This window comes from Festucalex cinctus, chromosome 12 (genome assembly GCF_051991245.1).
Source record: "Festucalex cinctus isolate MCC-2025b chromosome 12, RoL_Fcin_1.0, whole genome shotgun sequence".
In the NCBI taxonomy this organism is placed as follows: Eukaryota; Metazoa; Chordata; class Actinopteri; order Syngnathiformes; family Syngnathidae; genus Festucalex; species Festucalex cinctus.
This window is the reverse complement of record NC_135422.1, coordinates 11509575-11653753: the sequence shown is the minus strand read 5'-3', so window position 1 is coordinate 11653753 and position 144179 is coordinate 11509575. Positions and strand designations below refer to the sequence as shown.

The 144179-nt window shown below is 39.8% G+C and overlaps 6 protein-coding genes and 1 long non-coding RNA gene across 9 annotated transcripts in view; 3 read left to right on the top strand and 4 right to left on the bottom strand.

Annotated features, from left to right (window-relative positions):
• Positions 1–50355: 50355 nt before the first annotated feature.
• Positions 50356–83083, bottom strand: LOC144032287 (uncharacterized). Its single transcript, XR_013287746.1, has 4 exons — positions 82962–83083; positions 79228–79310; positions 59693–59765; positions 50356–50494 (listed from the first exon to the last, which is right to left on the bottom strand). It is a non-coding gene; the product is annotated as an uncharacterized LOC144032287 (long non-coding RNA).
• On the top strand, positions 56775–61128 carry LOC144032286 (protein TUNAR-like). Its single transcript, XM_077540042.1, has 2 exons — positions 56775–56874; positions 60762–61128. Exon 2 carries the CDS (start codon positions 60786–60788, stop codon positions 60945–60947), a length of 162 nt encoding a protein of 53 aa, XP_077396168.1. The 5' UTR covers positions 56775–56874; positions 60762–60785; the 3' UTR covers positions 60948–61128.
• Positions 83084–85941: 2858 nt separating the features above from the next.
• On the top strand, positions 85942–88988 carry LOC144032112 (uncharacterized). The gene is made up of 3 exons (XM_077539786.1): positions 85942–86499; positions 86836–86897; positions 87223–88988. The coding sequence occupies exons 1-3, from the start codon at positions 86026–86028 to the stop codon at positions 87320–87322; spliced, it is 636 nt and encodes a 211-aa protein (XP_077395912.1). The 5' UTR covers positions 85942–86025; the 3' UTR covers positions 87323–88988.
• Positions 88276–93019, bottom strand: LOC144032111 (kelch domain-containing protein 1-like). Its single transcript, XM_077539785.1, has 13 exons — positions 92885–93019; positions 92535–92652; positions 92179–92249; positions 91981–92098; positions 91441–91559; positions 91262–91349; positions 90860–91018; positions 90716–90774; positions 90531–90640; positions 90376–90448; positions 90196–90280; positions 88855–88907; positions 88276–88648 (listed from the first exon to the last, which is right to left on the bottom strand). The coding sequence occupies exons 2-13, from the start codon at positions 92637–92639 to the stop codon at positions 88498–88500; spliced, it is 1191 nt and encodes a 396-aa protein (XP_077395911.1). The 5' UTR covers positions 92640–92652; positions 92885–93019; the 3' UTR covers positions 88276–88497.
• A 1657-nt stretch (positions 93020–94676) lies between these two features.
• On the top strand, positions 94677–99679 carry LOC144031797 (uncharacterized). Its single transcript, XM_077539222.1, has one exon. It carries the CDS (start codon positions 94677–94679, stop codon positions 95316–95318), a length of 642 nt encoding a protein of 213 aa, XP_077395348.1. The 3' UTR covers positions 95319–99679.
• Positions 99680–102055: 2376 nt separating this feature from the next.
• asap3 (ArfGAP with SH3 domain, ankyrin repeat and PH domain 3) lies at positions 102056–131587 on the bottom strand. 3 transcript variants are annotated; one of them, XM_077538788.1, is made up of 26 exons: positions 131220–131587; positions 126635–126707; positions 122808–122953; positions 121405–121479; positions 119939–119988; positions 119724–119841; positions 118208–118293; positions 117857–117932; positions 115560–115646; positions 114315–114424; positions 113859–113928; positions 113614–113701; positions 112956–113004; positions 112156–112322; positions 111367–111500; positions 109951–110042; positions 109705–109897; positions 107989–108074; positions 107674–107789; positions 107541–107608; positions 106489–106596; positions 106074–106269; positions 104868–105135; positions 103822–104029; positions 103488–103615; positions 102056–103283 (listed from the first exon to the last, which is right to left on the bottom strand). In XM_077538788.1, the coding sequence occupies exons 1-26, from the start codon at positions 131343–131345 to the stop codon at positions 103271–103273; spliced, it is 2931 nt and encodes a 976-aa protein (XP_077394914.1). In that variant the 5' UTR covers positions 131346–131587; the 3' UTR covers positions 102056–103270. The 3 variants fall into 3 exon arrangements, with proteins under 3 accessions (XP_077394914.1, XP_077394912.1, XP_077394913.1); XM_077538786.1 differs by having other exon boundaries at positions 102057–103283; positions 103484–103615; XM_077538787.1 differs by having other exon boundaries at positions 102059–103283; positions 103484–103615; positions 109705–109885.
• Positions 131588–139859: 8272 nt separating this feature from the next.
• The window catches only part of LOC144031599 (transcription factor E2F2-like), a 13562-nt gene continuing 9242 nt past the window's right edge, over positions 139860–144179 (bottom strand). The window contains exons 4-7 of the mRNA XM_077538903.1: positions 143612–143773; positions 143419–143533; positions 142227–142392; positions 139860–141609 (exon numbers count right to left, since the gene is read on the bottom strand). Of these exons, the coding sequence (XP_077395029.1) occupies positions 141332–141609; positions 142227–142392; positions 143419–143533; positions 143612–143773 (721 nt within the window). The 3' untranslated portion in view covers positions 139860–141331. The remainder of the gene's footprint in view (positions 141610–142226; positions 142393–143418; positions 143534–143611; positions 143774–144179) is intronic.

The following is a 144179-nucleotide window of genomic DNA, read 5'->3' as shown; positions in this document are numbered from 1 at the left end:
TGTTAAGATCTTCCAGGTTGATGCTAATGAGTTGGAATAATGTCATCCCACCTCCTCGGCCTGCCTGGACTCAACATCTCAACTGCCTGCTGTGTGACTGATGCGCTCTGTCATCTGGGCACATATGAGGCCAACGTGCTCCTATGAGCATTTGTGTGCCTTGATGCATTTAGATTTATTTTTACATTTCCGGTTTACATGTATGGTTCAAGTCTTTGGAAATGTGTCACACTAAAAGATCATTCACCTTGTGTGTCAGGGCTTTGTTGTAATTTTCCACCATGTGACAGCTACATGTCAGATGGTATTAATAACATTTGTCTTAAGTCCAAAAATTGTTTCATTCATCAAAAAGAAAAAGGCTGATATTTTGAGCCAAAACCGCTTGAGATAAGACACAAAAGTCATCCGCACATCCCAACTTCGGCGCTGTTAATTCTTTCAATCAGCCACTTAATGCATGTGCACAAATATAGCCTACTGTATTACAAAACAGTGTAATGGGCCAAAAGAAAAAGAAAACTCAAGGAAATGTAAGCTGGGGGACAAATCATAGTTGTTGTAGTTCATGAGAACAAAAATATTGTGAGATATGGTGACAAAAACACCTTATTTACTACTAATAAAGCTGAAATACTATGCTCAATTGTGATTTTCAAAAATCACTTTTTTCTTAACAATGCATAGAATTATAACTATAGTAATAAGTGTGATAATAAATAATTGTGAGAGCAATTTCTAAAAATATTAAACTATTCTTTCCAAAAACAATACCACACATAATTTAATATTTTACTTTTAAGTAGTTATACTATTATGAGAAACAAAGCCATTTAAAAAAAAAATGTTTTTTGAAAGTTAATGTTTTGACAACAAAAGTCAATCTTGATATTACAAGAGAAAAAAAAAAACTCGTGACGTGAATTAGATCATTTATAGATGAAAATATATATAAAACAAGTTTTAGTATGAGAAAAAAAAAGTTTTAATATGAGGTGAAAAATATGATGTTACAGAAATAGCAAAGAAATATTTTACACAAGTACTTGAGAGAGTAGAAGAAAATATAAGAAAAAGACAATTTTATGATTGTAAAGTTGTAATTTTCTACAAGTTTTGTTTTTACCTTATCAACCAAAGTCTGAAGAACAAGTTATTATTTTTCAAGAATCAACATTGTAAGAAGAAAAAGCCAGAATGTTAATTTACTTTAATAATTTAAAGTTATAGTAAAAAGAAAGATGTAATTTTATGAGAACAAAAATAGGCAGTTACTGGTAGGTCTATTAAAAAATAATAATAATAAAAAAAAATAAAAAATAAAAATCCTAATCTGACAAAAATAACATGCTTTCTGGAGGAAAGCAATAATATTAGTCATCATCATTAGTAAATAATTGATGATGATAATGACCCAATTGAAGTCTGAATCTGAATGTTGACCTTGACTCGTTTAACTTATGACATTATTCCACTTTTTCCCTGGTAACATGACAGCTTTGAGCTTTATTCTCTCTGTTCTACACATCCTTGAGGGCCTCCCTTCAAAACGCTGCACATCCAAGCAGGCAGGTGATTCATAATTCATGCTCAGCTGGATGCCTTCAAATGCATCGTGTGTGCTTCTTCTCATAGGCAACCAATAAGAGTGCATACGATTTCTGCACCTCATCCCCAGCGCTCTGTTCTCTTAATTATGATCTTGACCACTCAGATGTGATGAAGCACACTGACACAGAATGTGCAATCTGCTCCATTGCTCACCGTGTGAATCTGCCTGCACAAAATCGTGTTGCACCACAACTTAGACCTGCTTCTACCTGCTCTAAAGTTTAGTCTACTTTCAGATACTCAATTGTCAGATGCACCGGCAGCGTGTAAAAGAAATGATGTAATGACTTATTCAACCCCTATCCCCTGCAAATTAATAACATAATCAGTGTTTTGTTTTCTTACTGCATGAGTCCCTCTTCTGCTGAGAAAACAACACTCACAGAAGTCAATCGACGACTTTGCTGGGTAGTTTGCATTCAGCACTTCCTGCTAATGTGCCAAATTAGCCGATGCTGAATTGCGCGGAACAGTCATTGAACACATGGATGGATGGAGGCATTAGCAAGCAGCAGTGGAACTGCAAATGTTTGTTCTGGAACCCTGGTCCCCAATTAGCCATTGCGTGCGTCATCCAATTAACCTTTCCTTTTCTCCTTGGGCGAAAAAACAAATCAGGTAACTTAAGAACATGGGTGTCGTCCGCACATCCATTTGCACTTCATCATTCACCAAAACAGCAGCACTTACAGAGGCACATCTCTCTGATTAATTTTAGGGTTCGGTGCCACTCCATATGTTCCAGGAGTATGTGTGAATATGTTAAAGGATTAAAACAGGTGATCAGCATAATCATCATGGCTGCTATTTTTACACGCAAGGTTAAAGAGTTAGCTACTAAGTCTATTTGAATTCTGTTGCTAACCAAAACAGCAGCACTTAACGAGGCATGTAGACAATCTTTCTGATTAAATGGTGTTGCGTCTTATGACATGCTGTAAGACGAATTCCTGTCATGACTGGGTCATGCCAGGGTTAAGTTTGGGTCATGCAAGGGCATGGCAGGGTTATGTTTGGGTCATGCAAGGGTTATGTTTGGGTCATGGTACTGTCATGACTGGGTCATGGCAGGGTTAAGTTTGGGTCATGCAAGGGCATGACAGGGTTATGTTTGGGTCATGCAAGGGTTATGTTTGGGTCATGGTACTGTCATGACTGGGTCATGCCAGGCTTATGCTTGGGCCATGCAATAGCATGGCAGGGTTATGTTTGGGTCATGCCAGGGTTATGCTTGGGTCATGCCAGGGTTATGTTTGGGTCATGCAATGGCATGACAGGGTTATGTTTGGGTCAGGCAAGGGTTATGTTTGGGTCATGGTACTGTCATGACTGGGTCATGCCAGGGTTATGCTTGGGTCATGCAAGAGCATGACAGGGTTATGTTTGGGTCAGGCAAGGGTTATGTTTGGGTCATGACCGTGTGGTCAAGTGTCTGTTTTGAACTGATGTAACCAGCATCTAGTTTCAACTGGTAAAACGCTATGTAATGTCAGAAGCTATGTGATGTCAAGAATCTTTAATCTCTTTATCTGGTCAACAGCCAATCAGATAATAACATGTCAGTCCTGTTACCCACATGTTTAGCCACAGCCAATCAGATCCATTCGCTGTCTATATAAGCCTGTCTGAGAAGTGTGTGTTTTTGTCGGATTATTACCTCTGTTCCTCTGTGCAACTCTCGTTGTTTCTCGTCTAGTCAAGTTTGTTCCACGCCTCTCGATGTGAATAAATAGTTTAGGTCTTATTTGAGTCTGCGTTTTTGGGATCCAACCCCAGATCACAACAATTCCTACGACAAAAGATGATTTTATGCTAATGACAATTAGAATTCCTGAGAATGAGGTGAAAATTAAATTGTAAAATTACAAGCGTTTTTTTTTTAATTTAAATTATTATTATTATTATTATTTAACAACTTTTCTCATCATATTCCAAATTTCTGTGATTTTACGGCTTCTTTCTTGTACACAATTTGGGGTGCATATTTTATGTTTATTTTTATTATAAAATCGTAATATTTAATAATACACTATTGGTAATATTTGTAGTATACAGTATAAAATTAAAATGACAAGAAAAGCATACAGTACCAATATGAAGAAAAGTAAAGAATTGTAATATGACAATATCAAACAAGTGAACAATAAAAAAAATAAAAAAATAAAAATAGGCCCAATATGACAAAAAGTAAAAAGTATGCAAACCTGACAAAGTGTCATCAGGAGGTTCCAACAAAAATGCAAGAGACAAGTCAGGAAATTGGATGTACTTGGAAATGTGTGAATTTTGCAATTCAGCTCCTTGTGAAAGGGCAGCAAGTTTTGCAAGAAACATTTAATAGTCGGATGTGAATATATATATATTTTTTTGATGAGGTCAAATGAAGTTGACCTGCAAAGGTTCCCGTGCATTTTAGTCCATCGTGAAATTTCACCTCGAAAGCCTCGACGTCCCTGACTTTTTGTGACGAGCATACGTGCACGCCAAACAAACGAGAGAACAGTTTGCCCTCAATTTGCTGCTCAAAGCCAAACGTATTGTCACATTGGCACACACTGCCTGTGTGTGTATACAACCCGAGCAATTACAAAAGTTTGTTTAGGCACACTTCAATTTGAATACATTACCGGCGAACATATTTGCGTGTTTGTGCCAAAGAGGACACCTGAAAGTCAGCGGCGTTTCTAAGGGTGAGACGGGATGAGCCCGGAGCGAGATGAATGAATCTCGCAGACAGACACGCCCCACGCCCAAGCGGCAGATTTGGGAAGAGCCGCTGGCTGCAAATTAGGATGGGACGGAGCGCGCGCAGGACGTGGGAAGGGAGCCAAGCACAGAAAGAAGTAAATGACTTTTGCTGTGTCACATGATTTCCCTGGGGTGAGGACGCCGCCAGTCTGGCATTAAATGAAGCTGATGAATTTTAAATATCGCTTCAGGCAAAAGTGCTAATAACTAACAAATGGTTTTTGTTTTGTTTTGTTTTTACAAAATGATGTATTGATAGCAGATTGGCAGCAGAGATTGTCTTGACCAGTTTCCCAACCGTTATTGAGCCAAGGCACTTTGGCATATTTTATATCAGAAAAATCTCAGTGATGATCTCGCCTCAGTTTACTCGGAAATGTACTTTCTCGGCGTGAAACATTATTCTGTTGTATAAATGGCAACATTTGGATTTATTGTAACTTCCGCCATTTAGTGGAAGATCATTGATTGCACAAATGCAAATAAGTATTAATTTTCAGACTTATTACGTGAACTCAGCTGCAGCACAGTGGTGAGAGAATCAAAACCTAGTACTTGTATGAGACGACTTTATTTTTGTATTATGAATACATTGTGAACTTTACACAATGGATCCTCAGTATTTGCGGGCAATTGGGACCCAGACTGGGCCGGCCTGCGAAAATCTGCATTTTTTATTTTTTTTAAAACCCCAAAACGACAATATATTTACACAATATGTAAATAAATGAATAAAGAAATAAATTAATTAATTAATTAATTTTAATTAATTAATTAATAGATAAATAAATAAATAAAATATTTACCAATATGCATTTTCAATGATTAATGGCCACCCCCCCAAAAAATAAAAATAAAAAAATTAAAAAAATAAAAATAAAAATAAAAATAAATAAATTTAAAAAATTTTTTTTAAAAAACGCCTATGTCTTGGTGGCATGCATTTCATGAATAGATCCACACTATTTGAAAAGTGTTGGATGTAAATAAAAAAGAAAAAGAAAAAGAAAACATGAACATGGCATAGCTTACCTGTTTTGTGGATTTGGTCATGTTCCTGAACCTTTCAGAATTGTGACGTCTTCTTCAATCAACAATAAGTGGCAAAATGGCTGCCTCCTAAGATGGACAAAAATGGTTGCATTTTACTTGATAATTTATATTCCACACACGCACAATATTAAACAAAATGCCGGGTTTAGACTAGTGGGGGCGTATTGAATATAATATTTTACTTAATTAATTACTTAATTAATTACTTAATTAATTACTTAATTAATTAATTAATTACGCCTGCCACATTTTTTTTTTAAATACATTTAATTTAAGGTCACAGGAAGTGCTCGTATAAATGATTATATAATGTCCATAGATAGACAAGTACCAGAATCTTTCTGGTAGACAGCAGCTGTTTGATTCGTAATTGATGTGGCAGAAAGAAACAGCCCAATGTTCTATGCAAGCCCCGTCAAGGTGGCGGTAAGGAAAAGAAAGGAGATCTCGACAAGACCAGAATGCAACTCGATAGATGAACCTCAACAACAATACGGCCTTTTTACTGATGCGGGACGTATCGCAGGTCCGATTGCCTGTTGTTTGATCATAAATAAAGCCAAGCAATGACTGGCACTGAATGGAAATGTTCATGATCTCAAAGCGTGGCTGTTAGTTCTCCCACAACATCTTGTTTTTGCTTGCCAAAGCACTAGCAAATAAAACTGACTGACTGACTGACTGACTGGCTGACCTCGGCGCCGGTGTATAATTCTCATTTTACACTCTGCTGATTTTGGAAATGCGCGCGTTTTGACTCCGAAGCGTGTGTGTATGTGCAAACATGTTTACGAGCATCCCTCGTGACCTATCGAAATGCACAATGCCTCCCCTTTCCCAGGTCAGAGGTTACGCCTGGCCGCAAATTGCACTCAAGGACGACAGGTGATTCATCTGAGCGGATCAAAACGGGCTACAGTAGATGTGATGTTGTTGCCCCCCCGAATTTTTTTTTTATTTTTTTTTTTTTTTAGTTGAAGTCCATTTTTCTTGATTTTATTACTTAGAGGGAGAGCAGAGGGATAAGCCTGACGTACAGTGCCCGACTGCCTCAAGGTTATTTGGTAAAAGTCAGATTTTATTTAGAAGCTTAGGTTAAAAAAAACACAGTGTTTACTAGTTTATGATAGGGTTAGATAAGGTTTCCTACGCACATTCATCAAACAGGAAAGTACGGAAAAGAGGAATAGGGCCGGTGAAGAGAAAAAAAAAAAGGGGGTTGGCAGGATTCTGACTCTATTCTCAGAATTCTGACTTTAAAGTGAGAATTCTTGTGACATAGAGCTTTGAATTGTGGGGGTAAGTCAGAAAGTCAGATTCAAACTTTATTCTCAGAATTCTGAGATTAAAGTGAGAATTCTCACTTTCAAGTTTGAAAACAAAATTTTCACTTTAAAGTGAGAATTCTGACTGTAGAGTTTTGAAGTGTGGGGGTAAGTCAGAAAGACAGAATTCAAAGCCAGAATTCTGACTTTAATCTCAGAATTCTGACTTTTAAGGTTAGAATTCTGGCTTTAATTTCAGAATTCTCACTTTAATCTCAGAATTCTGACTTTCGAGTGAGAATTCTGACTTTGTGACGTCGAGCTTTGAATTGTGGGAGTATGTCAGAAAGTTAGATTTCAAACCCAGAATTCTGACTTGATTCTCAGAATTCTGACATCACTCTCAGAATTCTCACTTTATCACTAATCTCGGAATTCTGACTTTAAAGTGAAAATTCTGACTTTGTGACCTAGATCTTTGAATTGTGGGGGTAAGTCAGGAAGTCAGAATACAAACCCAGAATTCTGACTTTATTCTCAGAATTATGAGATTAAAGTGAGAATTCTGAGAATAAAGTGAGAATTCTCAAATTAAAGTGAGAAAAGAGAATTCTCACTTTCTGGCTTTAAAGTGAGAATTCTAACTTTAATCAAAAAATCTCACTTGAAAGTGAGAATTCTGGAATTAAAGTGAGAAAACAGAATTCTCACTTTCAAGTGAGAATTTTGTGAATAAAGTCAGAATTTTCACTTTAAAGTCACAATCCTGAGAATAAAGCCAGAATTCTGACTTTGAATCCTCTTCCGTCGAAAAGAAATGAAGTTGAGCGTGACGAAATACGTTGTGTTCAACTCTGCTAGTCCAATACTACTTTCCCTCAAATAAATTGTCAAAATGGCTTAATCGGCGTGAAAAAGATGCTCCATCAGAGCAGAAAAGTTGAGCACAATCGTGTTCTTGTGCCATACCGACAAGCCATTTAGCGCGCCGACTAACGTGATTGTGATTTATGGCAAATAACACGTCCTGCCCATCAGCCAGCCACCCGTGGGGGTCCTTGACAGCGCCACTTTGTCCTTATTACCTGCCGTAAAGCATAAACACCAGACGTTTCTCCGCCTTTTCAACGCGTGGCGCCGACAGCCGCCGTCCCCTCCCGCGCTGTCAGAGCTTAACCTTTCGCCTCTCGCTTTCCGCCGCGTGCCAAACTCTCCCGACGCCACGCGAGGCGGCGCGAAGCGGAAGGTTACGACTTTTTGGCCGAGTGATTGATGAGCGTCACGAGGCATTTGGGGGAACATCTGGAGGGTTGGAGATGACAGGTGTTGATGTAGCCGCTCTCTTGTCAGTTGCCCTTTTCAGACGGGGGTTTTGTCTTCTTTTGTCTTTTGTAGTTTATTTGTAAAGCTACTGAGCACGGAAAATTGAATTTCAAATTACTACTGCCACCTGTGGCCAGAAAATGAAACTGCATTTTCACTTCTTCACGTACACAACACAGACATGACGTCACATCTGCAGACTGGGGGTGGGGGGGGGGGGGGGGGGGGATTCAAACCCGAATCCAGTCTGAAAACTATTGGCCAGATGCTTAGGAGTACCCATTGTGAAAAGCTAAGTTATTAATCTACTAATTAAACAATAATTCAGTCATAAATAGTCAAATAAAAAGCATATTGTAAAGATATTTTTTGGGCAAACTGTTACAAAGTGCAGCTTTAAAATGGACAAAAAACAGTTAAGTGTATGCAAAAGTATAGTTTCATAAAATAATGATGATTGTACTTTATCATGTTTTTTTTTTTTTTTTTTTTTTTTTTTTTGGGGGTAAAACGGAATGAATTAAGGTACTAAAACTCCACACACAGCCCAGATTCACACCCACAACCACAAAACTATGAGGCTGTCCTTAAATTTTACCCTCCTGTAGGACTCGGCAATAAATCGAATTAATTTGATTAATCGTTATTTTGAAAATCGAATCGTTGAAAATTTGCTAAATCATGAAATTGAATTTTGACTTCTTGATTATTAAAAGCTGTTGTTCTTATGTTCTATTACATCCAGATGTTATTGTGAGTTGTAATTTTGCTAACTATGCATCTTACGTTTATCTTAAAACTGATTTAGAATAAGTACACATTAATGTTGTCAGAATTTTTGGACAGGAATTATTTTTAAATAAATAACACCTTTAACTAAATGTTTGTTGGGTTTATTAGATTAAAATCGTAATCGTCCTGAATGACTGGGGTAAAAAAAAAAAAAAAATTGGCCATATCGCCCATGATTTCAGTAGTTAACTCACAATTAATCACAAATTTTATATCTGTTCTAAATGTACAGTAAAAAAAAATTTTTCTAAGTTTCCTACTTGTTAACATAAAAGCGGGAAAAATGTTAAATCAATAGAAATATGGCAGCATCTTTTAGTCATAAGTCATTGATACACTAACTTAATAAAACTGAGTTACAATTCAAAAGATGCACTGTATTGTTGAATAACGAGTGTGATATTGATTTGTGTTCACCATTTTTCTGCCACTAGAGGGCATAATTGCATTTATAAGACGGTGACAGCTCAGTGCATTTTTTATTTTCATATTAAGAGCTATCTAATTTTTAACATGAAGTAAGGTGTGAGATTCTGAACATTTTTACAATTGTAAAATACAACTTGACCCCAGCCTCCACAAATTATTATGAAATTTATGACTGCTAAATTTTGACGTGGACGTGTCTGCTGCGTTGCGATTGGAATTCCTCCAGTACAGGCTTTCCAAGTAGGTTAATCGTGTGTTAAAAAATAAATAAATACCGTATTTTCCACACTATAAGGCGCACCTTCAATGAATTACATATTTTAAAACTTTTTCCATATATAAGGCGCTACAGTAGAAGCTGGGGTTACGTTATTCATCCATTAGATGGTGCTGCGCTAAAGGGAATGTCAACAAAACAGTCAAAGATAGGTCAGTCAAACTTTATTAATAGATTACAAACCAGCTTTCTGACAACTCCATTCACTCCCAAAATGAATAAACAGCTGTTTTATTATTTTCTCTGAGCTAAAGTATTAGTATTAGCTAGCGATCCAACATTGCGGGATCTTCTGCGCATGCACGTCACCGATCGTGCAGGGTCACCGATAGCGTCTTGACAGCGAGACCTGTTGCGGCTCAATATCGATCCATATATAAGGCGCACTGGATTATAAGGCGCATGGTCAGCTTTTGAAAAAATTGAAGGCTTTTAGGTGCGCCTTATAGTCTTGAAAATACGGTCAACTAATTTTGACACCGTTACAGTATATATTAATCAACCAATTATTTAAGCTTTAAAAGTAAACCCAACCAGCTGTCCTGCCAAGATGCTTGCCTCTTACCGCGCACTGAACGCAGCAAACGGCGGATTTGACCCATTTGTCCCACGTTAAAGTGGAAAATTCAAGGTTTGTCGTTTGGGTTTTGAAATAAATCTCTCATGACAGCAGTCAGGGAACATTTCTGACACACTTGGTATTCTTCATCTGAGCGAGGTCGTACGAGGAGGCAGAGCGAGCCAGTAATGAGCTTGTGTGTCAGGCCCGTAATCTCATCTAGATGTAAATGTATTCCGGTACAAGTTGGCCCTCTAATTTATTAATCCGGATGAAACGTCATCAATCTAGCGCTTGTCTCGCCATCAGCGCTCTGTGTGAGGGGAGGAATGTGTGCCAGTTTCACAACACGAGGTTGTTGGGGTTTTTTTTCCCTCTCCCCTTTCCTCACCCTAGTGGAAAACAGACTAAAAAAAAAAAACAGGAACAAGCTGTAACGGCTTCATTTTTAATATGACAAAGACGCAAGCGGCAGGCTGGAGAGGCTGCCGCTTGCGTGCCCCCGTGTTGCCACTCTGGCTTTTACCGCCATCCGCTATGCATTTCTCGTGTCGGCTGCAGCCGCGCATGAAACTGGTCGCACAATGAGCGAGTGTGCGCATGTGGTGTGTGCTGTTGACGAGTCGCTACAACGCGCGTCGCTGAATCGGAGGCACCTTCAAGTTTCAGCGCCCCAAAATCTTTCTTCGGCTGATCGTCGCCAACATTTTGTGAGCAAAGTCCTTTACTTTGAAACCTTTCACGCAACCATTAAAGGTGCTGGCCGCACCCAAAAAAGAAGAAAAACTGCACTTTTGTCGACTTTTGCCGGTTCGTCAGGCCTGTGGCTGTCGTGTACAGGAATGCAGGGAAGCCCGTAATGGGTGCAAACGGAAACCGCCCTGTAGGCCCACCCCTTTACACGCCCTGCTGCCATGTTTCTGTGTGAAAGGCCGTATAGTTGCCTAAGTATTAGTGTTGTTCCGATACCGTTTTTTTGGCTCCCGATACCGATACGATACTCAGCTTTGCAGTATCGGCCGATACCGATACCATACCGATACTTAAGATTTTTTTTCCTCAACATGAAAAAGCTGTCCTGCCATTGGTTCAGAGCATTCAAGTGCCAATAGGATGTGAACATGTCATATATCAGTGAATGTCGTGCACGAGCAAGTCACAAGATGCTGCATCCAAAATTCTATATTAGCGTTGGAATTAATGGTATCGGCATGTTACTTGTGAGTACTCACCGATACCGATACCACTGTTTTTATGCAGTATCGGCACCTCTGCCGATACCAGTATCGGTATCGGAACAACACTAATAAGTATCCCACCTTTACTGGTTCTGCACTCTATAAAAGAAATGTTGACCAACTGAATTGAATTACTTCAAGTGGTAACACACAAATTGAGTTAATCCAACTTAACATATTATATTTAATTAATTGAGGTCATTAGTTTAATCAATTGAGTTCATTAAACTTCATATTAGTGCTGTCACTATTGAATATTTTTAGAATTGATTAATCCATTGATTATTCAATCTGATTCATTTTAATTTGTTTTTTTTTCTTTGTTCTTGTTTTTGTTACCTTACTGCACAACCGATTTCTGTTTCATGTGCAGCACTTTGCATACTGCATTGCATGTTTTTAAAGCGCTTTATAAATAAAGTTGAGTTGAGTTAAAGGGGCTGTCTGCCGGTTTCACTCAGGAAAATGCACTTTTTAAATACAGGATTTAAACAAACTGCTTCTCAAATTACAGATCTGGGCTTTTCTTAACGTGTGGGAGTGATTTTGTCCTAAACCCCCACACCCCCAGCTTGTATTTTGTATTTTGTACTGTGGAAAGACAGTGTTTACACAAAATGGCAAAATACTGGAAAATGAGTCTTGTATCGCTTTTAGTTGGTTTAACAATTCTTTTTTTTTTTTTTTTTTTTAAGTGTGTGTAAAAGGCAGACTTACAATATCTTGAATTACGGTTCTGATGTGACACAATTCGGCCTCTCTTCCATCAGCTAACACGCGCAAAAAGGACATTCACGTGTTCAATAGACTGGAGACCAACTTGCAGATGCCCAAACACCATAACAAACTCTGTTCCCAAGTTAACAGCGAGGTTTAATGAGAATTCTCAAGCATTAATGAGCATCACGTTTTCAAGTATTGAGATTAACGTCATTCGTGCAAACAATCAACGTGTCGCCGGCGCGACAGCGAATTCTTTAATGAGCCCAAGATGACGAACGTGACCTCATAATCACCCCGGGAAGAGAAGAAAATGAAACACGACCTTTTGGAGAGGGCGATTTCCACACGTCTGCTCATTTGCCGCTGTTGACGAGATGAGAGGGGACGATTATTCCATTAACTCGCCGGCCGAGAAGGTGTCACGTCGTAGGGCCGAACGGTTAATGTAGTGCTTCCCTTTGTGTACGTGAATAATTCATCATCGTTAATTGCAAGCGTTGCGCAACTGAAGTGATTTGCATCGTGGTGTAAGGGAAGCCTCGCGATTAATTGCGCTTTTGCGTTTCAACCCTTTAGTTGAAAAAGTCTTCACACCATTATTCTTTTTTTTATTTTTATTTTATTTTATTTTATTTTTATTTATATATATATATATATATATATATATATATATATATATATATATATATATATATATATATATATATATATTTTTTTTTAAATATATATATATACACCCTTATTCAAACACCGTGATTTTGTGATATCAAAAATTAGACCAAGAAATAATTTTTTCTGAACTTTTTCACCATTATACGACCTATAACCTTTAGAACTAATTTGATTTTTAAAATATACATTTTTTAAGAGAGGAAGGAGAAACAAAGAACTAAGATAATGTGTTTGCAAAAGTGTGCACACCCTCTTGCAAATGGCTTTGATTTAACCAATTAACCGGTTAATTAGTTAACCAATCGCTTTGAAACTCATGATTCAGCACACACCTGATGCCGTTTTAAGTGCCTCTGATTAACCTCAAATAAATTTCAGATGTTCTAGTAGGCTTTTGTGTCTTGTGCGTGTTGTGCTTGCAAAAGTTCAATCTTGGTCTCATTAGATTATAACAGAAACTCACAAAAATGAAAATGTGAGGACCCCAGAACGCGTCAGCCAATCAATCAATCAATCAATCAATCAATCAATCAATCAATCAATGTGCCACTTTGGATCCTGTAAAAACGCCAACTACTACTTTCCTATTTGCATTTTATTCCATTTTTGACTAAGTAATACGTATTGTATATGATCTTCCTTTTCTTTTCTTTTCTTTTCTTTTCTTTTCTTTTCTTTTCTTTTCAGTTTTTCCCATTAGGGGGCGCCACAGCGCATCATCCTTTTCCATCTAAGTCTATCTTCTGCATCCACATTTCTCACACCAACTGCCCTCATGTGATCATCTCTCACATCCCACGTCTATCAAACATACTTTGGTTTTCCTCGAGCTCCATCCTCATCATCCTTCTGCCAATTTACTCATTATACAGTTAAACCGCTGACAGAGTTTTAAAATAACAAAACAAAGTTTACAAAAAATGCTTTACGGGCAGTGTTAAAAGTCACTTGATGAGGAAGGATGTTTGGGTACTTCAAAAATTTAAACTAAAATTACAGATCCTTCCGTTTTAGTTCAGCATGATCCCACTTCAAAGCAGCTACAAATTCTTAAAACTTATTCATTTGCTCTTTAGGAATCATTGCCTACATCTGTTCATGGTCAGGATACCGGGATAGGTGGGGAATCTTGTGTAGGTGTGCAGTTGCTTCAATGCCAGCTAGATGTCAGCAGGGAGGTGAAAAATATACTGCATATACATGTGAAGTACAGAAAATATACTGTATATTAGGGCTACAATTTCAATTACTACACACCACAATTACAAAATCAGCATAATCGGGGAAAAAAAAGATTAATACTAATTTTGAGTTGTTTAAATTAATACATTTGCACTTAAAAAAAAATAAAAAATTAAAATAACTAATTTAATAAATTTTGCTTAGTCCAAAAGGAACTTGCATAATTATAGTGTTTAAAAAAAATATCTTAATATTTTTTTACATTTAAACATTTGCTTGTTTTGTACCAACAAATAAATGATCATCCTAAATGTGATTTCAATTATTACCAAAAATAATTGTGATTAATATTTTATTCATAATCGAGCATCCCTATACACTCATGTGTGCTTCAGGATTTATACAGGGAGACAATTAATTATTAGTTGTCTAAGAGAGAATAATGCAGCATCCAAATGTGAATGTATTTTTCAATTGTAATGAGATTTCAACCTCTCAGTAACTTCCAGTGGAGGGCAGTGCGCGTCTTCTTCCCTTCCTGAGTAAAAGTCTGTCAAAACAAACATCCTCCATCTGCCTCCCACTCGCCCACACTGTAGCTCTTTGTTCCAGCCAGCTGAAGGTGCTGGAGCCCAGTCCAAGATACAGTACAAGCAATAAAGCTTGCCAGGCCATTTTTGGGCTTGTTCAAGTGTGACTCGGGCCTCCCTGGTAAAAAGTCTTATATCCCCTTTTAACAAGCCAAAAACAAAAAAAAACGTGCAGACAACTTGAAACGCATGACAGAACTCTAAAAATGATATTTTGTGAAAGCCCACAATTTCACTTTCTCTTCTGATTTGCAAGAGCAAAGAAAAATAATAATTTACAGTCTATTTGTGCTCGTATTTGATGGCAAAGTCTATGAAAGCTTGGCTGACCACTCAACTGCTTTGAAAACCTTCTGTTGGTCCAACTTGCCAGTGATGAATCTTTTACGGGGGAGTGTATTAGCTTTGGATAATTGCTATTGGCGGCTTGATTGTGATTAATTTATAATTCACTCGTTGTCCATTCATCAACAACAAATATGGGCTGCCAGGGATGTGGAGCCAACCCCTTTTAACCAGATATTGATCGGACCATTAATAAAGCCATCTCTTACTACAGTATGTGAAGCTTTCAACAAGGGTTCCTTGTGCACCAATATATAACAGCGCTGTCCAATTAAAGCCTTGTTTGTCCACTTTATGACCGTTTTGATTTTGTAACATAATTGTCCGGCATTTGCCATTAAAAAAAAAAAAGTGGAAAATTAACATTTAATAATCCCACGTTTTAATAAGTACATATCCATCCATCCATCCATCCAGTCAAAATTCACTAATCGAGGGAACAAGCCCTGCTGTGAATAAATGACTGGTGTCAAAGGACTACTTGTGTCTCAATGAAGCTCCTCAACTCACTTCAAAGTGTTTCCTGGGCAACCAAGATGCTACCTATTCCTTTCCAAGTTTCCAAGTAAAGAACCAACTTCCCATCTGTTCTGATATTTAACCAAGTGTCATCAGCCATGGATGACGAAGATAATATTTGTACCTATGGACGATTTGTAGTTTACTGTGACACGACTCAGCAGAGTCGATAAAAAACGAATCCCAGAAAGACAGGCTCAGAGGAGGAAAACAATCTCGTTTAATCACTTTGGATGCACCGAGGAAACAAAGCTTGCTCGCGGGCAAGTAAGCGAAATTTACAGCGGTGCCCCTGCACACAGGCGAGGCACACGGCAATAACAAAAGGCACTTGCAAAAGGCAAGGAGGAATTGGGAAACACAAAACTCCCGCAAAAGGCAGGGAACACGAATGTAACAAAAAGCGCTTGCTACTGCAAGGAGAACTAACATAACCAAAATCGCTTGCAAACGGCAAGGAGAACTAACGTAACAAAAAAAACACTTGCTAACAGCAAGGACTAGAAAAACATAAATCGCTTGCACCCGGCAAGGACGACACGAAATGTACACGGAATCAATCACACGAGAATAACAACAAAAGGCGACGCGGAAATACACACGTGAATACAAGTAAACTAAAGACGACGGCAGATTCAAGAAACTTTACCAACAAGGAAACGCGGAGAACACTTGGACACGAAGATGAGCAAATAATAATCCGACGGCTTGCTGTGCCGCTCGGAGTCCTTTTAAAGTCCTGATTGTCAACGCGATGCAGGTGCGGGGCTGGGGAACGCCCCCCTCGTTGGCAGCACTGGAACACACACACACAAAAGCACAACAGGCTGAGAACCGAACCATGACAGTACCCCCCCCTTAACGGACGCCCCTTGGCGGACCACCTGGCTTATCAGGATGCGCAGCATAGAAGGTGTCGAGCAAAGACGGGTCAAGGATCCAGGAGCGGGGGATCCATTGCCGCTCCTCTGGTCCGTAACCTTCCCAGTCGACCAGATACTGGAAGCCCCGGCCCCTGCACCTTGAGTCCAAGATTTCCTTGACCGTGTAGACAGGATCCCCATCGACCACTCGGGGAGGAGGCGGAGCGGGTGCTGGCGGGTTCAGTGGGCTGGGAGTCTCTGGCTTGAGGAGGGAAACGTGGAACACTGGATGCACCTTGAGTGAAGGCGGAAGACGGAGTTTCACAGTTACTGGGTTGATGACGGTGAGTATTTCAAAAGGTCCAATGTAGCGCGGACCCAACTTCTTCGAGCAACCAGCCAGACGCATGTCCCGGGATGAGAGCCAGACCTTGTCTCCTGGCTTGTAAGAGGGCTCCGGACGCCGCCGACGGTCCGCAATCTCCTTATTGCGGGCCGCTGAGCGAGATAGCGCCGCTCGGGTCTCCCGCCATACCTTGTGGGCCCGCCGGAGGTGGTGTTGGATGGTGGGCAGTTCGACGGGACCTTCCTGAGAAGGGAACAGGGGTGGCTGGTAGCCGTACGCCGCCTTGAAGGGAGAAAGACCTGTCGCAGAGGACGGCAGAGTGTTCGTGGCGTACTCGATCCAGGAGAGGTGCGAAGACCAGGATTCCGGGTTGTGCAGGCAAACACATCGTAGAGCAGCTTCAAGGTCCTGGTTGGCCCTCTCCGTCTGGCCGTTGGTTTGTGGATGATATCCGGATGACAAACTGGCTGTGGCGCCCAACAGCTTACAGAATTTCCTCCAGACCTGGGAGACAAATTGAGGACCCCGGTCGGACACCAAGTCCACCGGAATGCCGTGAAGACGGAAGACATGACGGACGAGGAGTTGAGCAGTCTCCCAGGACGATGGCAGTTTGGATAGAGCAACAAAGTGAGTCAATTTCGAAAACCGGTCGACTACGGTCATGATTACCGTGTTCCCCCTTGACCGGGGGAGGCCGGTGATGAAATCCAACGAGATGTGAGACCAAGGCCGCGTCGGGATGGGTAGCGGCCTCAGCAGTCCCATCGGCGGCTGGTGGGACGATTTCCCGCACGCACAAGCGGTACATGCCTTGACGAATTCTGTGACGTCTTTCTTCATGTCGGCCCACCAAAACCGCTGGCTGATCAGGGCAAGAGTCCGGTTGATCCCTGGGTGACATGCCACTCGTGAGGTGTGACCCCATCGTAGGACCTCAGCCCGCACCGGGTCAGGAACGAACAGTTTCTCTGCCGGGCACTCTTCCGGCACAGCGAGCCCCTCCTGGGCTTCAGTGACTTGCTTCTCGACCTCCCAACGAACTGCCCCCACGAAACAATGTGCGGGTAGGACTGGTTCTGTTCCATCCTCCGGCGGTAGTCCACGACAAAGTTGAACCTTGTGAACAGTAAGGCCCAACGTGCCAGCCGAGAGTTGAGTCTTTTGGCTGACTGAAGGTATGCCAAGTTCTTGTGGTCCGTCAACACCCTAAAGGGTTCCTTTGCGCCCTCCAGCCAATGTCGCCATTCTTGTAGAGCCAAGACGATTGCCAGAAGTTCCCGATTCCCGACGTCGTAGTTGGCCTCTGCGGGACTCAGTCGCCGGGAGAAGAAGGCGCAGGGATGGAGCTTCCCGTCTTCTGGCGACCGCTGGGACAGGACCGCCCCCACTCCTGAATCCGACGCGTCAACCTCGACCACAAAAGACAAATCTGTATTAGCGTGGATGAGCACTGGCGGGTTGACAAACTGCTGTTTCAATTTCAAAAATGCATCTTCGGCAACAGGTGACCACCTAAAGGGTACTTTAGTTGACGTCAGTTTAGTAAGGGGGGCTGCCCGTAAACTATAATCTTTAATAAAGCGACGATAAAAATTAGCGAACCCCAAAAATCTTTGAAGCTGTTTACGGTTTTTGGGAGTCGGCCACTCGACCACGGCTTGAGTTTTCACCGGATCTGCCCGTAACTGCCCTCCCTCAATAATGAACCCCAGGAATTGCACAGACTTGGCGTGAAACTCGCACTTTTCTGCTTTCACATAGAGCCGGTTTTCTAATAGGCGCTGGAGGACCAGGCGAACATGTTGCCTATGCTCATGAATATTGCGTGAGAAAATCAGGATATCGTCGAGGTAAACAAAGCAAAATGTATTCAACATATCCCTGAGAACGTCATTAATTAAACATTGGAACACTGCCGGGGCGTTGGTCAGTCCAAAAGGCATGACACAGTACTCAAAGTGTCCGAGTGGCGTCTTGAATGCAGTCTTCCACTCGTCCCCTTCCCGTATTCTCACTAAATGATAGGCGCTTCGGAGGTCCAGTTTAGTAAAAACCCCGGCCGACTGCAATGGAGCAAATGCTGAGTCAAGCAGGGGAAGGGGATATTTATTCTTAACAGTAATATCATTCAGACCGCGATAGTCGACGCAAGGGCGGAGTGTCTTATCTTTTTTCTCAATGAAGAAGAATCCAGCTCCTACGGGAGACTTGGACGGGCGTATCTGACCTGACGCTAGCGACTCAGTAATGTACTCCCGTAACGCGTCCTGTTCCGGCTGGGACACTTGATATAAGCGAGAACCCGGCAATGGTGCACCGGGAATCAGGTCAATCGCACAATCATACGGACGATGGGGTGGCAATGCTCGTGCACGATCTTTACTAAAGACCTTACTTAAATCATGATACTCTTTGGGGACGTGGTCAAGACATACCGGTTCGGGAGTTAAGCTAGCTGGTACCGATGTTGCCCCTCCTGCCGACTTTAGACAGTGGGCATGGCAGAAGGGACTCCAGTTCTCTAAAGCCGGCCTTTCCCAGTCGATGTCCGGATTATGCGTTCTAAGCCATGGAAGGCCCAACACTAGGGGCGCAGAACGGGACGGCATAATAAAAAACCTCCTTCTCTCCTCGTGATTTCCCGAGAGTCTCAGGTTGAGAGGACCGGTAGACAGATGTACCTCCGCCAGTAGGCGCCCGTTGAGGTCGAAAACCTGCTTGACCTTTTCCAAGGTCTCTACCGGGCTTCCTAATGCTTCAACCACACACGGGTCTATAAAACAATCATCTGCTCCGGAATCGATTAACGCACATACCCTAACACTCAACCCGTATCCAGACAGCTCCCCCGACAACTCTAGCCGTTTCTCACTGAGAGAAGTCCCCGATGGAGGGCTGGGTTCGGTTCCCCCCGGTTCATGCTTACCCTGACTTGCATCCTTCTCGGGCTTCAGGATCTCATCGGCACGGCCCCCCAGTCGAGCGTTCGGCCGCGTCTGGCGTGAAGGGCGCGCTGGGCACGACGCCACACGATGTCCTGGCTGACCGCAGTACAGGCAGGCTCCAGCGAGCCACCGGCGACGACGCTCCTCAGGGTGCAGGCGTCCACCACCCATTTGCATGGGCTCCCCTCCGTTGTCCGGAAGTCCAGGAAGGGTGCGCGCTTCAGCGACGTCGTTGAGAGAGAGTCTAGACATGTCATTGTTCATGGCTGCTCCACGCCGCTCAACAGCACGCTCTCGGCCCCGTTCCCGTACCCGATTGTCCAAACGGATTGTTAGTTCAATGAGTCCCTCTAAAGAGCTCGTGTCGTCGCGGACTGCCAGTTCATCTTTGAGTTGTGTATTCAGTCCCCGACGAAAAATGCTCCGCAACGCACAGTCTCCAAAACCGCTCTCGGCGGCCAGAATGCGAAACTCGATTGAATAATCAGCGACCGATTTTTCCCCCTGAACTAAATCTAGCAACCGACCCCCGGCCTCTCTCCCCCTAACCGGATGGTCGAACACGCGTTGAAATTCACCCACAAAATTTGGAAAAGAAGACCGAAGGTCTGGTCGTGCGTTGCTCACCACCATAGCCCAGGTAGCGGCTTGACCAGTCAGGAGGCTCATAACGAACGCTACTTTGGATTGATCGTGAGCGTAAGTAAATGGTTGCTGGTCGAAAATGAGTGAACACTGATGTAAAAACTGACCGCAACCTCCAGGAGATCCATCGTAGCGTGACGGGTGGGGCAAAACGGGTTCTCTAAACGTAACCGGGAGCGCCGACATGGCCGTGTCTGAACGCGGAAGTTCCGGGTTCAGCACCCCGCGGGAACTGAGCTGCTCGAGTCTCCCGAACATCTCCTCACAACGATGAGCAAGTCTACCCACCACCTCTTGAAGACCGGCCAAGGTGGTCTCGGTTTGCCCGACCCGTTGTCCCTGACTGGTCAAAGCCTGTCTCACCTTCTCCGAGTCTGCGGGATCCATGGTCGGATTATTCTGACACGACTCAGCAGAGTCGATAAAAAACGAATCCCAGAAAGACAGGCTCAGAGGAGGAAAACAATCTCGTTTAATCACTTTGGATGCACCGAGGAAACAAAGCTTGCTCGCGGGCAAGTAAGCGAAATTTACAGCGGTGCCCCTGCACACAGGCGAGGCACACGGCAATAACAAAAGGCACTTGCAAAAGGCAAGGAGGAATTGGGAAACACAAAACTCCCGCAAAAGGCAGGGAACACGAATGTAACAAAAAGCGCTTGCTACTGCAAGGAGAACTAACATAACCAAAATCGCTTGCAAACGGCAAGGAGAACTAACGTAACAAAAAAAAACACTTGCTAACAGCAAGGACTAGAAAAACATAAATCGCTTGCACCCGGCAAGGACGACACGAAATGTACACGGAATCAATCACACGAGAATAACAACAAAAGGCGACGCGGAAATACACACGTGAATACAAGTAAACTAAAGACGACGGCAGATTCAAGAAACTTTACCAACAAGGAAACGCGGAGAACACTTGGACACGAAGATGAGCAAATAATAATCCGACGGCTTGCTGTGCCGCTCGGAGTCCTTTTAAAGTCCTGATTGTCAACGCGATGCAGGTGCGGGGCTGGGGAACGCCCCCCTCGTTGGCAGCACTGGAACACACACACACAAAAGCACAACAGGCTGAGAACCGAACCATGACATACTGGACATAATATGCATGTGTTTTTGTTTTGTTTTGTTTTTATGTCGGACGAAACATGGAGAAAAATAAACAAAAAAGCAGGGTTAAAATATGTTTTTTAAGTTTTCAATATAGTTAGTATTTATTTTGTTTTGACTTTTGTTTTTTAAATTCAATTAGTTTTAGTTTTTAAAGTGTCTTTGGAAATGATTAGTTTTTATTTTTATCACTGATTTCATTCACCACAATTTTTTTTTATGTCGGAGGAAACATGGAGAAAAATAAACAAAAAAGCAGGGTTAAAATAGGTTTTTAAAGTTTTAAATATAGTTAGTATTTATTTTGACTTTTTTTTTAATTCAATTAGTTTTAGTTTTTAAAGTGTCTTTGGAAATTATTCATTTTTATTTTTATCACTGATTTCATTCACCACATTTTTTTTTTTTTTTGGGTGGGGGGGGGGGGGGGTATCCATCCATCCATCCATCCATTTTCTTGACCGCTTATTCCTCACAAGGGTCGCGGGGGCTGCTGGCGCCTATCTCAGCTGGCTCTGGGCAGTAGGCGGGGGACACCCTGGACTGGTTGCCAGCCAATCGCAGGGCACACAGAGACGAACAACCATCCATACTCACAAGCACAATTAGGGACAATTCAGAGCGCCCAATTAACCTGCCATGCATGTCTTTGGAATGTGGGAGGAGACCGGAGTACCCGGAGAAGACCCACGCGGGCACGGGGAGAACATGCAAACTCCACCCAGGAAGGTCCGAGCCTGGACTCGAACCGGAGACCTCAGAACTGGGAAGCGGACGTGCTAACCACTCGACTACCGTGCCGCCCAGGGGTGGGGTGGGGGGGGTATTATTTATTTATTTATTTTTTGCCTTTATACTGCCGTGACATATCAGAATGGAACGCAGTATCAATCCAGCTTTGTATCCAGTACATCCTTAAGCTAAACTTGTTTGTGCATTGGTTACAAATAATACAAAACAAAAAAAAAGCAAATTCTGCATGCTTGTAGCAGAGATGATTCAAACAGCAGAAATGAGCAAATGCACATTCAGCTTGCATGAACCTACGCGGCCAAACTGATTGAAGTGCACTGAGGTGTTTCAGCCCTTGAATACGACTTGCTCCTGGTCAGCTGGCCTTTTTTTTTTTTTTTTTTTTGCCTGAAACTCTTGGCTCTACCTTACCTTAATCATCAGGCCGGCCAGGGAGCACCCAGCTATTCCTCTCCTCTGGGTACAAATCAAATGCAGAGGGTGTGGGGGGTGGAGTAAAGCAGTGGAAGAGCAAAACCCATTTTGCTGAGCTTATCCACGAACCTGCTGGTTGTTAGCCAAGCATGGATTTCTCACCTGATCACATCTTGGCTTGCATGTCATTAACACTACTTCAGTGATACCTTATAGGTCAAACACAATCCGTTAGTTGGTCATTTCGGAGCAATAAACTAATATCTGAAGGTAATACTGAGTTTGGTTATACACACACAAGATGCTCAGAAACAGTCGGTATTGTCAGTTTTCCAGCATGGTGAAGTAGTCTTTGCTCCTTTTGCGTCTTCTCAGCAAGTCTTTGTTCTGACAATGCTAACCCATAACAGGCTAGCTGAGCTGTCCGACTTCAGCTTGATACATCGCTTTCACCATCATTAAAAAAGTGCTTGCTGCGTTCTGTCCTCTCCTGTGCTAAGCTGGACACTTCACTTTCAACATTCCAGCTACGCGGCACCTTCAACAGCACAACAATATACTTTATCCTCCTGTATTATCATCCACGAAGGTTGAAAAAAATGGGTAGAAAGTACGAATGTCTGTTTTCATATGTAGGAAGTTCGAGTAAAATGTCATCAGAAAAAATAAATATGTAACTACAGACATCTGAAAAATCTACTTACATATAATATTGGAGTATTTGTACTTTTTTACTTCACATCACCACTGGCATATTCATTTTTTTAAGACAAAAAAGATATAAATTAATATGTGTATCTATTTTTAGATGAGCAGGACAAAAAAAAAAAAAAAAGTACGGTATATATATTATATATTGTGTGTATAAATAGCCTCCCCTATCACCCCATCCCCCCTAGAATACGCCACCACTGATATTTGCACACATTGAATAGAGCTTTATGTATGTAAGCCCCAGCACAGTATAGTAAGCCGAGGCTCAGACAGAAATCTCCCAAAGTAAGACTTTGCAGTCAGCCGGCACAATACTGAGGGAGATCAATTCGGATTAAGAAGAGAAAGTTGACACAAGCTTTTGTGATGCTGGGCTCTAAAATAAATATTAAACTAATTAATTATTCCCAGGGTTAAAGAAGCCCGTGTCGTTGCTGTGGTAAAGTTGTAAAAAATTGACATCTTTAACATGAGTTGTGTCGCATTATATGTGGTCACAATCGGTCTTTAAACTGTTCAAACATTTATGTACCCTATGGCCAGAAAACCCTGCATAGTTGTTTATTGACTGATGTTTACGGTTGGTTGGTTAGCCTGTTTTGTTAGCTTGTATTAATGGTGTGCTAGCTTCTTTTCCCTTCTGTGAGTGATTCATAGCCTTTGTTAACATACTTTATTCTCTCTTTTATTTTGTTCATAGTTCATTACCCACTCTTAGCAATGTGCTAGCCTCTGTTCATCATTTATCCATCTTTCTTATGTGTTAGCCTCTGTTAGTAGCGTTATCCTCGACTAGAATTCTTTTTGGACATTAAATTAGCCTTTGTGAGTGGTTTACCAGTCTTGGTTAGCAGTTGTTTTACTCTATGCTATTTTGTGTGAGTGGTCTATTATTAACCGCCGCTAACAAGCAAGAGTTTGACATTGTTTCTATCATTATGTAACTCTTTTTGTTGCTTCTGTTGTTATATTAAAATGCCCTCACTACTGCATTCCAGTTGTTTTATTACTATGAATGACGGTACATGCACCATTTGTGAATTAGCAGCTGTTAGCGGCCTAATAGCCTCTGGTATGAGTAAATTTGGTGTTGTTAGTGGTTAATCAATCTACGTTAGTAGGGTTTTAGCCTCTGTTACAGTATTTTGTATTTGCCTCGCTTATTGGTCTGTTAGCATCTGTTAGGAATAAGCTAGCCTCTGTTAGTTTTGCCAACCAGCAGTAGTCTACTAGTAGAGTACTAGTTGTCTGTTATCAGCCTAGTTTTCTTATTCTGTGTGCTTCTTTTTGTCATGGACGAGGTCAAATAGACCCTTCCAGCTGACGTCACTGCTTAGCTTCCGCTGCGCCTCCCGGAGGGCAAACATCCCATAACATTTTCGGCGAGCGCTTTCGTTAAAAGGTGGGAAAAATGTCGAGCGTCACAAAAAACGTCCCGAGTAGGACACTACTCCGACTCATTGAAAACAGTCGTTTGGAGCCGCTAGCTAGAAAAAAAAATGAGTTTGTTGGAAGCTTAAGGTATGTTGTTTTTGCTTGAAACAATACGTCAATCACCAATTTCATGGTGTAAATTGTCATTCATGAAATCGTTTGTGTCCGGATATACTTGTCTTGCTGTATATCGAAGTCTTCAAGCGATCTTAGCTAGTTGCTAACAAACAGACCACACGTTTACAACACATTCCTCAGCAGAGATCAACGTGTTAATTGTGATAATCGTGTTAAATCGTTAACTTTTTGTTAAAAATTACTTGAATACTTGTGCAAAAAAATTATGAATGATTGTTTCACTAAAGATAATATGGCACATTCATCACGTCTGTCTGGAATTTACAATCAGAAGTTAATGTTATGACCCACTGAATATGAAAAAGAGAAAAACTACCTGATATAAAATGATTTGAGCATATCCTCATACTTTTTGTGGGCGCAAAGCAGTTCCGTCGTAGTTTCGCGCTAGCCACCGTGCTCGTCTTTCACTCTTCACTATCTTCCGCCTGGTTGAGAATCACTGCCGGCAGCCGAAAGAACGATCTCATCTCTCGGCCACACTCACAGTGTTCACCATATCATTGGAAACTGATTTATCAACTGTTTGACCTGTTTTCTAGGTCACACCGATTGTTCTCTAATTCACTCGCATTGACGCCCTGCCCTCCACCGCAAGGGGCGCACTTAAACGTGACGTCACACTGGAAGGGTCTATCGATCACATCCAATCAAAGGGGCTCTTGTATACCGATTCTATAAATCCACATCATTTTGAAGAAGATTGCTTGAGAAAGGAGAAATGCAGTGACAGCAAATCACAACGGACTCAATTCAACAACAAAAGGAAAGGAAGATGATATCATGTGATATTGTTGAGGTAATAGGACAGCCTGTTACTGAAGGACATCCATTGTTTAGTTTCATTTCCTGTGTCACGTATCGTCTATGTTTTTCCAGACAGTTTGCCTCTAGGGAAACCCTCTTGGTGAAAACTTGCCCTTATTCCTACACTCCAATTCAAAGATTGTGGACGTGAGCGCGGCCTCCGATCATCAGCAACAACAAAGCGCTTATGAATATTCAGAGCGAGGAGTCAAATGTCACCGTAACAATAATAGAGCTTGAAGTTTGCCGGTTAGCGTCAGCTAATGAATGCGCACAGCTCATCTTGATTTGTTTGGATGGCAAATGTTTTGATGGACTGTCTGCCTCAATCACACAGTTCAACCTGAAACTTTTTTTTTTTTTTCAAAAACAATGCTAGAGGTTAATGATTGCGATCAGGACTGAAATCGAGTAGATGATGCGGTCTTAAATTCAATTTGAATTTTGAGGGGCAAGTGAGTAGTCTAATTGGAGTGAGGCATTTCACAATTATAATGTGGCGCCAGTATTTAAAGCATTTAAATCCACATTCATAACCAGGTCCCTTCACCACTTCTAAATGTGCTAAAACTGCCTCACAAAGCATGCTTTTTAGATTATTGGACGCAAATGGAGTGCATTAGGAATATGCTCCACAGGTTTATTGCGTGAATAGTATTTCTATTTGACACCTACGGGTAAACACTCCAAAAATAAGAATAGGGAAAAAACAAAAAAACAAGCCCATTTACTGCCTATCAGGAGTTTTAGTGCACGTCAACATTAGCGCATAAAGGATGTTGAAAGTTATTTAATGGCATCCCCCGGCCTGCTGAGAGACCGAAATGACGGAGCAAATGATGTGCATGCAACAAAATGCTGACAATAAATCATCTCTATTGTATACAGGAAGACTTTTTCCTAATCCCCCCCTCATGAATACGCATCATTACAAATTCGCATCGTGCGGGGGATCATGTGAAGTTCAAGTTCTGCATTTATCAAAATTCATTATTGCGACGCGTCGCCGTGTAAGGATGTCAATGCGTGCAATTTGTGGAGTATTACCAAGAACATTTGTAGCGCTCCCGATTTTGGAGCGTGACTCAGTTTGGAAGTAATGAGACTATTTGGCATGTCGCGCTCAAGTCACATCCAGCTGAGGTCTTTCATGTGTCCACAGATGAGATCCATAGCCATAAATTGGGTCACCTTAAACTGCCGTACTTCGAAAACACTCAGATTTGAGCAATGTCTTAATGAAGGCTTCATGGGTTGAGGGTTGCAATGCATTCTGGGTTTGAGTTATTAAATGAAACACACAGTCATATGCATGTAATAACCAAAATTCCCCATCTGGCTTAATTGTCTTTTTATGATTATTTGTGCTTAGAAAAAGTGTCACACTCTAATTGAAAAGTTCATTTACTTTAAATGAATTCTCTTAAGACTGATGACTTACAGAGTATCCATATGCATGTTATTATTTTCTCTCTCCAATGTGTGAAAATTATTAAAACCAGCTGAATGAGGGATTTTATTGTGGATGTTTTTTTGTTTTTTGTTTTTTTTTTATGATGGAACAACACTATATGCTTAAGGTTAATTAGGTTTACACACTGCCACGCAAGATGTGTTGTTTCTGTATGCGTGAAAACAATGACAACAATTGCGCTGTGATTTATTGCTCAGTCCGCATGCATGAACATAGACTGCGTTTATTTTTCTAAAAGAAAAAAAAATGCAGCAACCACATTTCTATAACAAATGATTAATTTATTATTTTATCAAGATAATGGAACTGATGTTTCCATCCATCAATTCATCCATTCAATCGCATGGTGCAGTGAAGGGTCGGAATAATACCACTTTGACACTTGTAGCAGCACCCCTACCAAAGATGGCAAAAGTACTCTGACTCATCTGTGGTGAAGTAGAAGTACAGATACTTGTGTAATAAGAGACAATCTGGGAAAAGTAGAACTACTGATTCAACTCCTTAGAGTTTGAAAAAGGTGCAGACTGATATTTACTGAAGTAATGTAAAAACGCTTTCAGTCGCATATGCAACTAAATTGGTCGCAGTCTTACAGCTAGCATGGTGCAAATGTAACATTTAGCTGCATTTAAGGTAGGGAAGATGCAAAGAAGCACATAGTAGTTTGAACGGTCTTATATTTATGCTTGAAAAAGAAAACAAAAACATCAATGGACTTTGTTATTGCTTTGACTCCATCTAAATAAGCCAGGAAAGGCTGTTTAAGCCAACGTGTTCCTGTTTTCACAAAAGAAAGAAAAAAAACAGTTATGGGTTGCATGATTAAAAAAAAAAAAAAAAAAAAAAAAAGAAGTAATGAACGTGAAGTTATTGAGTCTGAAAAAAAAACTGGATGCCTGCAGGCAGAAAAGGCACTTTCCTTATTTCCAGTGTATGCTAATTACACTTGGTGACGAATGAGTTCAATGTATAAAATATTTGCTCGTCGCCTTTCCTCATGATATTGACCAAAGGATGAAAAAAAAAAAAAAAAAAAAAACAGCTTTGTAATCATAATTTTTCATTTCCCACTTGGTCATCAGATATTTTTGCATCCCATAACTGGGATACCATACGAGGCATTATCCTGGAAGTGACAGCAGTTTGCTACACAAACGTCTGAGTGAACAATAGACTGTTCGATACGTATTTCGACACATTCAAGGACGGTTCACAATTTTAAAGTGAAATGATTCGGCTTTATGATTTAATCGGATATGGAAGGGCTCCGTTCTAAAGGGTATGATGCAATTAATTTCTTGTTGACATCTTACATAGAGTACATAGAAATGAACTTATCAGTATTGTAATTGTGGCATTTCCGTATGTTGATCCAATAAAAGATTGTCATGAGTGTGTCATGAAGGAGTGATGTTTTGTCTCATGAGATGTTTTTGTTTTATGTGGCCATCATCATGTTTCAACTGAAGTGATGTTTGAGTTCATGTCCTGTTAAGTTGCGTTCGCGACCGTGATCAAGTGGGTCGGGGTCAAGTGTCCGTTTTGTACTGATGTAACCATGATATAACCATCATCTAGTTTCAACTAGTTTTAGGCTGTGTGATGTATGTGTATGTATTTTATCTATTTATTCACATCGAGAGGCAGAAACTCAGAGACACTGTACACAGGAACAGATGGACAATAGCCCGACAAAAAATGTTTGAGTGTATATTTTACTTGTCTTTGTTCTACCAGACTACTATTTGTGTTAGAGTGGAATCATTTAAACTACCGCCTGGAACTCTTTAAATCGTCCTATTATTTTCTTGTGTAGGTGTCACATACAAGGATAATCATTATTATTATTGGGAAGTCTTTTCCTTGCTTCTCAGTTGGTTTTGTGGTAATTGTCTTGGGGGACGGCAGGGGGGTTGTTGCCTTTATGATATTTGGTGGAGTGATGTGATTGGTTTATTGGTGTCCTACAGTATATGGGAGCATTTTAATATGATGTAGTTCTGCATCACTGCAAACTGGAACCACAATCATTCGCATATTGTCAGTGGGTTTTGTTTTTATGACCTCCAGTACAAAAACTACAATATTGAAGGGTGGAATGTGGAATTTAAAAATATACATTCAATTTAAAAAATGTGAACTCATTTCAATTTTAAATACTTTATTGACTTCTTTGTTTGGAGTAGGACGTTGTAATTATTATATGGATTTCAAGCAGCTCAAATAAAATTTTAATTAGAAAAATCATCATTTCATGTAATTTGAGTTACAAATAAAGAACAACAGGCAGTTTACAATTGAAATATTTCTATCTACTAATTATCAACTTGTGAATTTATAATCCGTGCATGCATACAAAACACAGCTACTTAATGACCTTCACCGACTGCATGCTCTGACTTGAGCTCTCGACTGAACTGAACCTCGAGGTCGGGCGACGAGGAGAGAAGTAGTCGGGCAAAGTTGCTTGTTCCTCGCAGACAGACATCTTATACATTTGGATCAGCAATCCTTCTCCTTGCACAAAAAAAAAAAAAAAAAAAGCAGCCGGAGCCACTCGGCAAAGATTAATGACCATTGATCCCCAAGCGAGCTCAAGCCACTGGGGCAGCGAACCCACTTTTGCTTCCCTGCAGCCCCAAATGAGCAGCTAAATCCTTATTGTGCTGCTTCTTTACATCTCGTGTGCGTGCGCGCGTGTGTTTTCCCCTCTAAGCCGAGTGTGATCCACCAAGAAGGTCAGCCGGTTTTACTTTGTTCAGCCAAGTGTGTGGCTGATGTTTGCATATTTCGATGAATTCAGGAAGATTTTTCAGCATCAAAAACGGTAATACAATAAACCACCGTTTATCACTGGGAAAAAATTTTGACATTCAAGATCATGTGAAAAGATAGTTAACGTTTTAACTATTAAGACACGCTGATGGGTCATGCAGGAAGCCGGAAGAAAAATGTAAAACTAGCCGGTATATAAAAGCCATACAATAGAGCTGTCAAAATTAACAGATTAATCAACAAGAAATTGATTATCAAATTAATCAACAATTATTTTAGTAATCGAGTAATTGTTTGGAGCCATTTTTTTTTATTTAATATTGTCCAAATGCTCTGATTTCAGCATATCAACAGTAATTGTTTACTCATTTCTGTAGTCCTTCATGAAAGAAGATTGATCCTCATCTGTATTGAATCAAAACATTTGCAAACATTTGTTTTTACTTTGGTAAATAATAACAAAACATCCATCTCTCCTTTTTTAAATAACTATACAAATACGAAGTACAAAACAAAAACCAATCACTGGTTAATAAACAGTAAGAATGAAGCAGATTAGTCGATTAATCAATTGAATAATCGATAGATTAATCGATTCTAAAAATACTCGATAGTGACAACTACTGTACAGTAGTCTGGGGTTGGCCCCCAAAAACGCAGACACAAATAAGATTTTAACTCTTTAAACGCATAACATCGAGAGGTGTGGAACAAACTTGACTAGACGAGAAACAACGAGAATGTATCAAAAATCACGAGACGTTAAGCTAACTTGGTCTGTGGAGGTGCTCAAGGAAACAGAAGAAATAATCCGACAAAAACACCCACTTCTGAGACAGGCTTATATAGATAGCGAATCGAGCTGATTGGCTGTGGCTAGACATGTGGGTAAAAAGACTGACATGGAATTCTCTAATTGGCTGTTGACCAGATAAAGAGATTAAAGATTCCTGACATCACATAGCTTCTGACATCACATAGCGTCTTACCAGTTCAAACTAGATGCTGGTTACATCAGTTCAAAACAGACACTTGACCTCAGTTCAAAACAGACACTTGACCACACAGTCATGACCCAAACATAACCCTTGCATGACCCAGTCATGACATTCTCCCTCCTCATTTGCATGGTTTTCTTAAAAAGGTAAACGATCAGTCATGATGTTAAAATGCATACTGTACTTGGAGTACGGCGTATACCGGTAAATATTTTATTTATTTTTTTAAATTAGGAAGAGCACTTGCCACAAAAAAGATCAATTCATTCAACAACAAACAAAGAACCAATTAATGGTGGGAACGCTGCCATTAGCCAATAACATCTGATCACACAGTCAACGTGATTGGCGCCATATGTCACATGATAAAAGATGAATTTGTGATGATTTGCAGACATGGCACAAGGAAAGCCTTCAAAGGTCACTCTGAGGGTCCCAAATTGGCAATCTGTGATATCATACAAAAATAATTGCATCATAAATGTGACTGATTAGAAAACACATACGCTTGCCTGTTGTTTATTTATGCACAATAGCTAGTACATCCAGAAAGACAAATCATATTTGTTCATTTGAATAATTGTGTTTGTTGCTGTTTATGTCCCAAGTTAATAAGGGAAAGAATAAAGAAAAAAAAAACATCACTTAGTCTAATAAAAGACAATGAAGAGAGGCTGTCAACACATCTTTGCATGTGTTATGTTTAACAAAAATAAGCTGCAGTTCCATCATTAACTTAACTATTTCTAAACCCGCTGGGCATCAATTCCATTTATTTGGCTAAATGGAGCGATTCATCTGGGAAATTTTATTTTTTTCCTATTTGTGTTTTTCATCAAGCGATACCTTTCTTTTCCTCCTCGTCTAGGATTGTAAATGGATGCTATGGATGTCTTTAACGCATTACGAAAACAAAGAGGAGCACTTGCAGTCTTAATTGAGGCTTCGTGAGAATTGGAAGAATAGCGTGTTTACTGCTCATTCACCGCAAGTTCATATTGATTGTTGAGTTAGCTGGAAACGTTTTTTTTTGTTTTTTTCCTGGCATTGACGGATCACTAAGCCACACCCCAAAGGCCTTACTGGCCAATCACTGCGGAGAACCAGATAAACGCAAGCTGCGGAAGCAATGTTGTCGTCCGTTTAGCGCTAAAGAAGCCTCGTCGCTAATGTGGCACGAGCAAGCTAAGCTAAAGAGGCTAGCTGCCAGTTTCAACATGCAGGATCATGTTGCCGAGTCACACCGGCTCCATAAAAATGCATCGAGCAGCTGGCGCTTCGTACCCGGGCACGCGTCTCGACGTGATGTGGGGGCCCCCCGTGACATTTTCACCGCCTTCGCATCTCATCAGCGTGGTAATTAATCATTGACCAAGCAAGGTTGGCGCCTGGAACATCGGCACTTGCCGCATGCCACCGGGTGACGGGTAAACTGTTGCCATGGTGAGCCAACAACTCACATAATAGCATCCATAATTTATGCTCAAATGTACGTTGTACCACCACTAGATGGCGGTTCTATAATCCACACTTCACAGTTTTTGGGGAGGAAGACTTCATAAAAACTGAAACGATCCCTCATAGGTAAAAAGGTTTCCCACCCAGCTCTCAAGGAATAACTGAAAGATAGGCAAAAATGAAAATTGTAATACCGCCATAGAAGTGAAAATGGAGATTAGCCTAGCAATGGAAGTAGCATGTACGTATATAATATGGCTAAAGTGGCCCTTAAATCGTGTCCTTTCACTTGTCACAATTTTTAGTGGGCCTTCCTGGATACTTTGTGTTAGCGCTAGCATCTGTGCTAGCATTGATAAAATGTAACATTAGCTTGACAATACATTTTACTCCACACCCGTAGTGAGGTGCCCTGAATAAAAAATTAAAAAACAAATCCCTTATTTCTGGAAGGATATCTTGAATTTGAAAAATAATAGTATTTACTCATTTAGAGCCATGATAACACTTTTGTCAGAGCAGTTGGGCTTCCTCATGAAGAGACAGCCTGCAGGTTGACAGCAAGCCAGATGTGGCCAAGGTCTACAAAAGGTGCATTATTAAGACTCGGAGTACAGCTAATCTACTTGTCAACCGTACACATTCACACACGAAATGAAGATGTAACGGCCAGTGTTGGGCAAATTACTTACAAAATGCTGATTACTAGCTACTGTCATTTAAAAGCAATAATAGAATATTACTGTTTCTGAATTGTATTGACAGAAAGTGAACCCTACATAATCATGGTTCATGTTTTGCATATTTTAGAGTGGAACCTATCCTTTGTTATTTGCAGAAAAACTCACGATTTTGCTGTTTTCATGCACAATCTGGTAGCGTCTTGGTAGTTATGCAGAAGTACAGTTTTCCCTCGCTATAACGCGGTTCACTTTTCGCGGTCTCGCTGTATCGTGGATTTTTTTTAAGTGCAATTTTGCATATTTTTTTGCAGTAATATACCCATTTTATAAAATTTATGAAGGTTTGAACATTGTCAATGTTTGAACAAGAGAGAAATGTGATAACATGTAAATGCCTCAATAAGAAAAGTGTCTAAATTGTGCGGTCGGGGATTTTAGAGCCTTAAAACATTTATAAGAGTTGTAAAACATAAAGCTAACTACTTCGCGGATTTCATTTATTGCGGGTATTTTTTGGAACCTAACCCCAGCGGAAAACGAGGGAACACTGTACCTCTTTGCCCCCATCTTGTGGCAATTATAGGCTATTACAAACCCTTTCAGAAGCGGGCGTCAATAACTGGTCTGTCCGCAAAAGGCCAGCGGTTACTGTGCACTGCTTCTGCATGCTCTACGTAAAAAACAGTCACTAAAAATCTAAAATGTATTTTGGCCAAATGATCTTAATGCTTAAACTCGAAACAAGGCAAATGTAAGTCAAAAAGTTTCCTATCAGTGCTCTTGTAATGATTGACATCTATTTTTGTCCAGTGATGTTTAAGCAGTAGCTTAAAGTTTAAGCTAACATCAACATGTTATTTGAATGCTAATACTACAAGTCAGCTCACTTTAGAGGTGTGCCTGTTGATTTTGGAGGGATTCAATTGGCTATATGAACAACTTCATAGCTTTAACCAATAATAAACTGTGTAAAATTAGCCTTTGTTTATATGGATTAGGTCAGGGTTCAATAATACATGGTGCGGTTTTCCAGTTAATGTTTGTATATGATGGCTCCCATTTTTTTTTCCACATTTGTTTGCAGCTTTTCACCTTGTCAAAGTGACCTTTTAACACGGTGCTCTTTATCAGTGGATGATGATGAGAGCAGAGGTGGCATCTGGAGCCAGCTTTTAATGTGAACTGAGGGGATTTGTACAGGCGGGGGGGAAGAACACAAAACATGGCTCCACTCCAGGATGAAGCCGTCAAAGACAACATCAGAGGAGGATTGTTGTCATTGAATAACCTTTGCGATGATAAAATAATAAAAAAATAAAAATGAAAAAAATAAAAGATGGGGGGTGGGGTCATGGGCTTTGGGACACCACGCTAAAACTTCCCCAAGTCGAGCGCACATGCGAGGTCAGATTATTATCAAAGCTGCTGAAGCAGAAAGTTGAGGCAGTGTACTAACCGCATGTGCTCGCTGGGGAAGACGGTGTCAGTTCAAGGCCTTTGAGTCTGCAAGACTGGAGAAATGTATCTGCAAGCGGTGGAATTATTCATATTTAGACATGCTTACCAGACACTATTAAATCAAAGTAAGCAAAAAAAAAAAAACAGAAGAGGCGGGGAGGGGAGTAAAACGGCAGCTTTACAGCAGTGTTGCGGAGACGGACGCTCACGTCCACACTTTTTATCTGCTCATTTACAATTCATGTCAAGTCATGACCACCAACCCCCCGTGCTCTGCCTTTTGGAGAGGAGAAGAAGAAAAAGGCGCCTATGGGCCAATGCCTTTCTCCTGTTTGACCTTCACACGGTGCTGATCATTGATGAGGCTCTTTGATAGTGATGGACACGTTTTGAGCCGTAACACTACAAAGAAAGTCTGGGAAACGGCTAACAGGACGGAAGTCAGTCAAGCGTGGGCCTCCACCATGGCTTGAACAATCTTAATTTGGATCAGAAGCAAGTTGCACAACTTCACTTTTTGCGATGTTTGAATTGAATTGTTGAGCTATTTTCTAATCAACAAAAATGTAAACACAACACTTTTATGAGGTGAATTCAAAGATCTAAAACTTCTTCCACATACACAATATCATAATTTCTCTTAAAGGGATACTTGACTCATTGAACAATTTTCAGCAGTGAAAAGTTCATATTTTTCATGTAGTTTTTCTACTTGCTGTCGACTGATGATGACATCACCTGTGCTGAGGAAGTTGGTAACGACCAATCATGGCTCACCTGTTTTCTGGGTTTAGTCAGTAAACTGACCCACGATTGGTCGTTACCTACTTCCTCAGCACAGGTGATGTCATCATCAGTCGACAGCAAGTAGAAAAAATACTTTTTAAAGTTATTAATTGTACATGGAAAATAATGACGTTACCACATTAATTAGAGACAAATTTGAACTTTTTACCGCTGAAAATGGCTCAATGAGTCAAGTATCCCTTTAAATTTACAAACCAGTCGAAATCTGTGATAGTGAGCACTTCTGCTTTGCTGAGATAATGTCATGACTGGGTCATGCAAGGGTTACGTTTGAGTCATGCAAGGGCATAACAGGGTTATGTTTGGGTCATGCAAGGGTTATGTTTGGGTCGTGGTACTGTCATGACTGGGTCATGCCAGGGTTATGTTTGGATCATGCAAGGGTTATGTTTGGGTCATGACCGTGTGGTCAAGTGTCTGTTTTGAACTGATGTAACCAGCAAATAGTTTCAACTGGTAAGACGCTATGTGACGTCAGGAGCTAAGTGATGTCAAGAATCTTTCATCTCTTTATCTGGTCAACAGCCAATCAGATAATTCCATGTCAGTCCTGTTACCCACATGTCTATCCACAACCAATCAGAACGATTCGCTGTCTATATAAGCCTATCTGAGAAGTGTGTGATTTGTCAGATTATTCCCTCTGTTCCTCTGTGCAACTCTCGTTGTTTCTCGTCTAGTCAAGTTTGTTCCACACCTCTCCATGTGAATAAATAGTTAGTCTTATTTGTGTCTGCGTTTTTGGGATCCAACCCCATAACAGATAATCCAACCCACCTCACAGGTGTGCCATATCAAGATGCACAGGTGTGCCTTAAAGACTGCCAACAATAAAAGGCCACTCTGAAAGGTGCAGCTTTGTTTTTTAACAACATAAAACATTTATTAACTTTACATTTGTGTTGAGTTGATATGAACGGAGTCTTCCGGTTCGGTTAGGGAAAATTCTATTGATGTTGAAATCAGAGCTCAAAGAAGAATGCTGGATTCATTGAATTACTGTAATTAGGGTTAGGGTTCAGGAATTGGGTTTGGGTTTTACGCGAGGGTCACTTTTTAATGCAAACCAATGAGATTGAAATAGACACCAGCTCATGAAGATTTTTGGGGGATGTATTGAATTTACGCTTGAAGGTTAGGATCCCTTTTTGCTGGAAAATAATGACATTGGAAGTAAAACCAAAGATGAATACTGCTTCGGTTCAATCATAGTCTGCCTGCCATCTCAAACACCAGCAGCAAAATCATCATAATCCGCGTTCGTGGTTACATTTCTAATCGCTATGCAAATGAAGTCTACTTCTCCCCCACATAAAGCAGAGAGCAGAACCGCCCACCTGGTTCTGCTGAAAGGCCGCCATCAACGCATCCCTGGGAGCCTTCAAGGCAGTCGACTGGTGTGACAGATGAGGAGTGAAAGGCAGATCAATAGAGATCAGGACTTAAATGAAGAGTGATTTTAATTGGCTGACGCTTATTGATGTGCGCTTCCCTCAGCTGTTTGGACTCGCTCCGGGGCCGCGCGACCTGCCTGCGCTTACATGAACGTTTGCTGATCCTCAGCTGTTCGTGTAACCGAGGGTGACAATATCAATCCAAAGGAGGGACATCCTCTCATATTAGCGTTTACGATCGCTACTGGCTAATAGGAAACACTTTTTTTATTTTAATGTACCGAAGAAGAAACATATGGAGCAAGAGGTGGCGCGCTGCAGCCATCACTAAAGTCAGAAAAACACAGTATATAATAAACATAATAGTGTTTTACAATGATGTGGAACTATATTTACAATTTAATATGTACTTGTGGATGAATTTTTAATGATTGTAGTTTAAAAAAAAATGGCAAAAAAAATAATGGGAACTTTGTATTCATATAATTTCTAATTTCTAGTCCCTGATCATAAAATGGCTGCAGGAGGGTGGCCCATAATGGTTTCGTCACCGTCACAAATACCAATACCTTAAAATAAGATATTGGTATTGGCACCGATACCTGGTATCGGTAGTCACCGATCATAGTCAGGGTGATACCACCTCTGCCTCAATTTGAGCCAGGAAAAACCCTGGAATAGATAAATAAATAAATGACAAAGTGAAAATAAAAACGGATATGAAAATTAAATTATTAAAGTGATTACAAAATTAAATATAAATGGAAATAAAACAACATATATATATATAAATCCATAAATAGATAAAAATACAAATAAATATAAAAATAAATTAAAACAAATATTAGTAATAATTATTTATTAATTATTTATTTAGTAATTTATCTATTTTTAATTTTGTCAGTTTTTGTAGATCCGGAAAACGGATCCAGGAATTATTTATATTGTGAATATAATTGAAATATTGTCATGTAATGGACATTACTGACACGTATAGGACTGGAGTGTGATATGAACATTTTACATTTTAATTCCATTGATTCATTTTCTCTCATGTGCAATGTTACAATAGTAGCAAAGTGTGGAAGCACCAGTTTAGCACTACATAACATTTTTCTGCCTTATCTCTTTTCACCATACTTCTAAAATAATTGCTCTGGACAACAATAGCAGTCTTTACAAATCGAAATCAAGATGACGCAGCAATAGGTTGTTGCCAATGCAGTTTTATGAAAATGTAGCAGATAGCTTTATGTCCGAACAATCTCCAAATGTGCTGATGAGATCAAGCAGCTTAAGGATGCGAGCGTCCGACAAGATGTATAACGCAATTTGATGGTGGTGCCGTCGATGATGCATAAAAACTCAATGGGACGTGTTAAGAGTTGCAGATGCTAACGCTGCGAAACTGGATGTTAGACTCTGAAGGAGGAAGGCATTCGAGTTCTTGACTCTCGTATGAAAGTGCAAGTGGATATTTGATAAACAAAAAGCATATGGTTTGACAACTGCTATTTATTACATTTTCAGTGTACAGTTAGAAAATAAGTGTTTGGGGAAAATAGTTTGTGTTGTTGCATATTTACTGTTCACACTGGAAAAAATATTGACAACAATTTCAAACATTTCAGAGAGACAACAAGATTTGTCTCCTCATCAGAAAAACATGTCAACTCAGCATTATGAAACAAGACCTAAAGATAGCCGCGAACATTTGATTACTGCCCTGTCAGCAAATGAACCCTCCCATGCATATTCCTCAAATGCTGCAAAATTGGAAAAATCCACTAACAAAATGACACATTCCTTATCAGTCAATGAGAAGCCAACAAACGGCGAGCGCATTGAAAGCTTATCAGCAGTTAAGGGACTAAATCATTTCCCTGCGGGCACCGTCTTCAGAGACACGTCGGGTTCTTTGGGGAGTTTTAATTGGTGGCTGGCTAAAAGTAGACTTATTAAAATGACAACATTGACTCTCTTGGAGTACCTTTAGTCGCCCAATTAGGATTTTTTTTTCTTTTTTTTTTTATGGGAGCTGTAAATAGAAGCAAAAAACATTTTCAGAGGGGTTGGCTGGAATCCAGTAGAATTGCTTTGATGCGTTAATTGGCTGCTGTGGTCATATTATTTGGGGGGCAGATGAAGCTCACAGTGCTTCTGGTCAAAGGAAGCGAACGCGCCTTCTGCTTTGATCTTGCCCCCCCCCCTCAAAGAACACCCCAAGTGGTTTTGTTGGACTTTCAGAAAACTATTATCCAAGCTGAACAAGAGCTACCGAGTGCACCTTCCAATCACGAGGGGGGAAGATTAAAAAGGATGCTCCAACTGGAGTTGGGGTGCACAATGTTAAAAGTGCAGTGCGGATTCTCTCTTCGCTCTTGGTGTATTTTTCTAGAGCTAGACCAGGGGTGTCCAAACGTTTTCATTTGAGGGCCACATACAGAAAATCAGAAGGACGCAAGGGCCACATAATGTTATGAAGAGAAATTGTGTTTAGTCCTAAAAATTGTACAAATAATTTATTTGCAATATGGCAGTAGGGTTATTATAGTTTTGGAAATTTTCATTTTGTTTTGAGTTTTGTTTTTTAAATTTAGTTAGATTTTAATTAGTTTTCAGGGTGGTTCTGTTAGTTTTTTATTAGTTTTAGTTCTTTAATAAATGCATAGTTTTATTATAGTTAGTTTCAGTATTGGTTTTAGTTTTATGCTTTTTTTTAATGTGTATTACTTGTGCGCAATATTTAAAAAACACCATCGGTGCAACGTCATTATTCCCTTTTATGTCAAAATAAATCTGCTAAAAATCACATTTAAAATCATCCCCAAATGCTCATGCATTAAATTAATTACCAAAGACTAAAACGAAGGACATTTTTGCTATAATTATAGTTAGTTTTATTTTAGTTAATTTTGTAAACATAAAATGTGGTTTCAGTTTATTAGTTAATGAGTTAGTTTATTTTTTCGTTAACGGAATTGTTTTGAATTTTAGTTTTTTCGTTAGTTTTAGTTAACTAAAATAACCTTTAATAGCACCTGTGTTTTTTGACACCCTCCCTTCTTACTTTGACCATCTCCAAACATTTTTGTTTTTATGTTATTTGAACTGAGTCAAATGGCATTTTTAGCATATATCGCGGGCCACTAAAAAATGGACGGCGGGCCGCAAATGGCCCCCGGGCTGTAGTTTGGACACCACTGACCTAGACAGTGCACCTCTGGCGTTCCACAAATGCTGGCGTATCCTGATTTCCTGTTTGACAATTTGGGAGACCAGTCGCTGCCAAGCTGATTAGTCTGCCGTAACAACTGTGTGTCCTTTGAGTTGCGCCCAGAGTGACAATTTGGTGGCAGAAAGTTGGTCTAAACTTCTCGCTTGCTCAGATCACGTCTAAATACTGCTGCAGCTAATATAAAACGATTTTGTTGAATTTGATTGGGGCATAGGCAGATGTAGGGCTGCTCGATTATGAAGACAAAACAAGACAATGTATAAACGTCAAAAATATTAAGACAAATAAAATTCTGTGAAACACTATAATTCAAGTTCCTTTTGGACAAAACAAAATTTATTAAATTAGTTATTAAAAAATAAATAAAAGGTGCAAACAACTCACAATTAGTATTATCCATCCATCCATTTTCTTGACCGCTTATTCCTCACAAGGGTTGCGGGGGGTGCTGGAGCCTATCTCACCTGGCTCTGGGCAGTAGGCAGGGGACACCCTGGACTGGTTGCCAGCCAATCGCAGGGCACATAGAGACGAACAACCATCCACACTCACAAGCACACCTAGGGACAATCCGGAGCGCCCAATTAACCTGCCATGCATGTCTTTGGAATGTGGGAGGAGACTGGAGTACCCGGAGAAGACCCACGCAGGCACGGGGAGAACATGCAAACTCCACCCAGGAAGGCCGGAGCCTGGACTCGAACCGAGTCCTCAGTACTGGGAGGCAGACGTGCTAATCAGTCATCCACCGTGCCGCCCCAATTAGTATTACCTTAATAATCTTTTTTTTTTTTTTTTTTTACAATTATGCTGATTTTGTAATTGTGGATTGTAATAATTGAAATTCTAATTCAATTTCGATTAATTGCACAACCCTAAGCAGATGGATTCCGAGCTCCGCTGGCTTGCAGTCGTCTAAATGATCAATATCAGGTCTAACCTGCATCTACGCAGATATGCCATGCCCTTTACTGGATTTAGCTGGCCGCGAAAATAGAGCCTTGCTATTGGCTGACGGCCAGTCTGGGGTATACCCTGCCTCTCAGCCAAAGTCAGCAGGAATCCACTAAAACTTAACAGTGACCCAAATGAGAGCTTGGATGACAATTAACACATTCACTGCCATAGACGGCTTTAGACGTCAAAGATTCTTTTCTTTTTTTTCCTGCACACGCAATAAAACAATGTGCAAAAAAGCTTTTTCGTTATGCATCAATTTGGTATGAAAGCAACAACAGTAAATTGCAGCGTTTACTACACATAGTTACAAAAAATAAATATCAACTTTTGTGTAGTCTCCAAGAATATTCAAAACATGCGGACATCCAACTTTAACACATTCACTGCCATAGACGGTTTTAGACGTCAAAGATTTTTTTTTTTGTCCTGGACTGGCAGTGAATGAGTTAAGAATGCTAAACATTTGGACAGTTTTGTGATTTGTTGCAAATAAAATGAAGGTTGTACAAGGACAACTTTGGATCAAACCGTTTCTATTTCCATGATTTAGTTTCACCATGCGAACAGTATTAAATCTCCGAGGGTAGGCCTCTCTTTACAAAAGACGAGGAGCCAGTCATATTGAATGATTGTAAATACTGCAAGTGTAATGCTTCCACACTCGTGCAATAACAAACAGGGGAGCGTGCTTCAATGGGGGGTTGAAATAAAATCCCACGACTGGCTCAAACTCTCTCCGATGTTGACGAGCATCGATTGCTAATGTCTGGCGTGTTGTTTCCCCGAGTGTGAAAGAGGCGAAATGTCGACATTCCTTATTTCATTTTTAATACTTTGCTATCCACTCCCACCATCGTGTTCCATATGATTATACTGACACTCTCCCCCCCCCCATGCAAATGGATGGATCTTGTAACAGTCTTTTAAAGAACAATAAAAATGTACGTACTGTATATGAGAGATGAAAGGGAATATTGGGGATATTTCCCCAAGAAGTGGAGGCTTTTGTGTGTCGGAATCATCCCTCAATGTGTTCTTTTTGCAGTCAGATAATCATCAATTTCTCACTTGCACTGTGTCCTACTTGGCCTACTTATCTCGCGTTCACTGACTTGTGCTGGGGAGGGTGATAATCATTTGATGTAGAGGACTAATGCAATTGTGTCCTTCATTATTAGACTTCTTATTTATTAGCTAGAGGTCGGTTTAGAGAGGAAGGAGACTTTTTATTGCGTCAGGATGAAAAAAAAAAATCTTTGCAGACGATGGCCATGGAAGGAAGGTGAGGGGAGAAAAGAAATCAGCTCGATAAGTGAATCGATATTTCTCGAAACGTTTTAAAAAGGGCCAGCAAGCGGAGTTCCCGACGTCTCCATTTTGAGTAGCCCTGAGCTGCGAGGCTGTTTTTGTATGCCACACATGATTTATTGCTAGCACCTCCTGTTTCATCCAGACTGAGAGACACAGAGAGAAGAGAGAGAGACAGACAGAGAATGTGAGGAAAAAAAGCGAGGACGGCTCATTTCTATTAATCAACAGTGATTCATCGGCGAGGGCTATTCTCAACATACTGTCATCCGCTTCCATCAACTGTGCTCAAGAACAGGATTCTGCTTAGATATATTGTTCATATTGTGACCATTTTACAAAAAAACAACAACATTCCATTACTGAGACATAACTATAATATGACATTGAAATCAAGAAGAAAAAAAAGAAGACATTTTTCCCCTAAGTCGAACTGAAATTTTAAATAATAATAATAATAATAATAATAATAATAATAATAATAATAATAATTTATAATAATAAATGTTATTTATTAATTATACAAACTAGGGATGGGCGAGTACCGATACCAGGTATCGGTATCGGGCCGATACCAGCCTTTTTTTTTTTTTTTTTTTTTTTTAAGTACTCGAGTACTCATGAGGGGAAGATGTTAAGTGAGTCCTCCTTGCCTGTAACTGGCGCTAGCTTGCAGCAGTTTTTCACTAAAACTTCACCAGTTTGGAAATACTTCAAAATTGTGAATCTTAAACTAAAAGAGCATTTTTGTGTTTTATTTTGAGCGTTAAGACAATTGAAGAGTGACTGTGCTGTTTTTTTTTTGTCAAAATTAAAGGAAATATATTTGTTTAAAATATCTTTTAGTGATTTTTTTTTTATTTGTCCAACTGTACTACTGGTATCGGCAGTTGGTATCGGTGAGTACTGAGGGTCTGAGTATCGGTCTGAAAAAAAAAGTGGTATCGAACATCCCTAATACAAACACAAAAGTAATAAATGCTTAAGGCACCTTAAATTATGGAGATGAACATATAAACTCGGTCATCCGGGAGGAACTCAGAGTCGAGCCGCTGCTCCTCTGCGTTGAGAGGAGCCAGCTGAGGTGGCTTGGGCATCTGGTTCGGATGCCTCCTGGACGCCTCCCTGGGGAGGTGTTCCGAGCATGTCCCACCGGCGGGAGGCCCCGGGGACGACCCAGGACACGCTTGAGAGATTATGTCTCTCGGCTGGCCTGGGTTCCGAGGCCAGCCGAGAGATCCCTCTTGGGATCTTGGGATCCCGCCGGAGGAGCTGGTTGAAGTGGCTGGGGAGAGGGAGGTCTGGGTTTCCCTCCTAAAGCTGCTGCCCCCGCGACCCGACCTCGGATAAGCGGTAGAAGATGGATGGATGGATGGATGGATGGATGGATGGATGGATGGATGGATGGATGGACATATTTTCACTAATATATGATTTTGTAGACTTTCTGTATGTCGTCATGGAGACAAGTCACAGCATGAACCAAAGTTATAGTAGTAATGAAAACTAATGAAACTAAAATTGGGGGAACATGTAGGTTTACTTTTTGTTATTCATTTCAATTATTTATATTTCTGGAGTGTTTCTGCCAAATATTTCCTGTAATCATAACTTTACTACTGTGTTAGTGTAGTCTAGTGATAGATGGATTTATGATTTAAATCAAAATCTGGGTTACGTTACGTTTACGGATGTCCACTGTAAATGGAGGATATGTTGTATGGTTTCGTAGAACAAACATTGCAGGTGTTGTTTACTGAAACTACTGAAGATGCTTGAGTGGCACGTTCCTCTCGGTGTACAAACGACGATCCCCAAGACACTTCGTCGAGCCGACAATCAAAACTTCTTCGCCTTCTGTTTGCTCTTTTCACGAAATCGAATACATTTGAATATATTAAACATTAGAGGCGACGTTTTGGAGACGTTCCTCTTATGATCTAGATGTGTAGCTTAACTCAAAAGCCGGACAAGCGATACGGACGGTCGTGCATGCTTTCATGTTAAACTCCGTAAAGCTCTCATTAGTTTCCACTGCCGCCAGGGTCTCTTTTTTTTTACGACCAGGCGTGCGCCGCTTACAGACAATAGACCTCGAGAGACGGGGAGAACGTGCGAGCGTTTCGCGGAGCCTCATTATCGGAGATGCATCATGCCACGCTGGTGCAAACGGTGGATGAGAAGGATTAATTGAATGTTTCGCGGAGGGGGAGGATCATTTTCTTTCTGCCACTTTGACAGATAGATGCCACTCTGGTTTTCAGTGCAGCTATAATTTCCCACGGACAGTCCCTTAAGCCAAGTTCCTCTCAACCAGTTCTCAAACATTTTGGGTCCAGGGGAGAAGTTTTCCAAGGACCCCAGCAAGGTCCTAATACCAATTAATCAGAACTAGTATGTCTAAATGTCATGAAGGTTATTTATTTTTTTAACCTAAAATAATCAGGACCTGATTTGTGCTGTCACAATCGAATATTTTTAGTAGGGATGGGCAAGTACCGATACCAGGTATCGGTATCGGGCCGATACCAGCCTTTTTCCAAGTACTCGAGTACTCGTGACGCAGACGAGTACAAGCGAACGATGGCAGAGGGGGAAAACGTTAAGTGAGTCCTCCTTGCCTGTAACTGGCGCGAGCTTGCAGCAGTTTTTCACCAAAACTTCACCCGTTTGGAAATTCTTCAAAATTGTGAATCTTAAACTAAAAGAGCATTTTTGTGTTTTATTTTGAGCGTTAAGACTATTGAAGAGTGACTGTGTTTTTGTTTTTTTTTGTTTTTTTCAAAATTAAAGGAAATATATTTGTTTAAAAATATCTTTTAGTGATTTTTTTTTTATTTGTCAAAATGTACTACTGGTATCAGCAGTTGGTATCGGTGAGTGCTGATGGTCTGAGTATCGGTATCGGTCTTAAAAAAGTGGTGTCGAACATCCCTAATTTTTAGAATCGATTAACTCATTCACTGCCAATGACAACTATAGACGTCAAAAATCCAAGCAAACAGCCAGTGTTAATTTTGGAAAAAAAATAATAAAATAAAATAAATAACATTTAAATTTGAATAATAACAAAAAAAAAATTAATTTAGTTTTAGTTATAGTCTTCTGACGATATTTCATTAAAGCCTTAGTCATAACTCAGTCACCTGATTGTATTTTAGTTTTAATCCAATTTTAGTCAACAGAAATAAAGAGCACTTTTAGTCGACTAAAATTGACTTTTGGAGGCCGAGACCCAGTATGTGGTCTCGGTAAGACCAAGACCGATCACAAGAACGTCAACGCCCGTGTTGTAGGGTAACAGGAATCCGTTCTACGCACGATGGTAGCACTTAGCAATGAAATTGTTGTCATCGTTGTTATTAATAACAACAATGATTAATAACTATGAATGAAAACAATGAATAACTAAAACTAAATTCAAATTTCTTGTCAAAATTTGCACTGGCTGTTTGCTTGGATTTTTGACGTCTATAGTCGTCATTGGCAGTGAATGAGTTAATCGATCGATTATTCAATTGATTAATCTGGTTCATTTTAATTTTGCATTAAAGTATTACAAAAGCATTTTTTTCCCCTGATTATGGTTTAGTAACTCATTCACTCCCCGACATTTTCACAGAAGCAGTCCCGACCAAAAGAAAGATTAAAGTCTCGTCTTTCATCAGGAAAAAAAAAAAAAAGTATGTTTCTATCTGTTTCCGTTTTGCAACAATTAGCATTAGAAGAGAGCTAAGTTTAATCAGTTTCATAAATCTATTTAAAATTGTAAGTAATTGAGTTTTTCACCATGGTCCTGGTTGATCTCCTTTGCTCTGCTGCCACCTGCTGGCCGTTTGTGTAATAACTACCATTTCTGCAACCGTTCTTTGCAGTTGAGAGGCGGCATCAAAGCCTTCTGTATGCTCTAGCATAAAAAAAAAAAAACAACGTATAAATACGTCTTTGGGACACTTAGAACATAAAAAAACAAACATGTATACGTTATTGGGAGTAAATGAGTTAACCAGTGATTGGTGTTTACTTCGTACTTCGTATTCATATAGTGATTTTAAAAAAGGGGGGATTGATGTCGTATGTTTGTTACCAGTTCGCTAATTGTTTTCCAAAATAAAAACAGATGTTTGCAAATGTCTTATTTTGATTAAACACAGAAGATAATCATCTTCTTTCAAATCAGTGAACAATTACTGTTGATATGCTGAAATCAGAGTATTTGGACTATTTTAAATAAATAAAAAATGGCTCCAAACGATTAATTGATTATTAAAACAGTTGTTGATTAATTTGATAATTGATTACTAGATTAATTTCAACTGCGATTGGCTGGCAACCGATCCAGGGTGTCCCCCGCCTACTACCCAAAGCCAGCTGAGATAGATTAATTTCGACAGCACTAGACCTGATTACTATAAGAATATTTTGAAAGCCGTTCTTGCCAGCATTTTAGAGAATTTTTGCTGTTCTTTCAAGACCAACAGTACATGGCAAGAACCTTTAAACCTCTTGAGAAGCCAAATGGTTTTCTAAATGGGTTTTCCACAATTAAAAGCTATAATTAATACATCTTATCGATCGGTGTCGCAAATCACGCCTTTGATGTTTACTTATCACAATCAACTAATGACTGAGGTTCACTTACTAATCAAAACGAGTCATCAGTGTATAAATGTAATGGAAAAACTCAATTTTTCAAGCACTTCAAGGCAGATGTGGCGGCCTGCTGCGATCCAAAACTGAGGTCAAATCCGACTTCCAGTACACATGTGATGTCTGATTTGATTACCAAGCTGCACATTTAATAATTGTAATTGAATAAAAAATAAATAAAAAATGCCTGGTCCTGGGTTGGCCCGCTTCAAGCATTAGCCAATCAAGCCTAAAAGCATTACTTCAAGTCGTCCTGAGTGATTTTGCCTTTTTCGTGTGTCCAGCAGTTCTATTTTTGTTTTATTTTATTTGATCAGATTTGAGGACACCTCCATCAAAAGTCAATCGGTAATGGCTTTCCTAAGGCTCCCGATTCCTCAGCTTTCCATTGCGAGCGATGCATCCTCTGGAATGCTTTTACACTGTCCGGCCTACGCTAGAAGCTCATCAGTCTACCGGCAGCACAGGAAAAAAATAAAATAAAAAATAAAAAATCTTTAAAATTGTTGAATTGTTGGCATGTTGGCATCACTTCCTCTCCAACTGTGTCTTTAATCCAGTTGGGAATCTCTATGTAAAAAAAAAAGTTATCTTTATATTGCAGATTTTGACCAACTGTGGGTGGGTCTGGAATGTATCCTCGCAATGAGTGGAGGTTCACGATATTTTTTACAGCGACTACTCAGAAATAAAGTTAGTTATGAGTCCTGCCTCAGGACAGTTGCCGCTTTCCTCCATGAACAGAAATACAAGAAGGTTCACTGCGCTCAACTTTACAGCTTTGAAGTTGATGATTGTTTAAAAGGGCGACACTCCTCTGAAGGACAAATGAGAAGGGATGGTCGGTCGGTCGGTCGGTCTGAGAGACAAAATGAAGAAGAGCAGATGTGCGTTTCTTGCCGATGACATCTCCATTCATTTGGATTGCCGAGACAATGCCTGCTAAAGATTGTGCAAAAGGTTTACCAATTCCATTTCCTCCACAAAAGGCCTATTAGGGAAGTTTATCCTTTGCAATTAATCAAGCCTAAGTGTTTTGTGAAACACTTTTGGCAGTTTCACCTCAAGTTTTTTTTTTTTTTTTCTCTGTGACTGCAAAAATTAATTTATATATTGGATCAATTTTTGTATTAATGTAGTTTCTGTCAAAGGAACAGAAGTCAACCTGTCACCACAGGAATTTAGCAGGAAATCATATGAAAAACTACACTACAAAATTGTGCTGATGATGATAGACTGAAAATTAGTGTTGTTCCGATACCGTTTTTTGGCTCCCGATACCGATACCCAGCTTTGCAGTATCAGCCGATACCGATACCATACCGATACTTAATTTTTTTTTCCTCAACATGAAAAAGCTGTTGGTTCATTGGTTCAGAGCATTCAAGGGCCAATAGGATATCTTAGAATGTTGTGCACGAGCAAGACACAAGATGCTGCATCCAAAATCCTATATTAGCGTCGGCATTAATGGTATCGGCATGTAACTTGTGAGTAGTCACCGATACTGATACCACTGTTTTTATGCAGTATCGGCATCTCTGCCGATACCAGTATCAGTATCGGAACAACACTACTGAAAATGTAATATTTATTCCTGAATGTGCACATTAGATTTTACCAAGATTTCAACACAGTTGAGCGAGTTCTAAAAAAAAAAAAAAAAAAAAAGAAATGTTTGTCATAAACACCTTACAGCAAAATTAAGCCCTATCTTCAATCTTTTAGAATGATTGTAGAAATGTAAACGTGTAGCAGGAGAGTATTCACTGTGTTTGACCCTTTCCACAGTATGTTAATAAACACTCCATCTTGAAATTATTTAAAAAAAAAAAAAAAAAGTAAAGTTAAAGCACTGTGATTACTTTCCAGATGCACGTAAAACCTTTTTGCAGCCAAGCCACGATGAAATTAGGCAAAAAGCTGGACATCCGCTGCGAGAATTGAGCCTAACGTGTTGGACGACCATCAGATCATTTTTGTGTCAGGAAATTAGGTCAGTTGTCATCTAACACGGTGAAAGCAGAGTCACCATGAGATCTCCCAAACTCATTATGGAGACATATGCAACATTTTCGCAAAATAAATGCATTGTATTCTTCCTACTAACGTGCCTCTGTCAAAATATCTCAAGCATTAAAAAAATAAAAAATAAAAAATAAATAAATCTAGCAAACTTTGATCTTATTGATCAGCCTGGTTTGAGGGGGCGGTCCTTATTGGTCTTACAGTATGCAATCACTACTCCCTTCACCAGGTAAGCACTTCATCCCCAAATTGCCAAATTATGTCAATTTGTTGGAGTCATAAACTAAAACTGTACAGACTGTTCAGCTTTAAAGTGCATCATCAAGATGCCTTAAAAAAAAGGTGAGCATTCTGCCGTTAGTCCCAATTGCAGTGTACAAAAACTACATTGTGCTTCCCTGAATGCCATGGCAGCTATTTTTTGAACGTTTCAAACTAAATATTCATGAGCTCTTCATATGAAAGGAAGTCAACCACATTCAACTGGCACTGCTTCCTTGCTTCAACAGAGAGGAGCTAATTTAGTGTTGCCAACTTAGCGATTCCGTTGCTATATTTAGCCACTTTTGTGAATGCTATTTTGTGTTAAAAAAAAAAAATAAAATAAAAAAAAAAAATAAATAAAAAAAAGCGATTAGAAATTTGTATTCCCTCTAAGACGAAGACAAAATGAGCAGAATTGTTTTTACATTTTGCATGTGACAAGAAAGGAGTTTGGCGGGAGACAATCATGGAGCTGAACATTGCAAAAAACGTGATTTAAAAGTAGTGATTTGTCAACATGTTACAAATTTTTGACCTAAGGTATATGAGGTAAAGCAGGAAACATTTTGCTAAGGTCGCCTTGCATCACAGCAAAGATGTCAGATTTGTTATACATTATAATCTTATTAGACACTTTATCATCAAATTAAAGCAGTAAGTTTGTTGAGTCAATTCATTACTTATTATACTTCACACTCAGTATCTATACAGAAGAATGTTTACAATGACAGGTTTTAATGGTCTTCATATTGGCTATTACATTATTATCTGAACTCATTTGCTGCCAAAAACGTATAAATACGTTCTATTTTAAATATTACCATGCTCCCAAAGACGTACATGTTTTGTTGTTGTTTTTATGTTTTTTTTATGCTAGAGCATTGAGAAGGCTTTGATGCAGCCTCTGAACTGAAGAGAATGCTTGAAGCAATGGTAGCTTTCACAAAAACGGCCAGCAGCTGGCAGCAGAGTATAAGAGATCAACCAGGGCCATGTTGCAACAACCTCTTTTCTCCACTGTTTTAAACAGATTTGTGAATAATGATGAAACTTAGCTATATTTTAATGCTAATTGCTGCAAAACGGAAACTGATATAAATATACTTTTTTTTCCTGATGAAAGAAGAGACTCTAATCTAATCTAATTTTATAGCAACAAAACACAATACCCTGGGGTTGCTTCAGTGAAATTGGATGGGAGTGAATGAGTTAAGCTTAGTTCATGTTTGATCAGCCATCGGTTAGCTAAACTGTGAAGTTAACATAGTTTACTTGTCTTGGTAGGTTTTATAGTGACGCACAAAGTTAGATGTTGTGTCTCTTATTTTCAATTTGCAAAAACCTTACATGCTGCCGTCTCCCCCACCCCCCGATTTCTTAAAAAACAAAATGTTCAAATCAAAATGTAATCATCTTCGCCTCTAAAATCCAGATGTGGCTTCTGCACTCCACATCATAGCTTACTGGTGGGTCGCCAGGTTGGAGCACACTACAAACAAACAAAAGAAATTACTTTCCTTTTGAAAACAACACAATTTGCTCGGAGTCGTGAAAATTCAGGTTTTCTAATATTAACAGGCAAGAATGTAGTCAAGTCTAAGTCAAATTGAGTCTTTTAAATACCAAGTCAAGGTCAAATTAATTGGATTTTTTTTTGTGTGTGTGTAAGTTTTATCCAAGCAAGTCGTAAAATTGGCATGTGACTCGGGTCCCCAACTGCAGTGAAAAACATGATTTGGAAAAAGTGAACAGCTTGATAATGATAACACACACACACACACACACACACAAAGCGAGTCTACAAGTGGCAGTGCCTGTTTCTACACCGATATTGGCTTGTTAGAACAGCCGTTGACGTGACATGGTGGATTATCAGCATGTATTCAGAGCACTCTGCAGATTTGCTCCCAACATTTGATGGAAACCCAGATTAATTGTTATAAATGTCCTTGCAGGAAGTGACACCGCGAGGCATCAAATTATGCACACCAGCGGCGCCACAACACAGAGGGAATCGTCCTTTTACATTTCCATTTTTATTGTTGGACAGTGCAGGTCATTTGCTGCACAAAGCGGCACCCGGCCTTGTTTGTTGTCAGCGGTTTGACAATTCAAACATTCCCGCGGGCAACAAAGGCTGTGAATATAATGGAATGGTTATGTTTATATTGTGGTCGTAACTTACATGTATTTGTATGTGAGCTTTTTTTTTTCTTTTTTTTTTTTTTAATATATATATATATATTTCTGGTCAGTCCAATACACAATAACATGTTTAAACATGACATTCTGATTAATATTACATTTGTGGAATATAAGTTTTGAAACAAAATCCAGCCGTTTTCATCCATCTCGGGGCGGCCATTTTACCACTTGCTGTCGACTGAAGATGACATCACAGTTCTCACAACCAATCACAGCTCATCTGTTTTCTGATGCTGAGCTGTGATTGGTTGTTAAATGAGACCTGAGCAACTATGATGTCATCTTCGGTCGACGGCAAGTGGCAAAATGGCCGCCTTATGATATTGATAGAAACTGCTGGATTTTGCTGCTTAACGCAATATTGACCAGAATTCCGTATTTAGACGAGTGGGGCTACATAGAACATATTTTTGTCAAGAATTTGTTTTGGGGTTGACTTCCTCTTCACTGCCAGTCATTATAGAAAATGTTTACATTTCAAATACTCACGTGATATTACATTCAATAATTATATATAAACCGAATCTACCAAATAACAGAATAGACTCCCTACTTTTTGTCCCGTCCCGTTCTTTTATAATTGACAGCAGAAAAATGTAGGTTTGCCAAAATACAGCCATTTCTCCCATGGACTCTGAAACTGTGTTTATTTCCTATAAAATGGGGCAATGATGTCATCTACCGGTGGTTGGGCATCAGTAAAGTTGTTTCCAAGTTTGATATTTACAGTGGAGCATGCTCAGATTCGCCCCCATTTAGCACCGCTCTAAAAAATACAATTGACAAGTATACTTGTCAAAGGCAGTGAATGAGTTAATACAGGTTTATGGTTTGCTGGAGCAAATGCATCATACATAGATTACTTACAAAATGTTGGGCATATGGGGTGTGAAATTTCAGGATTTTCCATTTAGATAGCTTTTCCTGTTGAATTGATAAAAACACAAGCAAGTTCCTGTCCTTCGTGAAGTACTGAGATTCAATATAAAACGTTTATTTCCAAATATTTACAAAAAAAAAAAAAAAATCCATAAAGGCAGAATATGATTCAACTCTTGTATTGGATGTTATTAGATTCTCCAGGAACTAAATGGGCCTGTAAGTGTATCTCCCTCGCAAAGAAGCTACTATTAGGCTTAGTGCGAGCTGATGAAGAACAATAAATATTCAAGGCGTGAAAGTGTCTTAAAATGAGAAATGTTCAGTCTGGCCTCTGTGTGAGTCATTTCTTCTCCTTCTACTTGGGAGACAAAGACTGAAAGCCGGCGTCCTTTCGTCTGGCGGAGGTGAAGTGAGGCAAAGGAGAAAAGGACGGACGATTCGTCCTAGTGCTTCATTGTCTTGTAAAATATCCCGCAGGTTACTCGCGTCGGATGGCGCTATCTGGCTCATACGTTGCATGGTTGGAATAATAGTGTGGATGGTGGGGTGAGGGGTGGGAATTGCAAGCAGAGATAGACAGATACGTTTTTTTGTTTTTTTTTTTTTTTTCAAGTGATGATACCGATTTTGATTATTTGCAGTCAAGGAGGCCGATAACCGATATTTGGAACCGATATTCATTTTCAGTTTAAAAAAAAAAAGTGTGGGGAGGTGTAAAAATGATTTAAAATACAAATGCCAATCTTGACTTGATGTTGTAATGTCTTAAAGCATGTTTATTGAACAATTTTTCAGACTTTTCTAAATGTAGAAGTGTTTTTGTTGTTGCCGTTTTTAAGCTTATGCAATAGTCATTCTTTTAAATTTCTAACAAAATGTTCAGGGAGCTCCCAAGACTATCAGCATGTCTTAAAAAGTTAAAAATGGAAACTTAAACAAGGAAATACCATAGCGCTCTATAGTTTTCTACAGTAAATATTTTTGTACCAAAATGTAATAATAACTGAAATAGTTCCCTGAGATTAAAATGGTTTTAGATTTACCTTTTATCGACCATCAGATTTTTAAAACAAGGCCGATACCAATATTCGTCTGCTAGTACATTGCTCGGGTCAGCTGCAGCTGATTCCATGATTGCATGGAATCCACCTCCAACAGACCAAAAACGATATTTGGTCTCTTGGAGAAAAGCATACAGTGGGAGGGGCCTATCTCAGATGGTAGCGTGGCAGTCTCCTAAGCTGAAGGTTGTGGGTTCGAACCTTAACCCTTGAGTGAGTTTTATTTTTATTTTTTTTCAATTTTTTATTTTACTCTACCAAGTGTAAATCTTAGTTTACTCTTACAAAATTTACTGTAATAGTGTCAAATTGTGATTAGATAAACTGACGTTCATATTAGGGATGAGCGAGTACCGATACCAGGTATGGATATCGGGCCGATACCAAACTTTTTTCAAGTACTTGAGTACTCGTGACGCAGACGAGTACAAGCGACCAATGGCAGAGGGGGAAGACGTTAAGTGAGTCCTCCTCGCCTGCAACTGGCACTAGCTTGCAGCAGTTTTTCACCAAAACTTCACCGGTTTGGAAATACTGTACTTCAAAATTGTGAATCTTAAACTAAAAGAGCATTTTTGTGTTTTATTTTGAGCGTTAAGACTATTGAAGAGTGACTGTGCTGTGTTTTTTGTTTTTGTCAAAATTAAAGGAAATATATTTGTTTAAAAATATCTTTTAGTGATTTTTTTTTTATTTGTCAAAATGTACTACTGGTATCAGTAGTTGGTATCGGTATAGGTGAGTGCTGAGGGTCTGAATATCGGTATCGGTCTGAAAAAAAAGTGGTATCGAACATCCCTAGTTCATATTAATTCATGGTTCATTTGCCTTTATTTTAGCACAAGACTAACCTACAAGTCAAAAACGTTCATGTATAATAAATAAATAATCTGATATTCTTTACAGATTAATTTATTGCTCATTTGTTAAAATAAATACATAGGAAAAGAAACTTGAAAAAATAATCGTATATTTATCACAATCGCAAAATTGTGTGTGCGTGTTCGCAATTAGATTCTTTTTCAAAACCATTCAGCCCTAATTAGAAAGGCACATCAAACACACACTGATGCACCTTACAAATCACACTCTCACACGAGTCCTCCAAACACACCAGAGGAAACCGGCGCCCCTCATCTCGGCCTCTGTCACAATCGCTTCTTGTCGCCAGGCTGTGTGTGCGTGCGTGTGCGCGCGTGCGCGAGACTCCCTCGAGTGCGTTGCCGGGCAACCGCAGCTGCATTAATATGCGGTTGGGGGGGGGGGGGGGAGAAAGCGAGGGAAAGAGAGAGTAGGGGGATGCCTCTCGTCTGAAAGCAGCGCGAGGTGACGGGTGCCCTTCGCATCACTCCTGACGAAAGGTGCTTCAAAAACAACCTTCAAAGTTTGATTCAAAAACTCTTTGACGAGGCAACGGACGTGAAGTGAAATATTTTCCCCGCTTGTTTTGTTTTGTTTGTTTGTTTGTTTGCAGAACTGAGACGAAAGAGGAGGACGGAGGCGCTCACGTGCGATCTTCTCGCTCCCACCACCCACATCAGCCCATCATCCGTTCTTCAACTTGACATCATCCTTCCACTCAGACAAGACCAAGCAGAACCGTATGCGCTTTCAAGCTCCAGCAAGTTGAGAGATGAACAGACAAGTGGAGCGCTCGGACGACAAGTGAGCCCCCTCCTGAAGGATGAGAGGGGTCCGCCGTCACTTTACTTGTCTGCGCACTCCCGGGAAGTGTCCACCTCCAGTATGTCCATGTTATTCCTGATACTTTGCAAGGTAGGTCTGCATATTTAACGGGCCATAATTTGGGGATACATTTATGTATGACCTGAGGTTATGTATACTTTATTAAAAGGGGGGGCTTTCCAGGCTCAGTTGTTTTTGTGTGAATCATTCATAGTGGCCAAAAAAAAAAAAAAAAAAAGACGCTCCGGGTGATGGCCGTCATGTCATGCGTGCTCTTAGCAGGTGAAAGTGACTCTTACGTAACGGCAACAATGACTTTAATTGACGTCTGACCCTTGGCAACATGCTCACTTCTTTTGAGCGGATTTATTAGGCCGTGCATTTTTTTTTTTTTATGCAGACTTAGAAGCCTTTCTTTCAAATACGTTGCTGACGGGACAAATCTTTAGGTACGCCTCAGAGTTTTGATACTTGTCAGACATTACAACAGAGTCAGAGGTGTTTCTAATATTCTGGTTGCATGTATCTTTAAGTGTTTTGTTACCCGAAAAGTAAACAAAACTTTTTTTTTTGACAACTCTTAGCTTTGGAAATAGGCTAGTAGACAATATTGGTAAATTAAATGTGTTTTCATATGAACAAACAACCAGTAGAGAGAACATGCAAAGTCCACACAAGAAGTCCATGGCCGAGATTTGAACCCTGATCCTCAGATGTGCTAACCACTACTCAAGACTTCATCATGTGCACAAGAATCTGAACTTTGAATGATTCATCATTGTATTCTCTTTGATTGCTTCCTCTCCGGAAAAAAACGTAATAATAATAATACAGATGTGGTAACTGCTAAGCCAATTTAAATTATGTTGCTGACCAAATCAGCAGCACCAGAGCACAGAATCAATTGGAAAACTAGAGTTCTAGTCGAGTAGACCGACACGTGATAAGCGCCAGAATTTTCATGTCATGCTTTGTTGAGCTCGACTTTTTTGTTCCCTCCAGTTTGCCTCGATCATTAAACTCAGCATTCGTGTTTTTTGGAATGTGGGAGGAAGCTGGAGTAACCGACGACCGAAGTCAAGAAACAAACTTCAAAACTCTTAGGCAGACTGCCCACCAGTGATATTGATGATGATGATGATAATAATAATAATCATCATCATCATCATCATAATATTAATAATCATAATAATAATTAAAAAAAAAAAAAAAAACACCTCAGTAATGAGAAAATTCAGTAAGAATTGTGCGTCAAAATTTCAGATTGTCTGGCCTTGGTGGAGGTCCAGTTACTCTATTAGCATCCGACAGGGGTCACCAAAATGGTACCTACGTAACCCCCAAGGACCACATGAGTAGCTCACGGACCTGTTCTAAAAAATAGCCCACTGGTAATAGGACATTGCGATTTCCTTGACAGAGATTTAAACAAATAACGTCTTACCTGCATATTGATATGTGTTTCCTAATTTAAAAGTGATCAGTGTTATCACGTAAATGAATATTAATTTCTAAAAGTAAAGTATCGAAATAAAGATAATTTGTTGAAAAACTCACTTATTTGCAGTTTTTGTGCTCATTCTGAAACACGCCGCATGTGCATGTTCACATGCATTTCCAGTGGATATTTACCAAAATCAAATCTTTTAAAGTTTGACATGAAATTAAAGTATTTGGAGATCATAGTTTGGGGTATATTTACAGTTTAAACTATGACGGGCAATTATTCACAGTTTTTTGTAAACAGAACATAGTCAATCCAACAAAGACTGGGGAAAAAAATGGCAAGTTCATTCCAGCTGACGGTACGAGACGCTTTCTAATCACCAAGTGTGTCGCGGTGGGCGTGCACCTGCATGCGCATTCCGCAACGCCAAAAGCGATCGTGCCTTGTCGGAGCGCGTTAGCATCTGGCTTCCTTGTTTGACATGCTCACGATTATTCACGAGGCAAACGGTTTCACTCCCCACTGATCTGTGGATGTTAGCTTCTATTAGGCGCAAGCCAGCAGGAGTGTTGGGATTTGTTGTCTGAGGTCTGCCATCACTTCTTCTGACTGTTCTTTTTTTTTCGTTATGTTTTTTGTTTTAAACGCCTGCGGGTTTGTTGCTGCACAGGTGCGAGCCCGGTCTCGGAAGGATAATAACTCAGTGAAAAAAAAAAATGAAAAAAAAAAGGTTGGACTGCTGAGCGGCCTTGACAACGACGGCCCGGATTAATCAGGCATGAAAGTGTTCAAATGAGCTGTTGAGTGACAGGAGCAATCAATAGCGAGAGATAACAGAATCCTCTGTACTTCTTCCGGATGGGGCAAAGTCAAATAACGAATCAATTGGAGCGATCGCCAGAGGAGGAAAATGATCTTCCCTCTGCCTATGAGTTTTTCTTGTCAGGCCAATTTCAAGTTCATACTAAATGTATCAGGGAAAATATGCAGATACGGGGTGTGCTGCAAAACTGACATCTTTACATTGCCTAATGACATAGCCCAGCGTTTACCGACCTTCACTGAGCCAAGGCAAATACTGTCATGCTAATAATAGAACTGCCTAACTAATTTCTTGTCTCTTTGACATTAGCTATTAGCATTAGATTATTAACGTGACAATATTTTACATTATAAAAATCTTGTGGCAAGCCATCCCAACCTGTAAAATTATAACAATGGACTTTTTGGAATTTTGAACATTTTTATTTTTTATTTTTTATAAGCTAAAACATTTTGGCAATGGCAATGGGTGGATATTTTGGGAGATGGGTTACTCCCCTTTAGTGAGTAAATTGCATGCCCAGCCAGGTTAAGTCTGTGATTGACTGCTAGTCTAGGACTTTTCATTCCTGGCCCCTGATCAAGTTCTTTGTTGTTTTGGCAGTTGCCGTTTTTCATGCTGTTGACCTAGTGGTTAATAGGGATGTCACAATAAGGGCAATATCGTGATATCACGATATTAAAACTGCCACAATATCGTCGTCGTCATGTTCACAATATTTAAAAGGAACACATTTGTTAAAAAAAAAAAAAAAGTCAGGTTGATTTCCATTTGTGCACTTCTAGCACCCTCTAGTGGCTAGTTTATTAGTGCAATTTAATTTTCATTAGGGATGTTTTGGCCTTCTCTGTTTAAAATCTATGCTAATTGTCAGACGAAAGGGAACCTAATTTGCTTGTGAAGCGATCAATGTGTGCTTGCATTAGCAAGTAAGTGCCTCATTATTGTTATTAGAGATTGTAGGTGGTTTATATGCATTGCTGTTATGTACAAAATCACAATGTTTTTTTGTTTTTTTTTGTTTTTTTTACTAAAAAAGTATGACCTCTCTTTTTTAGATATCGCCACAATATCGCCCCCACAATATCGTGATAATTATCGTATCGTGACCTTCATATCGTAATAATATCGTATCGTGATGTTTGGATATCGTTACATCCCTAGTGGTGAGCCTGTCCGCCTCACAGTTCTGAGATCCAGGTTCCAATCCTCATTTCGCCATTTTTGTTATGTATTTGACTTAGTGATAAATCAATGTACTGTTTTTTTTGTTTTGTTTTTTTAGCTACACGTTTCGCAAACTATCTTGAGTAGCAACGACTAGCTTGTCTGTTTTAATTTGGCGTACACTGTATGGACACTTTGGAGGAAAACATGCTCGATTATGTCATCTCCATCATCACGAACAATCTTGCCTCGCCTCTAACTCTCTCCTCTTTCATCTCCTCCACTTCTTGAGAGTTGGCAGACATCTTGTAACGTTCACAAAGATCTCCTCTAAGGTAGTGGCGATGCCCTCTTTATGGTGCTCCCCAGGAGGAGCAATCAAGGCCCGTTGTTCAAGATCAGAGAATGAACAACAAAGCTCCCACAGGAGAAATTATGGATCACGAGAGCAACATCTTCCTGCGGTCAACAGGTCTGATGTTTCCCCCTCAATGAGCCTCTTACTGTGAACAAGGTTGTCGAGAGCTCATTCTGATTCTGAGACATGATGCACACAAGACAGGAAGACGACTTGCAGGCACGCACAAGAAGTTGGAGACCTCAGTGCAGCGAGCGTCAACGAATTAACTGCGCTTATTTTGCATTTTCTTTGCCAAGGAACTATATTGAAATCAGCTGAGGAGCTTCATTTGGACAAAAGTAGTGCTTTGTCGCCATCTTGCGGCATCTCTGTACAGTCCCAAGTAACTACTCTGTGGTGCATGCTGCACGCCGATACTGCATTAAATAGTGGTATCGGTGAGTACTCACAAGTAACATGCCGATACCATTAATTCCAACGCTAATATAGGATTTTGGATGCGACATCTTAATGTCTTGCTCGTGCACGACATTCACTGATATGTGACATGTTCACTGCATGCCGATCTAAGATATCCTATTGGCCCTTGAATGCTCTGAACCAATGGCAGGACAGCTTTTTCACGTTGAGGGAAAAAAAAAAAACTATGTATCGGTATCGGCCGATACTGCAAAGCTGGGTACCGGGATCAGTATCGGGGGCCAAAAAACAGTATCGGAACAACACTACTGCCAACCCATCACCAAAGCTAAGCATATATACTTTAGTATAATAGTATATGGTTATATGGTTATACTGAGATAATTATCACTAAAAGCAAAAAAAAAAAACGGTTTTGGCACCTATTTTCCGTGTAAACAAAAAGCTAACACACATAAAAAAATAAAATAAAATAAATAAGTTACTCATGCTTGCGTGCTCATGGCCACAAAGTTTTGTAATTGGTCATGCAATCATACTCCAGCCTTTCCACTTCCTGTCAGGAAGTCTATTTTTGGTCCACTATAAGCCTACAAGCTTTTGCTGTCGCTAGTCGCCGTGTGCAACCCACTGACCTGCAAAGAGACAACACGTTTCTCCTGAGAGGTTTCGGATGCCAACTTGCACAAGCTGCTGCGCCTCTGGGATCTACAACAACAGCAGCAGCAACAAAAAGAGAACATACTACGGTTACTTTTTATACACACCTCACCGCAGGCTGCATAAAACAATACACTAGTTGAAACTCAGGAGTGCGCCATCATTTTTAATGGCTGCAATCAACAGCTACATGAAGACGGTTTCAGGCAGAAATCCTCGCTAAAGGGCATCTTTCCCCACAGCTTATTTTCAACCGTCCAACGACAGACAATGAATGTTTCATCGTTGTGAACGCTGCACTCTTTTTGCGCGCTTTGAACAGAGCAGATGGCTGATATTCTATTAAAGAAAAACGCCTCCACCTAATTTATTTTTGATGGGAAAATATTTCTTGCAGTCGTGAATAAAATATGGCGGCACGCAGGCGGCTACGCAACACGGTGTAACATGCGAGAGGCAAGATGACAGTGAAATTATTATTTATTTATTTATTACTATTTACAGATTGGGAGCCATTGTGTTTTTTCATCCATCCATCCATTCATCCATTCATCCATCCATCTACTTAATTAAATTGACAACTTTGGACAGACTTGCTTTTTGTTAGAACTGTGACGATGTCCTGTCTGAACAAAAAAAAAACAAAAAAAACAACAACAAAAACACGCAGCTCAAAATTTGGCATGTTTTTTTTTTTATCCCAAAAAATTTATGTTTAATGCTAAGAAATGTTAAAGCAAAAAACAACAAAAAAATAAAATCAAAACATGAATACATTAAAATATAAAATAAAATACAAAATATAAATGTGTTGTTTTATAATATTTAAAAAAAAACAACAATGGAAGTACAATACTTTTTTTGATGAGACTATACAATAGAAAATAATGCATCACCAAATTTTGTGTTGTTTTTTTTCTTTTAATAGAAAAACATTGTGGGGCTATGAAAAAAATGTAGAGAGAAAAAATATGTTTTTCTTTGTTTTGTTTGGACTTTTGGGGTGAAACTACATCATGCTTACATGAATTTCTGTCACTTCAGACTGGTGTGAAACGCAAACTCCAGATGCTTCCAGGGAAAATGGTCAACTCTGTCTACAGTGATGAGGAAAGGGGAAGCCAAGACAAAGAAAGCAAGGAGGAGACCATCTTGGCCATGTTGGGCATCATCGGGACCGTTCTTAACTTGCTGGTCATCATCTTTGTCTACATCTACACCACGCTGTAGAGACGTTATACATCAAGAACAGCCATGACGACCGACGTGCAGATATTTGTTGGAGGGCGGAGGCGGAGCAAAGACAGGAACGGGATTAAACGGGATCGAAGGCCACGCGGTGGACGTGCAACTATCCGCAATATTGGGTTGCACGTACAGAATGCATTTTGACTTTAAAGGCTTTGAAGTGCAGCGCTGCTCCTCAGATGGATCACAAAAGACTGCAATGACTTTTGAGGAGAGAGAAAAAAAACCCATTTTATAATACTATATATTCTTATCTTAAATGTGTGTTTCAGATTTTCTTCTGCGGAATGAACAATGTGAAATGAACAGAGACTTTTTCTAGATGAATTTCTTAACAAAACACAAAAATAATTTTGAACAGACTTGGAAAAGAGAGCTGTTGAATTGAAATTTATTTGGAGTTTCCTTGCCATATTCTTCAGGAAATCAGGCTGGTGTGTGTGCGTGTGTTTCCTGGGTAAAATGGGTGTGAGTTTTAAGTGCTGAAATAATCAGAAGGCCATTCCTTCTTCTCCTTCTTCAGATACTAAACTACGTGAAGTCAAGTAGTCAAGTTTGCATCAAATTCAAGACATGATTCATCAATAACTGACTGAATTTTTTTGCCCAATATTAACCAAAATGGCCTGAAGTTTTTAAGCCATCAAAACTTGAGCTGGCTTGTGCATCTACACATTATATGAATTCCAGGGAGGAATTTATTATCAGGTTACTACCATCCACTCAAACGCCATATACAATACCGGCATACTATGTACAACTCCCACTTTTAATGCTCATTTATTGGGTGAATTTTTCAGAAATTTCTTACATTGTGAAATCCAAATGTTATACTGGCCATGACCTGGGGCGACATCCAAAATAACTTTCCCACTCGTGTTGATTTCATTAAAGAAGGGCATATAAAAGTTTGGTGGAATTTAAACAGATGTGATCTGAGCCATTTCTACATTTATATACAGTCTAGCCATTTAAAAAAAAAAAATTGCTGGGTGACTTTCAAGTTGTTCTAGTTTTTAAATATTTTATAAAAGTGAATTAAATCATTCCAGGGTTAATATTAAAACCAGTACAGGTAATGGTTTAATTAAAGTCTTAACATTCCTACTGTCATACTAGTAAAAAAGTGATGTTCAAACTGAAAAATCATCATTTTGTGAATCAAGTAAGAAATCCAATTCTTGTTATAAGTACACAGTGTGAAAACAAAATCAAAGAACATTCACTTCCATATGTAGATACATTTCAGGCGAAATTAAACCATATTTGTAAAATTCGTTATAATGTCTGTTTGAATATGATGTTGAAATAGTGAGAAATGCATTTTACATTTTTTGACCCGAATCCTCATTTTGTGTGTCTCAAAATGTAGAACAGCTCCCTCTATTGGTATAAGAAAAAAAAGCACTGCCTAATTACAATTCAGCTTTATTTTAACATTTCGGTTAAGTACGATTGCATTCAATCTTCAAAAACTGTTTGTTTTTAAACATGCATTTAGGGCAAGCCTTTATTTACCTGTACATTTATTTGCCATACATTTCACTGAATAATTTTTGTTGTTTTTATTGCTCGCCGCGAATAAAATGAGACGGCAGTGAAAACGCGAGTGGCATAACAGGACAGGCAGTTATTGATCGTGAAATTTTAAAAACATTTTTTAAACTGTCAAAACATTTGCTGCGACAGTCACGTTGCAGATGAGAAACTTTGTTGAAATGAATACAGAGTAAAAAAAATAAAAAATGGCCCCCAAGGAGGACATTTTGTTAACATTGTGTAAATGTGGCCTGACAGTTAAGCCACTGAGACAAAGTCTGACAAATATTTGCCCACATCATACATAATGACATTTTGAACGTCATTTTTCCAGAAAATGTGCGGTTGAACTCCTAATTGTATTCACTTTGTGGGTGTTGGACTTTGGCAGTTCTGCTGTATTTTGCAGGTGTACCTAATGTATAGTCCAGGAAACCCGGTGACGTTTACCTCCAGTTGGTCATCAAAACTACATCATGGGAAAAACCTCATGACTTCAAAAAGTGCCTGAGACCTCTTTGTGTCTCACGATCACCTTCTCTTGGAAAGGAGGCAAAATTAGACCAAATGGGGGCTTTCTAATCAAAGAGCGAGAAGATACCTGCGGGAAAAGCTGCATCCTCATTTGACCACAACGGGACTGCACTCTTATAATGCAGATCAATCAAGTATTTCTGTTGAAAAAGGAAGGCCTATTAAGCACACAGACGCAGAGATAATTGTGAATGTATTACTAATTATCGGCAGTGTTGATTATCTCTCCGGTTTAGCTGTCTTTCAGAAATGTATTTAGTTACACTATTCTGCTCTTTAAGTGTATGAAATGAATCCGAATGGCACTCCTTCACTTGTGAGCTGCAAATGTAAGTTGTTTTTTTTTCATACTGCAATCTTTTTGTAAAAGGAATAAAGTGATGTTGGTGGAAATGGCTGCTCATTTGTTCTGGTTATGATTATTCATCCAACGTTTCGCAATTTGGCCAAAATATTTCATGTGATGTCACTTGTTCAGAAATTGCTTTTACGTTCTACTAATAACAGTGGTTAAATAATGGGGTAAAAATGACAAATGACTTTTATATTACACATTTGACATTGAATTTAAACAGTTTAAAGCGCTATGTGGGCTGAAATGATTTATCAAATCAAACTCGGATTGGATCACACAAAAGAAATTAAAGCAAAATCTTTGACTTGAATCTTCACAGTCAGTTTTACACAGAGATTCATGTTACTGTAAAGCAGTACTTCTCAAATAGTGGGGCGGGGGGGGGGGGGGGGGGGGACGTGAGGCTTCATCGGGAAACATGCTTTATTTTTTAATTTTATTTTTTATTTTATTTTATTTTTTTTCTGTCCTAGAATAAAGTGCAATTGCACCTCCACTACATTAGGGGGCAGTGGCGCTCATTATTGGCAGTGTGCGCAGGGAGCATTCGCTCTGTGGTGTAGGGGTTTTGTTTGCACTGAGCATGCACACTTTGCCACAGCAAAAATAAATAAATCAGCACAAATTATTTTATATTTTTGTTTTGCAGGTTAAAGTTTTTTTTTTTTTAAATATTGTGCTCCTGAGTTAATGTTGGTGATCAGTTTGAATGCATTATTATTTATTGATTTTATGTAATTTTATTTTTCCGTATCATATGGTTTGACATGGTCAGTGAAAAAAATGTTTATAGTTTAATTAAGGATTTAATTTTATTTTTTAATTTCAGATGCACTTTACATACAGTTAATAAAGCTTTTCTTTGTTGTAAGTTCTTCCATTTTTATTTTTTTTATTCTCTTATATGTTAATACGTTAATATGTTTCGGAGTTAAATATTTCATTTGGCTAATTGATTTAAATGAAATAAAAGGTGCAATTGTAATTTGTGTTTGACCCCAAACATCAGCAATTACTTCTATTAAACCACCTTGCATTTGACTAATAACAGGCAGGGCTGGACTGGCACAAAAAAAATAAAAAAATAAATAAAAAATAAATAAACGGCCCTGCATTTTGACTTCAGCCCACCAGCCAGTCTTGCCTAACATGTATTTCTACCACTGATGTTTATTGATGATGTTTCAGTTTGCTATCTATATTCGAAATTGATTAATTGACTGACCCTTCTAAATTGTAGGTCTCTTGTTGTAAATAGTGGAAAATAATCATGAAAAAACACTGCATCGGCCCCAAAAGATGTCGGCCCACCGGGCATCTGCCCTGTATGCCAGATGGCCAGTCCAGACCCGATAACAGGTTAAAATGAATATTGCGTGTTACAGTTAAAGGTTTGATTATCTTCTATGGGTTTCATATTGTACAAATTCAAACTATTGTACCAGTGGTGTTCTCAAAAAGTCTGACAAGAATGTGAGATGAGAAGATGGAGGAGGAAACCAGAACTGAAAGAGTTACATCCAGGAAGGCGTAGTTCTCTGCTGAGCTGCAAATCCTTCTGCAGGATGGAGAACAAGAGTGCGACACAGCACTGAAACGCAAACCAAATCTGTCGGAATACATTCACTTTCTTCCCTTTTCCTGTTTTTGTACTTCTTCCTTGAAGGTCACGTACTGTGTCAGAATCATTCCCCAATTCTCTCTGCTAACACCTGAATTAATCCCTTTTTTTTGGTGGAGGAATTTAAAGTCTTCTTTTAAACAGCGCAAATGAGCATCAAAAGGGTATTTGAGGCAGCCCAGCTGCTTACATTCACGCATGCCCTTCAGCTGGCTTCAAACTCTGTTTCACCTGGACCCAGCAGGCGCACACTTCAGAATCACTGTGAGCAACAACGGGCAGAATCCTAATGTGGATTATACACTTTTAGAGAGTCAGTTAGCAGTGTGTTAAATCAAGGAAATTGTGACAATCTTAGAACTGTGAATCTGCATATGCCATAAATGTGTGCGTTTTTTTTATGGAAACGGGTAACAGTGGACAAGAGGGATCTTAAAACAGTCCAAATAACTGTCTGCGTAACCACCACATTTACATTGGTTCCCGCAGAAAAAATGTGCCTAAAAAATATTATTAAATGATCTGATAAGTTGAATAAAACCTGCGCAGGCGATGAACCCATCCGCCGCACGGGCCACACCAAATCAACCAGACATGCTAACAACTAGCAGCGTTCTCTCTTTTTTTTTTTTTTAATTCAAGCTAAGTTCCAGCTGCAATGGCAAAAACACACTAAAAATAAATGTTGTTTACAGTGGGGCGTTCACATTTGTAGCCTTTCAAAAAGTCAACCTTAAACATTTCTTGACAATAATATGTTATCTGTGACCTCACTATTCTAAACATGACATTCTGATTAATATTACATTTGTGGAATACAAGTTATGAAGCAAAAGCTAGCCATTTTTATCCATCTCAGGAGGCGGCCATTTTGCCACTTGCCGTCCACTGAAGATGACATCACAGTTGCTCAGGCAACGACCAATCACAGCTCACCTGTTTTCTGAAGCTGAGCTGTGATTGGTTGTTATCTGAGACCTGAGCAACTGTGATGTCATTTTCACAAGTGGCAAGTGGCAAAATGGCCGCTTTCTTATACTGAAAAAAAAAACTGCACGATTTTGCTGATTCACTCATATACCACAAACACAATATTTACCAGAATATCGTATTTAGACTGCATAAAACATTACTGTCGAGAAATTTTTGGGGTGTTAACTTCCTCTTTAACATTAACAACCCGATCAACATTTTTTTACAAGCACAGTCCTTCAAGGAGGATCACACCGGATGTGGAATTAAACTTGACTGCGAAAAAGGGTCAAACGAACACGTTGCTGTAATTAAATCCGAGCGGTGTGCTTCAAGAGTGAATTCCATTAAAAGCATTTTTCTTTCTTTTCCAATGCGACCTTAAGGTAGCAAGCGCGCATAAAGCATGCATCGAAAAATGTGATGCAATTTCATCGCTGCGGGTTTGCAGTGGGGCGAGGAGCCCGTATGTGGAGCCTTCGATCTGATGTCCACATGCACTTCTCAGATGGATTACACACTTTTTTTTTTCCATTCCTGAGATCTAATAGCACCTGTTTATTACATGTTACATGATTTTCAGCCACCTGCAGCTCACTGCCTTGAACTAGACGAGCTTGTTTGAATCGTTATCAACATTAGTTGCTTTTGGTGCCTCCAACAAGTTTAAGAACCACTGTTTTAGATCATTTGTCATCAACTGTTTTAGTAGATGGAACGTCAGGGGGCTAAACCCAGAAAAAAAAATTGCCGCAAAAATTAAAATGACTGAAAATCACCCCCTCGGAAAAGCACCTTATTGTTTGGAATTCCCCAACATGGAATTGTTACAAAACTCTGCTCTCAGAAGCAGGTGGCGGAAACAACAAAAAGCAGCAACGGTTGTCCACCCATCCCTCGCCATCCTCGTTTTTTTGTCGTGAAGATAAAAGTAAGTGCTGCTGTCAAAATAAGTGAGGAGAGGCTGACAGGCTTCTGAGGAATAACAACCGGAGGCGAAGATGTAAAAGATTAATGAGCGGACGCCGTCAAGAACAAATCACTCACATAAAAGCTCCGTCAACACTGGCAGCGTGACTGCCCACCCCCACCAACACGGCATCAAAACACCCTTTCCTCTCTCAACCTGTCATCTTTTCTGTGGTTGCAGCACGACGTCAACGTGACGATGGCGCTTCATCAAATGTGAATATATTGCACACGTATGATTTCCAACCATACATTAGTGTCAAAATTAAAATAAATTCACACAATCAGCTGTGAAAGTGAAACTACAGGTGTTGTGCTTTGTGCTTCCGTTTCCATTTTTCACGCAGGTCTTTTGTCAAATGTAGTTTTTTCCAACCTTCTACTGAAAGTGAGTGCTGAGAAGAAGCAGTAGTGAGGTTAAATATAAAAACTTAAAAATTACTTTCCAAATTAAATTATGTGCAGGCAGTAACTGGTTCAATGACTTTTTTCCCCCCATAAATTCATAGGAAAACAGAATTATAAAGGCCGAAATTTTTTATTCCAATTTTGTTTATTTAACATTTTTTCAAAATAAAGGCCAAAATTTTTTGTACCTTAGTGTTTTCTTTACTGTTAACATGAATTTAAATGTATTTTCTTACATTTATGACACACCTAACTTAATGCACTCTAAGACAATTCTGAATCTTTTTTTTAACTCATTTGCTCCCAAAAACGTATAAACACGTTCTATTTTAAATGTTTTAAGTGTCCCAAAGACGTAGTTATACATTTTTTTTTAATCTTTTTTTTTTTATGCTAGAACATAAAGAAGGCTTTGATGCAGCCTCTGAACTGAAGAGAATGCAAGAAGCAGTGGTAGTTATTACAAAAACAGACAGTAGGTGGCAGCAGAGTTTAAGAGATCAAGCAGGGTCATATTTTTCCCCACTGTTTTAAACAGATTTGTAAATAAATAATGATGGAACTTATATATATTGTAATGTCTTGTATTGTCTGTTCATTGTTGTGCGTATTGGAGGGTGTGGCCAACGAAGTAGGATGTGACGTGAGAGAGACCGGAGGGGGGAGTTGAGGAAGTTGGGGCTGAGTTCGGCAGTCTGTGTGGGGAGTGTGTGAGCGTGAGTTGCGGCTAACAGTAACTCCTGTTGATTGTGTTTGTTACCGCTGTAGTTGTGGAATTAAAAGCGATCAGATTGGATCAGTGGCTGCGTGCATTCTTCATCACACGTAGGGGCATTACATTGGTGTCAGAAGTTTTGGATTCGCCGTCGTTCTCCTGATTGTGTGAGAGGATGTTCGGCGACCCACTCGGCACTCGGCGGAAGATAAAGGAGGAAGCCGTGGAGTGCGTGATTGACATGCCCGCATCAAGTTGTACCGAGAGCGGTCGTCATAAAGCTGTTACTTCGCGCCGAAGCGAGCGTGAACCCGCCAAAATCGGTCTGTGTGATGACGAGCCCGCCAAAATCGGACTACGGGACGACGTCCCGCGAGATGTCGCGGCGGGCCGGCTGGACGTAAACATTCATGGCGGCGCCCAGGAGCTCGCGTGGCCTGCCATCAAAGCACTCAAGTTCTCCGGGAAGGGGAGTTGGGAGGCATATAGGGCTCAATTTGAATTGGTGGCTGATGCAGCGGGATGGTCACAGAGGGCGAAAGCTGTGCAGTTGGCGCTATCGCTCACGGAGGACGCTACATCCTGTTTGCTGCTGCTGAACCGCGAGGAGAGACTTGATTATGACGCATTGGTGGGAGCGTTACAAAGGCGGTTTGGAGAGTTTAACTTGCGTGACTCGCTGCGCTGTGAATTTAAGCAGCGTGAAAGACAGCCAGGTGAGCCGCTACGTTACCTCGCACATGAGATAGAGAGCCTGGGTCGGCGCGCATATGCTGGAATGCCCAACGCGGTCCAAAACGAACTGATACGGGACCAGTTTATTCAAGCTCTCAGACCAGATGAGCTGCGCATGCACGTGCAGCTCGCTCACCCACCAGCCCTGGGAGAGGCGCTTGATCTCGCCACGGAGAGGGAGATTGCAGCCAAGGGGGCGCTCCAGACATTGGCTTGCCCCGTTTCTGCGACCTCGGTGACGGAGGGAGGGGAGCGCAGACCTGCATGGGTGGATGAGCTAGTGTGTGCAATAAAGACCCGCCCAGCACAACAGGAGGAAGGGAGTGATCGAAAAATGCGCCCAGCTGTCTGCTGGGGATGTGGGCAACCAGGTCATCTGCTTCGCCGCTGCCCAAAGATGACGAAGCAGCAGGGAAACGAAAAAGGGTCCGTGTAGACCGGACTACGCGGACCCCTCCAGTTGTTTACCGGGAATTGCAACCTGCATGCGGAGAAGATGTGTGCAGGGACCCACACGTCCAGGACGAGACTGTTGTAATGGTGGGCTGGACGGATGTGGGGGACCCCAGTCTTGTTCACTTGCAGATTGGGGACGTTTCCTGCACTGCCCTGGTGGACACTGGCTCTTCAGCCACGATTGTGAGGCCTGACGTTGTTCCAGTGGGAACCGTCTTGAGACCAACCCTCACAGAACTGAGGACCGTGACCGGTGAAACATCCCGGATGAGAGGAAGAGGGACATTTGTGTTTGTTCTTGGAGATCTGTCAACAACTCACTCAGCCTGGGTGGCTGACATTTGTGACTCTTGTATACTAGGTCGGGACTTTTTGAAAGCTGCAAATATTGTGGTGGACTTGGGAGCTGGGGTGCTCATCCTGCCGAGTGGTCAGCATGTGAAGCTGATTACAGCCTGTCAGCAGGGTGCTGAGGGGGTGACCATTAAAACCGCAAATCCAGAAGTGACGAGTCCGCCGGTGTGGGCGCCACACTCAACCCCACTACAACCGACGGTAGATTGGGTAGAGTTCGCTCGCCCTGAGATGGACAGACCACTGGGGGGAGTGATGGCATCAAGCCCAACCGTGTCAGTTGCAGTAACCCCAGGCCGGCCAGCAGAGAGCCGGATGGGGGCGATTCGGTCCATCTGGGAGAAGAACTGTGATGGCCTGGATGTCGTACAGCAGGAACAGCTGTGGCAGGTGCTGTGGGACTTTGAAAGCATTTTTGCCCTCACTGAGAATGAAGTGGGTCTCACCCACCTGGTGGAGCATCACATTGACACTGGGAATGCGCGGCCAGTCAAGGTACGCCCCCGACGCCTACCTTTGGTCCGGCAGGAGGCCGCTGACCAGGAGGTCCATGCGATGCTAGAGGCAGGGATCATAGAGCCATCCAACAGTCCCTGGGCATCTGCCGTGGTCATGGTGCCCAGAAAAAAGAGCTCCAGGCCCCGGTTCTGTGTAGATTACAGGCCGCTCAATAAGGTGACCAAGAAGGACTGCTACCCGCTTCCGCGGATCGACGACACATTGGACCTGGTGTCCGGGTCTGCGTGGTTCTCCTCGCTTGACCTGCGCAGTGGTTACTGGCAGGTCCCCCTCACGGCTGAGTCGAGACCTAAGACGGCGTTCTGCACAGCCAGAGGACACTGGCAGTTTAAGGTCATGAGTTTTGGGCTGTGCAATGCGCCAGGGACATTTGAACGACTGATGGACACAGTGCTGGCCGGTGTTTCAAGACAAAGTTGTTTGGTGTACTTGGACGACGTCCTTGTCCACGGTGGGTCTTTCCCGGCCGCGCTAGAGTCTCTGAAGCTGGTGCTGGGGAGAATTGCAGCGGCTGGACTGAAACTGCACCCAGAAAAGTGCCACTTCATGCAGCGGGAGGTGGAGTTCCTGGGCCACCGAGTGAATGGTGAAGGCATCAGCACACTGGAAGGGAAGATCAGCGCCATCAAAGACTGGCCGGTCCCGAGGGACCAGAAGGAGCTGAAGAGCTTCCTGGGGCTGGCCTCGTACTACAGGAGGTTCGTGAAGGGATTTTCTTGCATTGGAGCACCCCTGTTCCGCCTCCTTCAAGCTAACCAATCCTTCACGTGGACGCCAGCCTGTGAGGGGGCGTTCTCCAGTCTAAAGAGGGCCCTCATGGACGCTCCTGTTCTCACCCCGCCGGACCCGGCATTGTCTTTTGTGTTGGACACGGACGCTAGCAACGTCGGCATGGGGGCGGTGCTTTCGCAGGTGGGTCCGGAGGGTGAGCGAGTGGTGGCCTACTTTAGCCGTATTTTCAACAAGAGTGAACGGCGCTACTGCGTCACAAGGCGTGAACTGCTGGCAGTTGTCTTGGCCACACGCCATTTCAAATATTACCTGTGTGGCGTGCCCTTCACCATCCGGACAGACCACGCTGCACTGCAGTGGTTGATGTCATTCAAAGAACCAGAAGGCCAAGTTGCACGGTGGCTGGAGGAGCTGCAGGCATTTCATTTCACTGTGGTGCATCGAGTTGGGGCTCAACACACCAATGCTGATGCTCTTTCTCGGCGTCCATGTGCTTTGGATGGCTGCAGCTATTGTGACCGGCGGGATGCCAGAGAGCTGGAGCTGCGGGGAGAGGAGGCTGCAGGGGGACCTTCATGCTGCACTCTAGAAGCCGTGGATGTCTCAGAGTGGGCTGCCAAGCAGGAAGATGACCATGATCTCAAACAGGTGCGACAGTGGGTCCAGAGTGGCAGGAGGCCACCCTGGGAAGCCGTGATGGGACTTTCCGTTGGCACCAAGGGCCTTTGGAGCAAGTTTGCTGTCTTACGCATAAAGGACGGCGTGTTGCAGCGTGCATGGAAAGAACCAGCCACCGGAGAAGAGAGATGGCAGGTGGTGGTGCCCGGAACTCTCAGAGAGGCGGTGTTGAGAGCATGTCACGGGGGAACTGGCTCGGGACACTTCGGCAGCGCAAAAACCCTCCGACGGCTCCGCCAGGGGTTCTATTGGGGCCAACATAGACGTGATGTGGAGGATTTCTGTCGGCGGTGCGATGAGTGTGCAGCTTACAAGGGGCCCCAAGACCAGTCGCACGCACCACTTCAACAACAAGCGGTTGGTGCACCCATGGAAAGGGTTGCTGTGGACATTATGGGTCCTTTTCCTCTGACGGACAGAGGGAATCGGTATGTGCTCTGTGCGATGGACTACTTCACAAAGTGGCCAGAGGCATACGCACTGCCTGACCAGGAGGCGGGGACAGTAGCTGATGCGCTACTGGAAGGCATGTTCAGCAGGTTCGGGGCTGCAGATATTCTCCACAGTGACCAGGGCCGAAATTTTGAGTCTAAAGTTTTTGCAGCTCTTTGTGAACGTTTGGACATGCAGAAGACACGCACCACCCCCTTGCATCCGCAGAGTGATGGTTTGGTGGAACGATTCAACCGCACCATGCAGCAGCAGCTCGCTATCCTGACCTCCGAACACCAGCGTGATTGGGACCAGCACATCCCGCTGGTGCTAATGGCTTATCGGTCAGCCGTGCAGAGTTCCACCAGCTGCACACCTGCTCTGCTGATGCTGGGACGCGAGATCCGGACTCCAGCGGAGTTGGCGTTCGGGAGACCACCAGGCAGTGCAGAGGACCGGCCCGGGCTGGAGTACGCCCGGAAACTGCAGGATCGGATGGAGGCAGCACATGCATTCGCCCGTGACCAGCTGGAAAAGGCCGGCGTGCGACAAAAGAGGAACTATGATGTGCGGAGTAAAGGGCGGAACTTTCAGATCGGTGAGCTGGTCTGGGTGTACACACCCAAAAGAAAGAAGGGGCGCTGCCCCAAGTTTGACAGTCATTGGGATGGGCCCTGTAGGGTTCTCGAGCAGGTGGGGGAGGTGGTGTATCGGGTGGCAGTTCCCCCTAGGGGCAGGCGGGTTGCCCTGCATCGGGACAGGCTGGCTCCGTACCGGGGCATTGGTGTTCCTGCTTTTGAGGCGGGCCCCGCTTCGCCCAACGTTTCGGGACAGGCTGGAGATCCACGTTCCACAGTCGTCCCCGAGAATGTTCAGCCGTCTGGAGATGGGCCCGGTTCAGGCCAGGGCCGACCCCGGAGACGGAGGCGAAGACCGCGGCGATTAGAAGATTTTTTTGTTTACCCCTCGGGACGAGGGGCTTCATAAAGGGGGAGGCAGTGTAATGTCTTGTATTGTCTGTTCATTGTTGTGCGTATTGGAGGGTGTGGCCAACGAAGTAGGATGTGACGTGAGAGAGACCGGAGGGGGGAGTTGAGGAAGTTGGGGCTGAGTTCGGCAGTCTGTGTGGGGAGTGTGTGAGCGTGAGTTGCGGCTAACAGTAACTCCTGTTGATTGTGTTTGTTACCGCTGTAGTTGTGGAATTAAAAGCGATCAGATTGGATCAGTGGCTGCGTGCATTCTTCATCACACGTAGGGGCATTACAATATTCTAAAAAACTGAAACAGATAAAAATACTGTTTTGTTTTGTTTTTTTGCTGATGAAAGAAGAGACTAATCTTTCTTTTGGTAGGTTCCATGTTTTTATAGCAATAGTACACAATATTCTGTGGGCCTTGCAAAATCGGTCAAAATCCAGTAAAACAGCTGGGAGCGAAGGGGGTTGCTTCAGTGTAAATGCCTGGGAGTGAATGAGTTAATTTATATTTACAATGATTTCATTAATAATAGCTTTTTAATTAGAGTAACACATTATAATCACTTCAGTGTTACACAAACATGAGGTGAAAATATTTTCAGACTTCTAATTCAATAATTGTAAATTAAAAAAAGATTCAGAATTGTTTTAAAGTACATTAAGTCAGGTCTTTCATAAATGTAAGAAAATATATTTAAAATCATGTGGAAAAAAATCTGGCCTTTAAAATTAGATTTTCTTTTGAATCTTTGGGAACAAGAGATATTAAAATAATCGATTCATGGTCTTATGACTATCAGGCTCGAAAAAGGAAAATCGACATTGATTATTCGATTTTTTCAACCCATCACTAGTCCAAAGCACCCCACCTCTGGCTCCAAATCTTCTAAAAATGGACAAAAGGACAATCAAGACAACATAGGGCAACCTTCCGTGCGATCCCGCTCTTACATCGGCATCGGCGCTGGTCTGCGACGTGACAGACGCCAAAAGGTCAGCCACGAAGAGTCCTCGGCGGCACGCGACGCTAAAAGGCTGCCGTGACCTTCAGGCGGTCGCATTGCCACAAGGGAAAAGTTATGATGGAGGGGGGGCGTCAATGGCAACACGGTGCCATGATTAGCGAGGTTTTGTATTCATGGTGAAAGGTTGAAATTCAGTTATTCATATGGAATGCAGTTCCGTTTTGTGAGTATTGATGGATCCGGCAAATGCTAATGGATGGATGGATGGATGGATGGATGGATGGATGGATGGATGGATGGATGGATGGATGGATGGATGGATGGATGGATGGATGGATGGTTGGATGGATGGATGGATGGATGGATGTTTTGACACAGCAGTGCAAAACCACCACAATATCGATACCCAAAATAAATACCGTATATGCAAATCTACTGCAACCATCTCCAAGGTGTTGGCATATCACACGAGCCACATCTCAAACCATTGTTGAGCTGATCCACAACACAAGGCCAGCGAGAAACGGCATTTAATTGCCCTGCTTCGCTGCTAAAATGTCACACCGGCGCCCTTCCCACGTGGACCGTTCGCATCTGCTAATAAATGTTTGCCTTCGCCTCAGTCAGCTCAGGCACATTACCGTCATACGACGACGCCATACTGGCAAAAAGAACCAAAAAAAAAAAAAAAGAAAGAAAAATCAAGCACACCTGGCCGCTGGTGTAATTAACTGCTCTTATGAGATCTAATTGAGCTGGGGGGGGGTTCATTTTTAATGTGACGGCTCGTTTCGTGCGGGCGCTAATCAGATAGCAACAAGGGATTAACGGTTGTAAATAGGGAGGTTCACAACTGCTAATGTCATTTGCTCACTGATGATTTTTTTTTTCTTTGCAACATAATAAACAACTACAGTGTAATTTAACATCACCTTATATTGCATGTTTTAATGAAGATTTTTTTTTTTTTTTTTTTTTTTTTTTTTTTTTTTTTTTTTTTAACATACCATAATTTCTCCAGCCACTAATGTCGAACACTATTTGGGCAAATGTGGTATACAGCATAACATAAGGGTCATTGGCATGTCCAATACATGCATGCAACTCCCCATTTCCCTCCAATGCATTTTACTTTGATTCCAACCAGCAATTCGGGAAGACGTCATCTCATTTATATGCTAACAAAACATCTCTGATATCATCTCAGAAAATGCATAGCATCACAAGCCGAGCACTGGTAGCCATTTTGCAGCCAGTCTCATTCATGCGCCTGTCTGAATGCACTGATCGGCAAAGAGAGGTCAGAGTCTGAGGCCACTCTGTTTTTATATTGTGTGTACATGCGCGCACGAGTGTGTGTTTAGGAATTTAATTTACTTTGACATATTGTTGCACTTTGGGCAACGGTACTATGTATGCATGTTTGTTTATTTGTTTGAGAGATGCCTGCACAAGAAGCAACCTGACCTTCAGTTGTGTTACTGTTTATAAGCAATCAGTTTTTTTTTTTTTTTTTTTTTGTTTTTTTTTAAATGATTGAGTAGGTCTTTGAGGGAAAAAAATGCACAAAATGAGTTCTTTGTTTGCTATTCACCAGTTTTGTGCCATTCTTGAATTGTCATTTTTAACTCATTTGCACCCCAAAATGTTCGATTTTAATTAATTACCAGTGTCCCAAGGACGTAGTTATACGTTTTTATATTTTTTTTTATGCCAGATTGAGTAGGTCTTTGAGGAAAAAAAAAAATGCACAAAATGAGTTCTTTGTTTGCTATTCAGCAGTTTTGTGCCATTCTTGAATTGTCATTTTTAACTCATTTGCGCCCCAAAATGTTTGTAATTAAATACTACCAGTGTCCCAAGGACGTAGTTATACGTTTTTTTATATATTTTTTTTATGCTAGAACATACAGAAGGCTTTGATGCAGCCTCTAAATGGCCAGCAGGTGGCAACAGAGTATAAGAGATCAACCAGGGCCATGTTGCAATCAGCCGTTTTCCACACAGTTTTAAACAGATTTGTGAATAATGAGGAAACTTAGCTAGTAAAACGGAAACAGACAAATATACTTTTTTTTCCTGATGAAAGAAGAGACTAATATTTCTTTAGGGAGGTTCCATGTTTTTATCGGAAAATCAGTCAAAATCCAGTAAAACAACCGGGAGTGAATGGGGTTGCTTCAGTGAAAATGGCTGGGAGTGAATGAGAGCCTTTACAGTGGATTTATTTATTTATTTATTTATTTTTGAGAGTGTTCAAACTCTGTTTAAGGCTGGCTATTTAATACACGCACTGAGCATGAAATACAGTATTGCTGCTGTGACATGCATCAGTTCAAGCAAATGCAAATGTTCATGGTCCTATGTGGCTATCTGGCTTAACTTTTCATATGATATATCCCATTTAAAAAAAATAAATAAAGAAAGAAAGAAAGAAAGAAAGAAAGAAAGAAAGAAAGAAAGAAAGAAAGAAAGAAAGAAAGAAAGAAAGAAATAACTAAAATAACATTTTGGAATACTGTTACCTAAAGGTGTACTCTTACATTCCTGAATGTGTGTGGGGTGTCTTTAATGCAGCAGCTCCGAGACATAAATGTGAAGCACAGTATTGATTTTAAATGAAAACATTGCTCGCTTTTGTTGTATTTCTTAACCTTGCCGTCCCCTCAACTTGAAGCTGCCCAATTCAATTTTTTCTGTACTGGATTGTTGCCCGACTCAAAGAGGGCTTTAATTTACTTTTAGCTGCTGCAAAAGGCATCTGTTGTTGCGGAAACACAAAACGTGGAAATACAAATTATATTTACAAAATTGTTCTATGTTTTAATCCATTTAGCTATTCAAATAATAGCTTTACTAATTTATTCTAAATGAAAAATATTACATAAAATATTTTACAAACATTTTATTCTATTTAATTAATAATTAAATTAACATTTTTTTTTTTTTTTACATACACTATTTTTTTTTTTTTATATCACCTTTTATATAACTCGACCAATCTCAGTTAAGATATGAAAAATTGTTAGGTGCCACGTGTTTTTCAAGAGCTTATAGTCTAGTGTTAGTGCTGGTCACCACATGCACAAAAAGCACACTTGTCTCCATGCAACTCCGAAACTTCTGATGTAAACTCAGTCACTTTGAAGCCAAAGCAAGAGCGTTGAATTATTCAAGCCAGTCCGCTGAGCTCAAATGTGACGAGCAAACAAACAACGGCACGGAGCTGTGAGAGAAGATTCAAATAAGCTCACGTAGCCGCTGCCTCGTTGGGCGTCGCAGTTTGCTTTCCGGATGCGGGCAAATAGGACTCGACGAGGATGAAACGGCGTGCGAACGGCGGCTTTGAGTTGCTTTCAAATGAAATCACCTGAAGATCTTGTATTAAAAAAAAAATGTGTCTGTTCTAATCACAGTGACATTGCAAGCCTGCTTCAAATAAATGTCTTAACATGACCTTATGATGAGATTTAGCCCCGCCCACTTGTCTTGCACTGAAACCCCAAGCATCACCGGGTTGTGATCTGCATAATCAGCCATATGTCAATGTACGTTAACTGCTTTCTTATTACGTTTACATCACATTTTGGAATGAGGGAAGTACAAACACCTTCCCAAAAAAAAAAAAAACTCAAGACATAGTTGTTGTTTTTTGGTAAATTTCACAGCAGAAACTAAAAATATGGCCGTCAAAGTTTTTTTTAAATACAAATTCCAATCTTGACTTTGTTGTAAAGTCTAAAAGCATTCATGCTTTTTGAACAATTTTTCAGACTTTTCAAAATGTGTAAGTTTTTTTTTTAATCTTAGACAATATAATTCACTTTAAAATTAAACTAAATTAAATTAAAGACCATTGCTCTGCTTTAAAAAAAAAAAAAAGAAAGAAAAAAAAACACCTTAAATCTTAAACCACATTTCTTTGTTTTAATGTCGAACAAAAACAAAAAGTTAAGATTCCCAGGGTCACCAGCATCTCTTATAAAGTTATCTGAAAATTTAAATGGTTTCCGGAGATTGAAATGGTTTTAGCTTGACCTTTTAATCGGCCATCAGATTTTGCAAAAAGGTTGATACTAATATTCGTCAAAATTCCCAATATCCATAGTGCATACATTTTGCTATTGTACAATGAACCACCATACATTCACCTATTTTGTATTTATTTATTTTGACCAAATCTCACCTATTCAGTGCTTTTATGATCAGGCCCTCTGGTGGCATTTTGGTTTCAGCGAAATAATTAAAAATGAGTTGAGGAGCCCTTTGCCACTGTCCTGAAGGCATCTTTGGTTGTCATTATTATCTATTAAAAAAAAAAAAAAAAAAAGTAGAAAATGTCGTGTCGGTGCAATTGTGTACACTGTATGCAAAAATAATATAAGGCGATTTAAAGAAAATGAATTCAAGTTCTATTCAGTCTTTATGCAATGTCACTGTAGATGATGAAGAAATAAGACTGCATGATGTATAAGTGGCAGTTGCAGGTGGGCAGTGCAGAGATGTTCAATATGTGCAAGATAATGGAGGTGAGCCTCCTCCACACCTCGGCTACTGCCCACGCCGTCGCTTTCTCGGGCAGACACACACAAACGCACACACAGGCTGTGTTCTCTGTCAAGTTGTCTCCCGGCTGTCATGGAAGCATTTTGTTATCTCGTCTTCCTCACTAACATAAACGCCTCATGCTGTTTGGGAGTCCTGAGCTGGTTTCAGACTGGCACTCACAGGCTCACTAATGATGCCAGTCATCAGTGTGTGAGTGTGTCAACGTGTCCCTTTCTCTTTAAGAAATCATCTGAATCCTTTCCAGGATCAAACCGTTGCAACATACATTTTTGGGGGGGATGAAATCGGCCCGAACAATTTAGAAAAATAATCTAATTGAGATTATGCAATACATTAAAGTGCCCTCGGGCTCACACTGTCCATGTCACAGCTCACCTCTTTCCCAGGTTTGGTCTCGTGACGTTCGCAATCCGAGCCCGAGGCACTTTGACGTCAATTCCAGTGGACAGCAGGGGGCAGTATAAGGCCAAAATGGCAGCGCCTCGAGATTGGTGAAAATTGATAGATTAATATGCTTTGCTTATTCTATGAATGCAATATTAAATCAGAATAGAGCATATTGCATAGAAAAATTTTGGTCTTGAGTTTTCCTTTTTTGCTATTTTCCACAATCCACATTTACAGAAATTGTCAAAGATGTATCATGTATTCAGAAAGAAATCACTGAATTCACTTTAATGGTGTGAAACAAAGTTCATTGCTGTGTTCTAAAACAATAATAAATCTACTCACCTTGTGTCGGCGCATGATGGACACAGGAGGTGGAGGCGGAGGACTTCTGAAGGCGACTCAACTTAAATGCATCACACGCTGTCCTAAAAATTAAAAAAACAAGTAAACCGCCGTATATCAGTCAAGGACAATAAATTATGTGTAAATGAAAATGCCTGGGAGGTGAGGTTCTTCATATAATGACAAGAGCTGACTTTGCCGTGATTTATTATTGTTTCTTTTATTGTTTAGTTACGTAAATAAACACCCCTGGCTACTATAACTTTGCCAATGTTGCTGTCACTTTTAACAAGGGTTGATTTGTAGCTTTTTTTCCCCCCTCACAAAACATTTTTAACAAAACTTTTGTGAGGAGTTGAATCCATTATATTTTGGTGAGGGGGCCGAGATTAGGATAGGTCAACTTGTGACATTTTCCTTTGCTTCTCAGTGAATAATTTATAAATGTTAATGCCGTAAATGAGGCAATAATACGAAGGAGATGGATATCTGTAAGATTATTTAATACCCCTGAACAAAAATGAGATAGCTAGCGATGATAGCCAGCTACCAATAATAGCTAGCTAGCTAGCGATAATAGATAGCTAGCTAAATAGATAGATAGATAGCTAAATAGATAGCTCGCGAGCGATAATAGATAGCTAGCTAAATAGATAGCTAGCGAGCGATAATAGAGAGCTAGCTAGCTAACGATGATAGATGGACAGATGGACAGATAGATAGATAGATTAGATAGATAGATTAGATAGATAGATTAGATAGATTAGATAGATAGATGGATAGATGGATAGATGGATAGATGGATAGATGGATAGATGGATAGATGGATAGATAGATAGATAGATAGATAGATAGATAGATAGATAGATAGATAGATAGATAGATAGATGTAGATAGATAGATAGATAGATAGATAGATAGATAGATAGATAGATAGATAGATAGATAGATAGATAGATAGATAGATGGACAGATGGACATTTTGAGAATGAGAGCCACTGCAAAGGTTGGGATACACCGCATTAGCTTATTTAGACGCTGTTTGTTTATAAACAGAGAGAAAGATTAAAATCAATTTACCATGCCAGACCTACTAAAATAGGCTCAATTCATCATCTAGTGTTTATGAGAATTCATTCTTTTGTTTGCCTACACAAACCAACACTGTACATAATGTGAACACTGCTTGTTCAAAATGTTCCCATCAAGGGTGACAAAACAACTGTGCGGTAATTACAGGAGTGTAATTGGACAACATTGATAGACACGCAGAGAGGCTAATTAAATAGAGCGGTTCGTCACATTTGGATGCTGACAAACAGGCTCAGGTATAATACACGGATTGATTAGCAGCCACTATTCGCCCCCAACCCTCACAATGAAGTCTTTGGCCTGGTAAGTAATTAGGAAGTGAGCACATGCTGCTATCGAGCAGCTCGCAGAAGCTGAGGGGGGTACTAATTGTTTTTAGTTGATTGTTCGACCTTTCTGATGGAAAAGGAGGACTCTTGACCATACTGGCGAGAGTGTGGTTTACACAAGAGAAGCTGAAAATATTAAAAATTCAGAAGTGCCTTCTGACATGAGTGAACCAACTTCTACTTTTTTATAACCCAACTTTTTTTCTTTTGCCTTAGGTAGCTTAATGCTAAAAAAAAGAACGCAAAACCCCATATATTGGTTAATAAATGGCATTACTGAATGTTTTAATAAAGTACTATTTAAAAAATAATAATTGGGAGATATTGATGTGGACTGAATGGATTAGTGATTAAATGAATTAATCCATTCATTTTAATAGGAAAAGACAATTTGAGAAGTGTTTTGTGTTACAAGTAAGGTCACAAATTAATTAAACTCTTGCCTCAAGGCACCTCTGTAGCATAATGCGGTGCACTTGTAGCCCACTAAACTTAAGGCAGATTTGGGCCATAATGAAAAGGGCGAGGGGGAAAAACTAGTATAATTACAAGACAAAAATGGTAATTACAAAAAAATAAAAATTAAAAAATAAATAAATAAATAAAGTAACAAAAACAACTACATAATATGCAGTGCAGTTTTATGTATAAAAAGTGCTATATAAATGAATTTTGATTTGACTTGACTTGATTTTGTGTGGTCAGTTCTCAAAATTCAATTCAATTATCATTCCTTTGTGCGTCAGAAAGTGCGTACAGTATAAAGGGAGGAGAAACAAACTTATGATAATATTATGAAAATGTACACAACAGCAATAAACGCCTGGTAATCTCTGCACTCGAGTAAATAAACTCCACAGGTGACTATTATGAGGAAATGTACAATAGTCAAGTTGATGATGACATTTTTGCCTCATAGGCTATAGCATATTGTGACTATCTAAAATGATATCGACTTTTCATAGAACAAATAGCAAGCTTGCCATTGTGCTAACAGCAGTTAAATTACACTGAGCAATGGCGCCACCTCCTGGTTTCAAACATCAACACACTTTAGAAATCTGTTTATTGGCACCCACTCCCAGAAAAGAAAGAAAGAAAGGAAAAAAAGTTCATTGCACTAGGTCACTGGTTAATGTATGTGATGTCATTTCCACATCAGAAGTCCGCATTTGCATTTCGAGAAGGAGGTGAAGAATTGCCTGGAAGATAAATAAAGCTGGCACTGACTTATTTTCCTCCCATGGACTCATTGACTGTTGCCACGGCAGCCATGTCCCTCTTTACAACATCTCTTTTCCAGGCAGGTCTCTCAATTATGTCTTTAAGTGTCGGCCTTTGTGGAGCTGAATTTTCTGGAATGGAACGTTTTGTTCAAACAAAGTAGTACACTAAGGCCTGCTTTAGTTTTAGCACCACATTAGCCAAATTTGCTGGGTAAAATTTTAAGTTGATGAAGTCCATCCATCCATCCATTCAATTAGTTTAAGCCCAATGAGGTTAGTCCAACACGTTAGCTAAATGATATTAATCCGATGAAGATGTCTAATTGACATTAGTGTGATGAAGGTTAACTTGAAGTTGAGTTTGATTTGGCATAATTAGCCTAAATAACCTATACAGAAAAAAAGTTAGTTGGATAACTGCAGCCTTGTTAAATTATCCTAATTGAATTCACCAGATAAAGTTAGCATGATAGAGTAGGCAGACTGTATAAAGTTAAGTTTCGCCTCATGCTAGATTTATTAGGTTAGCCAGATAAATTTAGGTGATAACATCTGATAGTCTCAGCCTGGTTTGGTTAGCCAGGAGAAGTTGGGTGGCAAACTTTAGCATGTTAGCCAGGAAGAGTTAGCATAATTTAGCTTAGATTAGCTGTATGAAATTAATCAATACGACTTTCAGCCGTAGCCATATGAAGTTAACTAGAGCTTGTTAGCGCTCAACCTGGAATATAAATTTTACCAGAAAGTTTAAGCCCTAATCCAATTGGCTGGAAAAGGCAGACAGTGCATAAGCTTACAACAAGTAGCCTACAAGCTAACTCAGTCACATTAGCCTCGACTCGACCTGACCTGTTTACAAAAACCCTCAAGAGCAGAATATAATTGAATGGTGTTGTATAAACACATTTACTGGAGTCATAATTGAGAACTGCTGCTATTTAACTTTCTCACAATAGTGATATTTCTGGCCTTCAAATAGAACCTTACATAATGACAACAAACTATAACTTATGGGAAACCCTGGTTGCCATTTGTGGCCTAAAAACAAATCACATAGAAATCCATTCGTGGTGAATGAAGTTCTTACTTGTGCGCATGAAGAAGCTGAGTGAAACTGACCACACGCGCACACACACAAAAAGCCACAGTTATGCAGCATGCTGGGCTGTGGTGTTCATCTTGTTCCAGAGGCTCCTCCCCACTCGTCTGGAAGCTGTTGACTTTTTGTCCAGATGTGGGCCTCATCTCTTTATAATGAGCCACCCTAGAACACGAGGGAGAATAGAAACAACACAAGCTCGACCACATGGCAAGCAGCAGCATGCACACACTGTAGATATGAAAATTATATAATAAAGATTTGGCTAGGATTGGGGAATTAAGTGCTTGTTCAGAGTTGGGGGGAAAAGTTAAGATTCACTGTACACTAGTACACAGTCGAATGAGATCCAATACAAGAGAAAGATAGAAAGGTATTCATTCACTTATCATTCAATATTGTTATGGTTGTAATTTGTAGGGATTTTTGGTAATGATTTTATAAATATTTTTACAGAATTATTTAATTATTAAATATCATACTATTATTCATTAAAAAAACAAAAAACAATTTCAATTTATTGCTTCAACTTGGTGGCGGCGGCACGGTGAGCTAGTGGTTAGCACGTCCGCCTCCCAGTTCTGAGGTCTCCGGTTCGAGTCCAGGCTCTAGCCTTCCTGGGTGGAGTTTGCATGTTCTCCCTGTGCCCGCGTGGGTCTTCTCCGGGTACTCCAGTCTCCTCCCACATTCCAAAAACATGCATGGCAGGTTAATCGGGAATTGTCCCTAGGTGTGCTTGTGAGTGTGGATGGTTGTTCGTTTCTGTGTGCCCTGTGATTGGCTGGAGACCAGTCCCGGGTGTACCCCTCCTACTGCCTAGAGCCAGCTGAGATAGGCGCCAGCAACCCATCAAATATTGTTCAGAAACATAGCATGTTTTACTCAATGATGTCACTTTTTAAAGTAACAACTTGTCATTAGTGACGTTTTAACATCCAGCTGCATGTTTTCCTAACGGTCTTGTCACACATTTGACTTCATTTTATGTAGCCTGTAACACAAGACAGTTCAGTGATGTGGTGTCTCAGTTTGAACACTAGGGGGCACTATGTAAAATGAGAACATGCAATTGATAAGAGATGAAGAAAAGTGTAGTATATAAACTACTTATAGGTCCCATTTGTAAGTGTTGTATATTTCTTTGAAGGTTTTTAGCTATAGGAGAGTGCAAACTATAAGAAACAGCCTTCAACCACAATAACAAACAATATATCTCTGACATGCCGAGCAAAACATTTTTATACAGCTCTTGCACTGAAATTGACACTTCCACTGCTTTATGTTTACTATTCACTGTATTTAAGTATTTGCACATCCAATGACATGTTATCCCAAGAACCCAAACAAATGCGCGAGACCTTTCCCTGGAGTGACATATTGGGCCGGGATTACTTTCCTCGAATGCTTCCCTGTCCGCCATTTGGCAACATTTGAAAAGGTTGCGCAGGTGTCTTTGACTTGGTGATGGTCCAGAGCACTCACACATGTGTGTTTGCACAAAGACAACACAGGGGCCCGCTAATGAAACATAGCAAACATCTTTGACTTGAAGGGGACTGGGCAGCACGGGGAGGGGGTGGTGTTGCCTTGACTTGGCCCAGCTTATGCCCCCGCTGTGTCTTTTGTATGTGCAAGTGGACCAAACACACACACACACACACACACACACACACACACAAAAGTTTCATGATGAATCTACTGTCACTTAGGAATTTTGTTTCTTTCTCTAAATTAAAAAAAAAATACAGACAGTGGATGGGACTCGAAGCGGATCGCAGTTGACCTCACTAAAATCTTATTAGGTGAGCACAGGCTGGCGAGGGGCTTCTCTTTGCAGATGATCTGATGCTTTATAAATCACAGCCACTGTTAAAGTGGTGAGGTGATGTAATGGCCCCTTCTTGATACAATATAGAGCAGAGGTCCTCAAACAGGTTGTCTCCAGATGCCTTTTTCAACAAACCCGGACCAATTATTACATTATTTTGAATAATAATATTCCCTTTCATCTCTAAAAAAAAAAAAAAAAAAAAGAGCCATGGAACTGGCAATGTGGAGTAAACAGTTACATATTTCCCATAATGCCACAAGGGTAAAAATGCTACGGTTTTAGCATTTAGCCTACATTTTACCAATACGTTCGAATGACTTTATCAATACGCTCAAACGACTTTACCAATACTCAGAGCTTGGCAAAACCGTCGCTACATCGGCCGGCCCGTCATTAACGGATGCCCACCTTTGGGCGAGTGCTTTCATATTTTTGGCAAATGCTTTATTCCGCGAAGCCTCGTAAAAAATACACACACTGAGCACCGAATGATGCAGGTTTACTTTCTTTGCCAGACATTGGCCGGTTTTAATGTTTTTTCTTGTTCTTCTTGACATGAAAAAACATTACAACTCGTGCAGTGCATTTACCGAACATTTGCGAACCATGACGAGGGCTTTAGTTTGTGACTTTTTTTTCCGTCTAAAAATACAATTTAATCTCTTCTCATAAAACTGTAGTTTTTCATCACAAGGAAAAGTCTGATTTATTTGTAATTAAAACAAAAAAGGTCAAGATTGCCCATTTTTTTCTGTAAAATATGCCACTGTTTTCTCAAAAAGCATACTTAAAAAATAAATACAATTTGTTTTATGGAAAAAAAAATCTGGCTATATTCTCGTAATATAGGGGAAAAAACTTTATTGTCATCAGACAAAAAATAGGCTACTACAGCTAAAAACTGTTTTGTTGTTATCGTGTTGTTTAGCTTTTGGTTGCTACCAAAAACGATGAGAGAAAAAAAGTTGGAACGATCAAGGATGCATGTTTGTCCTTTTATGAGAAGGCGGAGTGTGCTGCTGTGTCCAAGTGCTGTTATGTAACCAAGCCGCTGCTTCCCATCCTTATGAGGAGCTGCCTTTAGGTCCTCACCACACGTGCTTAACAAAGTGTCATAAAGCCCAAACAGATGCTGATTTGTTACTTTTATTTCATATTTAACTTCAACCACGACTCTGGAGGTGACTTTTAAGATGTCTTGTGGAAACGTTTAACCTCGAGATGGGCAGCGGAACGAGCCGCGGGACTAAAGTGGCACCTGCGGGACTCGGCGAGACGAAGCCGGCGAAAGCCTCATCTTCCGTCGCGTCGTCCAAACGAGACGCTTTCGACGCTTTGAGGGCACACGCCCGCCGCCGAGCGCCGGTGGACTGTCACAGCGCCGGCAACGACTCGGAGCTCTCCGGGGACGACGACGACGCGGACGCCGAGCTGGACGGTTACGACGAGGCGGGAACGGCGGCTCGTCCGAGGGGGAAGAAGGAGCAGGCGGCGTCCAAGAAGGCTTTCACGAGGTCCAGGACGTACGGATTGTGTCACTTCAGTAGCGGGGAGGAAGATGAGCAGCAGCAGGGGGTGTCCTTCTCCACCACCTCCTCCTCCTCCTCTGGCCCTGGTGGGGCACAGGGGCCACATGGCTCCAGGGAAGGAGACAACAACAAGAGGAACCATCATGCCTTCACACCTCCACCTAATGTAAGGACTGTTTCATTTTATTAGGTACACCCGTATGGTCGAAGAAATATCATTTCATCCAGAGGATTTTTATTGACTTTATTAGGTTTAGAAAATAATAATAATAATAATAATACATAAATAATAAAATAATAATAATAATAATAATAATAATGAGATAATGTTTCGGAAGTATTCATGTTATTTCCGCTAATGTGGTTATGACATTAAACTAACTTGGAAAAAAATGTATTTATTTTTTTTTAGCACATTTGTGTATTATTACACATATTAGTGTAAATAAATGAATGTGTAAAACAAATTCAACCCAATTAACAAAACCGTCTGTGTGGTCAGTGTCCTCAGGCCTTCTTGACAACAGGACCAATACAAGATGTCGCCTTATCGCAAACACAGACGTAAGTTGATATAGTCTATACTCACACCTTCCACAACAGCTGACACTGACAGCAGTCCTTCAGCACGTTTCTCCTCTTCTCTGCTCCACGTGGATAACTCCGCTTCATTTTTGTCATGATCATGATAGATTAAGAAGTTCGATGTGTCTATTGAGCATCATTATCTATGTTATTATTTTAAAAGTCTATTATCTTCAATCAGACAGGTGTGGCATTTGAGGTGTTAGTCATTTGTCACACAGTCACTCTTTTTTTTTATAAAAAAAAAAAGCAAAAAACAGTGCTATTGTGACAAATGATTCATTCATTTGTCCTCTCTCATCAGCACTTCTGGCCAGCGCACACCTCCTCTCACCACGCCAGTCATCCTATACGATGGCTCTGAAGAAGAACTGATGGACACTATTGAGAGAGAATTTAGTTGACCTCTCACCTCTACTTAATGCTAAGTTCATTGTGTTTATTTTTTTGCACAGGCACGCGTGTAGCCAACTTGTATTTTACTGTTCTCCTGACTATTGTGTGCTTTTGGAATCTGCAGTGCTCCTGCGTAACCTCTCTGTTGATAATTAGACATTAGGCCAGGAGCAGCTGAGGCACATGTAGCAGCATTTTACGTATTCTCGAAGTGCAGTGCGAGGGCCAAGCAGCTAAAAGGAAGGCGTGTGCTGCTGGCCATGTTTATTTAAGGTTTCCTTCCTGACCACAGCAAAAGCAGCACTTCTCCACCCCTAGAAGAAAGGAATGTGTGCCAAAAATTGGCTCATTATTGGAGCCAGTTGCTTTTCTGTTCAGGTTTTAACCATTGGGCTCTACTGGCCCCTAGTGGTGAAAAACACAAGCTTGAGCTCAAGTGAGGATGTAGAAAATAGTTGCAGAACACAGCATGAATATTAAGAAAAATGTTGTAATATGTAAAAAAGTTTTATATAAGAATAAAGTCATATTTTTTATAATAAAATTCTCATACAAACTTGAAAAAAAAAGTATTTTTGAGAAAATTAAATATATGGAAAATATTATGAAAATTATGTAAAATTGTATGTCAAGTTAAGCCATATTTAAAGTTGCAGTATATTCAAAATGTCTTAACCGTAAGTCATAATACAGGTTTAGTTTACATATTATATGTTCCTAATTTATCTACATATTTTGTATTCAAGTACAAATACTTGTCTCATATAAAACTGCAAACCTTTTCCTCTTATTTCTGTTAAGTGGCAAATTTTTTAACATGTCTTTTTTTTCACAATGTTTTGGCTTTATTTCCACAAAATCTTTGCATTGAGCGCTTGATTTACATTAGCCCTCGTTAACGACCGGTGAGTTTCCACCAGAATGTGTTGAGGAGTTTCTTCCAAACATGTCAAGTATGATCTGAACATTTAGACAAGTGCCATTTAATCATCGTGATGATATCAGGCGGACAGCACAAGACCTTTTACATTTGCATAATAGAAAATATATAAATAATTCCTTTAATAAACATAAGATAAACTTGCTCTCCCGTACCCCATTCAAGATTTGATGTGGAAAATAAATGACAGTACTGTATGTCAATAAAAATGACAATGAGACTAAACTTAATTGTTGTTGGCATTCAGAGAATTTGCGTGTGTTGTTTCTTTGAAGGCCTGTAGAAAGACATCCTCTTCTTCACTGATGCGCACAGTTTAGGAGGAAGAAGTGGAAGCTGCTTTTGGAGCGCGCCATACTCGCTTGCGTTCTCTGCGATGTAGTCCTCGCAAATCCTGTATGAAGCATATAAAAAATTTTTATGTCCATCTAAGGAACAGAACAAAAAGGTAAAGGTAATATACAGAGAATATCCATCTTTTTCCGCCAAACAGATCTTTAAAAAAGTTTGGGGGAAAATTAACTGAAATATTTGTGTGTTTGAGTTGAAAAACTATTAAGTTGGGGCATTTGTAAATCAAGGTAATACATAAGAGTTTACCTGAAGAGTGGGTATGGCGCCATCTGGAAGACGAGTGCGTCATTGCAGTGACCCTGTAACAATGGTGGTGGTTTACTAACCATGTGTTTGTTTTTTTTGCCAAAAAGAGACTATTAAAAAGAACATCAAGGCAATATTTCTTTCAAAGGACCTTAACAGGTTGGTCTGCATTTTTGCCATGTAAGAGGTCAAGTGCGGTGGCATTTGTTTTTACCTTCATCAGAGGTTGGTGTTGCTTGAAATTTGCACAAACACAACTATGGGGAAAATTCCGGAAGGTTTCTTCTAATGTTTTTGTTCCTGTCACAAACTGTGCTGAACTACTGGACTCACTGTATAATTACATAGCTTTCAAAATATGTAGGTTTCTTGCTCTCAGTTCTGAATGTTTGAAGGTGATATGCTGAAAAATGTAATGAGTATTCGTGGTGACAAACATATGTTAAGCCAAATGCCATTTCAAAAATAATAAAATAATGGCCATAGTGGTGTTTATTTACACAACTGTAGACCAGGGATTTTGGAGGATTTGGACAAATGCATTTTCTAAAATAATAATCATAATAATAACAACAACAACAATACGAATTAATAGCAAGTTAAAGTCTTTTTTTTTTTCCATTATTGAGAAATAATTAGAGGCAGGTGATTAGTTAGTTAGTTATTTAGGTAGTTAAAATGGACTCAGAAGATTAGTAAGTAATGACTCTATAATCAACAGTGTCTATGAACATAGATAATCACAGTAACTAGTAGGGGTGTAATGAAAAACAATTTTAAATAAGTTTTGATTTAAAAGATGTGTGTATCGAATTGAACCTGTTCCACTTGAAAATACATCAAATACGTATCGAATCGTCTTTAATTGGTGCGATATATCTTTGTAGGAAATGCCACATATACAGTCAAGACAAGTTCATTCATATATGAAAAGACAACAACAAACTCATTCAATCATACCCTCTCCTCAGTCGGTATATCAAAGATAGAATCGTTCCACTTCAAAATCAAACCATTCTTGAGTTGTATGATCGCACTCGTCTTTTATTACAAATGCAGACCTCTAGTAAGTCAACATTTTTTTTTCCTTTATGGCAAAAGGGAAGATTATTTTTATGTCAGCCATTATTCAGATTTGTATAATATTTAAGCCTTAATCATAATCAAAATTTTTTTATAAGTGCTCGAAATGGTACTGAAAAAAGAAAAAACACACACACACAAACAAAAACCCTCATATATATTTGCACCACATTTTTTTATATGACAATTTACGTTTTACTAGCACTGTTGGAATATTTTACATGTAACATCAAATATCTTCTTATTGTTGGTACTCACAGTGTCAACAAGAAGGATGTAATCACAGCTGCCTCCAAACACGATGACATCAGAGTCCTTGCCCGGACAAGCCGTGTGCCACAACCTTTAAAGCACAAAACACAAACACAGATGGATCTTTTCAAACACAACATTTGTTAATTACGCTTAAAGTGACTCTTAGCACATCTAAACTGCTACCTTGGCTTGTTCTTAAAAGGATGCTCCACTTCTCGCCATGTCTTCCTCTCCACATCGAAGATCCAGCCGTCACCTGGTAAAGCAGCGGTACAAACGAATAGTCGCAATTGTAACTCCCAACAGTGTTTGACCTCAGAGTGATTAAAAGCTCTTACTCATAGGTTTACAGTCCACACTGAGACCTCCAAATAGGAACAAGGTGCTGTCAGACACCGCTGTGAGCGAATGCCATGACCTGCCCACTGGAAGGCTGGACACAGGGACTCTGGACACCATTGTGAAGAGCACCATGACTTTAAAAAGGGACGCCCTTCAAGAGTGACACGTCACAGCGACTTACATTTCCGACCATGTCCACGAGTCAAGGTCTAAGCAGTGAATGTCATTCGTTCGGGTTTCCTGCATTCATGAACAAAAATGAAGATGTTGAACACAACTTTGGCTTATCTCCAAGGTGACAGCAGTGCTGCAAAACAGCTCTCACCCTAATTCTCCCGCCACAAATGTAGCCCCGATTTCCGAGCATGGCGCAGGCTTGGGCTGCTCGGGGGGCCGGAGCGCGGCCGTACGTTTCAGGTCGAGTCCAACTGGAGGGCGTGGGGTCAAATATGTGAACTTCATTGTTCCATCCCCACATGATGTCCTCAAACAAGACAAGACAAAAGCCACTTATTCATTAACCAGAAATGTCTGACAAAAAAAAAAAAAAAAAGAATAATAAACTACATGGTAAAATATGAACGAAAATGTTTTCTTCTTATATAATGACAGAGCCAAGAAATTGATGGTTTGTACTCATCAATGATGTCATACCCAATGATGTGGTAATTTCTTTGATGTAGTGTGAAACATGAACCATGTTGTGCTAAAATAGTCGTGAAACTACCTCCGATAAATCATCTACAATGAAGCTCCTGTTTCTTCTGTCCAACTCTGCCACAAATTTGTGACCATATCCTCCAAAGTAGATGATCCTAAAGTACATAAAAGTTTTTTTTTAATGCAGGATGGAAGCAAGCATTTGAATATTAATGCAAAAAAGTCACGTGGCTTTACCGAGCTTACCTTCCTTTGTAAACCCAGCAGGACAGTTTGTCTCGAGGCGATGGCGCAGAACCGTCACGGTGGACGACTTTGGTCCATGCGTAATGGCCGATGGCGCCTGTCAGCATGACGTGATACATCTGATGCAAATTGACACCATGACTTTATTGGCTTCATCTTTATGGTTCCTTTTATGAATTATTGCCAAAAATGTTAATCTTGGTTTCATCGGATGACGACAATGTGTGGAGGAATAACACAAAATTTTCAGGTTTCTGCTAGAAAGCCAAAAAATGTCAGAAAAAAAAGCCACCAAGAATGGCTTAACTTTGAGGTTCATCAGATTGTTTTAAATGGAGGCAGATATGTGCTAACTTCAATTTAACATGAGTTTGAATGTGACTGGTTCATTCTAAGCACAGTCACACCCCAATTGTAAGGGGGTGTGCATACTTGTGCAATCACATTGTTTCAGTTATTTATTTTTACTTCCCCTCTCAAAAACATTATTTTATTATTAACTTGAGCTGGTTTTAGTTGACTTTGTATTATAAATCTCACCTGATTGGTCTGACCATTGTCATCACAACCTCCAAAGATGTACATGTTACCATTTAGGGAACAGCTGCAGGTCCCTGACATGGAGGGCGGGACTTCCCCTGTCATGTGGAACACCTGCCTTTGAGAAGAGAATTTTTTTTAAACTAAAGCTTGGAAGTCAACGAATTGTGTTTGACTATACAGATGTAATATTCTTACCATACGCCTTGTATGAGGTCATACACCCAGATTTCATCATTGGGGAGGAACACTTCATCATCAGCAACAGACTGTGGAGAACAGCAGAGTTGAGTAGTGTACGTTTTACATATGCAGTAAAAATTATATATTTTAACAGCACATATGTTGACCATATTTTAAATTCATTTTTTTCCCCATACAACTGGTTAGGAAGTACGTGGTCCTATGTGGCCCCCAGGAGTACTGATGAAAAGTTGTGGCTCCCCATCCCTATTATATTGTGTAGGTGTACCTAATGAAATGGAATGTAGCGCTCCGATAAAAGAGCAATAAATGTGAGGAAAGTGTTTCCGGGGTTGTGTACGTGCAGTTACCATGTAGCCTCCCCACACATACAGCAGGTCGCCCTCCACCACCGCTGTGTGTCCACTACGTTCTCGGGCCACCAGTTCCGAGCGGCTCCCGGACGAAGACTCCATGACAGCCTGAAGTCTAAAAATAAACAGCAACCAGGAGTCATTAACCTAAGAAAAAAAAAAAACCGTCTGCTCGCACAGCCAAACAGTCAAACAAATACACGTCCATCTTGTCTTGACAAGTTCTTCTCTATATGTGAACAAGCCAAAAGGCTAACATCGTAAAAGAGGTGTTTAAGACGAAATAACAGCAATTACATAAAACAAGTTTAACAATTAAAAAAATTAAGCAAAGCTTGTCTATTTACCGTGTATTCTCATGTTATTGAAACCAGAATGTCTCGAAGACGTAACATGACATCGTCTACTAGTATCACAGACGCAACTACACGAAATCAGCTTCAAAATACTACGTCATATCCAGTGCTTTCCATTCAAAATAAGGCAAACTTCCGGCGCGCTTCTTTTCAAAATAAGATCAACTCTTACTGTAGATATGACATGTTAAATTAAGGAGAAAAGTGTGTGTTGTAACCGGGAGGCAGATTAAGTAAATGATCTGCTCTTCAAATGTGAGCGCTCAAGACTACAACTCTTTCTCTTATTGCAGTATAATTAACTGTTATGTGTGATGAAATAAGTTCATAGCTGTTCTGGCAAAACCTAATAACTAGTCAAATAAGATTTAAAAAAAAAACATATATATGTGTGTGTACATTACAAAAGAATCACATTTGGGTAACTAAATTGATATATATAGGTTGGCTGTTACTGCGATTGGCTGGCAACCAGTCCAGGGTGTACCCCGCCTACTGCCCAAGGCCAGCTGAGATAGGCTCCAGCGCCCCCCCCCCCGCGACCCTTGTGAGGAATGAAAATAGATGGATGGAAGGTTAGCTGTTAACGGGTCACGATGTTGTTGTGAGGCAGATGGAAGCACAAGGAAAATGTGCTACTGGAACAGCAAGGTGATAATGAGAGATATATAAACTGGAGCATCAACCCCATGTAACCCCTCCCCTCACTCATGGTTGTTGCTGAGCAACCAGCAGTGTGATCAAAAGGGCGAAAGATACAGTAGTAAGAAGACCAATGCAAACACTGAGCTTAACTCTTTGACCGCCAAAAACGTTCAATAACGATCAGTAAAATCACAACGTATACCGCCATAAACGTTAAATGATGTCAACTAAGTTTTTGTTTTTTTATTTTATTTCTCAGTGCAACGTCTAAGTGTAGTGCTGCATGGTCAATGGGTTGTGGAATAAAAATTAAAAAAAACACCCACTAACTATGGCCAGCAGATGGAAGCATTGTATCTCTTTTCGTGAATGATCAAAGCCTTTGTCATATCAAAGTTTTATTGATAACGTGTGGCAGTAAAAGAGTTAAAAACAAGGTGGGGAAGTAATCAAATGAAGAATAGATTGTTTAATTTAACCAATATGTTCTCCCACAACAACAGGAAAAAGGCTATACAATGAACAAACCTATAAGGGAAAAAAAAACATTGTCTTAAAGTAGTGTATTTACATACAGTAATTTTGAATTATAGTATAATATTATTTTAGGCTAAACCTATAACTAACAATTTTGAATCTCAATAACTAGCCGTAATATTTTTATAAGTTTTTTTTCAAAGGTGAAAAACAGGTGTCTTTTGCGTCACTTTAGGAAAAGTCATCAAATTTCAGGGTGAAAGAATGACATTTAGGTTGTTTTTGTTTTGTTTTTTTATAAGTATGAAATGCCAAAATGGGTCAAAAGTTCACAGAAACGGTGTGCATGGAATTAGCAATTTAATAATAACAACAATGACACAATTTTCTACCCCCCCCCCTTTTTTTTTCAATATAAAACCTTATTGGAATTTGTTAGGGACAAATAGCAAGTAAAATGCTCTTACACAAAAACTGCCTGGAAAGAAGAAAGCAGCAGCAGTGAGGCCGGGCATGCCAGGCCAGCCAATCAGGAGGCAGCAAGCTTCGCGGGGGGGGGGGGGGGGGGGGGGGGGGGGGGGGACCAGCCAATCGGCTGCGAGGAGCCTCTGCCCCCACCTCCCTTTAGATGAGAGAGTCTCCCATCCTTCATCACTGATGAATGGAGCCGCACCGGGGACGCATCGTTACCGGAGCCGGTGAACCGCAGGCGGCGATGAAGAGACGACAGACGACCCCGCAGGATGAAGATCCCGCCGAGGACATCCTACAGCTCCGTCCTCACTCGCCTCCATCCTCCTCCTCCTCATCCCATTCCCCTCTATCGACCATGCCAGCCTCGGCGTCCGCCCTCCTGGCTCTGGCCTCGCCGGCAACCCGTCGCTCCCTCTCCGTGGGCGACTTCCGCAGGGTGACGGGCGCCATGCTGGCCGCCTCCGAGCCGGCGTCCGCCTCGGCCACGGCGCCGTCCTCCAAGCTGGTGACTCCGAGCTCCAGCATGGAGTTCGAAGCGGCTCGCCGGCGCCTCCTGGAGGTGGAGGAGCGCCAGCGGGTCGTACGGGAGATGGAGCGGAGATTGGAGGAGCTCCGGGAGGTGTTCGTGCGCTCCGAGCAGGAGGTGGTGATGCACGGGGAGCGACTGGCCAGGATGTCGGCCGCCGCCCAGCAAAGCGAGATCTACGTGGCTGAGGGTAGCCAGCGCTTGAAGAAGGGACTTAAGTTCAAGAAGCACCGGCCCACCATTGTTTTCTCCTCCATGCTGGGACTCCGAACGTGCCTGCCTTGGCCCGTGAAGCTCAAGTAGGGCACAAGATCATAACCCACCTTCCCTCATCTGTATGTACCTTTTGCTCTTGTATCCTGAGGCTGGTCCTTGGGGTTTTTTGGGAGTGCCTGCACAAAGGAGCTCAGGAGCCAATCAATCCAAGTGATGCTCTTCTTTGTTGTCATGGAAACCTTGCTGCTTTCTTTTTCAACATTGACGCCAGAACTGAGTAGACTGCATGGTGCTGCATGGATGAGTCACGTATGATGGGATTCACAACGGCTGAGTGTACAATGAACTCCTGTTTATCTATTTATATTTTATTTATAGGTGAAAAAAATATATAGACCATATAAATAGAATTTTTAGAAATATTTTGTTTTGCCGCGTACTCGCAGGAGTCACTGTAGTTACGAAAGTTTACTAGCTTAATGCGAACATATAATGCCAAGACAGGTCAGAAGACAATTTAGCATAGATGGTGCTGTAAACACACAAAGAGCAGCATTACTTATAGTGCAACATTATAGCAGGGGTTCACTGTATATGTATAACAAAAAAGCATACTCAAGACATGTTTAAAATACGACCTAGCAACACAGAGATAAAAGATGTGCCTTGACGTCTCTGTGATTCATCAATTGGGAGGAGGAGGAGACGTGACACAAGTGGGTCGCGACTCCACCTGTGGCCTCCAGTCTCCATGGCAACCACTGTTTGCTCCCCGCTCGTTTCCACACAGCTACACAGAATGTATCCGACCAGACGGCAGGCAACGGACGCTTTGATCGAAAACAAACACTGTTCGTCAAAAAAAGCGACACATAACTTAAATGACGAAACGCTTCTCGAATGACCACATTGTATTTTTGTCAGACGCCTCCATAACATTATAATTTGTTCGTGAAACTAATATCAAGTGGATATTGGTTTCAACTCAGCTCGACATGATTGACATAAAAAATGAGAAATGTATTGCGATTTCACATTCATGTTTTGTTTGATTAGAGGACAGAACATTAGGTACACCCTCATTAGATCCAATGCAAGAGCCACCTTGACATTCATCATACAGGATGTCCATGACATCTCACAATTTAAAATGAACAGACAAACACAGCATTAGTCGCACAAAGCACCTCCAGACTGTAACTGTAAAAAGACTTGGTGGTCAGTCTGCACTGTTAAATGAAGACTCCATTTTGATCTTGTCATAAACATTGCAGGTGTACTTAATGTTGTGGCCAGCGAGCGTGCACACGAAGCAGAGCGGATACGCCAGGGACGTCTATTCTTGGCATTCCAAGGTCAAGGCCGAGCAGGCTCAGCTTTCAAGAGAATTCTATGCGGGCTGTGTGAGTGCACGAGCGGGAAATTGGACATTATTACGAGAGCATCAATATTTCAGTAGCGTCGCTCACTGCTAAGCGAAAGGTTAGAGTTGAACATGTACGTTCAAAGCGTACTCTACGTGTAAGTGAAATTTGATGTGATGACTGATTAGGAGTGTGTTTTCACACATGGTTCTATTTAGCCTTCTTATTAACTCGGAATGATCAGTCAGCATTTTATGTGCATATGTGAACACTCAAACTGGATTTAAGCAAACCAATTTGAGATCACCTAATGTCTCAATCCGGTTCTGGTCACTTCCACAGTGCAGTTCTGTTAACCTATGTGCGAAGTGAGCAAAAAAGGGTCCGGGTTCATTCACTTCGTATTCATATCAGACCACGTTGGATCAGAAATAGAATTGGTTCCGCTTTCAAAAGAACTTTCAATGTGAACTGCTCTTAGTTTGGTTTGCCTCAAGTCCTCACAGTGGAATTCCGGGGGCAAAGTGAACACAATGTGGTCCAGGTTTATTTCACTTTCTGCTTTCTATTGCTATACGCCCAATGAGACCTGGAATGAATCTGAAAGAGAACTGGTTTTTCTTTCAAAACTACTTGCAATGTAAACACTTTATAGTCTTCAAGTTGTTAGCTAGTTTTCTTTTTTGGGTATACATGGACAGTCCAAAAGGGCGACGACCACTTTGAAGTGAACCAAAGTGGACTCAATTTGGTTTACTTAAAATCTTGACAGCAATTCGCCCAACGCAAAGTGGTCTGGGTTTACTCATGGCCCATCTGACCTGAAGTGGAGTTATTTTTAGTCAGCATTTGTTGAGCCCAAGTAAAAGGCCCAATCTGATTTAGACCACTTGGAAACCAACCAAATCAATCTGGTTCAAGTCATCCGAGCGGTTTACATAAAATGGGCAATGTGAACGCTTCACTTTGTATTGGCATCAGATGCGAATTGGACGAAAAAGAGAACTGGTTCCGCTTTCAAAATATATATATACATTTTTTTTACGTGACTGCAAATAGAACTGAGCCTAGTCCCTTGGAGTCTTGAACTTATTAGTTGGCATTATTTGCACTTGTGTGAAACAGGCTCAACTAGTCTAAAGAAACCCAAACTGGTCTTAATTAAGTTTAAACCCAAGATGAGTGCCGTTCACTTAAATTGGGTGCAATGTGAACTCAAAGTTGTTCAGATTTACTTCACTTCCTATTGTCATCATACCTGAAATGGACCAGAAAGAAATCTTAGTCCTCGAATGTGAACACAAATGGAATTGACTCCGTTTTCTGTTGATTCACTTTCACACCTAACAAACTGGTTAATTTTAAAAGCTCTATACAGTGGTGACAACTGAAAATGCACGTAACCGAGTTGCTATGTTGATTTTTCCGTATCAACTCCCCAAAGGGCTCGAAGGATTGCGATTACGAGAACACGGTCAAGCAGGGCGGAGACGAACAGTTCTCATCTTTCACATGAATGACAGCCATAACGACCTTATGATTGACTAAGTCTCTATTAGCATTCCACTCTGCCAAGGGAGTGCCTGCTTACCATCTCTGTGCTACCAAACAATAAGCAGTTATTATTATTGATAGCGAAGAGCTAACACAGATTAGGCCTTATATATATATGTACTAAGGGTGATATATGTACAGTCTATAGAAATAGTGTTATACATCTGGCCTATATTGCTTCTCACATGCCTTATGCATACATGTCTGTGCATTGGCAATGATAGCCGCTGACAAAGTTAGTAGCGCTAACACATCCAACAATACTGTTTGCTTCCTATAGTTTTAGGAATATGTTTCCCAAAGAGCTCCAGAATGAATGTACTGTACTGAATTCAATTTTTTTTTGAATCTCTGGTTGGAAAGATGCTATCATATCGGAATAAAGAATACAGATGTTATATTTGTTGTGTTAGTTAAATAATAGGTACATAAATGTCGAATTTAAATTGGCATTTTTACATCAGCTGTTTTCACATAATTATTTCACTTGTTCAACACAATACAAACTTAAATGTACCAGAATAAAATGTAAAAATATGTATTAAAAAAAATCTAAATATACTCTGCCTAGGGCTGAAATTTTGAAAAATAATTTATTTCTGATTGCAATTTAATATGTGATTTTTTTTTTCAAAGGTCCTCTTCCCATGTTTTTTTAACAAACACAAGCAATAAAATAAACAATCTCAGATTTATTATACATAAATGTTATAGATTAGATTTGCACTAAAATAAAGACAAATTAACCATTTATTAATATAAAATACAATAATACGTTACTAAGCACTTTGACTTGTAGTCTTTTAAGAGCTCATTTTCACAAAATTCTACAAAAAAGTGTTTTAAATGTCTTTTGTTGTTTCATAAAAAAAGTAAACTTTTCAAGACTATACATACATATATGTAAAATGAAGCCGGTGGAAGGACCAAAATGAAGCTTAGTTTGTTTTGTTTTTCAAAATGAAAATTGAAAAATGACATTCTACTATATTGTGATGTGAATTTGAAATTCATTCATTGTTCAGCCCTCCTCCCGAAAGATTTTGGGCATACAAAAGGTCCAAATGTATTTATTTTTATTTTTGAATGTTCTGTATTCATATTTTTTAATGCTATGTGATTGGTACACCTTCAAGTTATGGGTTAATATGCTCCAATTTCTGTTTCTTTAAAAAACAAAACAAAAAAAAACTTGCTGTAAATGAATGAATGAATTGAATGTTTTGCTATCTCATCTGAACCTCGCGGTGATTGTAAATTTGTCTGTGTTCATTTCTAAATTGACAGCCTTAATGCCACGCTTTCCTAACGGAAATCAACCTTTATCCCTTTTGAAAGGAAGCTTTCTACTGCACAGTGCAAAGACTGAATGTTGTTCCATTTTCTGCTTGCTTTTGCTAACTTTTGTTTCACATGTAAAGTCGAACACTCTTGACTATGTGAGCTCAGCGCTGCAATGTACAAGACTAAAAGGATACGTCGTTAGGATTAAACTGGCTTAATGATTAAAAATGTTACGTAAGATTCCAAGCTGTTTTTCTGTGAATTCCTAATTGTTTGGATTTACTACCAGCTCTTGATGTTTTTTGTTTTTTTTAAGCATCACTTTGCATTTGATTCGCAGGGGTGATCCAGATGCTCTTTAAGGTTAGATAACCGTGCATATTAATGGGATATGACAGGAAATGCGCCCCACTTCCATCTTAGTACTCATTATTTGTAAGGCAGGATTTATGGCGTTACATTAAATTGAACGTTTTTGCTGGTGCTCACATTAAGGGCACACTTAAGAGTACATTCTCTTTTCCATTTCAATTTTACACATCACAGATTGCTTTTAAACAGAGACGCTAATAACGTATTCAAGGCACACTTAAACCCAGAGCTGTATTCATGCTTGCTTTTGGCAGATTAGCACGGCATCCAGCGGTGTGTTGCGCACACATTAGCGCCATAAATCCATACAGGGCTTTTGGGGATTGGCTAGGAAGCGCTTGTTATTATTTGGCCTTGTTACATAAGTGACAGGATGGAATGTCATCGTGCTGGATACCGGGCTGCAGCTGCCAAGAACACAGCCGTGCTTGGCGAGGAGGTTACAGAGGCATGATGGGAATATTAACGAGGCACCTGCAGCTGTCAAATTACATAAACACATCAAATTCGGGAGTGTTTGTCTCGCTTTTGGCGAATAATGGAGCAATTATACATTGGACTTAATTTGGTCCAAAGTTTACATACATTGTATTAACTCATTTGCTCCCAAAAACGTATAAATATGTTCTATTTTAAATATTATCATACTTCCTAAGATGTAGTTATCAATTTTTTTCATGTTTTTTCATGCTAGATCATACAGAAGGCTTTGATGCAGCCTCTGAGCTGCAGAGAATGCTTCAAGCACTGGTAGATATTACAAAAACGGCCATCAGGTGGCAGCAGAGTATAAGAGATCAACCAGGGTCATGTTGCAACAAGCTCTTTTCACCACTGTTTTAAACAGATTCGTGAATAATTATGAAACCTAGCTATATTCTAATGCTAATGACTGCAAAACGGAAACTGATAGAAATATACTTTTTTTTTCTGATGAAAGATGAGATTCTAATCTTTCTTTTAGTAGGTTCCGTGATTTTATATCAATAGAACACTATATTCTGTGGGCCTTGCAAAATCAGTCAAAATCCAGTAAAACCGCCGGGAGCGAAGGGGGTTGCTTCAGTGAAAATGGCTGGGAGTGAATGAGTTAATCATGGACATAATAAAAACCTAACTTTGGCCTTATAGGAATGTAATTTAACACCCGCCATTCTGTCTTAAAAGCAGTGTATTTATTTTATTCCAATGTGTCGTGTGTTACGCAATGTTCACAGGCAAAGGAGAAGCGCTTTATGTTTCGAATGCGTGCAGCCAGCGTCGGCCGCACTGAATAATTCAATCGATTTGTGCTTGTATGGAGCGAAAAGAAGCACTTAGCCGCTTTGTTCCCTTTGCGCTTCTGCTCTACTTGCGTCTCGGCCAACTTGCGCTGCACGCTCAGCGGCCGCAATATTAGGTACACCTGCACGCAGAAATCACATTACAAAACTAAATGACACTATCAGAGGTATTGATTTAATACGCTGCAGAACTGTATCACACCGAGAGTTGTAAACAGCAGAAAATAACTTACGCCCTTTTCGCACTGCACTCGCTCATTGTGAAAGAGTCAGCGCGCCCATATTTGGAAGTGCTGACGAAGCAGCCTTCCAGGAAGTAAAAAAAGAGATTTTTCTGCTGGTTAGACCACACCTCAACAAGTCTGCCAAAATAACGCTATATCAGCTCCTCTCCAACTGGTGGCGCTAGCCTGATGTCACAACACTGCCGCTCTCAAATAGAACATTTTCTAATTTGAGGTGCCTTAGCGCGCCACACTGCCTAGCAACGCTCCGTTCCATGATCCCAGCCCCACATTACACAATGAATGGGTTTGACGACGTCGCACTGCACCCTGCTAAAAGCAGTGTGAAAAGGGCTATGCAGTGTCCAGATGTACCCAATAAAGTGTCCATTGTTAAACCCTTTATGGTGCTTTCGTACTAGCAGACAGTAGACACATTAATAAGGAAGTCAAGCTTAAACATTTCTTGACAATATGTTATATGTGACCTTACTAGTGTAAATATGACTGATATCTGATAAATATCTAAACATCTGATTACATTTGTGGAATATGAGTTATGAAGCAAAATCCAGTTATTTTTATCCATGTCAGGGGGCGGCCATTTTGCCACTTGCTGTCGACTGAAGATGACATCACAGTTGCTCAGGCAACGACCAATCACAGCTCAACTGTTTTCTGAAGCTGAGCTGTGATTGGTTGTTAGATGAGACCTGAGCAACTATGACATCATTTTCACTCGACAGCAAGTGTCAAAATGGACACCTTCTGATATTGATTAAAAACTGCTGGATTTTGCTGTTAAACTCATATTCCAATAAAGCAATATTAACCAAAATATGATAGACTAACAGTGCTGCATAGAAAATGTTACTGTCAATAATTCTTTGGGGGAGTTGACTTCCACTTTCATATGTAAATTTGATCACAGTAGCAAATAGATAACATGCATGTGTACCTAATATTGTGGCTGGCAAGGGATGAAATACACACATATACACGTCAGTGGGCATTTTAGCCAAGTATATACACATCAATTAGCTTGTACAGTAATCCCCATGACATGAGTTACATATTTTTAGTTATATGTCAGTATAAAAAAAAAAAGTTCCTAAATACCATATGTACAATAAGTGCAATTGCGTGTCCATGATGCGCACATACATCCAATAATGTACATGAATCACACTGAGGCTGGATTTACACTGCATGGCTCAATTGATGCAATTATGTTTTTTTTTTCACAATTAGGAAATACGCCATGCGCAGAGGTGAAAAAATGAATAGATGGTAAATCTTCCGACTCATTATTAAGCCTCTTCCAAATAAAGGGCTGATGTGTCATCTATGTGCCGTCATTGAAACCCATTCATCTGTCCAAAAAGCATAAATAAGCAAACAAAATGAATCAGATGTTGGCATTCAATTGGGATTGGCCACTTGGACCTTCAGTGTAAATCCAGCCGAATACTCCACACTAGTCCTGATTCTGATACTTGAAGATCTTTCCGGATGCAAGCACAAACCCATTTTCCTATTTTCCAACTTCTTTAGACAGCAGCTGGCCTTTGAAGTCATGAACACACATTTCCGTAGAATTATTCCATGTGAGTTTAAAGTGCATTTTTAAAAGTGATTGGCTTGGAAAATGAAGAAATGGATGTATAATGGCGACTGTTTATAAAAATTTTGAAATTGACGAAAATTCAATGAGGACAGTGGAGTTCACTAAAAAATTTTAAAACGTCTTATAGTCCTTTTCAAATCACTTTGTGTCATCCAGTTTGAGTAAATCCATGTTGCAAAACAGCATAAAAGTCCACCTGGTTGCAAATATGTAAAAATGCCAACGAGCATCCAATGCTGGTTCAGATTGTCATTTGCAGATGTGTTTAATTAATCTGTCACTTTCTGGACGTAGTTGACAGGGAAGGTGCCGCTCCTGGATGAGTCTCCTTCTATGTAACCGACCTATTGAAACACACAAAAAAACAAAACAAAAAGACGAAAACTTCATTCAAAATATTGTACTAAACATGCACATGCTACCATATGAAAAATCACAATTGTGGCCCGTACCGACTTATTGGTTAGCAATGACATGACATCATTGTTTTTTATCGCAACAAAAACCTTGTGGGGGGAATGAAAGCAGTGGTAGTTGCACTTACCCACCAGTGGGGGTCAGTAGAGACCGTAACCACAATGGTCTCATCTTTGAAAAAGGTCAGCTGCTCCGAATTGGAGGGTCGGCAGTCCACTAACGCCTTGACCCGCTTTTGGTGGTGTCTGTTGCCTGAAACCTGGCAGTTAAATTGGATATAATGAGATTTAAAAAAAAAAAAAAAAAAAAAAAAAAAAACACTTTGGAAAAATTAGCAGGAACATTTAGCTTTTTGGTGAAATTTGAGGCTGACAATCCATCAAGAGTACCTCAGAGTGTCACTAGTAGAGACTGGAAGCGTTACAAATATGAAAATGGCTGCTTTTAAAGCTCAAAGGGCCATACCATCGCATTCCGACGTGCTCGCAGGGTAGGGGTGACGCCAGGTGAAGAAGACGATGTCACCGCGCTGGGCACTGGGCCTAGGCCAGCGCAGTTTCCCCCCAGGGTACAATACGGCTCCTCCTGGTTGCTGGTGGGTGACAACGCGGCACACTTGCCCTGATTGCTTCCTCCGCTGTTGGTGCGGCGATAAGATGTGGTCTTCTCTGAACTGGAAAGAGGTTGGACGTTTGTTACAATCAGAAGGTGGGAAAAAAAAAGTACAAGTGACAAATATTTTAGTAAAAGTAGAAGCACTGATTCACTTATATTAATTAGGGAGTAAAAGTCAAAAGTGATGTTATGAAAAATAAATATTCAAAGAAGTCAAATCTACTTGTTTGAATGTAAGTATGTACAGTGTTTCCTCGTTTATCGTGGGTGTTATGTTCCAAAAACTAGCCGTGATAATGGAAATCCGTGTTAATTAAAAAAATAAAATAAAATAAATAAATCCTTTAATTATATATATATTTTTTCGTTCATATGTTTTTTCGTTTTGGTATGATTTTTACTTTATTATAAATGCTTTTTCATTCATCATATGTGTTGTTTTTTCATTTACATGATTTTTTTTTCCATTAAAAGTTTTTTTTTTTTTTTTTTTTTTTTTTTTTTAATTTACTTATACAGCACAGCATATATTCTTTTCATTTATTATATATGTGTTTTCATGTTGGTATGATTTTTAGTTTATTATGAATGCTTTTTCATTCATCATTTATGTTTTTTCCATTTACAGTCATTTTTTTCCCATTAAAAGTTTTTTTTTTTTTTTTTAATTTACTTATGATACAGCACAGTATATATTTTGTATTTCCGGAATGCAATGACGTGGAGCAACGGGACAGACACCGTTGGATGCCCGTATGATACAGCCGCACAGAAAAAACAATATTAATAAATATAAAATAATAATAAACAAACCAAAAAGCACGCTGTAAAAAAAACAAACAAACAAACTAAGCACGCTGTAAAAAAATCCACAAACTAGCATAACTTGGATTTACCTGACTGGCCCAATGTGGTTCTGGGAGGACGCTGCGGTGCTTTGTGAGACCAAAGGGGCTTGCACTTCCCCGGAATGTCTATGAGGCCTCAGCACGCTTCCTTTGGTTGCTTTTCCAGTCGGGGACTGATTGTCCGTGGCGGACGAAGGGGGGCTCTGCCTGGCTTGCGTCTGGGGAGCTTTGGTACTGGTGGACGGGTTCGAGGCACGTCTGGGAGGGTTGAGGCTCACGTCCGGCGTTGTGACTGATAGCTGAGGGTCGGAGCGACCTGAGTGGATAAAAGCAAGATGACACTTCATTAGGTACACAGGCGCAAGTTAGTGTGAGACAAAAGTCGATTTGGTGGACCATGCGGCCCAACAACGCTCCATTCGGTGGTTCCTGCCCCTCAACACATACACAATGAATGGGAGTGACGACGACACACTGTGCCTTGCTAAATGCAGTGTGAAAAGGGCTTTCGGTTTTAAAAAAATTCAAGTTTGGGCATCAAATTAGGGCTTCAGGCATTGGCTAGGATTTCAAGTTAGTAAATTGTGGTTTCAAGCCGAGTTATGCTATGAAAGTAGGGTTTCAAGCCAGGCTTTGGGTTTCCAACATCATGTTTCAAAATAGTGTTTCAAGTTAGGGTTACAAGTTATGGCTTCGAGTTATGGATTCTAGTTAAGGTTTCAAGTTTGGCCATTAAACTGTAGTTACAGGCCAGAGTTAGGGTTTCTAAGTGGGAGTATCAAATTAGGGTTTCAAGTCAGGCTTAGGGTTTTAAACCAATGTTTAAAAGTAGGGTTTCAAGCAAGAGTCAGAATTTCAAATTAAAATTTGGGTTTTAAACATTGTTAAGAGTTTCTTGTTAAGGTATGGTTTTCAAAATAGGGTTTCTAATCAAGTTTGTGGTTTATAGTTGAAGGTTTCAAAGTAGGGTTTCAAGTTAGCGTATCAAGCTAGGGGTGAAAAAAAAGGGGTTAGGATTTCAAGTTAGGTTATCAAAGAAAATTTCAAGCCAGGGTTATGATTTTAAATAAAGATTAAGATTTAAAGATGGGATTAGGGTGCCAAGGTTAGTATTTTTGTTATAATAATATTTCCTTTTCATTACTTAATTTCTGTTTCATGAAATGTGACTCAACTGGGCGGGAGGGTGTCACCCTAGCACCCTCTGTTGATGAGCCGCCATTGGTCAGTGAATACTATGACAACAGTTTTTACCTTTAGGGGTGGATTTAGCAGGCAGCGGTGGTGGCGTGGCTACACCAGAGGGGGCGCCGTTGGCTGCCGAATTTCTGTACAGGAACTCCAGGTTCTCGTAGGTCTGACAAGGTCTGCTGCTCGGGTTGCCGCCGGCGTTGCTCCCCACACTCCAGCGGGCTCCCACGCCGCCGTTTGACGACACCGGAGAGCGGTCCTTGGATACGGGGATCACCCAAAACAAGAAAACGCTTTCAGTGTACGGGTGCGAAAATAAAAAATGTATTTACAAGAGGCTTACTACAAAAAATGTGTCTCCTCTTCCACTAATTGGTGCAAGGTTCAATTAATCTGTGCATCCTGCACTGTGAGATGTTTTTCTCATGTAAAATAGGTGCTTTGGCGCAGTAAAAGGAAAGTGAAGCGAGATGTTTACCTTCTCGTCCAGGTCGTCCTCGCTGTCGTACATCTCCTGCGCTTGAGTGTCCCACATGAATTCCACGTGAATCTGAGAGTTGAACTTCCCGTTGTGGGCCAGCTCCAACTGCACACACACATGCGCACACAAACTTCAATTAAAATGATTTTTTTCATTAGCTGTATGGAAGCATCTGTGTATGCAAATGTGGGTTATGGTTTAAAAGCAAAGTATAAAGACAGGATTAGGGATTCAAGTTGGAGTTTTAATATAAAATAACAATGTTTAACTCATTCACTCCCAGCCATTTTCACAGAAGCAATCCCGTTCGCTCCCGGCTGTTTTACTGGATTTTGACTGATTTTGCAAGGTCCACAGATTATTGTGTTCTATTGCTATAAAAGCATGGAACCTATCAAAAGAAAGATTAAACTCTCATCTTTCATCAGGAAAAAAAAGTATGTTTCTATCTGTTTCCATTTTGCAGTCATTAGCATTAGAATATAGCTAGGTTTCATCAGTTTTCACAAATCTATTCAAAATTGTAAGCAATTGAGCTTTTTTTCTACATGGCCCTGGTTGATCTCCTTTGATCTGCTGCCACCTGCTGGCCGTTTGTGTAATAACCACCATTTCTGCAACCGTTCTTTGCAGTTGAGAGGCTGCATCAAAGCCTTCTGTATGCTCAAGCATAAAAAAACAAACAAACAAAAACGTATAAATACGTCTTTGGGACACTTAGAACATTAAAAAACGTATTTATACGTTATTGGGAGTAAATGAGTTAAGGTTTCAATATAGGGTTTCAAGCAAGAGTTATTGTTTCAAATTAGGATTAGTATTTCTAACAAAGAGTTCATATTCTATTTTTTTTTAGGGTTTCAGGATTAGGGCTTGAGGACAAGGTTATGGTTTCAAATTATGATTCCAATTAGGGTCAGGATTGCAAACAAGGGTTAGAGTTTGTCACACCAGGTTAGGATTGAAATGGTTTGAAATTAGGACTTCAAGTGATGATTTGAAATGATTTCCCACTGTCATCAGTTTTTCAATGTGTCGAAATGTCTCACCAGCTCAACACATTGCGTGTGCTGCAACCTCCTGGCGATATCAAGGGCAGTCTCTCCTGCAGAGTTGACTAAACACAACAATTCAATCAGAAATAATTCACATGTTCATGACTAATATTAGAGTAAGTGTTACCTATGTGAAGCGTGGCCTTGGCTTTTAGCAGCAATTTGAGTGATTCGGGCTTGTGATGGAGGACGCTGTAGTGCAGAGCCGTGTTACCTTCCGCTGTCCTCTTCTCCAAACAGTTGCTGGTGGGGCAAAAACACTATGAGGCTTCACTCTATACATATTTTCATAACTGGTAAACAACACGCAGCAGCATCCGCCATCGACCTATTAATTTCAATGGGCAGCTAAATGTCTTTTGCTGACCAAAATATTCCATCCGCACCCTTTGGTCAAAATGACAGACGGTTTTGTGTGTGCCTGCTGTGTTTATGTCTAGACCTGTTCTGGCACAGGAAGTCCACGATGGCCAGAGAGCTCCTTTCTTCCAGACGCACGGCCAGATGAAGAGAGGTTTCTTTCAGACCCTTCGAGAGAAAACAACATGAAGACACGTGAGGACGAATGTTGGTGCACATCCGCTTGGCTAGTCAAGTCTGCTTGCATTGGGGTCAAGTGGGGCGGCGAGCTAGAGGATCCACCAGTTACAACTTTGATTCAAACCATAAAACTTACTTGAAATTAACTCATTCACTGCCACTGACGGCTATCCACGTCAAAAATCCATTTTTTTTACTGGACTGGCAGTGAATGAGTTAATTTGAAGAACCCTTACTTGAACCCTAAATTGAAAACCTAACCTTTGTGTTATAAAGCTTGAAACCCTAATCTAAACTGCTAACCCTATCTTAAAACTCTAATTTGGGAAACCCTAACACTGGTTTAACCCGAATTTGAAACCCTAAAATTAGTTTAAACACCTAACCCTTGTTTAAAATAACTCAAGCTTGAAAGACTAATTTGAAACCCTGACCCTTGTTTGTAACCTAACCCTGTCTTTAAACAATACTTTGAAACACAAACTTAAAACATTTACCCTTTTGTAAAATGATAATGCAAGTTTAAAACCCTAACCAATTTTTGAAACCTTAACCTTTGTTTAAAATCATAATTCAAGCCACGTTTGAAATCCCGACTGATTTGAAAACCCTAATTTGGAATTCTGAAATGCATAGACATAAAACCCTAACCCTTGTTTGGAACCGGAACCGTTGCATAACTTGAAAACTCAAGATTGCCACACTTTGAAACCCTGATTCTTGTTTGTAACCTAACACTGTATTTAAAACCTACTTTGAAACACAAACTTATACCTTATGTATTTTTTGAAACCCGAACCGTTGTTAAAAACCTAACTCCAGGACTTGATTGAAATCCTATCTATGATTTGAAAACCCTAACTTGAAACCCGAATTTTAAACTCTAAATACAAATGTATAGTAAACTTGACACCCCAACCCTTGTATGAAATCCAAACCAAGGCTTAACGCCTTAACTCATTTAAAACTTTTGAAACCATAATCTTAACCCAAGTTTTAAAATCCTAACTCAGGCTTGAAACCGTAATTTATAGTCGAAAACCTTTATTTGAAACCTTAACCTTGAAGCTTTAATTTGAAATCTTATGCTAAATCTGAGCTAACTATCACCTATTGTCCTGCATATCATTATCAGCGCATGAACTCGACTGATTTTGAATGACGTCCAACCTGAGATGGAAACCTGGCGCAAAACAAGCAGCTGATGTCACGAGAGTTTCTTGTGCAACAGCCCCCCCCCCGCCCCTTCTAAACATCTGAAAACGCTGTCCAGATTTATGCAAGCTCACAAGACGGCAAGAAGATGAAAGAAAAACAAAAGCGGGAGCGAGCATGATGCATGCGTGTAATTCAACCGGCTTGTCTCATTCCGTCTCCAGAGACGCCAGATCCGGCCTCAAAGCTGAAATAACAAACCACGTCCAACCAGTACAAACACGAGTGCACACACGTCATCAGTGTCGTGCTTTTCTCCAATGAAGACTGACTAACAAAGTGACAATCAGGCCGAAAGCTCAATAATAAGATGTTTTGTTGAACTGACTTTACCATCACGAGATTCCTCTGCTGTTCCAATTCGGTCGCTCACGTGATTCGCTATGACGTCAAAGGTCCTCACCTGTCCGTCGGTCGCCGAAAGCGGTTTGGAGAGGTCCGCCCCTTCGGCAAAGAGCTGCAGCAGAGACGTCAGGTCCCGACTCTTGACGGCGTCGTACAGCTGGCCGGGTTCCGGCGCCTCCCTGCGCAGGACGTAGCGCCGCTCGGCGTACTTGGCTACAATGTACTCCTTTCGGGCATTCCTGGAAGAGCAGCTTCAAATTAGAGTGAAGATGTGAGATGGTTTTTAAGAAGAATTGAGACTCACATGTCACTCTGTGGCAAAGGTTTGACGGCGTCATTTGGAAGCCCCGCCTCCATGATGTCATTGAATCTTGTGTTGCCAATGCTGACGGCCAGCTGCCACATTACACAAAAAAAAAACAATGCTTAAATATTATACTGTGGATTTATTTATATTTCTAATTGTTTTGTTTTGTTGTTCGATTGAGCCATGCGGTCGTTATCATTACAAGACAAACAATTGCATACATTATAACATAAACAGTTAGCGGTGTAATAAAAATTGATTATTTGAATTCCTTGGTGTTCAACACAGCACTATGGAAGCCCAAAAGTGTCATCATTCAATTTTAAAATTAGGTATTATCATTATTATCATCAATTGTGTTCATACTATTTATTTATTTTTTTTTATATATATATTTTTTTCATACTATTCTTTAACAAAAATGCTTGGACAAGACCACGTTATTCCGCAGAAAAACGCCATTATGAAATAAAAAGTCCATTGTGGAAAAGGACATTAGAAGATAAAAAATAACTTTGTAAAAAACGTTTTCTTATCTTATAAAATCTTGGAAAATAAATGAAATGTTATTTTATAAAAAGTATGACATTGTTAAATAATCATTATGAAATATTTAGTCATAATAAAATATGTGTTACATATTAAAGAATAGTATGAACACTTTTCATAATAATACCTCATTTTACAATTTAATGGCCATATTAGATAATTGTCTGTTATTTATCAAAAGGGTTTTTATTTCAAACTAGCATTTTTATTTATTGAATTATGACACTTATGGGCTTCCTTACAGCACGATATTTTAGCCCGTATTTAATTGTTTTGTTTTTCAATTATGTTAAATTTATGTACCTCATTTTTCTTCAGCTGATTTTTTTTTTAAGTGTTCTATAAATAGAATCGGTTGAGTCTTGTGAAAGGTGGTAGTTCTCATGAATAATTGCAAACAGGATAATAGCGCATAAGCCCGTGCGTGACTGAGCATGCCTGGGACTTTTTTTTTTTTTTTTTTAATTTAATAACTGTGGGTTACTTTAAGTTGTATTTATTTATTTCTATTGTGGCAAGAGAACGTGATTGATTAAATTTTCCGATATGGCATTGCCAGTCATTCTGTTTATTTATGTTGTGCAAGGAACGATGGCATAATCATAGTACACGTGAACATGCAACCAAGCGTGCCGTGAATTTTTTTTGACTGTGGATTATTTCCTAGTCAAACTGTTTATTTCCATTGCGCATGGTGAGCATATTCATGTGACATGTTCTGTATACTCTGCATGCATATGAACCCGCACAGGATTGAGCATGCTGGCTTCATTTCTCCGAGTCGTTCTGTTTATTTCTATTACATGTGACCTCGCATTCTATTTTTGACTCTGGATTAATTCAAGTGACTGTGTTATTTGGTACCAGTAATTCAGAGGTGCTGAGCAGGTCCAGGGTCAGCGACTGGATCCTGGAGTAGTGCACACCCAGTTCTCTGTGAATCCCCGAACATTCGATGCAGGTCAGGATGCCGAGATTAGTCGACAGCCATGTTGGGTCTATAATGAAATGAAGGGTAAATACTAGAGCTGTCAAACGATTAAATGTTTTTAATCAGATTAATCACATCTTAGAATTTTGATTAATCATGATTAATCACTGACTTAAAAAAGCTTTTTTTCCCCCCAACATATTTTGCCCGCTGTGTTAATTTGAATGTTTTGAGGACGTCTTCAAAAATGTATATCCACTGCACACGCTCATCCTGCTTTTTCTAATCACTTAATTATTTGCATAATTTAAAATGGGGAAAAAATGACCTACGACATATGTAAACATTTATTAAATGCTTTATTGCTCAAACTCCAACAGCGACCTTTAATGTAACCATCCACTGTCGGCTAAAAAGGATCATCTGCGGTCAAAATTAATAGTGTGATTAATCTGTGGTAATACAATGATTAATGCGATAATTTTTTTTGTGATTAATTAATTAGTTAACGCTTTAACTTTGACAGCACTAGTAAATACTCATGTTACATTAAATAAATACGACCTCAGCAATTGAGTCAAAACAAAATCTAGTTTGCTGTCTAAAGATGATGAACATGATGTCAACTATGGAATATATTTCAGAAGATTTTTCAGTTTTTTTGTTTGTTGTTTTTGTACCGCAATAAAAAAGTTCAATCGTTCAAATGTAAATCTTGTGACCTGGAGCGCCGCAGTCGGCGCAGGCCTCGTTGCCGGGCATGTGACGAAGTTCGCCGATGATAGCTCTGGAAAGCTCCTGCAGGCCGCTGTCCTGGAGGTGGAGCTGATCTCCTCCCAGTGCTGTGTTCAGGGCCTCCTCCTTGCTGTTCTGCAGCACCGACACCCAGCTGACCAACACGCACACAGGCAAGACCATGTCAATTATTGACAGCCTAAGCACACAGTAGCAAAGCCCCATGGAAAATTTTGAAGATTTAGGCAGGTGTATCATCAGTACATAGTAAGAGATTTTATTGTATTTATTATTTTTACACAGTGCATGGTGGTGGCGCAGGGCATCAAATTTTGATTACCCGCCATAAAACGTGAAACAAATTATGCAGTTACACAATGTCCTGAAACTCATCATGCACCATTTCCCACTTCCACATGAAAACACACAAAGCTTTCTTGCATTGTCAGCGCAGAGGGAATTCCCACCCAAGACCATCTGGACAAAAGTGATCCTATTAATAACATGTTTCTTTCCTTTTCAATATCCTTTAGTTACCAGTCATTGTTGTACGGAGCTGATGACACCCTGGGTGCACTTTATTAGGTACACCCGTACTGCTTTATATTTTTATATCAGGCCAAAAATGTGGCTTTCAGTTCACCATTTTCCCCCCCCGCATTGTTCATACGCTCGACTTTTAAGCACACACCCAAGCTGAAAACGAACCGAGCATGACATGCAGTGACCTGCAGCAGAGTGAGGAAGAGATAAGGAGACTAACGTGAATGCAAAATCTCATTCTTACATCACACATTCCTGCTCGTCTTCTGTCTGGAAATGGTATGTGCGGTTATCTGTTGAAAACAAGCAATGGTAATGAGAAACATGTTGATTCCGAAGATGACGGTTGGATAGTTTAACTGAAAAAGTTGAGCTACGTCCTGACAAGTGAAAGTGAAAGTAGCAACAATGTCAAACTTAAGATTAATAGGACAGTATAACGAAAAAAAACAGCTCACTTCACCTTCACCTTCACTTTCTAAAAGATGGTATGCTAAAAAATAAATAAATAAATAAATAAAAAATCAGCATTTAATAAAGTAGATATATCTACAAAAAATCTAAAATAAAAATAATCAAATAAATTAATAAAATAAGATAGTTAATATTAATATAAATGGCGCAGAATGTCAGAAAATATGAGCACAAAATCAAAATATAAAAATAATAATAACTTTATATTATAAAATGTACTCCTACTTTGCCTTAACTTATTAAATACAATATAAAACATCTTATATATTACTGAGATATTTTTTAACTATAAAAATTATTAGAAAAATTAGTATGAAGTAAGTTAATTTCTTATTTGTTAATACACTTTCTCGTAGGAACAACCATGAAAACTATTCTTGTCAAGAATTCCAAGGAAGTCAGGGTTAAGGGTCAAAGATAAAACTCACGAGTAACCAGGTCAAAGGCTTTGCGGTCCTCCGGGTTGGGTCGCACCTGGCAGGTCAGGAGGTTGAGCTTGGCTGGTGGTCGGTTGATCTGAAAACACATGCACACAGACTCATATAGATACATATTATAGTGTATACTTTTTTTTTTTTTTTTTTTTAATTATTTGACATTACAATTATTGTGTGCTGCAGTAAAACAAGAATGTTGTGGTTGTGTTGCACTGGATTTTATTTGTAGTCGTTACCGTGCTGTGAGAGATGGTTAGGCAGCCAAATTTGACTCCACATTTCCTCTTCTGCCACACTTTTCTAATCCTGTTGGAGAAAAAAGGGCGATGAGGAGCATTTCTGACAAGCCCTTTTAAAGCTCATCTTTCAAATCTTGACCATACACATGGGGAACCCCTCGTACACATGGTCTGTATGTGTGTGTGCGTGTTTCATATGTTTGTCTAAAAGCTGGGTCCACTCAACAAAACCACTTAGCCTCAAAAAAGTTAGAAGGAGGGGCCCCTGTTTGAATCTTCATGTCAGGATAATGGAAAGCAGCTGGAGGGGGGCAAGTATGAGACCCTCCTTACCCTCCCCCATCGTCACGACGACCACAACCTCCCCCTTCTTGTTCCATGCATTCATCTGTGTGCCCTAACAGCGACTCAGCAGGAGACCGAATTCACACGGGGTGATGATCTTTCACTCACCCGTCACTCTTCTTGAGCAAGAAACCCGACTTCTCCGTCCCGTACTGCTTGTTGCCCTGCGGCTGGTGGATGCTGTAGCCGTTGCCCGAGTTCTTCCTGTTTAGGTATTCCTGACACAAGAAATACATTCATCATACACAACCAATTTTCTTTTTTTTTTTTTTTTTTAATTGCAAAACAAACTGCTCTGCCATGCTTTGTTCACAAACAATAACAAAAACTCAAATTCAAGTTAGTGGTTTAAATTATGAAGCAATCTGTTGGGCAAGTTTACTTTAGGACACATGAAAATGTGTCTAAAATGGCCACTTTAAACCAAAATTATGCACTTCCTGCATCTTTTCTGGGATGGCTTTTTTGAGACTTTTTTTTTTATGAGTCAACTCATGATAGACATGTGCATCAAATTTTATGTTTCTGAGGGAAAACTGGCTTCAGGGCTGAATTTTTATTTTTGCAACCCAGCCAATATTGGGAAGTAATGGCCACAACGATCACCAAATATAACACTTAATGAGAATTATATATATATATATATATATATTTTTATTTATTTATTTATTTATTTATTTATTTATTTATTATAGTGTTTAACTGTTTTGTTTTAGTGTTTAAATGTTTTTATTTGGTAGTTACTAAGTTATTAGATCCAGTGTTTTCTCATGGGGGAGCCTCCACACTGAGAGGGGCGGCTGTTCTTCTCCTGTGGGCGGGCAGTAGTCCCAGGGGGGCCCCTTGGCCCGCTTCAGTCTGTTTGGAGAGGGCCACGGTCACTGTGGGCCGGCGGTCTCTGGGATGGCATTCCTCCCTGTGGTGGTTGGCCGTCATCCCTCTCAGTTTGGATGAACCCCTCCTGGGTGCCTTTCCTCACAGGGTTCTTCTGTGCCCCGCCATGTTGTGGTTTGCATGTGTGTCTGTGGGTACGATCATGGGGATATGGGCGGGAGGGATGGCTTTTTCTTTTTGTTGTATTATGGATGTTTTAATTGTTCAGCACTTTGAGTTGCATTTGAATGTATGAAAGGTGCCATATAAATAAAGTTTGTTTTGATTTGATTTGATTTGATAAGAAAGCATATTTTGTTCAGTACATTTTGAGTATGGGAACGCTCTTAAAATGGCAATTTATTTCGCACAAGAATAATGACAAAGAAACTTCACGATGGCCTAAAAGTCTTGATGCAAAAGTCTCGAAACAGTTCCTAATTTATGCTGAGGAATGTGTTGCTCTGTTTCAAGATTTACCTCTTTGCCGTCCACTTGCAGGAGCAATCGAAGAGAATCCCTCAGTTGAGTGAGCTGTTTGACTTCCTCATCCTGGTCCAGCCGTACCTACCACAAAATCATAAGTACCAGAAATCATCATCAAATCGAAGTAGGTGAATCGGAGACTTTAATTAATAGATGACCTAGATTTTTTTTCTATAACTTTCACGGAGAAGCCAACGAAACGGATGCTGGAGCTGACCTGACCACACATCAACATCACTTTTGTTTAAAGACATAAGAATTAATAATTAATAATTAGTGAAACAAGTTGTTAATGATTTGTAAGGAGAGGGTAGGACAAGATAAGCTTTGGCTTCCTTCTGCCCCTTCTCGAACCAAACACTTTGGATGACCTTTTTTTTGTTTATTTTTGTGTGTATTTGTTCGAGATAAATAAAGATCAAATCAAATCAAATCATAATGATGGAATATCTCAAAAGCAAGGATTCAGGATTTCGATTTTGTTTTGTTTGCTATTCACGGCAGGATTACTCTACTGGAAAAACAATGAATACTATATAATAATAATAATAATAATAATAATAATTTATTTCCTCATTGCGAGTGAGGGGAGGCAGTTCAGGACTTAAGAGCTTTGAGTCCAAGTCCCAGTTACGCAGACCATACTCAGAACCGCCCTCAGAGGTCTCGCCTTTTCTTTCCCCAAAACACAAGCAACAACACGATTCCATTCAACTGAAAGACATCAGCACGTTTCCCCAGGAAGATGCTGACGACTGACGCGCTGTTATCTAAACGGGCGATGACGAGTCTGAGCGAAGACACGTTCCGCTGCCTGTGAAAAACCAGAATAACACGTAACCCTCAACGTTTTTGCTTTTTTTTTTTTTTTTTTATCCATCCATCTCGCAAGGGCAGGTCTGAGCAGAGCGGAACGAGTCGGGAGAGTTTCGAGGGAAAGTGTGACGGAAGCTTTGGTTTTTACCGCGTGCTAACAGTGGAAAGATGTCTTCCAATAACTTGCAGAGGAAAAGTTTTGGCTTGGTGCGGAAAAGAAACAGTGGAAACAGTTCGAAACGGTTGAGATTCTAAAAGAGAATGTGGTTCATATTGCGTGAATGCTCATGCAAGCCTTTATTAACATTGCAAAAGACAGAGTGGTTGACATACCCCCTATAAAAAATGCATCCATCCATTATATGATCGGCCCCTATAATTACTAGTTTCAGCCATAAGAAAAGAACAAACTGATCCCAAAACAGTTGAAAATTTTCTTACAGTATTACCCTTAAAAATAAATAGCTATCAGATTAGTAAATTTGAAAAATATGCACCAGAGGTGGGTGTGTTAATGTCACAAAGACTCACTGTCATATCCACTAACAAACCTAAACTTAGCTCCACCCTAACCAGGGTTATAATAGTTTTGGATTTTTCATTTTTTTGTTTTTTATTTTTTAAAACACAGATTATTATCCATCCATCCATCCATCCATCCATCCATTTTCTTAACCGCTTTTCTTCACCAGGGTCGCGGGGATGCTGGAGCCTACACAGAATATTTAATTAATTAATTAATTAATTAATTTTAATTAAGACATTCATTGCCAGACCAGCAAAAAAAATGCATCATTTGACGTCTTTTTCCGTCAATGGCAGTGAAAGAGTTAAGTACTTAAGTAAATACATAAATACTAACCTTTTTAAACTCTTCTGAGTAAATCATAAATAAATTCTAAGTACGTAATAAAGTAAGTAAATAAATAAATAAATAAATAAATAAATAAATAAATAAATGTTAACATTCTTCTTCGGTTTTAATTCTTTTTAGTAAATATCAGTGTGCCATCATCGTCTTGCTCAGCCCCCCATCCTCCTTCTCCGTGTGTAACCACTCACCCCTCCTTTCTCTGCTTACTGAAAAGGGGGGGGGGGGGGGTTAATTGTAGGCAATTAACTTGAAGAGGCGGCTCGTTTACTCAACTCTGCAAGCAGCCAATCATATTCTACCCTGCTTAGTACTCCCCTAACCCTTACCGATGACAAACAGTATTATCAGTTCTTGAACTTTTACTTTTTAAAACCAGGCTAAACCGTCAAACCGGTAATCGTCTCATATACTTACGAGTGACTGATGTCACTTATGTTATAATGAAATATATCATAGCACTTGGCGTCCAATCAGGTAGTGCTAACAACGTCTCTATGCTAGTCAATGCTACAATCCTCAATTCACTTCTTTCACAGCACTTCACAGGGTTAAAAAAAAAAAGAAAAAAAAAGGGGGCATGCACAAAGCGACTGTTTATTACCGTGTGAACCGAAGACGCCAGTTTCTCCACAAAGGGAGCAAGATTCTCTGCAGCTTTCAGTCCGTCCTGAAAAAAACTGAGAGCAGAGGAGGGGGGAAAAAAAAGGAAGAAGAAAGGCTGAGTCATGGTGTCACTTCAATCCAAACAAAATCACACGCTCAAGCAGTCCACTTCAAACCGCTGGGAAGCTTCCAATTGGCAAAACGGTTAACCAACAGCAAAAAAAGAATTTTTGAATGTCACTTTTTCATGCCAAGAAGAACACAAGATGAGTTGTTCCTCCAGCCCCATCATCTTATGTGACACCCAGTCGATACATGGAAAGTACACAAGGCAGAGAAAATGGCTGACCTGAGCTGGGCTTGGAAGAACTTTATGAGGCTCTGGAGGAGATCCGGGCCTTGACGGACCTTCAGCTCCTGGATCTTCAAAAGGTACTGCAAATATTTGATATTTTGACTTAGAATTTCACTTTGATTACATCACAAATCACAGAAATCTGACGACCTTGTGCATATAAAGCGAATGTACGCGCAAGCAATGACGTCATTGTGAGTGTTTGTGAAAGACAACAGGCACACACAGACAGCAGTAGTCGGGTGGAGCAGCTCGCAAGAAGTGGAAATTCCACTTTCCACTTGACCCGCCTCCTCACATCCACAACCGCTGTCAATCACGAATAGAAGGTGGAGGACAGAAATTAAATTCTGGAATAATTCGTTGGTAGTTCGTGAATTTCTTTTTCTTTTCTTTTTTCTTTTTTTATTTACTGTATTTGTTTTTAAGATTTTTTTTCCTGAAAAACATTTTGAATTTTTATCTTTTTTTTGTTGTTGTTTTTTTTTTTTTTTGTTTTGGGGTTTTTTTTTAGTTTTTTTTTAAAGAATTTGGGGTTTTGAAAAAAAAAACATTAAAAAATCGTCATCTTTTATTAGCATTGTTTTTTCTTTTTAAGAATTTTGGGAGTTTTGAAAAAAAAAAAAAGTTCTTCCAAAGCATTTTAATGTCCGGCTATTTACCACAAAAAGTTAACTTCATGTTTTTTGAAGCGGAAAATTATTATAATTATGATAATTACTACTTTTTTTTTTAGTTTTTAAATAATGGATTATATTTTCTTTGGAATTCTTCAGCTCATTTCGGGGCTTTTTTTTAGCATCCATTGCTGGTCTTTTTAAAGGAACACTTGACTCATTAAGCCATTTTCAGCAGTAAAAATTTAATATTTTATCCAGAAAGAATTTGATAACTTCATTATTTTTCTTGTCCAACTAATAACTTTAAAAAACTATGTTTTTCCATTTGCTGTGGACCGAAGATGACATCACCTGTGCTGAGGAAGTAGGAAACGACCAATCATGGCTGACCTGTTTTCTGGATTTGGTCAGCAAACTGAGCCATGATTGGTTGTTAGCAAAGGTGATGTCATCGTCAGTTGACAGCAACTGGAAAAATTAGTATTTAAAAGTATTAATGGTACATGAAAAATAATGAAGTTACTGAATTCATTCTGGACAAAATATTAACTTTTTGTTGTTGAAAATATCTCAATGAGTAAAGTATCCCTTTAAGATTTTGACATACGACATACTGCATACTCAGATCCAACTGTGCATTGTGCAAGAAATCCCTCAGCATTCAGTTGAATCATAAAACAGCAAAACGCTCTTCTGAATGGACGACAATAACGCATCCAACCGGAACACAACCGTACTCCCTCCGGCCTCCTCCCCCAACCACATATTTTTCCCATAAAACAAGTTGGAAGCCTCATTTGGAAGCTTAGAAGAAAAGAAGACCACCCATGAGGATGTGGGTAAAGAGCACTTCAGGTATGTGCAAGGTGTTGTTTGTGCTGGCGACTCACTTCGCACATCTGCAGCTGGAAGGTCCGCCTCTCCCTCTCCATGTCCTCCCCTCCGTCCGATCCCTCCGTCCGGATCAGCTGCCTGCTCTTCTCCTTGCGCTCTTTCTCCAGTTTTGCTCTAATGTAGATGAGTTCATCAATAAAATGTGAATTTAATGTTCATGGAGGGGGGTCAAAGTAAAGAAGGAAGGGACCTGGCGTATTACAGTAGTTACATTTTTAAGTCGTACTCCTTCCAGCTCCTCTCCATCTGTTTCTTCAGCTCCTGAGGAAAACACATGAGAATAATAATAATAATAATTTTTAAACATACTGTACAGAGTGTCATTGTAGTTCAACTGACACTTAACTTTTCTGCTATCTGGCTAAACCGGCTTCCACCAGCCACCATCCGCTGTGTGATTAATATACAGTGACTGAGGTCACGCTTTTGCTCGTCTATTACCATGGTGACGCTTACATACAGTCAAACAATAAGCAGGTTATATCTGCTTGGAACATTGTTTTTTTCCATTCGTCTTTATAAACTGCTTTATAATTTTATTTATAGGCGACAATGGGGAAATACGCGCAAAGGTTTGTTGAGGACATGGATGTCTTTTGCTGGTCTGGGTTTAGATTTTCTGACTGAATGATTACCATTGGGAAAATATCTTTACAAACGTGTGCGTGTGTATATGTTTCTAACCATCCTTCCAAGGACAAGACTCAGCACCACCCCCTGATGTCATTTTCATTTATGATTATTTTTAGGTCAGAATTTGTCATCATTTATTCTCATACAATTATGATTTTGTCAAATTTGAGTATTTTTTTTTTTAAATAATACAGAAATTATCTTCTGAAATAAGTTAGTATTTTTTGTTAAATTGTTTTTTGTTTTTTTTTAAGGAAAATAGAACATTTAACAGATAATCTAACAACCTATTTTGGAAGGTAGTGCATTAATTTTTATTGTTAGTTATTTTATAAAAATAGTACTATTAAAAATTAGGTACATAATTTAAATTTTAAAAATCTATTTAAAAAATAATAATTTAACCCACTGTGGAAAATAATACTTAACAATATTCCCATTAAAATGAACTAAATATTTAACTTGATAATAATCAGCATCATATTATTCATTTAAACATCATACTGTTAAGCTTTCCATTGTTAACGCAAAACTTGAGAAGAAAGATTATACTAAAATGAAGTAACCACTATATTTTAAAATGGCTGATCGTTGGAAGGAAAAAAAAAATCATAGGCCAAAATAAAAAAAACAAAAAAAAAGTTTTTACAGGACCACAAGTTTTATTATTGTATTATGAACATTATTATTGATTCACTTCTGACAGAAATTATGCAAACTCAACTCATCACCCTCTTAAAATATTTTTTTTTTATGCTTAAATCCTCTCCTCATGATACAAATGGTTCAAAAAATCTACTTAGTCAGTTATTTTAAGAAGGCATCGATATGGAAAATGCCATTAACCATGTTCCATCAAGTTGTATTATGCTTTGCTTATGTATTCACTCTGACATTCGTTCTTTCGGTTATTAAGATCACTCACTGATTTTGGAAGAAAAACCCGCCGAAGCCTCCTCAAGTGCTCTTGTTCCATTAGAGTTCATTTAACTGAAATCGAGTTTAACGTTCATTCGGAGACTATCAAGGGAACTTTTCACGCACCAATCTGCTGTCGCGCAGCTCCGATTTCAGCACATTTTCCAAAGGGAAGGCCATGATGTTGTTGAGGTTCTGCACCTGGAACATGTCAAGAGTGCAAGAAAAGCACAATATATCAGGTTTTCAACTCGCTGTGTGTGTTACAAAGCAGTTCAGAAGAGGTTATTTGTAAGAAAAAAGACAGGAGAGCTAAGAAATGTCATAAACAAGGCCATTAAATTTAAAAAATCTGTTGTATAACCCAAAATGCTATTGGGAATGTTTTTGGGGGTCCTTCAGCTGAATTCTTTAGCTACTAGGGGTGTGCTAAAAAAATCGATACGGCAATATATCGTTGCGGGCCTCATTACAATACACGTATTGATACGCAGGTGTCAGAATCAATATTGCTCGTTATCTTTAAATAGGCAGTTAACGTTTGACTTTGCAGCTTGCATTGTACCTAAAAAAATAAAAACCAGCAGCGTCTTTGAAGTTAATTGACTTCAATTAATCCAAAAATAGCTCACCAGTGATTGGACACTGTGTCTTGCTAAGAAAAATGAAAACAGAGGAAGAATATACTTCTAAACTTAACATGGCACATGTCTGTAACAATTTTCGTATATTTTGTTTAAAAACGAAATAGAATGTGTTACACGAAAAAATAATGCTGTTCTTATTTCCCCAAATATTTCAAATAAGCACATTTTAGAGCTGTAATTTTAATACTTTGATATTTTTGCTCATATCGGCTCATGCATATGAATACATTTTCCTGGTGTGTCTGTGAAAGCTGCTCCTTGCTCTGCAGTGCGTGCACATTTAAACCAGGCATGCCGCTTGGTTGCTAACAAAAATATTTTTGTCAGTCAGCATAACAAACATCCTTTAGGTGCACATATGCAAGTAGATTAATGTAATATATCGGAATACGTATCGCCTTGAAAATCAAGTATTGGGATACATATGTATCGCGATACGTATCGTATCGTGACCCCTGTATCGTGATACGTATCGTATCGTGTGGTTGGCGTCAATACCCAGCTCTATTAGCTACCAAGTTGAAATAGAAGAGAATGATCGGAAAAAAACAAAAACTTGCTTAAACATTTCCATTCATTTCACACAGATGAGCAAGGGAGTGTAGGTGACAGAGTGCTCTCGTCTGTGTGTTGAATCACTTATGGAGGTCTGTTCTTAATTAAAATCTCCATAGAAACTATCAGTGGGAGGCTTCAGTGCGCACACAAATACACACTCTTTTAATTTGAGCAACGGACTAATGACTGTGTTAGTCAAGCAGCTCTATTGTCCTACAACCTGCAGCTCTCCCGCCAACTGGTTATCCAAATGATTCATTTCTTCTCCCTAGTGTCAAGATAACCTCGTTTCCCTTTGTTGGAGTCGTGTTGAAGACCGCTCACCAGATTCTTGAGAAGGGCCGTGACTTCTCGGGTGAACACGGCCATGTTGAGGAAGCCGGTGGAGACCTCGTTGTTGTCCTGGCTCAGGTGGCTGTTGCCCAGCTTCTCCAGGACCTCCGTGTACTGCTCCTTGGCTTCCATGTGAGCTGCAAGATCCAATACGGCGTCAGTCGACGGCATGTGGGTTCCATTAGTTGTCCCGCCGTAGAACACAAAGCAGCTTAAAAGGGTCTGGATTTAATGAAGTGAAGTGGACTGGATATATGGGAGAAAGTGAAAGTTGTTTTTTTCTCGGATGAGACAACGATGAATCATTTTTCAAACGAATTTGTTACGGGTAAATATGTGAAAATTAAGACACGTCTTACGGTAAATTTGACAATGTTTTTGCTTTCGACTTAGGAGTTGAGTTACAAGTGAGCCTTGGTTTTTCATGTGTGGTTTTTCAGCGCTTTTACACCTGTTAGATTCAAAGTCAAGTCTGTTAAATGTCAACCCCCAAATTTTTTGGGGGGCAATAATATGTTCTATGCAGCCCCACTAATCTAAATATGTTAGTCTGGTTTATATTGTGTTAGTGGAATATGAGTTAAGCAGCAAAATCCAGCCATTTTTATCCATCTCAGGGGGCAGCCATTTTGCCACTTGCTGTCGACTGAAGATGACCTCAATGTTGCTAAGGGTTCAGGCAGCGACCAATCACAGCTCACCCGTTTTGTGAACTGTGATTGGTTGTTACCTGAGAACTGAGCAACTATGATGTCACACTCGACAGCAAGTGTCAAAATGGCTGCCCCTGAGATGGATCAAAATGGCTGGATTTTACTGGTTAACAACCAATCACAGTTGAGGTAACAACCAATCAAAGCTCAGCTTCAGAAAACAGGTGAGCTGTGATTGGTCACTGCCTGAGCCCTGAGCAAAATTGATGTTATCTTCAGTTGACAACAAGTGGCAAAATGGCCGCCCACTGAGATGGATACAAATGGCTGGATTTTGCTTCAGAACTAATTTTCAACAAATGTAATATTAATCAGAATATCATGTTTAGTTAGACTAATGACGTCACACATAACATAATTTTGTCAAGAAACATTTATGGTTTACTTCCACTTGAAGGCACTCACAAAGGTCAGGGATCGAACCCACATCCTCTGGGTTAGGAGATAACTATTGTACCACTGATCCATGCCACTCTATGCTGCTCTGCGCTCGTCACAGCTACAGTGAAATGAAAAAGAAAAAAGCCAGGTGGATTTGTTCACGAACAAATTGGTTTCCAATTTTTCTGACAAGTATTGTTCGAGTTAACGCAGAGTGTGAGATCTATGTTTAGAGAGGGAAAGTGTATGCTTGGCCTGGACGTCCTATGACACAACACAACCGACTCTGCTTTTTGCCTCATTAGTTTGTTTTCTCGCAAATTTCTCATAAAATCATACACACAAAACGCCACAAAAACAATGACGAACGCTTAAATGCGACACAGATGTGAAAATCTTGTTAAAGCGAAAATCAAGAGTCTGTATTGAATTACAACTATTTTGTCATCAGACCACAACATATTTGAGAATGTCTGCCATGAGAAACTTCCTTACATTTTCTGGTTACGTCAATGCAATAAAAAGCGGTCGCACGGGATCTACAAATGCGACGTGCAGGAAAAGGACATGTCGGGATGGCTTTGAAGATTTCCTAAAGTTGGGGGGGATTTGTGGTAATTGAGGGTTAGTTTCTTCTTGAGCTTTGGAGCCGATTAGATTCGGACATTTTATCATGTTGCAATATCTTACCAAACCTCATTCTATCGTGAGTTTAGATATTAGTCACACACATTAGAGGGCAAGTCAACCCCACCCCCCCAAAAAAAAATTCTTGACAGTAGTATGTTATATGTAACCTCACTAGTCTAAATACGCTGCGATTGGCTGGCAACCAGTTCAGGGTGTACCCCGCCTACTCCCCGAAGCCAGCTGGGATAGGCTCCAGCACCCCCCGCCACCCTTGTGAGGAGCACACGGTTAAGAAGATGGATGGATGGATGGATGGATGGTCTAAATACGGTATTCTGGTTAGTATTGCATTAGTGGAATATGAGTTAAAGAGCAAAATTCAGCATTTTTTTTTATCAATATCAGAAGGTGGCCATTTTGCCACTTGATGTCGAGTAAAAATGACATCACAGTTGCTCAGGTCTCAGGTAACAACCAATCACAGCTCAGCTTCAGAAAACAGGTGAACTGTGATTGGTCGTTACCTGAGCAACTGTGATGTCATCTTCAGTGGACAGCAAGTGGCAAAATGGCCGGCCCCTGAGATGGATAAAAACGGCTGAATTTTTGCTGTTTAACTCATATTCCACAAATGTAATATTAATCAGAATGTCATGTTTAGACGAGTGAGGTCACATTTTATTGTCAAGAATTTTTTAAGGTTGACTTCCCCTTTATTAAGTACACATGCGCAATCTATGTAAGATGTAGGTTAAAAAAAAAAAAAAAAAAAAAAAAAAAGTTCATTTTTTAAATGAAAAGTATTAATTTAACAATAAACTTATGACTGAAGTTTTAGCTTGCAAACTATTATGTGTTTCAAATACACCTCGTATTAAAGTAAACATTGAAAACAGACTACATGTGTGAAACTATCACACAATCTGCACATAAAATGAATTTCTACAGCTCATCTTTTGACACACTTTCACATCAACACTTTGAGGTTTTTGCAACCAGGACGGGAATACTAGATGGTGTATACACTAGACGGCTTGTAGGTCAGTGAACATGGGGGGGTGTCGAGGGGGGCAAAGTGACTCATAGTGTTGATGTACGATCTCCATCGGGAGTGATTAAAGGAGCGAAACGACATAATGGTCGAAGGCGGGCGCTTACGATCAGTCCTCTCCTTCACCTACAATTTATGCTGTATGCTTGCCTAAATTCTGGGCAGCCGATGACTGAGTCACTCGCTTCTGGTTTGGAATGGGAAGTTTAGAGGAACATCAAGCGTGCACTTCCTCGGAGCTGGTACATGTTTCTCAATGGCATGCGCACACGCACACAAAGCAATTACTCAGCGCTGACGGAATCACATATCGTTAGCACGTTGGCCTCTTGATGCATGTAAACACGTTCATTCATACTGTACAGCCCACAAACATGCAGCAGCAACTTTAGATACCGTTTAAGGGTATCAATGGGTTATTATTAATAACAGCTTGCCAAATAGTGAGCCAAAGCTGAGCTCTGCGGTACTTCTTTGCCCCTCTCTACTCATTATGGAAAGTAGCTCGTTTCAAATTATGTCATAAACTTTCAAGCGAGGGTTTTTAAACAGTAGCAGAAAATGGTGAGGGCAGAGTTAGAACTTCAAAATAACACGAGAGTATAATAATCGACTTTATTTGAATCTGTACCCAAATTTCAAAGGATGAATCATCCTTTTGTTAATGTCAAACAGGAGGCTACTCATCCATTTTGATAATACTGTACCTAATTTCATATGGACAATTATTATGACTATATACTTGGCAAGGGTCATAAGTTTGTAATGCAGTGTTGACATTGGCTATCTGCCACAATTTCCCAAAATGACGTCAATCGTTTCATTTCCTATCTCGCTCCTGCTAATCAAAGCGCGTCAGACAGCCTGTTGCACGAGTTAAGGTCAAGAATGAACTTTTCTGCTTCACACTCAACCCAGCAGAGATGATAAGTGCAGTGTCAACATCAACAAATGACACACGGCAGGCGGGCGACGCCTGGCCAGCGCACGACAACATGACGACATTAAACGCGAGGAGGACAGACTTTGAGCAGGAAACTCACTGAGTCCTGAGTTGTGGATGGCTTTGATCATCTTCTTCATCTTTTGTAGAGTCGTGTGATCCATTTCCAGGGACTGTAAACAACAAAAAATGGGACATTAGATTGCCATCTTCGAGGTAACCCATTTAGGAAGTATAGGTCGGATGGAATTGACTTCCCAGCCACAATATCAGATTTAGAGGTTCGATATGGAAGGAAATGACATCCTGATACAGGTTTTTATATACCAATACGATATATGTCCCGACACAGTATTTTTCCGTAGTCCTTCTGTTGTGTTTATTTTAGTGTTGTTCCGATACCGATACTGGTATCGGCAGAGGCGCATCAAAACAGTGGTATCGGTATCGGTGAGTACTCACAAGTAACATGCCGATACCATTAATTCCAACGCTAATATAGGATTTTGGATGCATCTTATGTCTTGCCGATAAGATATCCTATTGGCCCTTGAATGCTCTGAACCAATGGCAGGACAGCGTTTTCATTTGAGGGAAAAAAAAAAATCGGCCGATACTGCAAAGCTGGGTATCGGGATCGGTATCGGGGGCCAAAAAACGGTATCAGAACAACACTAGTTTATTTCTTAACATGGGTCAATGTGACCCAAATATCACATAATGCAATGCAATGTTTTAATATTTAAAAAAAAACTACATTAATGCAAACTTTTTGAGGACTTTTCTCTATTTATATAATATGCATTTTATATAGACCAAACAATAAATAAAAACATATATTGTAAAATAAAATACAAATATTCAGTGGCTAAATAAATACTGCTCATATTACACAGATTTACCTATTGTAATGCAAAAGGTTCCCACAGCATGTAACTAAAACAACAACCTGTGAGCAAGCATGTCAGTCATCTTCCTTCATACATCACTACAAATGATTCCATCTTACTTATTGTCACTTGTCTGGCTCACCTAGTCAATTTTATAATATACAAGGTCCAACATAGATATTGTAATTAACATTCCTTCCCAAAGTGCATGTGAAAACACACCAAGGAGTCAGCTAAGGTTGCCTAATTTATTCCAAAGTCTCAACTTGCTTCACATCATGTTCTGAAAGGCCCTCTGGGGAAACTTGACACTCAAAATAAAATGTAAACAAGCCATTCATCCATTTCGGGTGTTTGTCCAGCGTCCAAATTTTGTGGTATAGCCCGGGGGTCCCTCCAGATCATCCTGGGGGAGACTCCTCGTGGTCCCAGGTGGAAGCCCCTATCACACTGCTTGCACAAACAGGCGCTTTCCCGCCATTTCAGCTTTAATAAAGACACTTTGTTCATGTGGATGTGTGCTATATAACATTGGAGACTGTTGTTTTTGTATTTGATTTTAGTTTTACCTTCAAGACAGAAGTTGATGCATAGTAACATCGGACAGTTGCTTGAGTCTCATGTTCACGATGCTTCTAATTCCGTATCTTAGACACGTAGCTAGCCAATGTGTAAGATAATGTCTCTGTTTTTTTCTAAACAAGCAAGCTTCAACCTTTTTTACTCGACCTCACACAGACTCGCTTTTCCGCTGGTCCAGACACGAGGCGCTACTCCACCAGAAACAACTTTAATGGGGCAGAAATTCAGACGGAACAGAGACTCTGTGTTGTTAGGTGGTGCCGTTTAATGCGCCCTCGCTCACTTTTGGTCAAGTTCATTCCCAGCTCATCACAACAAGTGTGGGTCCACTAATTAATAGGCTGAGTGGATGCTGTGAAATGTGACGCAGTGATTGGGAAAGTGATTAAAAAGTGAGTGTGGATATGGGACTGTTGGTGGCAGAGGATAAACACAGTGGCAACAAACAGTACAGTGTTTATAGTTTGGTTAAACACACGTGGGCAGACACACTTAATGAGGGCATGGCGCTCTGTAACTCACTCGGGCGTCAGCTTACTTACTGCAGTTTTCCCGTCTTTGTGGATTGTCTAGTTATTTCTATGATGTAAGAAAGATCATCACCATTTTGAAGTGAGCCCTAGCATGTGCTAAAGCTAAATTAATTGTAGTTTGTGTGTTTTAGGCTAACAGCTTGAAAAGTAATCCGACAGCTCTTGCCAGTCTATATGGAGTACTTGAGAGCTGCTAGCGACTAGCGCGGCTAGCGGCTAACGCTGGAGCCGCCGCTAAAACCTGGTAACAGATGCCGTACAACAATACAAAGTCAGCGAAATGAATTTTTTTTAATCTTTTTTTTTTTTTTTCTGATTGAACACGATTTCGAGACAAAAATTATTTGTGTTGTTGACGTCGGTTTATTTTGAAGTTGACCTTCTCACTCCGTTAACGGCGTGTGCTATCATGCGTAGCATTAACAATAGGGATGTAACGATATCCAAACATCATGATACGATATTATCACGATATGAAGGTCACGATACGACAATTATCACAATATTGTGGGAAGGTTGGCGACACAAAAAAGGTCACAATATTGAAAAAAAATGAGCTCATACTAAAAAAAAAAAATCACAATATTGTGCTTTTGTACATTACAGCAATGCATATAAACCTAAAATCTCTAATAACACTTAATATTGAGGCACTTACTTGCTAATGCAAGCGCACATTGAGTTCCTCCACATATTGACTCGTTTCACAAGCATATTTTGTGCCCCTTTACTGACCATTAATGTGGATTTTAAACATAGAAGGACCAAAATATTCCTTGTGAAAATTAAACTGCACTAACAAACTCGGGACTAGGGGGTGCTAGAACTACACAAATGGAAATCAACCCGACTTTTTTAACAGGTGTGATGCTTTTAATAACGTAACATGACAACGACGATATATTGTGGCAGTTTTGATATAGTGATATCACGATATTGCCGTTAACTTTACATCCCTAATTAACAATTGTTCCTGCGGTTGGCTTGACAACTTCTTCCTGACAGTGTACACGTAAATAAACAAGAATCTGAAGCAGAAGAAAAATGCATCAAGCATTTTTTTTAACTGAGGTACTCTATGTGCATGAGGACTTCTATGTGGTCTGAATTTTGTGGGCACGATGACATACTTACTATACTTACTTACGATACAGATTCTATTTCAACATTCCCACAACGTCGTTTTGACAGCAGCTGCTGGAAATGAGTGACACTAGTCGTACGTTATATTTATAGGAATGAAGAACCTTTGTCATCATGTAGTAAGGTTAGTAAGCAAGCTGCAGAGTGCACATGGGGGAGAGAGAAGAGGGAAGGAATTGCCAAACCCTGCAAACCACAATCATGTCCACATGTTACCCTCTCACCGTTAATCAACATGTCCCAGACTAAATACAGTATACCCAAGATATATATGGCGGACGGGGCCTTTAACATACAGTATTCACCCTTGAGCTGCTATTTTGAAGGCCATAAAAAGTGTTGTGCACTGATATGTTTTGCAAAAAAAAAGATTACTTCATGTTCACACAATAACATCTGCTGTGATGTTCTTGCTGACACATCACCAGCACTGCAGTGACGTCCCAGAATCTTTCTGTTTACTCCTTATTTTGCACAAGATAGGACAGGAAGGACTAACCGGTGCGGATTATTTGCTTTATGGCAAAGTTCACGGCAGCCTCCCTGCATCTCTTCCTTCACTCGAGAAGCTTCGGATTGACTGCTTTTAGACTAACAACACAGGGAAAAAAACAGGCCCTGAAGCTTAAATATAAATATTACCGTACATGTCTCATCCATATTGTATTCCTATGACAACTTAGGGGAAGAGCTCTGACATAATTGCCTAAAGAATATTTGAACTCTCATTTGCCCTAAAATGAATCAGATGTGTCTTCATAATTTTAAACACTTAGTTTATTTAGTGTTTGATTATGCTAAAAAATATTTTCACAAACACTGAAGTCAATTTAGAGTCCTCCAAAAACCTTCCGCATCAAAGACAGTGAAATATCTTTAATGTGTTGTGTCCCCGATTATCATAAAAGTAATCTTTCTGACAACATTAAAGACAGTGAAACGCTTTCAAAAAGCTGTGGCTTTTATGTTTTTAATTAACCAAACGTAACTGTTTATCTACAAAGACAAGTTTTTAAGTCTTCAATTACAGACACGTTGCTTTCATTAAAATGTACTTTCAGTCCTCACACAACTTAAAAATAATAATAATAATTAGGAACAACAAAGATCATGAACAGAGATAGATAAACCTCAGTTTTATTTTCAATGAACCTATGATACAGGTTTGTAAACATCAAAGGCAATTTTGTCAACTGAACATTCTTTTTAGTAAACATTAAAGAACACTTCAAGTGGCTTTACTGTCGTCAACAATTGGGTCTTCAAACAATCTAGCTAATGTTTATTAAACATCAAAGCCAATTTTGTCTTGGGAAAAGTACTAAATCTACAGCGACACCTGATTGGTAACACCTGTACACCTTTCTTTTTTTTTTAACACTGGAAAATCCCATTCTGGCACATGAGATCAGAATTGAGATAAATAAGACCGGCAATAAGTAGGCCAGTCTAAAGGTGACTATTGCACGGAAGTCAAACTATTCACGCCGCAGGTAAACACCTTTTCCTTCCCCGCCTCCCTCCCTCGGTCACTCACCTCCTCTACCGCTGACACTGTGCTCCGACAGTCGCTCATTTTGGCCTGAAAGGTGGACGTGGCCGGTGACGACAGATCCTCATTGGTCAGAACCACAAAGTCCGAAATGCTGATTCTCTCCGGCATTTTTGCTCAAAAGTTTTCCCTATAACGAGTAACAAGATTCAAATCACTGCGTTCTGTGAAACCACGCAAAGCTTGCGCGCACGCAATTAATTCCCATTGGAAGCCAGAGAGCAGTGCGTGAAAGTGTCCAAAAAGTAAACTCGATCGAGCTGAAAGGAAAGTGTGTGCGCACTCTATTGTGCGCCACACAGACTGTAGGGAGGAGGAAGAAGAGGGAGAAAGGGGGAGGGAGCCAGCGCAAATCATCACGTGGGAATGTTTTTGTGGCACTGCAAGTTTCCAAGCCCGGTCTCACCTCTCACATCTCTTTTGCTACACGGTCACGATGTGTTTGTGGTTACCATGGAAACGCAGCTGAATGCGCAGGCAGCACTATTTGCATAGGTAGCCTACACGGAGCACAACAGTTTCATCAAAATCTGTCTGTATACTCGGGCTTATTAAAAAATAAAAAATAAATAAATCAAAATAATAATAATAATAATAATACATAGGCCTAGAGACAGAGAGAGAGAGAGAGAGAGAGAGAGAGCGCTGCTAGCTGTATTAGCTGCTATGCTAGCTGGCCAAGAACAAAAATATATGAAAATTTGTTTTTCTGTGTATAAAATATGAGCAACATGGTTGTGTTGGTTTCAGTGACACACTATCTTAAAAACTAATGCTGTCAAAGTTAACTCATTCACTGCCAATGACGACTATAGACGTCAAAAATCCAAGCAAACAGCCAGTGCAAATTTTGACAAGAAATTTGAATTTAGTTTTAGTTCTTCATTGTTTTCATCCATAGTTATTAATCATTGTCGTTATGAATAACAACGATGACAACAATTTCATTGCTACGTGCTACCATCGGGCGTAGAACGGATTCCTGTTACCCTACAACACGGGCGTTGTGATCGTTCTTGTGATCGGTCTTGGTCTTACTGAGGCCACATACTGGGTCTCGGCCTCCAAAAGCCAATTTTAGTCGACTAAAATTGGTCTTTATTTTTGTTGACTAAAATTGGATTAAAACTAAGATACAATCAGGTGGCTGAGTTATGACTAAGGCTTTAATTAAATTTAGTCAGAAGACTATAACTAAAACTAAATTATTATTTTTTTATATTAAAATTTTAATTTTAAATTTTCTTTAAAAAAAAAAAATAATTAACACTGGCTGTTTGCTTGAATTTTGACGTCTATAGTTGTCATTGGCAGTGAATGAGTTAAAGTGTCAACTCATTGATTAATCACAAAAAATATTGCATTAATTATGTATTAACGCAGCTTAATCACACTATTAATTTTGACCGCAGACGATCCTTTAGCTTGACAGCAGATGGTTGCATTAAAGGTGGCACAGCTTGTGTTTGACCAATAAACGTAAAGCATTGAAAAAATGTTTGCGTACATGACATAGAATATTTGTTCTAGTCAAAATATTGGGGTCTTTTTTTTTTTTTTCATTTTAAATCATGCAAGTAATTAACTGATTAGAAAAAGAGGATGAGAATGTGAAGTGGATCAAAAAATGTAGAAGACATCCTTAACATTACATGCAGAAAAAGAATTAACACATATTGCTCTTCAAATTTGCTGAGCAAAAAATGTTGGTAAAAAGCCTTTTAAATTAGGTGACTAATCATGATGAACGAAAATTCTAAGATTAATCTGATTAAAAATGTAATCGTTTGACAGCAAAATTAAAGAGAGGACTAGATTTAAACAGCAACATTTCAAAATGAGCATTTAAAAATAAATTCCCCCCCAAAAAATGCAACTTGCACTCTGAAGCGACTTATACAGTAGTTAAAAAAAATATATAGTAATGATGAATGTGGCACCCCTCTATAATCAGTCCCTTGGAGGTGAAACGCCTCTTCCGTATTGGCGCCTCATTTTCTTCTTTTGTCTCACCTCGATGACCTCAAGGGATCACCTGATGCCATGAAAGAAAAACTTCCAAAAAGAGCAAAGTTGCAGCGATGTGTGGCGAACATAACACCTGCATGCATGCCAGTGTTCAAACAGGACGTTTGCCCCGGGGGGAGGCGCTGATACTCAACATTGTGCAGACGGGTGGTTTTATTTGAGGGAGAGGTGTCAAATTTAGCAGCTCCACTTTTGGGATTTAACCATAAAACAAAACCAACAAAAATAAATAATCTTATTATTATTGCATTAATGATCACTGCAACTAGGCTGTGCAATTTAGAACAACAAAATAAAAGTACAGAAAACACTTCCATATTTGTTGTTTGATGTTTGAAAAACCCACCCTCCGTTATTTGCTGAAAAACGTGCTAATTCACAATTTTTGTGCTCATGTCAAAGTAGTGACTGCATTACTCTGTCCTTATCTTGATGTCAATGAACAATGTTGAATTGATTTGAGGAGCTTCATTTAAACAAGACTAGTGCTTTACCGCCATCTTGTGGTATGGCGCTGAAGAACTACGTTGAAGTGAGTTGATGAGCTTTATTTGGACAAAAATTGTGCTTTACCGCCATCTTGTGGCATCAATGCCAAGAGACTACATTGAAGTGAGTGGAGGAGTTTCATTTAGACCAAAAGAAAAGTAGTGCTTTGCTGCTGTTTAATGGCATCAAGAGGAAATACAGTAATACAATTTTTCGTCAACTACGTAACTAACTAACTCAAATTATTAATTAATTACCTTTTGTCATGACTAGGGTCATGCAAGGGTTATGTTTGTTGGATCATGACCGTGAGGTCAAGTTTTGAACTGATGCAACAAGCATCTAGTTTCAACTGGTAAGACGCTATATGATGCCAGAAGCTATGTGATGTCAGGAATCTTTAATCTCTTTATCTGGTCAACAGCCAATCAGATAATACCATGTCAGTCCTGTTACACGCGTGTCTAGCCACAACCAATCAGATCGATTGGCGGTCTATATAAGTGTGTATAAGTATAAGTGTGCGTTTTGTCAGATTATTACCTCTGTTCCTCTGTGCACCTCCACAGCCCAAGTTAGCTTAGCGTCTCGTGATTCTCGATACATTCTCGTTGTTTCTCGTCTAGTCAAGTTTGTTCTACGCCCTCTCGATGTTATGCGAATAAAGAGTTAAAATCTTATTTGTGTCTGCGTTTTTGGAATCCAACACCTTTTACACACACACACATTACGATTACCTTTGTAACCCAAAAATTGGCCTTTTGCAGGGCTTGGTTTTCACGTCAAGTTAAGTTTATTTATATAGCCCTTAATCACACAAGAGTCTCAAAAGGCTTCACATGTCCACAGTTGACAAATATTAACGACATCCCCTAGGTACAAAACTTTTCAAGTTTCTCAAAAAAAACAACAACACACATTTAAGTCACAGAACTCTTTCAACACATACTAGGCCCAAAAGGAGCGGAAAAACCGACACTGATGCTCTGTTCATATATGAATGGACAAACTCCTCCTTGTGCCGCTTGTCCTTCAGTTGGCAATAAAGGCCGCTGCATGTGCGCCATTGTATTTGTTTACACACCGCCTAATGTGTGAGCCAACACAAACATGCCTCATGTCGGCCATGTGCTTTATTATGATGTGTAAAACACTCACACGCTATCATTGGAGCTAAAAAAAAAATATACAAATCCATCCATCCAAAATATATATATAATCTTTTTTTTTGGTTTTTTGTTTCACACAAGTTCACAAAAAACGTATACATGGAGTCCTCGAGTTAAGGCGCACTCGACGTTTCAACTTTACAACGGTTCCACCTCGTCCGCCATTTTGGCTCCTGGTCCACCATATAGTCAAACAGTGTTTTCCCTTCGTCTGCTATTTAGCCCTTAGCTAATGCTAGCGCTTGTGCACTTATGGGTGTATCTTTGGCTTTTTCGCCCTAATTTTTTTTTTACATATTATGGCCTCAAAGAAGAAAGCTACGTCTTCTATCAATGTTGGTCCAGCCAAAAGACAAGCAATTACCACGGAACCGAAGCTTGACATCATAAAAAGATTGCAGAAGGGAGACATCAACGAACATTAGCAAAGACTTGGGCTTCAGTTGAACAGTCGTACAGCATCTTATTTATTTATTTATTTATGTACTTTAGATTTTTTTTTTAATGCAAATTATTTGGATGTAAATATTGACTTTAATGGGGAAATTAGACTTAAGTCGCAATTCGGGTTACATCGCAAGCGTACTAGGAACGGAACTCCGACGTAACTCGAGGACTCCCTGCATTCTGAAACAGAGAGAAAAAAAACAAACATGCTTAAAACCAACCAACCCTACCCCCAAAAAAAACCCACATATCCGCACACAATTTAACATCTTAACATTCACACAAACGTCATTATTGTTGACATCATCATTATCATTTTTAACATCATCATTGTCATAGTCCTCAACCCAAAAGTGTTTTATGGGTGGCGTTCTTCTTCACCAAACTCACCCAAGCACACCTTCATGATCCTTGCAAGTGTCTTTCCCAAACTGTTCCTATGTAATCGAAAACATCTCTCTAAAATGCCTTCGTAAGATGAAAAATTCCAATTGGCTCAAGCCCAACCACTGATTGATTCATTCATCCATAAAGAGTCTCGTCTTCATATTTTGTCCGTATAATGTAGGTGCATTATGCGGACTGCGTACGTCATGCTGATGTCATGCAGTCTTGCAATGTCCCGACAATACCCTCCATCAGTTTCTTTGCGGCCCCTTGTAAAGAGGCCCTCCCTGCTTTTTTGTGCACCCTTCACAGCCTTTGTCGAACCCAACGAACCGGTCTGCTCTGGCCAAGCACCAGGATGCAGGCCAGATCACGAGCAAAAGAAAGACAGGATTTGAGAGAAAGGAGTGGAAGAAAAGGTGAAAGCGTCATGGGTGTCCATTTCCTAACGGTTAGACCTGCTAATTACACAATCAGAATCTCATTTTCACTTGAAGCGGTGCCTGCCTAAAGGCGAGCCTTGTCAAGTTGTAGTCAGTGTGGTATACTAGAGGCTCGCTGGCCCCCTCTAATGGTATACTAAAGAATCACTTAAAGGCACAGTGTAGCGTTGAAACTGCTAGCAAGATTTGAACACAGCCTCACTTCAGTAGCCTCTCTGACCAAAACTAACATGCTCACTAACATCTAAAATATTGATATTCATAATAGTATGAAGTGTAAAGTTGTCATGAATAGACACAGGGAACCAATATCTAACTTTAATAAAATAGCAGCGCTAGCAGCACTAAGCTAACATTAGCACTGGCCGACGTTCACCACATTGTTATGACTTATTCAGAATGGATTACTATAAATAGTAAAGGTCAGTTTGAAGCTGTACAATCAATTTATGAATAAAAAGAGGTAATAAACATACCTGTTGAGGAGAAATGTTGCTAATTCCGCGTGGCTTCGGAATCCTCTTAGCTGCCATAGGTCCCTTTGCACTGCTGTAGTTTGCTCGTCTTATGTCCAGTTCTTGGTAAAGGAGGATGGGCACATTTTTCAATTTTGCAGCAGTATATATACTCCGCCATATTTTCAACAAAGCTCCGAAAGCCCGAGGTAACAAACAGGCCAGTTTGTTTGCTCCACAAAATCAAATTAGAGGCTCAAGATTGGGCGAAGAGAAGGCTGATTTTTCTTTTCTCACAGATCATTTCACTTTTTCTTTTTCAAAATTGAAATCTTCCCCTTTAAAGATAGCAATAAAACTTTAAGAACTGTTTGTATTCAAACATTTATTTAGGTGCAATATGTGCGTTTACCTTTCATGTGCAATGCAATTTCATTGAATGCTTTTATCAGTTTTCTATTTTACGTTATCGCACTACTGTACAAGTGTAAAATGTTTGTGAACGACTGTTCTAAGGGCAGCAGAGATCTTCCGCAAAGATTAGCAAACTTCCCAGCAGCCTCAGAGGACGACCATGTAACCCCCCCTAATCTTCCTACTCTTCATTCCCTCTTGTTGACTCACTCCGTCAGGTCCTGCTATCAATTTACGAGCGGCGTCAAGGCAGGAGGAGATCCGGTTTACAGTAATGTGGCCCCTCTTCTGGTCCACATGCATGACTGAGAAATGAGAATGGGAGGAAATGGACATTGGAGCAGGTTTGAATCATTTTTTAGAACTCCACAACCAGAATTTGAAACCTGTCCAAAACAGTCTGTCAACTATGTTGGACCGTTTTCAGAATGCTTGTGATTCGCTGACTCAGCATACAACGGCTGGGTGGTGCATGGGGACAAAAAGTCAACCCAACAAACTGTCTCTAATTGTCTAACCTGTTTGTGAGTCACAAATGCAGCGAGATGTGATTACGGACAATATGAAGACTTAGACGTGTAGACATTTTTTTACGTCATTGGTCGTCTGAAGGAGTGAGTGTTCAGTTGGCCAGTGTGCATATCAGTCACCAACAACAAGTACAGTGAACCCCTGATACAGTTGTGGAGCTATAGCATAATGTTTTCCACCATTTGTGACCCGCCACAGCAGGATGAGGCACAGTGACTCATATTTCAGAAATATGAATTTGGCAGAAATAAAAAGAGCTCTGCTTTCCAATGATTTTGCAACCATTGCACTACGTTACTCATTACATCACTATTGTGTCATTACCACAGATGTGAATAGGTAGATAGAACACACCCACATTGCGCTGTGTGCCTTTGGTGACACTAAGATAGGAGCTCCAGTTGCTAATTTCCATGCGTGTGGGCGGCAAGAAAATAAAAAGGCAAAGGATGCTAGTATGGTTGCGTACAATGTCGTACATTGACAGACAATCAAAGGTTTATAAATAATAATAATTTTTAGGGGCTTTTTCCCCACTTGGTAGAACACACACTTTGGCAACAATAACAAAAAATAATAATAATAAATAAAATAAAGTTATTTTCTATGTCCCTACATTGCCTTTGATGGGAAAATTGCCCCTACCAACATGGCCATCATGTCGGCATAGCGGTTAGCAAGCAAGGTTGCGATCCTATTTCATCTATCCTAATGTTAGCTCATAATGACATTATTTAATTATTAAAAAGAATGCGAAATTAGCAAAAGGAAATTGTCAGCTATATGGTATATGTTGAGGATTCTTTTTGGATATCTACAATGGCACTAATAAGTGATTCATTTGCTATATTTTGAGGTAATTATTAATTTCTTCGTTGAGTATCTTACAAAATGTCATGATGTTAAAAAGCTACTACACAACCCAGTGGCATTGATAACCCCCCCCCCCCTACTCATTTAAATTTGTTAGGGTTGTTAACACTCTGTGGTGCAACAAATTTAAAACTTTTATTTTCAGTTTACAGGCACTTTAACAAATGTATAGTAATTGTACTTCACGTTTAAGCCACTCTAATATCATGAATAGTCTGACAATGTAATTCAGAGATTCTTTCAAGCCAACTGGAGAAAGCCTGGACCCATAATTGAAATAATAACCCCGTCATTATGTTGCAGCTCACTGATGACCTCCTGCCATGTGAGCACCACAAAGGCACGTTTCGGCATAGGCAATTTAAGACTGTAGAAAGTCTGCTGTGATGGACGCTGTATGTGTGTGATCCATTTTATGGCCTGCTGTTAACCAAACATGGCCAAGTTGTGCAGCGTAAGCTAATAGACATTTTAGCGCTAATAGGCACCTGATGTTGGTTCAGTTGTAAACAGACAGCAGAGTTCGCACAAATCAGATGCTGTTAAGAGTGATACGAAAACACTGATATAAATGAAGGTTTTGTATAGTTTTCGGCTATTCAAATCACAATTTAACTGTACCCACTGACCCAAATGGCAATGTCTGTAACTTGCTAGCATAAAAACAGATTTACAGTTTTTTTTTTTTTTAGAAAGTTTGTTTTATTATTGTTATTTTTTAACCATTGAGTATGGCTGGTATGGAAGCATGGAACATTTTGACTATGTCGTTCGAATGTAGGTATTGGTAAAGTTGTTCAAACGTATTGGTAAAGTTGTATGCTAAATGCTAAAAACAACATATTGCTAACATACGAACACTAATATGCTAACATACAAACTAACCCACATTTAAATATTGATGTATAGTCTTAATCTTGTCTGCTTATATTTGCACATACTAAATACATTCGTAAGTCCATCCTCAGTGACCCATGTAGTGACCTCTGACCTTCTGGGGTGTCCTCTTCCTTTTGTTGGTATGTTAAGTTGCTGAGAACCATGCGCGGCCATTGTCCCCCCAGCCGAGTGGGTTCATAGTTTAGCCTTGGTCGCAGTCACGCTTCGTGTTCACCTTTTCTCTCAATGTCACTCCTCATTAGATCAATAGTTTTAGGGTCTTTAGTGCAGAGCATCCCCCCGCCCTAAAATAGGAAGGACTGTACATAAACAAAAGATGTGACACCGTGTTTGGCAACATTAACTACAAGGAGTGATGGCTTCATTATTTATTTTCATGTTTTCAACAAACACACAATATTACAAAAATATTAAGTGCTGCATGTCATACAAAAAAAAAAAAAAAAAAAGTGTATGAAAACAAATCAGCAAAAATAGGTATAAATACAAAATCACCTATGTACAAATACCAGAAACAAAAATAATAATGCTGATTGAAATTACTACAAATTCTCTGAATCTACATAGTAAAAAATTCAAATAAAACAAAATCACTCTGGCACACATTGTATAAGACCTATTTCCCATGCTGGCAAAATATAAAAAATAAAAATATATCACACCCAAACACACAATTTCAAGTTTTGTTAGGACAGGACACTTAGCTTATTTCTAAAAGCCCAAACAATAGCATCATATCATATGAAATATTACGTTTACAGATAAGTGCAGGCAGATAAACACACATTTGAATGCAAAGGAGCATAAAACGGCTTCCTTAGAAATACAATAGCAATTGTGCATTAGTTACTCCACATGCATTGCAAGCTCATTTGGAACCAAAGCTTCCAAATAAACGAGTGACTGATCCTCTTTTATTATTGGCTTGGCATTAATTAGACTTGAGCACCTTCCAAATACGAGTTTGAAAATAATTCACATTGCGAACAAATGATTGGAGATGACCTGTTTTTTTGTTTTCTTTTTGGAGTGTTCAGTGCTGTACGATGGCTTTAGCTTTCCAGTGATTCAAACCTGTAAAGCTTTGCAAAGGGCAATTAAAGCAAAAACAATGCTGCCCCCTGCAGGCCAAAGACGGGCAAGACTTTTTGGGGCAAATCAAAGGGCGAGATATAATTCCTGAGTTAAACGCGCTATAATTATCCGCTCTCTGATTTGGTACCTATATGGAGTGATTGATTGAGATCCTTTGAGGACGTATTTTTGATAATATTAAACGACAGCAGTGGTGTTTTGACGCCAAAATTAAATAAAAATAAACACAATAAAGCCAACCAAATTAAAGTGTGAAATAATTTTTAAATTGTCCATTCACTAATTAAAAATGGAAATATGAGAAATACTCATTAAATGTCTTTTTTTCTGTTGAAAAAAATACATTTTATTTTTTTTAAATGCAAAAGTTATGTTTCAATAAGATCTTTAATTTCAAACAATTTAAATAGTTAGTAGTTAATAGTTATATAGTTTGTTTTTTTTAACACGTTTTCATTTTCAGTCAAATTTTCTTCTTTTAATTGGCTTTATATTTAATTTTGGCATCACCTATAGTCCATATATGGTTAGCAAGTTAAAAATCACAAATTAAATTTCATAGGATTTACAAAAAAATTTTTTTTAAGTGTCAATAACCTACAAATCCTCATGTTACTTAATAGTAACATTTACTAGAAATTTAATATGACCACCACAGATGATTTTAAAAACTGAAATGGTTCCCTAGCCGAATCTTAGACGTGTACCTAATGTATTGATTTTTCCTTGAAATGTACATTTCTTTTTATAACCTTTTGCTCGATTGTTATCAGGACTAACCCACAAACGAATCAACTCATCTCCACAACATTTTTTGAAGGGGAGGGGCTTCATTATTTCCCCCTTTCCCAAATGTCACATCACCTTTACAAAAGATCGTTGAGGTCGTACGAGTTGAAGAAGTCGGACACGCCCTCGCCGTTCTCCAGGCTCCACAGGTAGTCGCTGTGGTCCAGATGCGGGGAGAAGCTGACGAAGGGGGAGCCGCCGCCTTCGCTGGGGTCGGCGGGGAAGGACGCGCCGGGTAGCTGGTCCTCGGTCATCTGCAGCAAGCTGGGGGGCAAACCCAGCAGACGCTCCACGTCCAGCAGAGAAGAGGAAGATGAGGAAGAGGAGTTCGGCGCAGCCGCTGTGGACATGCTCGCTGCGTTTGTTTTGGTGGAATCATGAAAAAAAAAAAATGAAAAAAAATCTAAAATGTTGTATGGGGAATGTGGCAAGTGGATCAATATTTAGGAATCTGACGTTTAATCTGGATTAGTATCTTGATTTGTCATACGTATTTCAACTCAAATGGCACAGAAATATGTAACATAATACAGGAAAATATTGCCCAAAAAAATGAGCAATACTACTGCAGATTTTAAAAAAGTAGTTGTGATCTTGTCCGCTTTGTGTTGAACCAAACACCTGTATAATGCTGCCCCCTGGTGGCCAAGGGAGTCACATCAGAAGGCGCTACAATTGACTGAATCGCAATCTACATGACTGTTTACATTCTCCATGTTATTACTGTTTTTTTATGGACTAAAACACAGAGTGCTATTTTTCTTTTCGCTTCAGTTTTATGTGGCTGGAAACGACATTTCCATTTATTGTAATGGGGTACGATATTTAGCGATATACAGTAAGTGTTTTGAGTTGCAAGCCTGGTCACTGAATGAGTTAAACGTGTAACTGAGCCTAACTTGAAACCCAAGATAAGTCTAACCCTGAACCAGGGGAAAAAAAAAAAAAAAAAAAAAAAAAGTCCCAACTTACCTTCAACAGGCTCTTCTTTGACGCTGCTGAGGCTCACTGGCGTTGCGGTGGGCTTTTCTGGTGTGACCGAGCTTTTAACCGAACTGGCGTCTTCTAAGCACTCGTCCGGACACAGGTACACTTCGATGGGACCATTCTTACTCTTCAGATAGATCTGTAATGAGCCCTGGCAATAAATAAATAAATAAATAAATAGATTGATATTTTTGGGGAAAATATCTATAAACAATACGATATAAATATATAAATAATCAGTATCAAGGAAGTACACAGTGGGACATGGATTTTCATAATAAGCGGTTTGGAAAATGGGCGGATGTACGGACTTTTAGTGAAGTGCAAAAACGTATAAATACGTTCTATTTCAAATGTTTTCAGTGTCCCAAAGACGTATTTATGCGTTTTTGTTTTTTGTTTTTTTTTATGCTAGAGCATACAGAAGGCTTTGATGCAACCTCTCAACTGTAAAGAACGGTTATTACTTAAACGGCCAGCAGGTGGCAGCAGAGTATAAGAGCTCAACCAGGGCCATGTTGAAAAAAAGCTCAAATTGCTCAAAATTCTAAATAGATTTGTGACGAATGATGAAACTTATGTATATTCATATGCTAATTGCTGTAAATGGAAACATATAATATACTTTTTTTCCTGATGAAAGAAGATATTTTAATCTTTTTTTTTTGGTAGGAGGCATGTTTTTTATAGCAATACAATGCAATATTATGTGAGCCTTGCAAAATCAGTCAAAACCCAGCAAAAGGGAATGATGGGTATTGCTTCTGTGAAAATGGCTGGGAGTGAATGAGTCAAAAAAAGTAAATAATAATAATAATAATAATAATAAACAATTAAAAAAAAAAAAAAAAAGAAGGTTAAATCCAAAAAAGTATTCAAAAATCTTGATGAATAGTCAATATGCAGTTTCCAGGGATGGAAATAATGGGTGTATGTATGGTAGAAAAAATAAAAAATAAAAATAAATATGGGGGGTGGGGGATTGGGGGAGACCCTCAAATATGCAAATCTGTGGGGGTACCGAAGTGATTATTTTATTTTTTAGCCCAAAATTTAATTTACCCATATTCTCAACACAACAGACATGAAAACAAGACTGAAGAACGTTCACATCGATATTCTCCCCTTCTTTTGAATATATTCATCACTAAAATGACAACAAAAGACGCGTCCTCACCGCCGCGGTGTCGGGCACCTGCAACTTGGTCTCGGTGGGGGCTTTGACGGCGATCACCGTCTCCTCTCGGAAGCTGCCGATGGAGCGGATGTCTTGATACGTCACGTAGCCCAGCGTGCAGATGTCGAGTTAAAGTGGGCAAACGGTAACCAAAAGAAGATACTCAAAAGTTTTGTCATGACGTGAAGGATATTTTTGGTTGTCTTTGTGCTCGGTGAGCTGTTTGAGTTTCGCGCTGCTGGAGCGGATGAGCTCGTCCAGCGATCGCTCGGCTCGCTCCAGGTCTCCGAGCTCTTTCTGCACCACTCGGGCCTTGTCTCCTCCGCCGGGGCCGCCTTCGAACACATTTCCCACCCTGAGAGAACAACAAAAATTGGAGTTGTTTCCACGACAAAAAATACTGTGGAAGTTGCAAAAAAAACATGCCTCATTGAAAGCATCAGTCACAACAGCACACGCTAACTCGCCCCTTATCAATTTCAAAATGCAATTTCAGTAGAAATTGCATGTGAATGCTAAAGAGCTGACCTGAAACGGTGAAATAATTGAATTGTTCAAATATAGAATATGAGACCCGTTTATGTCACATATAATATCTCTTGACTTTTTGGGGGGAGTGAAAATATGAGCATTTAGGAGATATGAAAATAGTTCCATGCGATGAACAGTTTCAAGTTGGAATGCTTTGAATCAGTCAAGACATTATTATTGTGAAAATGCGGAAATTTTGGGAATGAGATAAATAAAATGGCTACATAGTC

Excerpts from the sequence above, each read along its gene's own strand:
- LOC144032286 (XM_077540042.1), top strand. The coding sequence starts at position 60,786 with ATGCTTCCAGGGAAAATGGTCAACTCTGTCTACAGTGATGAGGAAAGG.
- LOC144032112 (XM_077539786.1), top strand. The coding sequence starts at position 86,026 with ATGGGCAGCGGAACGAGCCGCGGGACTAAAGTGGCACCTGCGGGACTC. Across the intron at positions 86,500-86,835 it reads CCTTCACACCTCCACCTAAT|TGTCCTCAGGCCTTCTTGAC; the intron begins GTAAGGACTGTT and ends CTGTGTGGTCAG. Across the intron at positions 86,898-87,222 it reads GCCTTATCGCAAACACAGAC|CACTTCTGGCCAGCGCACAC; the intron begins GTAAGTTGATAT and ends CTCTCTCATCAG.
- LOC144032111 (XM_077539785.1), bottom strand. The coding sequence starts at position 92,639 with ATGGAGTCTTCGTCCGGGAGCCGCTCGGAACTGGTGGCCCGAGAACGT. Across the intron at positions 92,099-92,178 it reads GACCTCATACAAGGCGTATG|GCAGGTGTTCCACATGACAG; the intron begins GTAAGAATATTA and ends CTCTTCTCAAAG. Across the intron at positions 90,281-90,375 it reads CCTTTTAAGAACAAGCCAAG|GTTGTGGCACACGGCTTGTC; the intron begins GTAGCAGTTTAG and ends TGTGCTTTAAAG.
- LOC144031797 (XM_077539222.1), top strand. The coding sequence starts at position 94,677 with ATGGAGCCGCACCGGGGACGCATCGTTACCGGAGCCGGTGAACCGCAG.
- asap3 (XM_077538786.1), bottom strand. The coding sequence starts at position 131,345 with ATGCCGGAGAGAATCAGCATTTCGGACTTTGTGGTTCTGACCAATGAG. Across the intron at positions 122,954-126,634 it reads CATCCACAACTCAGGACTCA|CTCACATGGAAGCCAAGGAG; the intron begins GTGAGTTTCCTG and ends TGGATCTTGCAG. Across the intron at positions 113,005-113,613 it reads AGCCTTTGACCTGGTTACTC|ATAACCGCACATACCATTTC; the intron begins GTGAGTTTTATC and ends TGTTTTCAACAG.